This window comes from Trichosurus vulpecula, chromosome 5 (genome assembly GCF_011100635.1).
Source record: "Trichosurus vulpecula isolate mTriVul1 chromosome 5, mTriVul1.pri, whole genome shotgun sequence".
Classification (NCBI taxonomy): domain Eukaryota; kingdom Metazoa; phylum Chordata; class Mammalia; order Diprotodontia; family Phalangeridae; genus Trichosurus; species Trichosurus vulpecula.
In genome coordinates this window covers 17,552,658-17,695,347 of record NC_050577.1, presented here as the reverse complement: position 1 = coordinate 17,695,347, position 142,690 = coordinate 17,552,658, and the positions used below count along the sequence as shown (strand labels likewise).

Genomic DNA, 142,690 nt, shown 5'->3' with positions numbered 1-142,690 from the left:
TTGCTATATATTCAGTTCAACATCTTTGGAAACTATTCTAGTGTTTAGATTTAGAGACATGCAACCTGTTTCAAATGTTCAGCAAGGGCTCGACCCCATAGAATCACTCTACAAAGACCTTTGAACTTAGAACAATCAAGTAAGCAAGAGCATTTACAAAGTTCCTACTATGTGCCTAACACTGTAATAGGTATTGGGGAAACAGACAAAAGTCAAACATTCTTCCCCCTCAAAGGACTTACTTTCTTTTTTTTTTTCCTATTATGCACAACTTGCTTTTCCTTTTTTTTTTTTAATTTCTTTATTTATTTTTAGTTTACCACACACGGTTCTACATAGTTTTGAGTTCCAGATTTTCTCCCCTCCCTCCCCCCTCCCTCCCCAAGACGGCATGGAATCTCATATAACTGTCATATATAACTTCGCATTGAATTAATTTATGCACTAGTCAAGTCGTGGAGAAGAATTTTGACCAATGGAATGAATCATGAGAAAGAAGAAACAGAACCAAAAAAAAAAAAAAACAACCCAAAAAAACAAAAGAGAAGCAAAAAAAAGGCGAGCATGTAGTACGCCTCGATCCATATTCAAACTTCACAGTTCTTTCTCTGGATGAAGATAGCATTCTCCATTGTGAGTCCCCTGGAGTTGTCCTTGCCCCTTAGGTTGCTGAGAAGAGCGCAGTATGTCAGGGTTGGTCCTCACGGAATCCATATATCTGTGGCTGTGCACAACGTTCTCCTGGCTCTGCTCCGCTCACTCAGCATTATGTCGTGTAGGTTTTTCCAGGTTGTTATGAAGTCTGCATCATCCCCATTTCTTATGGCACAACAGTATTCCATCACCTTCATATACCACAGCTTGTTCAGCCATTCCCCAATTGATGGGCATCCCTTTGATTTCCAATTCTTGGCTACCACAAAAAGAGCTGCTATAAATATTTTTGTACATATGGGTCCTTTTCCCGCTTGTGTGATTTCTTTGGGATACAACCCTAGAAGTGGTATTGCTGGGTCAAAGGGTATGAACATTTCTGTAGCCCTTTGGGCATAAGGACTTACTTTCTAATGAGAGGAGCTGGACAAAACCGACAATGCGGTAAAGCACCTGCGGCTCTGAGGGCTGCCCCCAGGCTGGATGCTCTGTCAATCTGTTCCTGGCCAGAGGATGCTAGAGGCTCATTCTTACCTCTAATTTTCATCACTGTCATTTCAATAATTTAATATCCCTTCTGGCCACCAATTTGCCATACTCTCCTTTTAGCTGCCTAGGAGAAACTCTTTCCCACCCCCAGTAAAAAGCTTTGCTCGTGCCCAGGACTCCACGAACAGCATCTTTCCCTCTTGGTCGTTTAATTTCCTTTTCTGAGGCTGCATTCTCTCTCAGGTTTGCCTCCCCTCCTTGTTACCCTGTAGAAGCCAGAATTCAGCATTGCTGCCTGTTGCCATGGAAATAGATAACACAGAGAAAAAGGCATGATTTACTCTGGTGTGAAAAGATTGGATCTTTCCAGAAAAATCTAGATCAATGAAAAACTGAGTCTGGGATCCTTATAACATTTCTGTTTTTATATTTGCTGAATTGACTTTTTTTTTAAAGATGCATCTTGCTTCAAGGAGAAGCTTAGGATCATTGCTAACCCAAAGGGTCTGTTTTCCTGCTGCTGCTCTATTCTAGGCCTAGTTTAGTGTCCATTTAACATGCAAGACCATCCAACTGCATAGCATAGTCTGGACAATCAACATTCTTCATCCACTTGGTTTTTGCTGTGTGAATAGTCAGGCCAAAATCTTTCGAATGATTGTGCATGTCATTTAGGCAGCTTAGAAGTGTTCCAAAGCTTGGCCCAAACAGTACAATATTGCCTGTAAACAGAAGCGTTAGTAGCACCTCCCCATCTCCAGGTCTTCAGCTTGGTCTCTGTACTATGTCTTCTCTACAACTCTAGTTAGCAGCTCTGGACATCCATTTTAGGCTTCCCTCTGAACTATCAAGGTTTTGTGTGTGCCCTATTTAAAGACTATGAAGAGGGGGATTAACTCAATTCTTTTTCTTTTTGGACTCCAAAATTTTTCCACTAACGCAGAATGGCAGTCCATCTGCCACTCAGACTCTCAAGGAGGGTACCCCAGGGGCAGTCCATGCCAGGGTGTGCCTGAGCTGTACCTGTAGCCCAGGTCCTCCTTCCTTGGAGGCTGACTCTCCAGCTACCCAGCCTCTCAGTTCACAGCATCATCCTAACAATAGCTGATACTCCCAGGTTCTTCTAACAATCCTCATGGGTAACATTTAGATGATGATGATGACAGCTAGTATGTGTCTTAGCACAGTTTTAATAATTTCAGAAGTATAAATGCTATAATCTTACAAAAATATCATTTGAAAGTTTATTTCAATTTCTGGAGTTTTGCAAATTTTTTGAAGGATAAATTTTTAATTTTAGCAACATAGGTCACCATGTCATTTCATTGTAGTGTATATGTGTGTGTGTGTGTGTGTGTGTGTGTGTGTGTGTGTGGCAGTTTCTGGATGACATTTTCTCAGACAGTGGATAGGTAGAGAAGGTAGAGAAGGCCCTTTTGCTCAGCCACCATGATCACCTGATCTTCCTCCATTAGACTTTTTCTGATGTGGTCCCACCTGAACTGTCATGGATACATATCAAAACCTTCTTTGGATGATCTTAAGGCTACAATTATAAATATATTTCTTTCCCTCGTCTTCAGAGCAGTGGTTGAAGAAAGTTTTTACAAAGTTTGAAATGACTAGAATAACGTAGAGCACAAGATGGTAGCTATGTTGAATTTTAGTAAGAACTGTGCTAACATTTTAAATTTTTAAGGGGAAAGGGCAGGCATAAGCATTTACTTACTATGTGCCAGACACTCCTCACAATAACCCTGCAACAGAGGTGGTATTACTATCCCCATTTTACAGTTGTGGAAACTGAGGCAAACTGAAGGTAAGTGACTTGCCCAGGGTCACACAGCTAGCATCCGAAGCTGGATTTGAACTCAGGTCTTCTTGATTCCAGGCCTAGCAGTCTATCTGCTACAAGAGCTTGCTAAAATTTGAAATGATAACCTCATCAATAGAGTTTCACTGTAAATTTGTGGCATTTCTACTTCTAGATTTTGGGGACTCCCTGTGTGTGTATGCCTCTAAGGTTGGCGAGGTCTCTTCTATTAACCTCCCTTTGATCCTCACAACTGTTCTGTGAAATATGATTCTTATCCTCATATTATAGGCTAGCTGAGAGCTCCAGGAACATGCCCAACAAGTGCCCACACTGTACCAGCTGTATTTAGAACTCAGATCCCCAATTCTTATTTATGACCTTTATAGCTTTTTCTTACTGTCTCAGGCCCTTTAATGACTGATTAAACATTTAAATGTGGGCAGCTAGGGAGTGCCATAGTGCATAGAGGGGAGGGGAGGCTGGAGTCAGGAAAACTTGAGTTCAAATTCAGCTTTCAGATGATAGCCTGGGCAAGTCACTTAATCTTCTTTGCCTCAGTTTCCTTGAAAATGAGCATATCAACAATCCAGCTGGCAGCTTCTGTGGGGTGTAAGATCCACCAACAACCAGCACCCAGAAAGCTGCCAACACAGGTCCTTTGGATCCGCTTTACTTAAGGAAAGCAACATTAAGGGGTTGACAATCTTACTTTAATCCAGCATACAAATAACATCCACCTAGTTCAGGGGAAAAAGCCAGCACCCTGAATTATGGGCCAAATATACTTCGTAGCTATCAACATCTGGGTGTACAGGCGGGGAGCTCATTAGAGCCCAGAGTCACATGCCACTCCTGCTGTGGCTCAGAGCCTTGAGGGAGAACGCTAACCTCTGCGCTTATACATCCTGTTCAGGGCTGGAGGGCCCTGACCTCACCCAGGCTGGGCATGGAGAAGTTCCCCACCCCCAATAGCACATCAGATACAAATCAATGGCTCCCAATGGTCTCAGTGCTGGAAAATACAAAAACATTCCACTTTATCTGGCCCATTCAAACAAAGGCAAGACTCTTTAAAGGCACTTGATTGCCTTAGCATTCCAAAAGAGAAAATAGTAAAAAAAAAAAAAAAGTCCCACCACCCTTCCTACCATTACAAGTGGAGGTCTTCACTTTGATTACTTCAGATTGGTTGGTTGTTATCTTTAATTCTGGAAGAGGACAAAAATGGAAGAGGACATGACTACGCTAGAGTCAAGTTTCAATGTGCCCGACCGTGGCTGACCAGACCAATACGAGCTCAGAATGCTCTACCACAGGTCGGGCACGAATAGTCTGTGTGAACATTTGGGGAGGATTCTCTAAATTTGCATGTCTCAAGTTTCTTTTGAGCTCATTTCTTTTGAGCCACCTCAATTCTGCTTTGCTCATAGAGCACAGCACCTTCTCTGACGTGGGCATGCCATGCTGGGTGGTTCTGTGCCAGTGTCTCCAATGCCACACAATCAATTCCAGAGTTCTGAAGAGAGACCTTGAGAATGTCCTTGTATGGCTCCTTCTGACCACCATGTGAACACTTGCCCTGTGTGAGTTCTCCATAAAATAGTCTTTTTGGCAAGCAAATGTCTTTGCATTCAAATGATATGGCCAGCCCATCGGAGTTGTGCTCTCTGAAGTGGAGTTTGAATGCTTGGCAGTTTAGCTTGAGTGAGGACCTCAGTGTCTGGTACCTTCTCCTGCCAGGTGATCTTCAGAATCTTCCTAAGACAATTCAAATGGAAGTGATTCAGTTTCCTGGCATGGCGCTGGTAGACCATCCATGTTTCATAAACATACAACAATGAAGTCAGCACCATGGCTCTGTAGATCTTCAGCTTGGTAGTCAGTCTAACACCTCTTCTCTCCCATACTTTGCTTCAGAGCCTAGCTAGCTCATTGTCAATGTGTACATCCTTGGAAAGTACACTACGAAGGTAAGCGAACTTATCCACAGCATTCAAAACCTCTCCTCTTGCTGGAACTGATTGTTCCATTATGGATGGTGTGGTGGTGGCTAATGGAGCACCTGCGATTTCTTGGTGTTAATTGTTAGGCCAAAATTAGCACAAGCAGCAGAGAATCGATCCATACCTTGTTGCATCTCAGCTTCAGAGGCTGCACTGAGTGCACAATCATCTGCAAACAGGAAATCATGCACCAACACTCCCTCCACTTTGGTCTTGGCCTGTAGCCTTTTCAAGTGAAGAATTTGCCATCAGTGCAGTAGCTGACCTTGATGCCATGTTCATCCTCATTGAAAACATTTGACAACAGGGCTGAAAACATCATGCTAAAAAGCACTGGAGCAAGCACACAGCCTTGTTTCACTCCATTGGTGACTGGGAAGGCACGAGAGCGTTGCCCATTATCTAGAACCCGGGCAAGCATGCTGTCATGAAACTGACGTACGATGCTGACGAACCCCGGGCAACCAAATCTTGACATAATTTTCCATAAGCCCTCATGACTAGCAGTATCAAAGGCCTTGGTCAAATCTACAAATGTTGTGTACAGCAGACCTCTGGTCTGCTCCTGGCATTTCTCCTGGAGTTGTTGGGCAGCAAACACCATATCGACCGTTCCTTGGCCCTTTCTGAAGCCACACTGGCTCTCAGGTAGATGACCATCGTCCAGGTGAAGGATCAGCCTCTGGCAAGGAGGGCTCTGGCAAGAATCTTGCCAACAACTATTTATCATAGGCCCAACAGGATCTTGGGATAACCTGGATGGCAAGAAGAACTGAAAAGAGCCAGGATCTGGGCTTCATTTCAAGGCCAGCATGAGTCATCTCCCTGGGAGGCTTTGTCTCTTTAGCTCTGTTCTCATGGGTGACCCCCGCCTTTAGACTCCTATCTCCTCTCACCTGGGCTATTGCGATGACCCTCTGCCTCAAATAGCTCCCTGTCCAGTCTATCCTTCCCATTACATAAATGAGCTGCCTCCTCTTCTCTCCTAGCTCTTGCCATGTTTACATGGCACACCAGAGTTACCTGTGCCATGGTGCCATGCCATTAGTCAGCCAGGACACTCTATGTCCCTACCCTGCCTTTTCACTGGCCCCTCCTATGCCTGGAATGTTCTCCCTCTACTGCCCACCCCTTCCCTTAGCTTCCTTAGAGACTCAGCCCAAATCCCACCTTCCAAAACAGGTCTTGCCTAGTTCCCTCCTTCCCCATGCTAGGTTAGTGCCTTCCCTCTGATGCTACTTCCAAATTACCCTGTACATAGCATATCATATGTTTTATATATATGTATATATGAATGATGGGGTGGGATATGGACCCCTAAAAGGAAAAGCCCAGGTCCCTGATGTTCTCCTGGGGAAAGCCCTTCCCAGTTAATTAACTGCCCTTTCATTGTGGGTACCTGGCCCCACCCTAGACCACCACTCTTTAATTCTCCCTTCTCAGTTTCCACCTTCTTCTGTATAAAGGATCCATCTTGCCTCCACTAAAGTGCTTAGATTCCTTAAGAGTCTGGACAATATGGCAGATTTTTAGAATCCCACCCACTCTGACCGGTGTTCTAATAAACCTTGTCCCTATACTCACTAATGTCCCCAGCTGACAAAACCTTCATCTTCCTCACCTAGTATCAGTTTTGTGAATGCCTATGTATGTATATGTCGTCTTCCCCAGCTAGAGGCAGGGACAGCTTTTATCTCCCTTTCCTAATGGGGTACTGGCCACATAATAGAAGGTGCTTGTTGATTGATTAAACAGTGAGAGGATGTTCCAGACCTTCCCCTGATGGGGGTCCTTCTATAATCCTTTAGAGCCTTCCATCTCTCCTGGATCACTCCCAGCTCCTCTTCATCAGCCAATCCCTTGCTTCTTTTCCTCCATCCAATGAGCATTTTTGCTTAGTCATAATCTGACTGTGAACAAACAGGCCTTGGGGTGGCCATTAGGAAAGGGGCCCAACCTCTCCCCTAAGGTGGCTTTAGGGGTTTCCTTCCTCCCAGTACCCACATGGTCACCAGGTTCTTTTCTCCACTTCAACGCTCCCTCAGCACCAAATGTAGACCTTTTAAACTATGACATTTATCAAGTGATGGAATATTAGTGCTCCCCCAAAAGCACAGTTTGGGGGCTACTTTCTAGAGGAAGCCTGTCCTGATCTCCCCAATTCTGAGCACTTCCTTTTCTCAAATTACTTCATGTTTATCATATGTGTATATATATAATGTGTGTGTGTGTGTGTGTGTATACATATATATTGTATATAATTTTCTGTCAAAAGGCAGCGGCAGAAGGTGAGGTGGCCTCCAAGCCAAGAACACCTGGGTTTAAGTTGGACACACAATAGCCTGTGTGATTGTGGAACAGTCATCCAGCCTGTCTAGGTAAATGGCTAGGACTATAAGTTGTAGAGAAGGTGGCTACCTGAATTGTTGGAGAAACTTTCCTCATATGAGAGATCTATATTATATATCCCTTGAGGACAGGGATTGTTTTATTTTTATCTTTGAGTTCTTAGCACCTGGCAGGTAGAGTGCCTTGGAGCCGGGGATCAGGAAGAGCTAAGTGCAAACACGGCTTCTGACATGTATTAGCTGTGTGACCTTGGGCAAGTCATTTTACCCTATTTGCCTCAGTTTCCTCATCTGTAAAATGAGCTGGAGGAGAAAACGACAAACCACTCTAGTCATAAAGAATTGGACACAGCTGAACCAACTGAACAACAAAAGCCCCCAGGACCTAGCACTTGTCTTGGCACACAGTCAATACCTAATAGCTGTTTGTTGAATTAGATTGAATTAAGTAGGAAGTTGAGATGGACCCAAAGGACAATATACTTGACTGCAACATCTTACTAATTATATAGAAGAATTACCAAAATTATCTAGAAGCAACTGCGTAACAGGCATCCTCAGAAAGATGTATGACCCAAAAGAAGATGGTCTAGTCAAATGGTGAGACTGGGAATGACCAGCAGGCAGGCTGTGTGCTCTACTGGCCTACAGACTGGACTAGATGACTGTTACACCCCTTCCAGCTCTAAAGTGATAGATAACCTCGCAATCTGGGCAAGGCTCAGCAGCTACGCCTCCACTCTCCCTACAAATCTATACCAGAAATGGAAACCCTGAATCAGAATTGTTAAAAATGGAAGAGAATATAGTGGTCATCTAGTGTAATCTCCACTCGTTTTATCAATGAAGAAACTGAGGCCAAGTTGCTCAAGTTCATACATCCAGTCAGTGGAAGGCCTAGCACTGGAACTCGGGTCTCCTGACTTCTAGTTAGGTGTTCTTTGTACTACACACACACAGCTCGGCCCCCATGAATTATCTGAGAAAACTGGGCTGACCAAGGTGACCACAATGCTGTCTGAGGGCGGGATGCTCCTCCCTTTTCAGTTACCAAGGGAACAGCAAACCTACCTGGGGATTATAAGGACAGATGTTGTTTGGAGCTCAACCTTCACCTGCCTTTTTCTGGAGTGCTGAATTAGCTTACAGTCATGTTTTCTCCTATTAAATTATCACTGACATATGGAAAGCCTACCATTATTATTAATTGTTATTTGTTATGGTTGTGGGATCGCTTCATTAAAGAAACAAATTCAGCATAAAATTCCAATATCATGCTACATCTGAGATTACCTGGATCATTTTAAAAATTTTAATTGCATTTTTCCCCAGAGGTTTTAACCTTAAGTTAATATTTTAGGACACATTTTCAAAGGGTTTGTTTTGGAAGGGCTTGCTCATATTCATGCGTGTAGTACATCTTATGAAGAAAGACCTCCCTAATACTGTGAAGTACATTTATGTCTATAAACACAGGTAAACGGAGCATCCTCATTTGGTCTCAAAATTTTGCAAACTGAGGTTTTAAAAGGTTAACTTAGAATTTAGCTAAAAGGTCTAGGCAGGAGAAGCATTTGTTACTTCAATCCTATAGAAATGGGTGGGGGAAGTGATGGAGAGAATAAAAAATGTGGTGCTAAATTTGGAATTGAGGTCTTAGGAAGTAAAGTAACATGCTGGAAGTCATAGGACTAGTAAATGGTGACAGGGAAACTAATTTAGATATTGTTAATATCAAATGTAAGAGTCCCTTCTCTATCAAAAGGCCGTAAGGCCATCTTAAGAGTAAGAGAAGTCCCACCCTCTAGGAAATGCTAGGAAGGGCTTTGCATTCTTGCTCTTAAGGCCTCCCTCCACTACTTTGGACTGGACGCCACCCTGGGAATCTAAACTCTGTTTATCCTATAAACCAAAACTAACCTGGGCTATCCTGGCTACCCCTTCCTGCTCTGAACTAGTGCGGGTTATCCCTTGCCCCTTTCATTAAGGTTTGGGGCAATTTGAAAATTGTGAAGGATAAAACTACCATTATGAAGTGGGTTTTTTTTGCTCAGGTGGCCAGAAGTGGCTGGAACCTCATGATTAGGCCTCACTCCTCCATCCCACCTCAGCTTTTTCCTTCTGAAACTTATGAAAACCTTTCTGTTAGTTTTCTCCGTAGACACTCATGTACTCAGGTACACGGCAGTGCCCAGGCTCTCCAACCTCTTTGTCTGGATTAAAGATGACTTTTCCTCTATATTTTGATTTATTTTGAGTTTGATTTATTTCAGGACTCGACAACAGTATAGCTGAACCCTGGACCTCTGACTTCCTATTTGGGAGTCAGTGTCAAACTCAAAAAGAATCTGGGGTCACTAATCTATACCTAAAAGATCCCTGAAGGCTTCAAATTGACTTAGTTTTAAGATGTAATGTTATCTGTCTTTTATTGTACTTTTATTTATTTTGTTAAATATTTCCCAGTAACGTTCTGATCTGCTTTGGGCTGCGTTGTTGCATGCAGGCTGTAGGCTGTGTATTTGACACTACAGCACTCTTGTTACTCAGTCATGTCCAACTCTGTGACCAGACTATCCATGGGGTTTTCTTGGCAAAGAGTAATTTACCATTTCTTTCTTCAGTGGATTAAAACAAACAGAGGTTAAGTGACTTGCCCAGAGTCACACAGCTAGTAAGTACGTGAGGCTGCATTTGAACTCAGACTTTCCTGACTCCAGGCCCAGTGCTCTATCCGCTGAGCCACCTAGCTGTCTCCAGGAACCACTTTCCCTCTCAGAAAAATCATTTACATTTTTTTGTTATTTAATATTTTTAGTTTTCAGCATTGATTTCCACAAGATTTTGAATTACAAATTTTCTCCCCATTTCTACCCTCCCCACCACTCCAAGATGGTATATATTCTGATTGCCCCATTCCCCAGTCAGCCCTCCCTTCTGTCACCCCACTCCCCCCCATCCCCTTTTCTCTTACTTTCTTGTAGGGCAAGACAGATTTCTATGCCCCATTGCCTGTATATCTTATTTCCCAGTTGCATGTAAAAACAACTTTTTTTGTTTGAACATCTGCTTTTAAAACTTTGAGTTCCAAATTCTCTCCCCTTTTCCCTCCCCACCCACCCGCCCTAAGAAGGCAAGCAATTCAACATAGGCAACACGTGTATCATTATGCAAAACCCTTCCACAATACTCATGTTGTGAAAGACTAGCTATATTTTGCTCCCTCCTATCCTGTCCCCCTTGAGTCAATTTTTTCCCTTGACCCTGTCCCTTTTTGAAAGTGTTTGCTTTTGATTACCTCCTCCCTCATCTGCCCTCCCTTCTATTGTCCTCCCTTTTTTTTATCTCCTTCCTCCTTCTTTCCTGCGGAGTATGTATGTTATTCCCTCCTCAGGTCAAATCTGACGAGACCAAGATTCACTCATTCTCCCTCACCGGCCCCCTCTTCCCTTCCAACAGAACTGGTTTTTCTTGCCACTTGCATGTAAGGTAATTCACCCCATTCTATCTCTCCCTTTCTCCCTCTCTCAATATATTCCTCAATCATCCCTTAATTTGATTTTATTTTTTTAGATATCATCCCTTCATATTCAACTCACCCTGTGCCCGCTCTCTCTCTCTCTTCATATATATATATATATATATACACATACATACACACTCACATATGCGTATATATACATAAAGATAGATAGATATGCATATATATATATATATATATATGCATATTCCCTTCAGCTACCCTAATACTGAGGTCTCATGAATCATACACATCATCTTTCCGTGTAGGAATGTAAACAAAACAGTTCAACTTTAGTAAGTCCTTTGCAATTTCTTTTTCTTGTTCTTTTTCTTGATTACCTTTTCATGCTTCTCTTGATTCTTGTGTTTGAAAGTCAAATTTTCTATTCAGCTCTGGTCTTTTCACTGAGAAAGCTTGAAAGTCCTCTATTTTATTAAAAGTCCATATTTTGCCTTGGAGCAAGATACTCAGTTTTGCTGGGTAGATGATTCTTGGTTTTAATCCTAGCTCCATTGACCTCCAGAATATCATATTCCAAGCCCTTTGATCTCTTAATGTAGAAGCTGCTAGATCTTGGATTATTCTGATTGTGTTTCCACAATACTCAAATTGTTTCTTTCTGGCTGCTTGCAATATTTTCTCCTTGATCTGGGAGCTTTGGAATTTGGCGACAATATTCCTAGGAGATTTCTTTTTTGGGATCTTTTTGAGGAGGCGGTCAGTGGATTCTTTCACTTTCTATTTTGCCCTGTGGCTCTAGAATATCAGGGCAGTTCTCTTTGATAATTTCTTGAAAGATGATATCTAGGCTCTTTTTTTGATCATGGCTTTCAGGTAGTCCAATAATTTTTAAATTATCTCTCCTGGATCTATTTTCCAGGTCAGTGGTTTTTCCAATGAGATATTTCACATTGTCTACCATTTTTTCATACCTTTGGTTCTGTTTTATAATATCTTGATTTCTCATAAAGTCTCTAGCTTCCACTTGCTCCAGTCTAATTTTTAAGGTAGTATTTTCTTCAGTGGTCTTTTGGACCTCCTTTTCCATTTGGCTAATTCTGCCTTTCAAGGCATTCTTCTCCTCATTGGCTTTTTGGAGCTCTTTTGCCATTTGAGTTAGTCTATTTTTTAAGGTGTTGTTTTCTCCAGTATATTTTTCAGTATTTTTTTGGGTCTCCTTTAGCAAGTCATTGACTTGTTTTTCATGGGTTTCTTTTCTCATTTCTCTTCCCAATTTTTCCTCTACTTCTCTAACTTGCTTTTCCAAATCGTTTTTGAGCTCTTCCATGGCCTGAGACCAGTTCATGTTTTTCTTGGACGCTTTTGTTGCAGGCTCTTTGACTTTGTTGACTTCTTCTGTCTGTATGTTTTGATCTTCTTTGTCACCAAAGAAAGATTCCAGAGTCTGAGACTGAATCTGGGTGCGTTTTTGCTGCCTGGTCATGTTCCCAGCCAACTAACTTGACCCTTGAGTTTTTCAGCTGGGTATGACTGCTTGTGGAGTTAAGAGAACTATGTTCAACACCTGGGTGGATGCACCAGCTCTGCCACACCAGCACTCCTCCTTCCCCAAGAACCCCCAACCCGGACTGGACTTAGATCTTCAGCAGGCTCTTCACTCCTGCTCTGATCTGCCACTTAATTCCTCCCACCAGGTGGGCCTGGGGCTGGAAGAAACTGCAGCTGTAGGTCTGTAGCTGCCCCACTTCCGCTGCCCCCGGGCGGTGGCCAAACTGCAAACTCCTTCTACTCCTGCAGTTTTTCCCACTAACCTTCTCTGTTGTCTTTGGTGTTTGTGGGTTGAGAAGTCTGGTAACTGCTGCAGCTCACTGACTCAGGGCGCTAGGGCACGCTCCACCTGGCTCCTGGTCTAGTTGGTCCGTGCAGCGCACACTGGGCTCTGCTCCGCTCTGCTCCCCAGCTCTGTGTGGGATAGACCTCACCCAGAGACCATCCAGGCTGTCCTGGGCTGGAGCCCTGCTTCCCTCTGCTATTTTCTGGGTTCTGCAGTTCTAGAATTTGTTCCGAGCCATTTTTTATAGGTTTTTGGAGGGGCTTGGTGGGGAGCTCACGCTAGTCCCTGCTTTCCAGCTGCCATCTTGGCTCCACCCCCCTCTCCAATCTAATTTTTAAGGTTGTATTTTCTTCAGTGGTCTTTTGGACCTCCTTTCCCATTTGGGTAATTCTGCCTTTCAAGGCATTCTTCTCCTCATTGGCTTTTTGGAGCTCTTTTGCCATTCCAGTTAGTCTATTTTTTAAGGTGCTATTTTCTTCAGTATTTTTTGGGTCTCCTTTAGCAAGTCATTGACTTGTTTTTCACGGTTTTCTTACATCATTCTCATTTTTCTTCCCAATTTTTCCTCTGCTTCTCTAACTTGCTTTTCCAAATCCTTTTTGAAGTCTTCCATGGCCTGAGACCAATTCATATTTTTCTTGGAGGCTTTTGATGTAGGCTCTTTGACTTTGTTGACTTCTTCTGGCTGTATGTTTGGTCTTCTTTGTCACCAAAGAAAGATTCCAAAGTCTGAGTCTGAATCTGAGACTGTTTTTACTGCCTGTTCACTGACCCTTGAGCTTTTTGTCAGTGTATGACTGCTTGTAGAGTAGAGAGTACTTTGCCCCAAGCTTGAGGGGCTGTGCTACTGTTTTCAGAGCTGTTTCTACACAGCAAGCTCTGCCACACCAGTGCTCCTTCTCCCCCAAGAACCACCAACCTGTACCTCGACTCAGCTCCAAGTAGGCTCTGCACTCCCGCTCTGATCTGCCTCTTAATTCCTCCCACCAGGTGGGCCTGGGGCCAGAAGCAACTGCAGCTGTAGTCTGGAAGCAGCCTCAGAGCTGCACCACCTCCACTCCCCCAGGTGGTGGCTGACCCCGAACTCCTTTCACTCTGTCCCAGCAGCTTTTTCCCATTAACCTGCTCTGTTGTCTTTGGCATTTGTGGGTTAGAAGTCTAGTAACTGCCACAGCTCACTGATTCAAGGCGCTATGGCCTATTCTCCCCAGCTCCCAGTCTGGGTCTGGTTGGTCCAGGCACGGCCCACTCTGGGATCTGCTCCATTCTGCTCCCAGCTCCGTGCGATAGACCTTACCCAGAGACCATCCAGGCTGTCCTGGGCTGAACCCTGCTTCCCTCTGCTATTTCTTGGGTTCTGCAGTTCTAGAATTTGTTCAGAGCCATTTTTATAGGTGTTTGGAGGGACCTGGGGGAGAGCTTTAGGCAAGTCCCTGCTTTCCAGCCACCATCTTGGCTCCGCCCCCAAAATAATTTAAATTTTAATCCTTTTCCAATCATTGTTGGCTGCCCAGTAGGGGAAGGATCTGTGATTTGGGGCAACACTGGAAATGTCCAGTGAGGAATCCCCTCCCCAGATACAGAACACAGTCCTATGGCTTAGTAAGACAAATCTTAGGAAGTTGCCTCTGTCCCATAGATGTGAAATGACCTTTCTGTGATTTATACATCGAACACTTGTCAGAAGCAGGATTGAACTCAGGCTTTCTAACTCTTTGTCCAATACTCTATACCAGGCTGCAGCTACCTGTGGCCACTACTCAATAGAGAGGACCAATCCCCGAAGGTGTAAGAGGTTGAATAAGGTGACCAGTCAAGCCCAATGTAGCAACAATCTGCTAACAGACAACGTCTGTCTGTTGATGTTTGTAATTTCTGTTTGTATTTGCCTTGCAGTTCACAGGGCTGATCTTTTCCCCCTGAACTGTGAATGATATTTGTATGTTTGATTAAACTGAGATTGTTAACCCCTTCGAGTTACTTTCCTTAGTAAGGCAGGTCAAAGAGCCATTGTTGGCAGCTTTCTGTGTGCCAGTTGTCGGTGGGTCTTACACCACTATAGCAGCTGCTAGCAGATTGTTGCTACACCCAATCATCCTTAGGGTCCTCCTTTCCCAGCACCTTGCGGCCCCCAGTGGAGAGTATACACAAGGAGAGACATTTCCATAACCTCAGTGGAGGTGAGTCCTATTGATTGGGGATGAAAAGATTGGCTTGGGCTGTTGGCAATCTGGGATGAATTGATTGGTTCATTCTGTTGGGTTGGAATCGCCCCTTTACACAGGGTCCATACAACTGAGCCAAAACACCCTCTATTGACTTTTTCCTCATTTGGAGGACATATGAGGGAACCACAGAGGGGTTTCTGGGAGCATTCCTACCCTCTATTTACACCAAATCTACAAGCTAAGCACTAGCTATTGAAAAAACTGTTGGTTGATAGATAGATAGATAGATATAGATATAGATATAGATATAGATAGATATTCCCTGCCCTTGAGGCTCTTACATTCTAATAAGGGAGACAGAGTAGAATCACCTAAGTACAAACAAAATGGAGACAGGATTATTTGGAGTTAATCTCAGAGATAAGGCTCTAGCTTTAAAGGAAATCAGGATGGGCTTTTACTCCCTCGACTCTACTAGCCACTAGCTACCTGTGCTATGAAGTAGAAAGAGCGTGAAAAGTGCAGCCAGGAAAACCTGAGTTCAAATTCTGCCTCCAAAATTTCTGAGCTTTGTGATCCTAGACAGATCACTTAGCTTCTCTCACACTCAGCTTCCTCATCTGTAAAATGAGGATAATTAGAACCGTCCTTTGCCAAGATGTTGTGAGAATCAAGTGTGTCAAATATTAAGTACTTTACAACTCTAAAGAGGTCGTACAGGACCTGGAGCCAAGAAGACTCATCTCGAGTTCAAATCTGGCCTCAGACACTTACTAGCTGTGTGACCCTGGACAAGTCACTTCACTCTGTTTGCCTCAGCTTTTTCATCTGTAAAATGATGAGGAGAAGGAAATAGCAAATTGCTCCCAGTATCTTTTCCAAGAAAACCCCAAATTGGGTCACAAAGAGTTGGACAGGACTGAGCAACAACCTTCAGACTCCTGCGCTGTAACAATCTGCTACTGGAAGGGACTGAAAAATGACTCACCAACAGACTTTAAAGACCTGTATAAATGTTCATATTTATTGTTATTACCATTGTTTCTGTCCCTCCCGGCTAAGAGGAGAGTTCCTGAATCTCACCTTCGGAGACCCAGTTTTCTAGAGAGAGAAGGGGAAGTTCTGGGTAGCACTGGTCTCTAGGATGCATCTCTAGCAACTCCACGTTCATTTCCTTTCGGAGGAAATCTAACCCTTTAAATGAGATTATATGCTTTTCTGCATCACTGGAGTATCAAGAGGCTGTCCCCAATGACAGCCCTAATTTGCTTCCCTTCCTAGAGGAGGCCAGACTCCAGGCTGACATTAGGAGGAAGATGAGAATCACTAACTAGTGACAGAATGAATGAACGAAGTAGCATTTATCAGGCACCAAGCTTTGGGCTTAGACCCAGAGATAACAGATACCAAAGAACAGTCCCTGCCTAGAAGAAGGTTATATCTAGTGGAGAAGACACCAGAGGGGGACACTTTAGTCCAGAAAGTGACTGGGACCATGAATGGGGTTATCCGGGAGTAGATTGGTATTCCCCAGTCCGGAGCAAGGAAGAGTTGATTCCATCACGGTTCAAGGTCACTGGGGATTGGGGAGCCATTGACCATTGCAGCTGAGGCAGTCACCAGTTGGACAATGAGAAGATAAATTCAATCAATTGGTCATTATGTTCTTTTTGCCTTTTTTTTTGTGGAATGGTATACAGGCCAATGACCAATATATCCTGTTAACCTGAGTGCTTATACAGTATCTAAAGACCCTTTTACTCATATAGAGACCTAGACATCAGCTATATCCTGAGATTTCCTAGAGGAAACTGGGTGGTCAAAAACAAGATAAAGAGCTAATCATTAAATTAGAGAAAATTAAACACCAAAATAGAAATCCTGAAAGTCTCCCAAGAAATAAACAAAACTGGAAGCAAATCTCCTCCCCACCCCACAACTAAAACAAAAAGCATTGAAATCAGAAGAGAACAAGGAGCTAATTTGTTGTTTGTTTGTTTGCTTGTTTGTTTTGGGGGGAATAGCCAAATCACTAACTAATATGATTTTAAAAAAAGAGGGAAAACGAATTACTATTATCAAAAAAGAAAAGGAGAATTCACAATAAATGAAAAGAAATAAAAGATATTTTAGAACATATTTTGCCCAACTATATCCCAATAATCCTGACAAGTGAAATGAAATAAATGGTATTTATAAAAATATAAAATATCAATATTAGCAGAACAAGAAAGAATCTAAACTACCCAATCTCAGAAAAAGAAATGTATAGATGAATACTGAAAGACAAAAACAACAACCTGGGACCAGATGGATTCACAAATGAATTCTATCAAACATTCAAGAACAATTAATTCCAATAGGACACAAGCTGTTTGCAAAAAATAGCAAAGGAAAGGAGTCTACCAAATTCCTTCTATGACACAAATATGGCCTTGATACCCAATTGGGAGAGTCAAAACGAAACAAAAACTGTAGACCAACATCCCAAATGAATATTGATGCAGAAATCTGAAATAAAAACTTGAACAAAGAGGCTGCAGCAACAGATCACAAAGCTTATATACTATAACTAGTTTGGATTTCTACCAGAAATTCAGGGCTGGATTGTAATAATATTAGGAAACATTAGAAAATAATCCCAAATAATATTAGGAAAGCAATAACCATATTTGGCCACATTAATAATAGAACAAGAAAAAAATCATTATTATATCAATGGATGCAAAAAAAAAAAGCTTTTGAGGAAATAAAATACTCGATTTATATTATTTAAAAAAAACCACACCACCATAAAACATAGGAATAAATGAGCCTTTCTTTAACGTAGTAAATAATATATATCTAAGACCAAGGGCCAACTTTATATGTAATGGGGATAAACTAGAGTCTTTTCCAGTAAGTTCAAGGATGAATCAAGTAGGTCCCTTGTCACTACTTCTATTCAATATAACGCTAGAAATGGTGGTTATAGTAGTGACACAAAAAGAAATTGAGAGACTAAGAATAGATGGAAAGGAAGCTGTCATGATAACGTACTTAGAAAACCCCAGAAAATCAAATAAAATTAAGTTAAGCAGTGAATAATTTCAGCAAAGATGCAGGATATAAAATAAACACATACAAATCATCAGCATTTCTGTGTAAATACCAATGTAATCCAGCAAGAAGCAATAGGAAGAGATATTCTATTAAAAATAATTATAGAAGGTATAAAGAAGGTATAAATAGAAGGTATAAAATACTACAAAGATACACACATGAATTAAATTAAAACAACTGCAAAACACTGTTGACCAAAATAAAGACAAAAACAGAAAATAAAGACCAACTGGAGAAATATTAATTGCTCATAGTAGGCCAGGCCAATATCAAAAAAATGACAATAAAACCTACATTAGTTTCTTTATTCAGTGCTATGCCTATCAAACCAGCAAAGGATTACTTTGTAGAGCTAGGAAAAAATAAAGGTCAAGAATCTCAAGGGGAATAATGAAAAAAAAGGGGGAAAGAATGTGGTCATATTTCAAACTGTACTAGAGAGCAGTAATTCTTAGAATAATTTAACATTGGTTAAAAACTTGAGAGATTCATCAGTGGAACAGATTAAGTACATGATGTATGGAAGCATAAGAAACTACTAGCCTATTATTCTATAAATCAGTTCTAGGTGGCGCCATAGTGGATAAAGCACCAGGCTAGGAGTCAGGAAGACTAATCTGAGTTCCCAAGTACAAATCTGCCCTAAGATACTTACTAGTTGTGTGACCCTGGGCAAGTCATTTAATCTTGTTCGCCTCTGTTTCCTCACCTGTAAAATAAACTGGAGAAGGAAATGGCAAACCACTCCAGGAGCTTTGCCAAGAAAACCCCAAATGGGGTCACAGAGAGTCAGACATGATTGAAAAATGACTAAATAACAAAATTCTATAAGTCCAAAGACTCAAGCTACTTGAGTAAGGGCTCACTATATGATTTTTTTTAAGTGCTAGGAAAGTTGGAACGCAATGTGGCCAAATTTAGGTTTAGACCCACATCTCAAGCTTTATGCCAAGCTGAGCTCCAAATGGACATGTGACCTAGGTAGAAAAAGTCACATCATAAACGAATTAGAGGAGCAAAGAAGAAATTATTTTTCAGACCTATGGAAAGGAAAGAGTTCATGGCCAAAGAGGGAATAAAGATCACGGAAGATAAAATGGACAATTTTGATTACATGAAATTAAAAAGTTTTTGTACAAGGAAATCCAAAACAGCCAAGATTAGGAGAGAATCAGTTAATTAGGGAAAGATATCTTTGCAGCAAGTTTCCCTCATAAAGATTTCATTTCCAAGATATATTAGAAATTGATTCAAATCTATGAGAACTGATAAATGGCCCAAGGAAGCAGTTCTCAAAGTGTGGTCCAGTGATCCTGAGGGATTTCCAAGGTCCTTTCAGGGAGTCAACAAGGTAAAACCTATGTTAATAATAATACTAATATGTTTTAATTCCTAATAAAGTAAATACCAAAAATTATAACTCACATAAACAAAAGTTCTTGGCAGGAGGGGATCCTTAATCATTTTTAAGGGGGTAAAGTGGTCCTGAGAACAAAAAGTTTGAGAACCACTGGTTTATGAATATTAACAGGTAGTTTCCAAGGGGAGAAACCCAAACTATCTATAGCTATGTAAAAAAAAATGCTCTAGAAGATGGCCCAATTGGTAAATGGCCCAAGGAAGCGGTTCTCAAAGTGTGATCCAGTGATCCTGAGGGATTTCCAAGGTCCTTTCAGGGAGTCAACAAGGTAAAACCTATGTTAATAATAATACTAATATGTTTTAATTCCTAATAAAGTAAATACCAAAAATTATAACTCACATAAACAAAAGTTCTTGGCAGGAGGGGATCCTTAATCATTTTTAAGAGGATAAAGTGGTCCTGAGAACAAAAAGTTTGAGAACCACTGGTTTATGAATATTAACAGGTAGTTTCCAAGGGGAGAAACCCAAACTATCTATAGCTATGTAAAAAAAAAAATGCTCTAGAAGATGGCGGCTGGAAAGCAGGGCCTTGCTTAGTTTGTCCCCCAAATCCCTCCAAACACCTGTAAAAAATGGCTCTGAACAAATTCTAGAGCTGTAGAACCCACGAAATACCAGAGGGAAACAGGTCTCCAGCCCAGGAGAGCCTGGATGGTCACCAGGAAGAGTCTATTCCACAGTGCTGGGAGCAGAGCGAAGCCCAGCATGGGCTGTGCCAGGACAGACCAGACCAGGAGTCAGCCAGCCAAAACAGGCCTTAGGGCAATGAATCACTGAGCCGTGGCAGTTACCAGAAGTCTCAACCCCCAAATGCCAAAGAGCAGGTTAGTGGGAAAGTGCGGGATTGAGTTCAAAGTGGTATGGCTACCAGCTCTGGGGGTGGAAAAGGTGGTGCTTCAGTGGCGGTGGCAGCAGCAGGAAACTCCTAAAGCTGCTTCCAGAGCTTCAGCATCAGCTGCTTCCAGGGTCCCTGGCTCACATGGTGGAGGAATCTAGCAGTAGATCAGAGCGGGAGTGCAAGGAGCACTTTGTGGGCACAAAGGCAGGTCCTCTTGCTGTGCCCTGCTTGGATCTGTATTGCAGTCCTGGTTGGCAGTTCTTGAGGGAGGAGGAGCCCTGCTGGGACAGAGCCTGGGGTGACAGTGGAGTAGAAGTAGCTCTGAAAACAGCAGTGCTTGGACCCTAAAGCTTGAGACAAAGTACTCTCTACTCTACAAGCAGTCATACATTGACAAAAAGCTCAAGGGTTAAGTAGTTGGCTGGGAACATGAACAGACAGCGAAAACAAACTCAGACTCAAAGTTGAACTCTAGATTTCTTTTTTGGATAAAGAAGATCAAAACATACAGCCAGAAGAAGTCAACAATGTGATCTATGTTGGATTGCTTGCCTTCCTAGGGAGGGTGGGTGGGAAGGGAAGATGGGAGAGTATTTGGAACTTTAAAAGCAGGTGCTCAAAAAAAAAAGTTGTTTTTTGCATGCATCTGAGAAACAAGATATATAGGGAATGGGGCATAGAAATCTATTCTGCCCTACAATAAAGTAAGGGGAAAGGGGATGGGGGTGGGAGTGTGGTGAAAGAAGGGAGGGCTGACTGGGGAATGAGACAATCAGAATATATGCCATCTTGGAACAGTGCGGGGAGGGTAGAAATGGGAAGAAAATTTGTAACTCAAAATCTTGTGGAAATCAATGCTGAAAACTAAAATATTAAATAAAAATGATAAAACTTAAAAAAGCATTATAAGCACAACACAAAAAATGCTCTAAATTATTAATCAATTCAGAAATTAAAATAAAACAATTAAGGTTCTACTTTCCACCAATCAGAATGGCAAAGATGACCAAAAAAGGAGAATGAAACCTGCTGGAGGGACTATGGGAAAACAAGCATATTGATGCATTCACTATTGGTGGAACTGTCAGAACTAGTGTAGGGATTCTAGAATTCTATTTAGAATTATACCCCAAAAGTTACTAACAGTTCATGCCCTTTGACCCTATGATACCACTACAAGTCCTATACTCCCAAGAAATCAAAAAAAGAGGAAATGGTCCTATATGCACAAAGACATTTAGTGATGGCAAAAAATTGTAAACTATGGGAATTTTCATTAATTGAGTGATGGCTGAACAAATTGTGCTATACGAATATAATGGAAAGCTATCAAACTATAAGAAATTAAGAAAGAGATGCTTTCAGAAAGACCTGGGAAGATGTGTATGAACTGATGCAGAGTGAAATGAGAAGAACTAGGAGGACAATGTATACAAGAAAATCAACATTGTAAAAATGAATGATTCTGAAATACTAAAGAACTCTATCAATGAAATGATTAACCATCATTCCAAAAGACTAATGAAGAATATTGCCCACTTCATAACAGTGGGTTGAGGGACTAACATATAGAATGAGAAACATATCATTGGACATAGCCAATGTGGGAATTTATTTTTCTTGATTTTGCTTATAGGATAACCTGAGTTCTTTTCTCTTTCTCTCTTTCTTTCTTTCTCTCTTTCTTTCTTTCTTTCTTTCTTTCTTTCTTTTTTTCTTTCTTCCTTCCTTTGTTTCTTCCTTTCTAGTGGGAGAAGGTGGGAGGGAGAAAAATAGATGTTTGGTAATTGAAAAAAATTAAATATTTTTAAAGCAATTATTAGTAAGAGGGCACTAGGGGGAAGGAGGAAGGGAAGGGGGATCAAAATAGTGCTCTTGAAGGAGGTAGTATTAAGGTAGAGCCTATGAACAAGGCTCTTGATTGTAAGAAGTAAAGATGAAGGGGGCTTAGTTTTTTGACCTAGTGAGGCAGTCCGTGCAAGGTGTTGTGTGTGAGGTATATCAAGTCATGCCCGTGTGGCTGGAACATAGACTACATGAAGGACAATCATGTTGAAAAGCTTAGAAAGGGGGTTTGGGTAAACCCTGGTGACACATCCAGCAAATGCTTCGACTGTATGGCCCTTTGTTGCAAAGGCGATGTCTCTGCTCGTTTGCTGTCCAGATTTGCCGCAGTTTTACTTCCAAAGAGCGAGTCTTGTAATTTCATGCCTGTGATCGCCATCTGCAGTGATCTTCGAGCCCAAGACTGTAAAATCTGACACTGTTTCCACTTCTCCCTCGATTTGCCAGGAAGTGATGGGACCGGTTGCCAATATCTTAGTCTTTTTATGATGTTAAATGTCAAGCCAGCTTTTATGCTCTCCTCTTCCACCCTCATCAAGAAACTTCTTAATTTTTCACTTTCTGCCATCGGAGTGGTATCATCTGCATGACTGAAATCGTTGGTATTTCTCCCTTGATTCTGGCTTTCAAGCTTATTTCCCCCTATCTTGTGTGATACACAAGTTCACCAGCAATAGCTGATGGCTCCTGTTGGCTCTGATAAAACCTACCTTAGCTAAATCCCCTAGGGAAGCTGGACCGGAGATATACAAGTGAACCCCTCATGAGGAGCAGGATGATGTTTGATGGGTCCCCCCATTCTCCTTGGGGTATTCCCTCTTTGCCTCCACATTCCATTCAACCATCCCATTAAAAATCTACGCACCTGGAAATTGAGGGGATGCCCATCAACTGGGGAATGGCTGAACAAGTTGTAGTATATGAATGTAACAGAATACGATTGTTCCATAAGAAATGATGAGCAGGTGGACTTCAGAAAAACCTGGAAAACCATACATGAACTGATGCTGAGTGAAGTGAGCAGAACCAGGAGAACATTGTACACAGCAACAGCAACATTGTGTGATGACCAACTTTATTGATAGACTTAGCTCTTCTCAGCAATGCAATGATTTAAGAAAATTCCAAAAGACTCATGATGGAAAATGTTTTCCCCATCCAGAGAAAGAACTATGGAGTCTGAGTGCAGATCAAAGCATATTATTTTCTTTTTGTTGTTGTTGTTTTTTCTTTCTCGTGACTTTTTCCTTTTGTCCTGATTCTTCCTTCACAACATGACTATGTGGGATGAAAGATCCTCACCAATTAAAAGTTAATAAGGAGCCATCTCAGGGTGGGAACAGAAAAAATTTTATTCAATTCTCGAGAATTGGGCATCCTCTGCTAGAACAGATCTAGCAAGGGAGGTGCTTTACAAGAGGCAAAGCACCCATAATTATACCTAACACAAGAGAATTCCCTCCCACCTCTGACCCTTCTCACTATTGGCTGGGAGGTGGGCTTACAATCTGAGCATGAAAGCTAGACAAAGAACTGGGAAATCGAGGCACAGAAACTCCAATTCCCATTTCCTTAGTTAATGATTACAACTGAGGTGACATCTATAAATCTAAAGAAGGAGAATAGAATAAGGGGAGGGGGAGACCCTCTCCATTCTACAGTGACCCTATTCTTACTGAGCAAATCTTTAAAACAGAACCAGAAGAAAGAACAAAAAGCTTCAGGGTAAGCTTTCCCAGAGGCTGGGCCATCAGACTCTCACAGCCTCAGAATTTTTTTTTTCACTTCCCTATTTCTTGATTTTTAAAAAAATTTCTTAGTATAGATATAGATATATATTTATACATATCTTCCCTGTGAAGTCTTCACATTTTATTTACCTCACACAATGACCAATGTGGAAATCTGTTTAATATGATTATACATGTATAGCCTATATCAGATTGTGTGCCATCTTGGGAAGCGGAGATGAGGAGGCGGGGCAGGATTTAGAAGTCAAAATTCTATATAAGTCAATGTTAAAAACTTAAAATATTTTTTTAAAAAGACAAAAATATAATCTCATGAAAAAAGTGTCTGAAACAAGAAAAAAAATCTACACATTCATTTCTAAAAGTCCAGATTCACAGAAAAGGTACAAATGAACAATAAAGCTCAAATAATTCAACGCTTAAGTTGGGAAAAGTAAAATTCTGCCCAAATAGCAATAATGAACCACAAGGCATGGGAATGGGAAGGGAGCTGATATCATAAACTTTGATCCCTACCCTTGACTGCACTCTTCAGCATCCAGTTAAAATGTCTCCGGAACTGCCAAAAGAGGTGACAATAAATCATTTGAAGCTTTTAGCCCTAAAGTAAAAAAAGAAGATATTTACATAATTTGTCCTGCTTCCAAATGTGCCTTTTGGACAATGAGTCAGGTTTTCTACAGCTTCTTGGAATCCATTTAATATTTGGAGGAAGTAATTCTTTAAAAAAAAAAAAGTGGTGCAACTGGAAATTAGACCATAGTTCTAAAGTTGGAAGGGAGCTCAGAGGTAATTTAGTCCAAACCCACCATTTTACAGATCAGGAAAGTGAAGCCCAGAGGGATCAGGTGATTTTCAGGTCTTGCAGGTACCAAGTAGCTAAGCCTTATTTCTTTAGCTTGCTTTCTTCCTTTCCTTCTTTCTTTCTTTTTTCCTTCCTTCTTTTCTTTCTTTCTTTCTTTCTTTCTTTCTTTCTTTCTTTCTTTCTTTCTTTCTTTCTTACTTTCTTTCTTTATTTCTTTCTTTCTTTCTTTTTTTCTCTTTCTTTCTCTTTCTTTCTTTCCTTTCTTTCTCTTTCTTTCTTTCTCTATTTATTTATTTGTTTGTTTATTTATTTCTCTATTTATTTATTTAACTGATTATTTCTTTAGCCTTTTACAGAGACATTTACTGACAAGTTATAGCAAGAACAAAATTTACAAAAACTTTCCCTGTACCTGGAAGCGCACTCTCCTTTCTACCACCTTCTTCCCACAGTAGAGCAGGCTTAGAACCTGCTTAGAACCTTTACTGCAATGAATTTGCCCCCACCAAATTCACTGCACATCCGATGGATGGGTGGCTGTTCTCCTCCTGGGTGCCCTCAGTCCACTGTTCTGCTGAGTCAAGCAGGTTGGGTTTGACCGTCTGCAGAATCTGGAGTGCACTCCAGTTCCCAGACTCTGGAAGCTCACTCTTCCGACCTTTCAAAGGTCACAGCCAAGTCGGCTACTCTTTCATCTAAAAGCAAAGAAAAGAACCGAGGCCCGTATTCATAGTTTATGTGTTGGCCCAGATGGGAAACGCCTCAGGCTTCTCCCCACCTAGAGGCTCACTGCATGTCTGTCTTTCCACTGAAAGAAGCTACTGTAAACCCTCTTTCTTGGTGATATGATTTGCTCTCATCTGTTTTATTATTATTTATTAATCAACATTAATTAGAGTCAGAATCAATAAATATTTATTAAGCACCCACTATGTGCCAGGTACTGTGCTAAGTGTTGGGGATACACAAAGAGGCAAAAGACATTCCTGGTCCTCAAGGAGCTTACAGTCTAAAGGGGGAGACAAGCAAATAAATACACACAAACTAGCTATGTATAGGATAAGTAAAGAATAGTGAACAGAAGAAGGGCACCCCTCCCCCCCCTTAAAGGGGCTGGGAAGGGTTCTCTGTAGAAGATGGGATTTGGGGAAGAAGCCAGGGAGATTGCTGGAGTGGTGGAGAGAGAACGTTCTGAAGAGGTTAAAGAAAAATGATGATGGTATTGAATCATACGTTTTTAGGGGTGCTCGAGACCCCAAACACCAACACGCTGGGTCCTGCCAAAAGAATTCGACCCAAGCCTTCTCAGCCAGGAAAAAGACAACCATAATGGGTTGTCCTAAGAAATCCCACCCTTTGTGATGCTTCACAAGCAGGCCAGATTGAATTTGAGCTAGATTGAATCTGAGTGCCTTTCATGGAGGTGAGATGAAACTTGTATACACAAAGATTGTAGGAGGTAGAGATCTAGGGTGGTCCTGGGGTGATGGGAGGAGGGGTTTAGGGAGGATCTTGAGGAGGAGTCCAAGGAGTAGCTTGATGGGACTGGGATGAGGTCAGACTCCAGGAACCAAGAGAAAGGGATTAGGCTTGGGAAGTAGCTGGACAATAAAGGGCAAGGCTAGGTAGAGATTTGGGCCTAACGATAATGTAAGGTTATAGCCTCAGGTCAAGACTGGATCTTGTGGGAAGATTCAAGGAGAGTTCAAGGAGGTTCCCAGAGACTGTACCGTCATCATTCCCCCCTCAAACAAATAGGACCCAAATTGTTTTGGGGTCCAAGGGGGTTCCCACAGTCCAAACCCCATTAGTTCCAGGTGTGGGAGACAGCCAGGGCCTTGTTCATGGAAGAGCCAGGAGGCCAGTGTCTCTAGATCAAAGAGCACTTGGCAGATAGTTAAGTGTAAGAAGATAGGAAAAGTAGGAGGGGGCTAGGTTATGAAAGGCTTTGAATGCCACACAGGGCATTTTGTGTTTGGTCCTAGAGACAATAGGGAGCTGCTGGAGTTTACTGAGTAAGGGAAAGGTAACATGATTGAACCTGTGTTTTAGGAAAATTACTTTGGTGGCTGAATGAAGGAGGGGCTGGAGTGGAGACCTGAGGCAGGCAGACCCCCCAGAGCCTATTGCGATAATCAAGGTGATGAAGGCTTACATCAAGGTGGGGGCAGTGTCAGAGGAAAGAAGGGGGTGATTGGAGATATGTTACAAGCGTTAAATTGGTGGGTCTTGGCAACAACTTGGATATGAGGTGTGAGAGAGAGCTGTAAACCTGGGAGGCTGGGAGGATTGTGTTGCCCTCTAAAATGATAGAGAAGGTAAGAGGCAGGGAGAGTTTAAGGGGAAAGATGATGAGTTCCATTTAGTTTTTTTAAACATAATATTTTAATTTTTTCCCAATGATATGTAAAGATAATTTTTAACATTTACTTTTAAAAAAATTTTGAGTTCCAAATTTTCTCCTTCCCTCCCTCAGATGAGTTCCATTTTGGACGTGTTAGGTTTAAGATGTCTGCTGAACATCCAATGGCTGAAAGGCAGTTGAGATATCTCTACCTAAACTGCTCCAGATATTTATATAACCCCTCCATCATGTGCCTAGGTGGGCCCCTACAGGGTAACCTTTTGCACAGGATATGGCCACCTTCCTTCCTCCTTCACTCAGTAACTTCTCTTCCTCTGAGGTTCATGCTATTCATACTTACCACCCAATCAAAATCCTCATAGTAGTTGTCTACGCTCCCTCCCCCACCCCCACTCCGCCCCAGAACACTCCCCTTCCTTCCTCAATGAGTTAAATACCTAGCTAACAATTTTCCTCTTCTCCCTAATTCTTGCCCTCGTACTAGGGGACTTCAACAAACATATTGATTCTCCCTCAAATGCCCTAACCATTCAATTCCTCAACATACTCACTTCTCATGAGCTATTCCTCCACTCTATCTCACATACACACAAAGATGGTTGTACCCTTGATCTTGCCATCACACCCAAATGCACCATCTCCATGTTCAAGAATTCTGAAATCCCCAATCTGACCAGAATCTATTGGCTTTTCAGCTCTCCCTCTGCCTTCCGTCAGACTCTTAATAGCTGTGTGACCCTGGGCTCGATCTCTACCTGCTTATTTTGGGGATACTAACAGCAGCCAGGCAATCCTACTATTCTTCCCTTTTCAAGGCACACAAAGCGTCTGATCCCTCCTCAGACCTCCCATGGTTCCTGATCCCCTTCCATCTGTGGCAAAGGGGTCCCTACAACTTGAAATTACATAGAATTCTCGTGTGTTTATTTATCTGAAGACATGTCATATGATCCTGGTAGAATCTAATCTCCTCCTTGTGGGTATTTTTGACCTTCTAACTCCTAAGCCACTTCCCTACACATAATAGGAATGGAATAAATGTTTGTGATTTGAATTTTTGCGATTTCCCTATGGGTGAACTTAGCTGAGGTCAGTAGTGTTGAAGAGAAAATATTAATCCTGTACTTTGCAATTTAGGTTCAAGGTTGCCTGAGATAATTCTGTGTCATTTAATCTTATCTTAAACCCAAGCATTTCCAGCCTACAGAGACACATGTTCAAATAGACACAATCACCCATGCTTTTGGACATCTCTCCATCCCAAGACAATCTGAGTTAACATTTATAGAAATCCTGAACCAGGAAAAGGTCGTAATAGGTTAAATACAGTTTGTAGTTAACATTGCACTATAGTCACTCTCTCTCCCATTCTTCCTTGATCACTTGGGTCAAGGACAGCACAGGTTTCCCTTCCAATAATCATTATCCTTATTCTTTCTGACTTCTTGGAGAGGGAGCTTCCCTTGAGGGGGTCACAGGCCAGTTGCTTCTGGGGATGGGAAATCCAGGATGGAAAGGAGAGAAGTTTGGTTTCCACTCTTTATCCATTACCTGGGATTTTACCTTTAGTCTTTACCTTTTACATATTTTCAAACTGGGAAAAGTCTGGAAAGGGTTTCTAGATCAGAGAAATATTATTTCTTAATATTTCTAGAAAAACTGAGAAGAGTGGGATTTAATATGCTTCAAATATGCTCAACAGGCAGTCTGACTGGGTTTTCTTCTGTTCCCCATAAGACAGAGAGGAACGAATCACTGGGACAAGAAAATGCATATGCAGAGTGAATTGGAAAATGAATGTGACCTAGAGGGTGTGCCAGAGGAGATAGGGAGTCCCAGGAAGGAATTAGCATGCGAACTATGGCCCATAGTCCCTCTAAGCTTGGGATATCTCTGAGTTCAAACTATAGGTCATAGCTTGAGAGCTGGAAGGGACCTTAAATGCCTAATTCCTTCATTGTATAGATAAGGAAGCCAAAGATTTCAGAGGTTAGTGCCCAAAGTCACATGGGGAGTAGGGGGGGATTTCAATCCAGCTTCTCAAACTAGAAATCTAGGGCTATTTCTTCAGGGCTGCACTGCCTCTCAGTATAGGGCTCATGTCTAGGTCTTCTTCAATGTAGCTAGCTGGCTTTTCACAAAAGTGACAGGTAGGTGATGCAGTGGGCTTAGAATCAGGAAGACTCATTTTATGAGCTCAAATCCAGCCTCAGACACTAAGCTGTGTGACCTTGGGCAAGTCACTTAACCCTGTTTTCCTCAGTTTCCTCATCTGTAAAAATGAGCTGGAGAAGGGAAGGGCAAACCATTATAGTATCTTTACCAATAAAATCCCAAAGGGGGTCACAGTCACACACAACTGAACAACAGCAACAAATTCGTTACCCAACCACCTGAACAGATTCTTTACCAGTTTGGAATCATTATCAGCTTATTAACTGAATATGTACGCAGCTAATACTATTTATAAGGTTGCCAGGAGAGTAGGGGCTAGAGGTAAAGTTCCACAGTTATTGTCTTATTGGGGCCCAGACCTCCCTTCGTTAACTAGGACCTAATCTATGCAGTCTGAGTGATATTCACAGGTGTGGAACCATGCAGGGAATTCACTACACCGTCTACAGACCAAGCAGTTGGTCAAGTTTAGGTCTCTAGCAATTTAGAGGATGAAAGTGACAAGGCTGTTACCAGTCCAAGGTCCCAAAGTTCATTTGTGCCTCCCTTGGGAAATCCACTGGGCAAGCTGAAAGGTTGTGTAGGCACATCCTTTACCCAAAGGATGGCAGGTCCTACCACTTCAGGACTTGCAGAAGACTGAAGATGAGCACAGTACTTGGCACATGCTATGTGCTTAACATACTTCGTTGACTGCATAAACAGCACAGGGTGTGGTGGTAAACTGTAACTGCTAGCTCTCCAAAAAAAAAATGTATACGGGCCACGCTTTGGTGTTTAACCAGCATAATTAACATTTTAAATTTTAAATGAACTTTTTCTCCATTTTCATAAGTCTAGACAATCAATGAAACAATAAATCGAGGCTTGATTCTCGCATTTGTCAATTTTCGAGGAGTAAGTGCTCTCCCTGAACATTTAGCAGTGGGCACTTCGGAGGCTATCCAAGCCACTTCCAACACACCCGTGTGGGGCCGTCCTTCCTTTCAGTAGAGAGGCTCTGGATCAATGGCTCTGCATCTGGCATATGATGTCTGGCAATGTGTTGGGGGGTTTTGTTTAACTATAGTTATTGGCTACATAGAAGGGTTTTACTGGGGGAGGGGGGGGAACAGGATACTGTCATGAAGTATTTAGCAAACTTTATAAAGCACCAATAGTAAGACATTTTAAAAGAAGAAATTAATTCCACTGTGATTGGAATAAGGGTCAGGAAGATTCATATGCAAGCTGGCTAACATATAAAATATGTTAAGGGCTCACTCTGTGCCAGTAACTGTGATAAGCTCTAGGGATACAAATATAAGCAAAAAGAAACAGTTCTTACCCTCAAGGAGCTTACAGGTGTTTCAACAATCCAGCTAGCAGCTGCTGTGGGGGTGAAAAACCAACACAAGCCCAACAACAAGCACGCTACAGCATGAGAAAGCCCAGGTTCATTTAAATGACCAGAACTTAGGCTGCTTTGATTGGCTCTGGAGTTAGCACCTCCCCTTAGTACCCTGGGAGCTTCATACCCACATAGGCTTAGCACGTTATAGGGGTTTAGGCCTGGGGCTTAGCACCTAGTAAGACTCAATGAAATACACTGAATTAATCAAAGGAAACAAAAGCCAAACTCTTCAAGGGCACTTGATTGAACTGAGTGCTAAGACGCATTTTGCTTACCAACACAACAGGCTACTAACAGGTAAGAGGGAGCTGAAAAGGGGAGGGAGTGGAGATAAAGGGCAGCTAAAGGGCACCACAGTAGCAAATTCCTGAAGCTCAGGTGAGAGGGGAATGAAGCTTGGGTCTGATCCCCAAATGGAGGCCCTGAAAGGAACTCACCAATGAGAGAAGGGGGCCAGTGTGGCGAGATGGGAAGGGAACAGCAGGGTGAGAGGGTCCCAAGCACTGAGGGAAGCTCTAGGGTGAGAGGGCAGTTGACTATGGCTGCTTAGAGTCAGATGTTCTGTGGGTAGGGTTAATTTGCTTTTTTTTTTTTTAAAGGAATTATTCTGAGAGCCCACAGCTCAGCTCTGAGATTGACTCAAGGAGTTTGTCTGCTTTCCCCTACAAATGCCTTGCATTTTGATCTATAATCTGGCATATTTAAGACCGTCTAACTTTTCTGGGAGAAAGGCAAACTATAATATCGATCAACACATGAATAGCATTAGTTGGGGGTCTGACAGCCCTTTCAGCCTGGGAGGTCTGCCAAACTTTAGGGATCATTCAAGAGATAAATTTGAGCCTGATTTTTTTCTCCTTGACCAGAAGTCAGCTTTACAGCTTGTGAGACATCTCCGTTCCATGAGCAATCTGACAGCTTGCATCAAGTACTAGAATAGGGTAGTCAGTGCTTGGGGGACCCAGTGGCACCAGTGTCCCGGCGTGGGAGCAGGAAGGCACAGTAGCAATCCTGGGTAATAGAACCCTGGATCTATTGCTTCTGATCAGATTGAAGGTGTATTTCCTTTGTGTCTTCCCATGGTACATCCTTCAGGGCTTCCTACTGCAAAGTAGTGGAGGTGGCAATAATAATTTTAATAATGATAACAATCTTGTACCCAAGATGCCTCCAGAGGCCAAGCTGACATCCACAACTTTTATTCAATTACAAAAAAAAATAAGTCATTTCATCTTCTTCAATAGATTACAGAACATTAACTAGGAATGAAAGAATGCTATGGCACTTATTAAGTACTTACCACTGTGCTAAGCACTGGATATACAGAGAGAAAAGCATTCTCAGGAGGGAAGATAACATTTCATCAGTCCCAGCCCTAGCCTGGTATGGAGATGGATTCTCTGGGCTTCTCCTCCATGCCCCCAGTATACTCCTCATTGGGAAATCTCATCATCTTGCAAGAGCCAATCAACCTTGGTACTCACACTTCATCAGTAAGCTCTGCCCCTCTGACTGAAGGCTGGAGCCTTACTAGGCTAGACACCTGAGACAGGTACCCTCCTCCACTCCCACCCCCCAGCTCTTTCAGCTTTAAGTTTTATCAAACTTCACTAGATTGTGAGCTCCTAGAAGGCAGGGCCTGTCTTTTCTTTCAGTATTTATGTCTCCTGCCTGTGCTTATCACTGTGCCAGACCCATAGTGGCTGCTTAATACATGTTTATTGAATATATGGACTTGGCGGTGACTTAGAATTTGTTTCTAGGCCAGATAAGGTGAAAGCTCATCCACCAGAGGCCTAGAAGCCTGAATAAGAGCTGTCCCATGACAGTTTTTATCTGAATCCCATCAAAAAAGATGAGATCGAGACAAATGAAAGCAGGAACTAACACCTCTCTGTCTGTCTCTGTGTTTCTGTCTCTCTCCCTCTCCTCTCTGTCTCTCTTTTGTCTCTTTCTCTCTTCTCTCACTTCTATCTGCTTCCTCCCCCCACCCCCCTCCACATCCTGTCCCACCACCACGTTATAATGCTTCAAGATTTGCAAAATGCTTCATGTCCATGATCTCACTGGAGGCCATGAGGGAGGGATTACTGCACTGTTCTCCCCATTTTATAAATAAGGGCATGGAGGTTCTAGGAGGGGAAGTCACTTGCCCACAGTCACACAGAGAGTGAGGTCAGATTCATAGGATCACAGATTTCAACCTGGAAGCAACTTATGTCTTGATATAGTCTAACCCTTCTCATCTTATAGATTGGGGCACTAGGGCTCTAATCAGAGAAGGGATATAAGGTCACATATTCATTGAGCGATATTGCTGGGGTTTGAAGCCAGATTTTCTTTTTTTTTTTCCAATATATTGCATTTACTAAATTAACTATTTCCCAATTACAAGTAAAATAAATTAACATTGATTTTTTAAAATTTTGAGTTCCTAATTGTCTCCCTTCCTCCCACCTCACAATCCTTCTTGAGAAGGTAAGCAATTTGATATCAGTTATACATGTGAAGTCATGCAAAACATATTTCTATACTAGCCATGTTGTAAAAGAAAGCACAGAAAAAAAAGAAAAACAAAGTAAAAATTCTTCAATTTGCATTCAGAGTTCATCAGTTCTCTCTGAAGGTGAACAGTATATTTTATCATGGGTCCTTCTGAATTGTCTTGGGTCTTGATCGGAGCTTCTAAGTCTTTCACAGTTTATCATCATACAATATACCATGTACAAAGTTTTTCTGGTTCTGCTCCTTTTGTGTCATTTCATAAAAGTCTTTTCTGAAACCACTGTGCTCATTATTATAACACAATACTGTATTATCACAATCATATACCACAACTTAATAAGCAATTGCCCAATTGATGGGCATCCCTTAAATTTCCAATTCTTTGCCACCACAAAAAGAGCTGCTTTAAATATTTTTTGCTTATTTTGGTCATTTTCTTTCTTTTTCCTTTTTGATCAAACAGTACGTCCACATCAAATCAACAAGGATTTATTATATGTGCACACACTGTGCTAAGCACACATAGGAGAGCCTGAAAAGAGGTTCAGGGGAAGAACCCTGGCATGGTAGGAGCCAGAAGAGTGAGGAGGCTTTCTCTTCTGTGCTTGTCCAGTCTTATATCACCAGCTAGAAGGGCAGAGAGACATAATGCCCAACACAGCAGCCTCATTACATTACTGCAGGAATACTTTCATGACTGCTGCCCATCTTGGTGCCAGAAGGCTAAGCTAACTTCCCAGAGAGCAATATTCCTAAGATTTCATAATGAAAATTGAGATTTCTTCCCAATCTGACTTGCTTTTATAATGAACTGGCAGGAAGCTATGAAATCTTCATCAGCCTCTACTGTGCAAATGCCCAAATTCTTTTCTGCAGGCTCCAAGGCACATTTGTGTGCCAGGCATGGGGCACTTGGCATGTCATGGGTCAAGTATCCCATAAAAATGAACAAACAAATAGGAAAGAAAAATAGTCATCACCTTGATGCTTTTCTAGAACAGGATCTCATCACAGGATCTCCCCCTCCAAAGAGCTGTAGTAGCTCCCCACAGCCTCAAAGGCAAGAACACAGACTCCTCTAGTTGGCATTAGAACCCTTTCCCAGTCTGGCTTCAGGCTGCATTTGCTGATCCTTGAGGTCGCTTCCTCTCCCTGCTCTACATTCTAGCCCAAGGGGCTATATGATCACCCCTGTTCGGATGCCATGATTTTGTACAAGGTACCCTCCATGCAGGGAATGCTCCTCTTCCTCCTCACCTCCATCTCCTGGAATCATTCATTCCTTCCAAGGCTCTGCTCAGGTACCACCATGAGGAAAGGAAGAGCCTTTCCCAATTCTCCTGGTTGTTCAGGCTCTGCCCACCCCAGGAATTACTTGGCGTAGACTCTGATTTTTCTTGTCTTTGACCATGAGAATGTCCACTCACTGTCTTTCCTCGGTGCCTTCCACATAGTAATAAAAGCTTGTGGAATGGAATGGAACAGAGTGGAATCCAGAGGCTGCTAGGCGACGCAGTGGGTAGACAGCTAGACTTGGAATCAGGAAGACCTGAGTTTAAATTCTGAAGACAATAGCTGTATGACCCTGGGCAAGTCACTTAACCCCTGTCTGCCTCAGTTTCTTCAACTCTAAATGAAGACAAAAATAATAACACTTCCCTCCCATCCTTTTGAAAGGGTCAAATGAGATAACAAATATAATACAAATGCCATATAAATAAATACTAGTTATTATTTTCATGAAGGGGAATCTACTTTGATCTTCAAGGGTCATGGACTGGCTGCCAAGGACATTAGTTACTGAGAATCCCAATGTATCTTGTTCTTGGGCATGCCATGCGCCTCCAAGTGGTTCTTCCGCTGAACCCAGAAGGAAGGCATGGATTCCTGGAAATGGAGGTGAGGAGGGAGAACTTTACAGGCAGGGGAGACAGCAAGTGCAAAGAACAAAGATGCCCTTGGTGCCCTAAAGCACAGGGATTGTAGAGGAGCGATGTGTAAAGAGGAGAGGCCTGGAAATGGAGGAAGCAGCCGGTCAATGTGGGAAAGCACTTTGCCTCGGGGCATCTCTCTGGCTAAGTTCTGCAGAGCCCAAGTTCTAGATCCTCCTCTGTGACCCTGGACAAATCAGTGATGTTTTGAGTGTCCCAGGCACAGGCCAGTCCAGTTTGAAAACCTTGCGAGCTAACACATCCTGGGGGACAGCAAAGGGAATGTCCCCCAGGGTGTGTGTGGGGGTGGGGTGGGAGGAGGGTCAGCCCAGTTCTCTTCAGGCCAGTGCTTCCAGGCATTTAGCCTGGAAGAGGCGCAAGTCTGCAGTGGTGGAGGGCATTTCTTCAAAGGGAGGAATCACTGATCTGGACTGGTATTCTTTTATGGCAGCAGAGATTGTTTATAGATGTCCGAAATTGCTCTAGAAGCCATTTGCTTGACAGAGCTCTCTGATGGATGGAACCCCCTTCCTCCCACACAGTTCTCCAGCTCAGGAGCCTACCTTCCTCCTAATTTGTCTTAAGATTGTAGGAACGGTTATTTAGAGCTCCAATAGATGTTGAGTGGTTTCAGTTGTGTCTGACCCTTTGTGACCCTATTTGGGTTTGGTTTTTTCTTTTGGCAGAGGTATTAGAGTGACTTGCCATTACTTTCTCCAGCTCATTTTACAGATGAGGAAACTGAGGCAAACAGGAGGAAGTGAGTTGACCAGGGTCACACAGCTAATAAATGTCTGAGGCTGGATTTGAACTCAGGTCCTCCTCACTCCAGGGCTGGTGCTCTATCCACTGCACCACCTAGTCCAAACCCCATTTTATAGCAGAACACTCTAAAAATCATAAATGAAAGGACTTGCTCCAAGCACAGGTGCACACAACTTGAAGCCAGGCTCTACGACCCAAAAGCCAATTGACCGTAAAAAAGGGAAACTTCCAGTGTGGCAGAGGTGAGGTCTAGTGGGCGGATGCTCACATATTTAGACTGTGAAAACACCTTCAAGGTGCCACTTTCCAAAGGCTGGCACCAAACGATCGATTCGAAATCAATCGACACACATTAATTCGGCTCCTACTCAATAAGTGATGGTTAAATTAAAGTGCTTGCGGAATACCTTTGAAAGCGATGCTCTATCAAAAGATAACGTCAGCAAGCCAGGATTTCTGACTTTTTCCATTTCAGTTATTAATGGAGCTTGGATTTCCAGCTGGAAATGGCTTAGAGAGCTAGTCTTACTCCTCTCATATTACAGGAAACAGAGACCACCCAAAGTCAAACCTAGAATAAGTGGAAGTGGCAGGATTCAAACTCAGGTCCTCCACCTCCAAATGCACCACTCTTGTGCTATTGCCAAATTGTGAAAAATTGAGAAGAGAGATTTTAAAGATTACCTTGACTGAGGCTCTTAACCCGGGATTCAAAGATCCCCAAGAGGCTTATAGACAGATTTCAGTGGGTCCGGGAACTTCAATGAGCAAAAAAAAAAAAAAAATTACACCTTTATTTTAATTAATCTCTAACTGAAACTTAGCATTTCCTTATTTAAAAATATAATTCTGAGAAGGGATCCCCAGCTTGCCAGAGTTGGTGGGGGGAGAAGAGTCCATGACCAGAAAAGGTGAGCACCCTGTTCTAGTGACCCCCTACCTCACAGATGAGGAGGAGGTCCTTACTGCATCACCTGACACTCGCCAGGTTATAGAGCTAGTTAATGGCACAAGGACAGGGTGGGGACAAGCCTCAGCAGGAGTGTCTATACACTGTCTTATTTAGGAAGAGAGTATGTTCTAAGTTATGGATACGTCCTCCAAGCTCACTAGTCTGTGTTTTAAAACTCTTCCTTTTTTTTTTTTAATTTGTCCTGTTTTGATTAATCAAATCTCTTCAGTCTGCTGGATCCAATTCATGGATTTAATCCATAAATTAATCTAAGAAGGTGAGCTGCCAACTAACCTCAATGATACATGGTTGGACAAAATTTTTGCCCTTTGAAAGAGGAATGGGAATTAAGATTAGACCAGATGACCCTGAAAGTGCCCACTAGGTCCCAAATATATGATTCTTTAAGTGGTCTGTTCTTTGCAAAAGTCTGAGAACCATAGCCCCAGACGAAATTCTGAACAAATGCTCCAGCAAAGGCTGTCACTCATCTCTGTGTGTTCCCATTTTTGGTGTGGGGAAACAGGACAGAAAACTTGGAACCTCAGCTCTTCTAACTTTTCCACTTTCTTCATTCATATGCTTGGAAATTTGGGAGAAGTAACATGCCATTGCTGATAGAGCTGGCCTTGTAGTTAGGGAGACCAAAGGTGAAATTTGCCTCTGAAACATACTGGTTGTGGGACCCTTGAACCATTCAGTGCCCCAGGCAGCTCTCTGAAGACTCGAGTTGCAGAAGAGGGGCCAGTCTGCATAGGTAAATGAGAGTTCCCTGCCAAGAACTTCTCATACATGTGAAATCACAGGTCTGGACTGAGGAAAAAATAAGTGGGTACAAAGAAAAAAATAGAATATTCTTGGACCACTTTTTGCTTCCCTGAAATGGCAAGACATCACTTTGTGATCAGAAAGGAGATTTCCTGGGATGAGAGCCCATCTGCCTACTCCAGGTCTGGGCTCCTAGCTATGATCATAAATATGCACAAATCAGCTTCATGAGTCCCCAGCTTGCTCATCTGAGTGCCCCTCATCCAGGAACAAGCAATGGGTATGAAACAGGCATCAATCCTGACTTTCATCCCCAAATCTAAAGACTTTTCTGGAATGTCATTGGCTTTAAACTTAAACTAAGATTCTTCCTCTTTATTCTAGCTCTTTAATAAACAAGCTAATTGAAGGCCGTCATCTTGTAATCTCATACATCTGCACCAGGTTGAAAGGTTCGTCTGAAGATGATTCTTTATGAGGCAAAAAAATTAAATGAAATAAAACAAATTAATTTAATTAGGTACATTACCCTAATGACCACCTTATGATTGGTTCTGAAAGTTATTTAGTCAGTAGTATTCCTGGAAATCGTTGCAATAAAAATGTATTGATTGGCCCAATTAACCATTTTGGGGTGAGTCCCACTCCTCACTCCTCCACATACTTGACTTGTCCACAAGCTGGTCAGAAGCATATGCCCCTCTCAAGAAGGGTAATCTCCACTGAGCGCGGAATTTGCAATTCCCAAACTGGTCTCCTCTACCTCTTGGACAGTCTTGATTTCATTCATGACTTAGGTCCCAGGGTCCTTGCTTTGTGCCAAAGAATCTGAAAGTTGGGACACATCAAATTTGTAGCACTTTCTACTTATCCTAATTCTTACATCGAGAGCTTTTAATTTTTAACTCTTGCTTCATTCATTTTTTCTATGTATTCATGGACTGTGCTTATGGAAAATCTACTTTTCCCCCCCTTAAGTCTCTGCTTGTGTGTTTTTTTAAGCTAAAGCCTTTTCATTCTAATACCCAGAGAATGCCAGTTATTAAATATGCTATCTCCATAATGGTTTATCACAGTTTCAACAAGAACCAAAATAAATACATTTTCAAGTGTTGTCTTTGGCATGTTGTTGATTCAAAGTGAGAGCTGTTATCGGCCACACTACTGGAGTCAGCCTTACAAGGAGAATGGAGCACAATGTGAACCTGAACGTCCACGTGTACAGTTCTGCTTCCGACTGTCTGAGTCTCACTGGTTGCTCCTGGAGCTTTCGAGGCTTCCCAAGTGCCTGCCACTCCTGCTGCCTTTGGATACAGGGCTTTCTTCCAGGCCTTTCTATTCGTGTCTAGGGCTGGTTTCTCTTCAAGGGATCTACACCAGCCACCCTACCTATTGCCCTTGAACTTCTGGCTGACTTTGCTGCAGTTCTGGAGTGGAAGAAATAGTGTGGTTCTCGTTGGATTCTTATTTGGCCTGGTACAGACTGGGGGATTTTTGTTGAAGTAGGCACAGGGGAGCTAGATGGTCTGCCTCCAGCTTTGCTGCAGTTACTTGATATATTTTTGGGAAAAATTAGCCTAGCCTCCAGGGCAGATGTCACTCCTCTGTACGGAGGAAGCATGTGGTTAGGAAGCGGTCTTTCAGCTCTCTCTTGCTATGTTATCATTCCCTTCCAAGACCACGGAGGTTCAGACATAAGGCTGGCAGGAACCTCCAACTGAGGCCCACAAATGTCACTTGTCCAGATTCTAAATGCAGAGTCCTTTCTGTTCTCTCAAACTCAGTTCAGTTCTGGGCTCTGCCATTTAGAACACTGATAACTTGGAAAGCATCTGGAGGAAGGCAATCAGCATGGTAAAGGCTCCTCCACAAGAGAGAATGTGGGTGCCTCAAGCCAATGATATAGGTTTTAACAGTAAGCTATAATTAGGACAAAGATTAGTAAAAGGGAGTAAGAAAACAGAAGTGTATTTTCACATTACATTGATGTCATTTAAGGATGGAAGATCAAAGGATGTAAGAAAAGATAGGGGCAGAGCTCTCTTCAAGTATTACACACTGGATAGAGCTCTGGCCTTGGAGTCAGGAGGGCCCTGGTTCAAATCCTGCCTCAGACACCAGTTCTGTGACGCTGATGAAGTCATGGCTTCTCAGCCTCAGCTGCCTCAATGACATCTGAGGTTCCTTCTAGGTCTATTTATGATCCTATTAAGTGTCTGAAGGCTTACTGTGAACAAGAGGGTTTGGACTCGTTCTGCATAGCTTCAGTGGAACGTGGACAGTGGCAAAGTACTCCTTAAGAGAGCTATTCAAACTCAAAATCTGAAAAAAAAATGTTAAAATTGTTTTGACATGTAATTGGGAAAAAATAAAAAAATTTTTAAAAAGAGCTATCTAAAAGTGGAGCTAGCTGACTGACTGGGTCTTAGTCATGGGTCCAGCATCTATTAAGTGCTTACTATCAGCTAGGCCCAGTTCTAAGGGATGGGAATGTACATACAAGCAAAAAACAAAGTCCCTGTCCTCAAAGAGCTTACACTCTTAATGTGGAAGTCACATAAAAGAGATTAAAAAAAAACTCTTAGGTTGACAGCCAGAGAATCTCCTCTTAACCCTAGGCACTTGCTCAGAATATGGTGTACTACCCACCCTGTAGGCCAGACCAGATTTTCCTGAAAAAGTACTGAGGAGCAACTTCAGCTGAAGTGGCTGCCTAAGCCATGAGGCCTTCTAGCAAAATGCTGGATAGCCTTGTTTGATATGCTTGAGAGAATCTGCTGGGAAACACTAAACAGTCATTGCCACTGGGCACTGTTCTTCACAATGCTCTACTTGCCACACTGTGGAACCACACACACCTTCCTCTTCTCACAATAAAGGGCACTGCTGACCTTGAATGTGGCCCATGTATTGTCATGGCAGTCCTGCAGCTAGCTCTGACTACACTTTTCTGTCACAAATCTCCAGTTAAGAACAAGTCATTTTTTTTTCCTTTTGGAAGCAATCAGGGTTAAATGACTTGCCCAGGGTCACACAACTCTTAAATGTGTGAGGCCAAACGTGAACTCAGGTTCTCCTGACATCAGAGCTAGTGCTCTAGTCTATCTAAGCCAACACTTAAAACAGAGGATTAGGTTAAATCATCTCTGAGCCCCCTTCCATGTCTTTATCTCAGAATCTAAGACTCCCAATTCTGCTGGGAGGGTGTCCTTTTTCGTTTCCCTCTAGCTTTGATCCTTTTCATAGGAACCCAAGTGGAAGACGTCCCTGATGCTACTGGGAGACCAAAGCAGACGCTTCCCATTCCCTCTGTGACTGCCTTAATTAGAACCATATTAATAAGAGCTTGTCATACAGAGCAGGATCAGAAAACACAGCTGGACCTGCCTTCAAGTTCAAGCCCATAGTTCCCTTCTCCACTTGTCCTGGTGTCCTGTCTAGAATTCAGTACCTGCCAGATGCCTGCTCTATGACAGGACACTGAGCTGAGCTGGAATAGATGCTTCAGGGCAGACCCTGCCATCACCCTGTACGCTCCTCCGCAAGAGAGAATGTGGGTGCCTCAAGCCAATGATATAGGTTTTAACAGTAAGCTATAATTAGGACAAAGATTAGTAAAAGGGAGTAAGAAAACAGAAGTGTATTTTCACATTACATATTTAAGATCATTATGTAAGCCAAAAGGATTCAAGCTAACTGTAATGATCAGTCTAGTTCCCGGAAAACATTAATGAGATCTGGTCTAACCCTCTCATTTTACAGAAAAAATACAGGCCCAGGGAGGGAGCACCCAGGGCTTAAGCATACTGAGTTGTTAATGATTTGCCCAAATTCCTCTGGCACAGCCACCGTTAAGAAATGCACATAGTGACTCAGAGACACAGGAAGACTTGCATCAACTGATGGAAAAGCAAAGGAAGCAGAACCAGTGTAGTTATGATGGCAATAATGTATGACAGTAACTCATCTTGCAGGGTCCTGGTGGGAGCCTATGGGCACAAACATTGCCCAAGCTGTTATAGGCTGCTCCTGTGAATTTAACTGTTTCTTTGCTACAAAGGATTTAATATGGTGGTAGGTGTACAGGAAATACCTGATAAAAAACCAAAAGGCATCCATTGAGCCTTCAAAGAAACACACAAACTTTAAAGGTTTTTAAGGTGATATCCACTGATTCGTCAGGGAATGATTCGGCAAAGCTGGGAAGACATTCACAGCACCCGTTGCCCCCACTCCCATGAGGGGAGTTTAGAAAAAGTTTTTGCATGTAAAGGAAGAATATAAAACTATTTATTGACCACTGTTCACCAGTATTTACAATAAAGTAAACAATATACAGTTGTATAACATTCCAATGACTACAAAGTTATTTTTTTTTTTGCCCAGCTCCCGAGGAGCCAAGTGACCCAAATACTCAAAAGGCTGGTCCTACGTTGAAGGGATGGGTTGGGATAAAGAAGGAAAAAACATGCACATCAAGACTATAGAAGACTACCTAACATGGGTACGTCTGCTCCCCATTCATGCCCATAGTTAGGAAAACACAACCCCCCCCCCAAATGCCTGCCCTTTGGGCAGAATATGTACGTTCCAGCAGATGGGGATGTTACTACATGATTAAGAGAGGACCCTTTGGTTAGTAAAATAAGATGGGACACCCCTACTTTCCAAAGCAGGAAGTCCAAGTTTTTCTCTTTTTTAAAATCAAGGCCAAAATGGTTCTATTTTAACATTTTAGGTAAATGTTCAAACAAGTTCCGGTAGCATTTACCCATGCACGTCTCTAACCTAGGATTGGGCAACATCGACTGAGATGTTGGACCCGTGGGGAGGCTGCCAGCAAGATGGCCATGGGTCCCAGCAGACAGGGCCCTTGTCCAGCCAGATCTGAGGCTTTGGGGAGAGGATCCTGTTTGGGTAATAAGTGTGGAGCTGTCCTTTGCATCCACAAGGGAGATGCTCCTTAATAGGCTCCAGACACTGAGCACTACCCTACTGTGAACACTCCAGCAAGGCTGCAAAGTGCCTATAAAATCATTCTGCTCTGTTCAGAAACAGTTAGTGTTTGGAAAAGTGAAGGGAGCACATTTTCTGCCAGTCAGGAGGAATGGGCTCTTTGGCTCCCCAGAACCGAGCAATAATGGGAAATGGCTGCCGGCAGCAACCTGTCAACGGATTTACCTCTAGGTGTAAAATATAGCTTTTATTATTAAGTTGGGTTTCGAGCGAATGTCGAAATTCTACACGGACACAACTTTGTCTCAGACAGCTAACCTTAGGCATACATGGGGGTTAAACATTTCTTAGGATTCAGAGTAGTGACTACAGAAGGTATTAATCAGTATTTATAAAAGTTCTTCTCTACTGTGGAGGAAGTTAATAATTCCATAGTATCAAATGCTCTCTTCTGTGATAAATGTTAAGTAAACGCAGAAAGCTTGTATTTACTTGTTCAGTTACCAGTGCCGTTGATGCAAAATAAAAACCAGCCCAAACGAAAAACAAACCAAACAAAAACAAAAACCTACTTTAAAACCTACCCAACTCAGTTCTCATTAGATGTAGATGGTGCTCACACTGCTAACAAATCAAAGAATGGAATCAATATCCAGATTTCATTATATATATATATATATATATGCATGTATGTATGTGTGTGTGTATATATATATATATATGTTTTAAAAAGCAACATAAATGATTATTGTGCTTCATCTTCAGGACAGGAGTGCCAGGTCAGTCGCTCCTCATAAAAGGCGATGACTATCTGAGGACATTTCATGTTTGCTTCTTTGGCCAGCACCAAGTCAGCCTCATCGGAATCTTTCCTGTGTGGAGGGTGGAAAAAGCTGGGTCAAAAAACAACCAAAATATTCACACAATTTAAAATTGCTGATTTAGGAGAAGAATGATTAGGCTTCTAATTAAATTAGGGTGAGAGTGAGACCTTTGATGGGTCTGGAGGTTGTGTGGCAAACTGGACACTAATAGGTCAGTCTACTTGAGGTTCTGCTATTCCTGGGACTTTCTCCCAAATCAAAGACTCAGTGCATCCCATCCGACTGCAGCACAAACCAACTGGCTTCACATTTCATCCTGTTGTTTCTTCCATACAATATCAGATTTAAACAAATCTCAGTAGACTCAATTATCCTTATCTTGACAATGTAATGAAATTAAAAGATCACCAAGAAAATCTGGTGTTAAACAGCTTTCTTTTAATTTTGAGTTCTAACACCCTTGAACCCTACCTAACTACATACATGTTAAGTATGTTCCACAGCACAGGCAGGCAAAGATGGGTTTTGATCCATACCACTGGAAGTAGTAACGAATATCAACCAGCTCACAGAGCCAGTCAAGTACTGACAGTCAATTTATGAAGTCCCATAGTTTAAAAAAAAAAAGGTCTTTGGTCTAAACTATATTTACAATACATCTTTTTGTAAGGAAGAGGAATTCAAAGTAATTTTCCTATTTATAGGATGGGTCCATTGGCTCAGAGACTGGCCTTGCTGCCTCTCCAGCTCCTGCCACGGCCAGCCGCTGCTCTCCACCCAGTCAGAAGCTATCTTCTCATTTCTGCAAGTGCACAGATTTGTCTTTAAGAGGTGAGGGGTTCTGGCTATGGTCCAAAGTCTATCAATTTAGTCACTTCAGATTCCACAGTATTCTGAGGAAGGCTACACTTTTTATACCATCCCTAAAAGCAGCCGATCTCTACACCCTCCCCCCCAAACTGTCCACTACAACACCCATCTTGAGATCATGCTTTGTTTGACCGCCACTGACCACTGTGCCTGATACTGCAGTCTTGTGTGACAAGCATGGGTAACTTACAGTTGACAAAGGTTGAAGATCCCTCTCACGTTTATACTCTGGCCTATCTATGGAGCTGAAAACTCCCTCTTTACAGGGTAGTCTTCCTGAATCTTTCCTTACTTGTGTTTATCCTGTTTGCCAAATGACCCTTTCCAACCTTCAACAAGTTAATGAGGAATATTGGTGGACATTTCTGTGGTGATTTTAGCAAGTTAACCCCTATCAGTATGTTCAAACACAGACTAATTTGTCAAGGATGTTTTTATTTGGATGAAAACAATGTATTCTTGAACAGTTCACCCATAGGCCTTTAACCTTGGTAGTAAGCTCAAAAGCTCACTGGGCATCTACAGCCCGCTCCCTTCTGCTACTTTCCAGCAGCTGCCCTTTCTCTGGCCACTTCCTGACCACCACACACAGGCCTGGGTCCTTGCTAAGGAGACACCCCTTGGCAATGCTGTCTCCTAGTACACCTCTATGGTTCACACCTAATTCCATTAAGGGCCTGCTCAAGTTACCTTCTCCCCAGAACAAATAACTTCCCTCCTGCAGAGTTTGGTCCAGTGTTCAAATCTCCATTTGTCTCTCAGTACCCACCTAAGCAGCCTTGAGGTGTTAGAGTGGATGATCTGGACATCTCCCTAGAGATGGCCAGGCCATTTTAAAATTTATTCCCCAATATATGCACTCGTGTGCACACACAGACACACATAGCCTGGCAAGCACACCCACAAAAGAAGTTTAACAAATATGCCCTCATGGGCTGCCATTGTGCCATGAAAAGTCAGCTCGAGACGCTCACCTGGGGCGCCTCCACAAATTTATCTTAGCAAACAAGGCTTTTCACCACGTCTCACTTCAGTCCTTACCACTTCATGAGAAACATTAGCTCTCCACTGCTGTCCGTAGCACCAATGATTCGCTCTGGGTCAAGGCCCCTCGCAAAGCCCCGAGGCTTGTCAGCCTGTCGTGAAAGGTTACAAGAGTTCGTTAAGCCGACGTTCTCCCTGCTGGCACATCTGATTCTGGCCAGCTTTAAAGAGAGGAGGGTCATTAGAACATCTAGAAGAGAACAAAGCCCAAGACGGAACTTGGGACAGATCTTTCTAAAAGCTACAATGGACAACTAGTCAGAAAACCTGAAAAAAACCCAACCAAACCAGGTCTTGAACTGTCAGTTTAAAAAGACTAAAACTGGGGTGAAGCCAAGATGGCAACGTACAAAAGACTAAAATTTTAAATTTAATTGATATGAACTCTCCAAATGACTGAAAGTCAATGCAGAATACGAAAACGTATAACAGCACATGCTGTGCCATTGGAAAGATACCAAACTCCTTGATTTAATGTGATTTTTTATTAATAGCAGTCAAGATTCTGGATTGTCTTTTCCCATAATCTAATCAAGGCCACAACACTTAATATCCCCACACAGGAGAGAAGAGCTGTAGACTCCCCACCTCCAGCACCATCACAGAGCAATTTCTTGGGGGATGGGGGTGGGAAGGATGACAACTGAGATTTGTCTGAGCAATTAAAAACTAGAAGACTAAGGTAATGATGGCCAATCTAAAAAAAAAAAAAAGGTCTACTTTTTACTCTCTACGGTGAATTCACTATGTAAACACGGTATAGCACAGGGGTCCCCCAACCCTGTGGCTCATCACCTGTGATATAAAAGCACTGATTTCCTCAAGCACTAGCCTGTTCATGCATGCTCTGGTGCTGACGGGAAGAAAATACTACACAATGTGAAAGGACACCTCTTGGGAGATAGCAATTCTAAAAATGTATGAATTACATAGAGTTCATGACCCTTAAGTACAGAAAATGGGTTTGCAGAAAGTCCCTGTGACAAGTCTTTGGGGACACACACTTGGATCCAAACACACGCCCTCTTCTCGAATGTGTCCTCTCAGAGGGGCACCTTAGGTGAGGATGCGTAGGAGAATGTGCCCCTGAGTCAAGGCAACCAGGGAAAGGTGTCTAACATTGAGCCCTAACACTTAACGGAACACGTCTCCTCACGTGTGATGCGGCATCAACAACACTCAGGTCACCCCCTGACAGGCCGAGCCCAGGACTCTTCAACATTTCCTACCGTTTGTCTCTTGGTGGGGATGGGCTTGGGGGACTTCAGATCATTGAACTAGGGCCCCAGAGGGGAAACTGAGGCAAGAGCTGGAAGCAGGCTGTCCAAGAGTGAGGGGCAGAGGTCACCTCCCCAGGAGGTCATCACCACAGGACTCTCAAGTGGAATTTTCAGTATCAGTCTCGCCAGAGATCTCTGGGAGGCCCTCCACAAATTCCTTCTCCCACCTCGGGCTCCAGAGTACTTACCGACTCACGCTTCTTCTTTGACTTGCTGTCATCTGACTCGCTGTCAGACAAAGACTTTCTCTTGGCTCCATCTTTTTCTTTCCCAGCCTTCTGAGAATTCAGAAATGCTTCAATTAACTCTGGACAATCCAGGTTTTCTTCAGGTTCCCATGTGTTGTCAGCACTGTTGGGGAAGAGTCCACCGTGATGGCATTTAGTAAATGGTCAGCCCTCGATGACCGTCCCTGCCCAGGCCCAGGCTCCAGCCGCTACAACGCTGTGGCTGGCGCTTCCATTTGGGAAGACTTCAGCGTCTCCACAAAGGTCTCGATGGCCTCTCCACTGGCAGGAATAGCCCAGCATCCAGACCAGGGGTGGGGAACCTGCAGCCTTGAAGACATATATGGCCTTCTAGGTCCTTGGGTGCAGCCTTTTCACTGAACAAATCCTTTTTTGAAGGGCATTTGTTCTGTGAAGTTTAGATTCGGTCAAAGGGCTGCACTTGAGGACCTCAAGGCCACAGGTTCCCTACCCCTGGTCTGGACAGTTGCCAGCATTTAAAAGTGAATGAGCAGTTTGGAACAAGTGTGTTACAGAGCAGGATAGCACAGACCCACCACCATCCCAGAGCCCCCACAGCTTCTCAAAGGGAGCAATGTCCGGACACTGGCCTCTTAGTCAAGGCCCTAGGCTTCAAATAGGACCTCCCTCCCCTCCCCCACAACCTGCCAGTTAGTTGGAGAGCTCAGGCTCCACACCTCCCGCCCAGATGCTACAGGAAAGACTACTCTCACGGGTCTCACGAAGCTGGGGCCCTCTGACGCTGGCACGGGGGGAGGGCACCACCCTCACCTTCTCTTCCCTGCCACAAATGCTCAAAGATGGCTTTGGAAGCAATGGATGTCAATAATAGAAAATAAACCACCCAGGGTCCTTGAGAAACAGGAACAAGACACATGCAGCATGACCAAGATCCGCTCTCCCACAAGTGCGCTCTGGAGGAAGCGGATCGATCCACGGCGGAGAGCTCCGACGCTCTTAAGTTATACGGATCTAAGCCACAAAATAGGGAGCCTCGGAGAGAATCTGCAGGGAGGGCTTCTGCTTCCCTTCCAAGTCCCTTCCTGGCGCTCTTCCCCTCGTCTCACGGACCCTCCCGCAGCTCCTTCCTCCTTTGGGCATTGCTCTCCGCCTCCCTCTCCCTTTCCTACAGAGCATGAGGCACCACAGGGACATTCAGGAGTCATCAGAATGGGGCAACGGTTGAGAGAAAAGGGCTAAGGACAGCCTCACTGAAGGTCCACATTAAGGGACGGAAGACAGGCACCAATGAATGCTGTTCCCAGAGGTCCATGAGGGGCTCCATGAACTGCCCTTTCTATGGAGGGTCCAGGTAGGGTGGGAAGCACCACCTACAGCAGACAGGGAGTGGTGTACCAGGCACCGTGCTAAGCACTTGGCAAATGTGATCCCAACTGAGGTGGCAAGAAAGATGCTGTGGCAGAATGACAAGATCTGGCCAAGTGGATGAAGGGGACGGAGGACAGAGATCTCAGACTTGGAGGCCGAGAAAGGAAAAACAGGACAGAGCAGGATCCTGGGAGCTGGGGAGGGAGGGCAGAGGGGCTGAGAAGGATGAAAAGTCACCAAGGCCAATGGAGGCACAAGGTAGGTGGTGATCAAGGCACGAAAGGATATGGCCCCAGCCCAGAAGAGGCAAAAGAGAGGAGCCAAGGGAGCAGAGAAGAGCAAGGAGGCTGGAGATGTCCAGGCACTATCCCAAGACCAGTCCAGCTCCAGCGATAACAAGACTCCCCAGTAAAGTTCACAAGGCAATTTCCTCACAGACTTCCCATTTTTACAAAGGACCCAGAAGCTGAGCAGGTTTATATGACAGAGTTGTGACAACAGGCTTTCTGGCCCTAGATGCAGCGCTGCCTTTACTAGACCACACGCCTCTCACCTGCAGGGAAACCTGACAACTCTCTAATGCCCACAGTACTTTGTCACGTGTGACCTGCCTTCCACAAACCTCAAAGCCCTCTCTGACTCTTAGCACCATGAGAAAGCTAGGAATAGGAAGCATCCAGGACTTCTGAGAACCTCCAAACAAACTCATCACAAACCCCTGTGAAAGCAAATCAGTTTTACAGATCAGGAAACTGAGTCCCTCCCCTCCACTGGCCTACAGCAGCCAAATTGTCCTTGTGAGGTAAACAGATAAACAAAAAGGCTCTGTCATGCATTTAGTTTCTTTGGGTCCTTGGCAGGGGAATTCTGGCTTGGTTTCTGTCCAGTCTCAGCTCCAACACCAAATGGAGTCCCCAAATCCCAAGGGTCTAACATTGGGAGCTTTCTCGCTACCCAGGTTTGGCTTGGCGTGTCCTGCACTCATGTTGTCTCTCCGCTATCATGTGAAGGGAGGTACCACCACCCATCCTACACCCCCAGGATCCTCTGAGAACCATGGGATGTGGCCTGGACATGGCAGGGCTTCCAAGAAGGCTGCCTGGCATGGGCAGAAGCCACAAGGAGCCACTGCTGGGCACACACTGGTTACTGACCTCACGCACCTGCCACCTCTACAAAGAACCTTCTTCCCATAGACTTCGGTACCAGGCTGTGCACCATGCTTGAACCTGCCTCTTCTCCTTTGATGTTAGACAAGGCAGTAATTTCCCAGGGCCTAAAAGGTGCCTGCTACCTCTCCTCTGATGGCCCTTTGCCATGCATGTGACCGTCACCCAAGAGCGGTCACAACAGGGACCTGGGACATTCCTGTTGGCTCCCTGCTCACTGTCCTCAGGATGGAACAAAATGCTGCTGTCTTTCCAAGTGCCCCAGCTGCCTGCCCGGGCTTACAGCCCTCTCCTACTTTAACCTGTATCCACTATTTGCCAGGCCTCTCCTCCTGACTCCCTAACCTTTCTCCCCTACGGTAAGGGATTCCTGGACATAAATGCCCAAAAAAGACTCCACAGGAGAGGATTCCATCCTGTGGACAATCCAGAATATTCCCAGAAAACAAACATCATTATTTGAGTATAAAGCGATGGGTACCATTTTTCCTTCCTCCCTGCAGCTCTAGCTCCTCCCAAGGCCTCTTAACCCCAAACCCTCATCAACCTTAGGATTCCCAGCTTTCTGTTAAACTGACAGAGGCTAGCCACTGTTCCCACAACTGTAGATCTGACCCAGGGCCACCTTCTGAAGCCCAGGCCCAAGAGCCAGGCTTCATAGACTTCTGGATTCCTTACTAACCCTAAAAGGTAACAAAAGGCTTACTTTTCATGGCCTAGTTTTAATGACCCAATGGGCAATGTTCTGGAAACCCTCAAGTGCCCTGTAAGTTCATGCTTTTACTCAGGCAGAGGTAAACTCCTGGCTCTCGAAATGCCCCCAGCTCTTCCTCCCCTTCTATGTGAAACGTGAAGCCAGCGTCCAGCTCATCTGGGAGGGCTAGGGTTTGGGTTAACCCTGTACTTCCCAACTCCTGAAATGCACCTTTTATCAAAAAAGACTTTATTCAAGCATAAGACTGATTATATGGAGCTCTTTCCCACCTGCATTTGGAAAAGAGAAACAAAAGATTGGAAGCACTGACTTAGCCATGTTAGTAACAAGATTCCCACCAGGGGCTGCACAGATGACAAGTCTGTGCAGACTAATTAATAATACCAGTCTTCCTTCCTAATTGGTAGCAGGATCAGATTATGTCTAATCAAGCGTGATGGCAAGGATCAATGTGGCTGAGATACAAAAATATTCCTAGTAATCTGGGAGGAAAAAAGCCTATTCCCACAATTCCATTTGCCCGCCACTAAATCGGCTCGAGCTGTGTCCCTGCAGAGGGTACCCCCATTTCCCCAGGCCTTCCCCCAGACCACAGGCTTCCAAGGCCTGGCGACTTGGCCTTCTACCATCTTGTTCACACCTCCTTTCCTCTGACCCTGCCACCCACTGGGCTGGGCAGGTGGCAGCCCATCTTTTACTGTGCTGGCAGGTCTGACCATTTCACTCCCCCTTCTCCAGAGCCCCTGCCCAAAAAGCCTTTTCCCGCCTCACAGCCCAGAGGACAGTGCCCTTCCGGCTGTCCCTCATTCCTGGAATGCTCTCCATGCCCCTTCCGCTTCTGGGATTCCCTCTAGTGCCAGCTCACCGCACCCCCCCCCCCGCCCCCATTCTAGTCCCTTCTCTCTGCTGATTATTTCCTATTCATCCCACCTATGACTTCTTGTCTCCCTTCATTAGATGGTGAGCCACCCAAAGGCAGGGGCTGGGTCATGTTTTTCTTTGAATCCCTGGTGCTGAGAACATAGTAAGTGCTTAATGTTCGTGGACCCAGAATAGCTCGGTAGAGAAAAGTCAAAGGGCCAGGAAAGGAAGCAGCTGTGGTTTTCTGCTGGGGTGGGCTCTATCAAGCTGCCAAATAAAGGAAACAGAGCAACAGCTCTGGGAACTCTCCCAGGTGGCAAGTTTTCCTCCTCAACCCCACAGAGGCAGTGAGTGCACTCGGCCCTGAAGCTCCAGCTGGGTGAGTCTGGGGCGAGGACACACTCACTGCTGGTGGCCAAGCCCTGGGCACAAAGATGGCAGCAGCAGCACCCCCCCCACATCTGTGGATGCCAACATGCTGAAGCTACAACGTTACAATGTAGCTGTCCCTGTTATGCTGCTTCCGAAGTCTCCCATTGTCAATGCCCGCATACCCATCCTTTGAATTCCTCCCAGGCCTTGGCTCTCACCCTGGGTGCCAAGTACTCCCAGCTCAAGGCTGATGGCCAAGGCATCTCCAAGCCCCTCTGTGGTCCTCCTGGCTTGGTGGGACCTGCTCAAACTTGGGCAGCTGTAAAGTCACTTTCACAACAGAAGGAACTACAAAAACAACAACTAACCTGTACCCATATTGTCTGCTCCTCACACCTTGTACAAAAGGCCCTATAGGAAAGGCAAAGGCTCAAGCCAAAGCCTTGCAATTTTGAAGGGAGCCATTTGGTGTAAGAGGGAGAAGGAGCTGGAAAGCTAGGCTAAAAGGATTACAGAACCAGACACTTATCCCATTAGCTATGAGGCTCAGTGGACAAAGCCTGGGCCTGGAGTCAGGGAGACTGAGTTCAGAGGACTGGCACTGAGTAGCAACATGACCCCAGGCAAGTCACTTAACCTCCAAACCCACAATTTACTCCTTGCTCCAAAAGAGGATAATGTCAATATCTACTTCCACGGTTGTTGCAAGGATCAAATGAGACAATCTCAGAGCATACAGAACCCAACTGACCATTTCTGGACCAGAGTTTAAAAAGCATCCTATCTTTGGAAGCTCAAGAGGCCGGCCTTCTGTCCACACAGCAGATGGACAAATGTCCACTGTTCACTGCAAAGACATGTCAATACTGTTGGCCTATCAAAAGGCACTGAATGCTTCTCCTGACGCATGCCACAAATAGCAGGTCAATTCTTCGGCCTTTCCATAGGACTAACAAGCCAGCTCTGCGGAGGCCCTTCCCCATCTCCTCAGGGACCAGAGCCTCCTACTTCCCCCTTCCTCCCGCCGCCCCCCGCCGCCCCATCATCTTGGATACATGTATGTGGCTTCCCTAGACACCAACTCCTTGTGCTTATGTCTGTATGCTGAGCATTACTGCCTGATGACCGCTCTTGGATTAAAAACCTCAACTTCCACCGAACTGTATCCTCTGAAATTGGAGGTAGGGGTTAGGAGGTCCTAGGATCCCGGACCCCGGGGGTGGTAGAGTCCTTAGGCCAGTCATTGACAGAGGTGACAGGGCACCCAGGGGGCTGTCCTGGGCCACTGAGCCCACAGCCTCCAATACCCACAGTCCCCCCTGACAGAGGCTAATTGGGGCAGAAGAGTAGGTAGCTGTGATGGGAGAGCGGCTGCTTACTCTGTAAATCCTTTCCACTTCAAGAAATACTCCACTTTCCCGTTCACCACTCGCCGGTCCAACACCTTCTCCACCACAAACTCCTCAGGCTCCGCTTCCTCCACTTTCTTACTTTTGCCATTCTGTTTCTTTCCCATCTTTTGCTACAAAGAAAAAAAGGAAAGAAAAGAGAGAGGAAAAAAAAAGCTGTGTCAAGCATTTGGGTTTCCTTGCTTCTCGCTTAACTGTGATGGGTGGTTAACTTCTAACATGTGGCAGCTTTTGCCCAGAAGAGACGCCCGGGCAGAAGTAGGAGGGCACCCAAAAAAGCACCTGCCTGCACTCAGCCACCCCTGCCTTTCCTCCCCTGGACACAAGAAGCCGCTCCCGGCCACCTTGACTGCAGCGTAAGACTTCCTAGGACTGCAAATACATCTTTAAGTGCAGAGCCCCAAAAGGAAGACAATAAAATGTCATAGCAAGATGCAGACAGACTGGACAGATGCCCCTTCTGTTTGAGAAACCAGATGTTAACCAGGGACACGTATGGATGTGGCCAGTCACATGGCTGGTAACTGAATCAAGCGTGTTAACAAGGACTGCAGCTCAGCAGAAAAAAAAAAAACAAACCCCAAAACAAGAGCCACATACCACTAAAAACTCAGTATGAAATACAACCCAAAAGCCTCCTAGAGGAAAACCAAGTGGGCAGTGCTTGGCTTAGAGCCTGCCCTGGAAATCACCCAACCAGTGCCTCCCCTCTCACCCCCCAGCTCAGTGAAGTGGAAAAAGGTAACAAAGTATTGCCCTAATTCTCCGACTACCCTTGACACTTTAAACAAACTTACAATGCTATCACCAAAATGATTCTGCAGGTGAAGAAGGTGAGAGAACAAGTTCTAAAATGGTGGCCCAGCTCAGCAGTAATGACATCGGGACTTTGGTAGGAGCCCGCGTTCAAAAGGACAACGCTCATTTCCTTTAGCAACAATGTTTTTCTCAAGATTTTTTTACTCACTGAAACAATCCCCCAGGTCCCCCAGTTAAGCATTTACTTTGTATGTTTTCTTTGAAGAAAATGGCTTTTGTGCTTTTTAAAAACAATAAAAACCCTAGCTGTTTGGTGGCTTAAGGCAACCTCCTAAATATAGTGAATGCACAAAAAAGTGAGGAGTGCCTCAAGATTCCAAGAGGATATATTTTGAATACTGATATAAATATATATGCGTTATTTATTACACCATGTGAAATGGGAGCTATCTTGGCTCCATTATAAATTGATCAAACTTATGAGTCTGTTTTACTAAAACTTCCAAGGAGATGCCCAGGGCATAAAATCATCAGCACCAGGAAGAAATAAATACTTCGGCACTATGCAGATGGATGGAGCATCGTCCAAGAGCTTTCTGCTTTTGAACACTGGATGAGCAACAGGGAAAGTCAGGAATGGTTAGGGGGGCAAATAGAGAAATTGGGGAAAGACAAAAAGCTGATCAGAATATAGCACCACCCCAACAGAAGACAAAACAGCTGCTCCCCATGGAGATAAAGAGCAAGGAGACCCAAGTTCAAAAGGTTGAACACAGCAGATGCAGAAAGCAGGAGGAAGGAAACAGAGGAAGAGGAAAAGGCACAGAGACTAGGCTGGCATGACAGGCCCCATGTCCAGTGCCCTGGTGTGATGCTGGTCATGCTCACAATGTTCTCTTCTGGAAAAATGAACTACACAGTTCTCAGCATGGGGGCATCTCCCTCTAGGTGCCTACCACTCCTCTCTACCATGTTGCAAAGAAAAGCAATCCCCTTTCATAGCCCAGTTGTAGAAAAAAAGGGGAGAACGGAAGAACTGAAACTTCCAAAAGGACTCCCACTTCTGGGGCCTGGGGGATTTCTCAGAAAATCCCATTGACTTTTTTTATGATCCAAAGCTGCCATTTGGGGATCCTCTTGGGAAGATCTTTGTCCACTTAAATACAAAGCAAGGTCAGATGGCACACAAAGTTTTGGAAAACAGTGTGCACACCACGTCCCTGGCTTGAAAGCTAATTTACTGAGGTGGCAGCAAGTGGACCTTTTTACAGGCTCCTTCTACCCATCCATTTATCATCAGAATCCTCCATACTCCACCTCATGGACAGTTAACCCTTCCCTTCATTTGGGTTTCTTTGGCCAGAGAATGCAGTCAATGCAAACTCATAAAAATATGGAGATTTGGCTGAAGAAACCTAGGAAAAATCGAAGCAAAGAAGCAAGGGTATCATCTGGGCCTCTTCCCAGAGCCACCTTAACATTATAAATGATACCCGAGTGCTTGGGAATCTCATCGGAGAGCCTTAGTATTTCAGCTATCAACTTATTCTCCATGGCATTTGGCTCAAGTATATCTAATCATCACATCAACTCATCACCAATTTTCTCTCTTTAGTGTGAAATCCAAAGCATATACAGACACTGTCGTTTCAGCTGTGCGAACACTCACCTTTTAGGCCTAAAAAAATTACTAAAACAATACAGAACTCGATACAATGGGAACCATAACTTTGAATTTCGTGATTTTCATGTGAATTTTTTCAATGACTGTTCTTAATAAAGATATGCTTTCAGCAAGCATTAAATTTGATGGATCTAAGTAGATGCAACTTTATGTACATTTTGGTATAGAAATCAATACAGGAGGCATCATGAAATAGCCAGATACAAACATTGTAGTTGGTAGAAAAGGCTGTTTTGAAATATGCTCAAGGATTGGAGCTCTGTCCTTCCCTGTCCTCCTAAATTTACTTACAAATTACAACCTGGCTGATACAGCTTGGAGAGACATAGCAGTTTAAAGTCTCTCGGGCTCTCCCAAAGCTTAAAAAAATAGAAGTGGGTCAAAGAGTAACTTTTAACCCAGATTAACTTGAGGAATAACCTGGCTTTTAGACTAAACACTCCTAGAGCAACAACCCCCAGGCCCCCAATTCATGCTAACTAGAGAAGTCACAGCCATTCAGAAGGCTCAGAAGATTCCATGGGCCCTCCCAGGCTGGCTGCATCCTATGTAAGGGAGACAGGAAGAAGAAAGGATGCTGAAGAAACCCTGTTAGTTTCTCAGAAGATACTATGTTGCTTTATGTAGCTTCATCAAACCTCCCTGGGGTTCCAGCCCTACAAAACCCGTGTCGGAGATGAGTTTCCCATTAGATCTATCCGGTTTGTTACAAAGTCACTCCAAGTGCTCTCTCCTAACTTCAAGGTCTTGGATGGGGCCCAAAATCTTAGACTTGGCTAAAGTTGGATGTGTGTTTAGGAACCACAGAGATGCAAAGTTATAATTGTTTTTTTGGGAGGGGAAGGGAAGACTTGGGTTAATCCTTACATATTTTAGGTGCTTATTAACTTACCAATGTAGTTTTATTGGAGGCCATTTTTTATTGCAGACTTGAAGAGCTTTTACTAGAAAAATGCATGACAGTTAAAAGGAAGTTTACATGAGAGAAAAAGCTAGTTGAATACAAGTTCGGTCCTGATTCCAACCCCCATGTATACAGCACGCATCTCTCTCGACACAAGCAAGTTTGGACAGAATCCAGTGGAGAAGCCCACTTGGAGCTCCTGCGCACGTTCTGAGTGGCACACACCTAGCCTCCATAAGCATGCTCACCTAAGCCCTAGCATTCGCCAACCTTTCTGGGGAGGGGGTAGGGGTGGGGGCGGGGAGGGCACAGACACAAAGCCCGCTGCTTCTCCGACACCGGGGTCAAGGAGCCCCCGGGGGCTGCCGCGTTTGGCGGGGAGAGCGGGCTGCAATGCTCCCAATTTAACCCCACCAGCCCCAAATTGGACGTCTGGAAGATAACGAGCAGACCCCCGGGGCTCACGAGGTCACTCTGCAGCTAAAGCCTTCACGTGGCCGCCCAGTCGCCCCCTGCCCACGCTCCCGAGGCCAAGGCCAAAGGGAGGACGCAGTCCAAGGCCAGGCCACGCTGCTGGGCGGACCATCGGCCGCCCCCCCCCCCGACCGGTCCCGGGCCGCCCCCCACCCGCCGCTCCCGCCTTAAGGACGCCAGCGGGGGCGGGAACAAAGGCCCGCAGCCGCGCGCGGAGCCGGGCCTGGCGCCGGATGCGCCGGCCTTGACCAGAGCTAACGGGACGGGCCTGCGGTGCGTCCGTGGGGGGGGGGGGTCCCGTAGCCGCCGCGGCCCCCGCCCGGCGCGCCAGTCCAGCCCCGACGTGGTCGCCCCCCCGCCCGGCCCCAGGGCCCCGGGGGGGGGGGGAAGGGGAGGGGAGAGCAAGAAAGGCACCGACTTCACCGCCGCTCCGGGTCCGGGCCGCTGCTGCTGCCGCCGCCCGCCTGCGTGCGAGCCCTGCCCGCGGCCGCCGCCGCTGCTGCTACTGCTGCCTCCGAGCGAGCGGGCGAGACGGGTACCGGGGCTGCGGCGGGCGGACGAGCGCGGGGCTGGGCTGCGCGGGGCCGCCGCTGCCGCTGCTGCTGCTGCCGCTGCTGCTACCGCTGGAGCCGCCGCTGCTGAGCACGGAGGGGGAGGGGGGGGGGGATGAGGGAGCGCGGAGGCGGAGCCCGAGAGCCGGCCGGGGCGGGGCGATGACGTCAGGGGCAGGGCTCCAGGCGGCGGGAACTGGAGGGGGGAGGGGCGGGAGGGGCGTTCGGACACCGCCTCCGGGCCGCGCCGAGAGCGTGGGGGAGGGGCGGCGGCGGCTCCACTTACCGTCGCGGGCCGCCCTGCGGTCCCTAGAGAGGAGGACGGGACTAGGGGCGGAGGGCGACCGCGGCTGCAGCTGCGGGGGGCCCGGCGGCCGCGCAGGCTCGGGCTGGGCTGGGGATTCGCCGCGTCGGCGTCAGCGCTGGCGCCAAAACGCGGGGCCGCAAGGACTTCCTCCCCACGGGTGGGGGCGGGGTCGGCCACGGGTGGGGGTGGGGGCCGAGGGAAAGAATGGGACGGTGGAGTCGGGGCAGGCCGGACCCGAGTGGTGGCCCCAGAGCGGGGAGGGAGGGCGGAGCTGGAGGAAGGGGGCGGAGGGGGCGGTGGCTCCCGGACTTGGAGGCGTGGAAGCAGCCCTTCGGGGCCCGGGGCGGGGGCTGTGTTAATTTCAAACTGCGCGACCGTTTCTCCCCCGCCCCGCCGAGGCGGGGGCCGTGCGCAATTCTGAGACTTGCTTTACGCCTCCTCGAGCTCTGCGCCCGGCCCTAGGCCGCGTGGACGTCAATGGCGCCAGGCACCGCCCTGCGGGGGCGGGGTACGCCGCTGGCGTAGGGCGAGCGTAGCCTGTCCGCGCCGTTGGCGGCCGTTAGTGCGTCTGCGCAGCCGCACTGACGTAGGCGGAGGGGAAGACGCGTTGGTCGGAGGGAAGGTTCTAGAAAAGCGGCAGCCTCGCGAGCGACAGCAGCAGTCGCAGCAGCCGCCGCCGCCGGAGTCGCCGCCTCTGCCTGCTCCTCCCGTTAGTCGACCCGCTCTCCGGCCGCCCTCGCCCTCACTCCCCGCCTCGCACCCTGCGCCCAGCGGCGGTGTGGTTTCCCGGGCAGCGGCACGGCAGCCCCCCACCAGCGCCAGGACGAGTCCGGTTCGCGCCCGTCCGCGGAGATCCTTCTCATCTCGCTCGGCTGCGGGGCCCCGGCCTGAGGCGACCGACGCCGCCATGGAGGTGAGCCGCAGCCCGGGGGGGTGTACTTTAGGGGGTCGTGGTGGGGGGATGGGTAGGCTTGAAGAGCTGGCGGCTCTATTTCACCCATTGCGGGCCGCGGGCGCCATTACCTTCCGCACGGCGGGGAGGTGGGGGAGGGGCGGCCAGACGCGGGAAGGTTTCTCTGGGCTCCGGCCGCCGGAGATACCTCGCCGAGGCCCCGCAGGCCCTAGAGTTTTTGCCTGCCTGCCGCCCGGCCTGGCTTCCCGCCCCAGGCCCGGCCGTTTGGGCGGCGGCGGCCGGGGACGGGGGGAGGCGCGGCCCCGCGGCTCGCTCCCGACGCCGCGCCCAGCGCCAGCGCCGCCATCTTCCCGAGTCCGGCCTCGCGCCGCCACCGCTCCGGACCTGCTTTTGGTCTGGCGCGGCCGCAAGGCTCTGGCGCGAACGCCCTCGGCCTGTCCCGGCCCAGGCTTGTCGCTCCAGCCGCTCGCCAGTCCCTGCGGCCCCGCCGACCTTGGCCCGGAGAAATGACGCCCTGGCCCCCGGAGCGCGCAGGGAGGGCGGTTTCCAGGGACTTAAGTGTGAGTGGGGGGCGCTCGGGGCCGGGCCTGGTCCTGGGGGAGGGGAGGGATCGAGAAAAGCTGCTGCGCCATTCGGGCCCATCCCCCTCCCTCTTTCCCCCGGCCTCCCTCCCGCGCGAGACCACGTGCTCTGCAATGTACAAAGGGGGGGGTGGGGCGGCTGGGCCGCTCCGGGGCCTCCCGCTGATCCCGGAGGAGGGGAGCGGAGGGCAGCGGCGCCGCGTGCTCCCCCAGGGCCACGCGCCCTGTTCGGGGCCCACAGGTCTCCCCCCCCCAGTCCAATTAGTGCAATTAGGTGACGATTCGATAGAGCGCAGTCGGGCCTGGCCGGGAGTGATAGGAAAATTGAAACTCTGAGTCTGTGTCCTGCAAAGGCGATTTGATCCTAACTCGATTGTATCCGGTTTTCTCCAAATAGTTGATAGGACGCTTTAGAATTAGCTTTGTGTACAAAAGAGAGAAAAACTAACCAGCTCGTTTAATCCTTAGATATGAGGCTTAAGTGTTGTAGCCACCAAGAGTAACATCTTAAGAGGACCTGGGGGCTGGAGGGGCCGCGGAGCAGCGGCTCACCTTAGACTTAGTTCTCCCGTTGTAGAGGAGGCGCCACCGGAATAAAACAGCCCTTTTTGGTTCCTTAACACCCGAAGAGGCAGGCTGCAGCTGCGGAATGCGCTCACGGTTCACAATTAGAGTTTTATAAAAGTTAGTGGTTTAGTGGTGTGATTTTCCGAGGTGATTACTCGCTAGAACGCCAGCCTCTAGTACATTCTGCAGTTTGGGATCACATAGTAATCCTGTAAACCCTTTGACTTCAAGAATTGAGAGCTTTACCTCCTCAATGAGAGAACTTGTTGGCCAAGGTCATGCTGGAAGAGGACGTGAAACTGGCCTCTCCATCTTCTTTCTTTACTATAGATAACCACGTGGCCATTCCCTAATCATGGCGGGTAGTCAGTCTTGACTCTCAGCATTTCTTGGCATTTAGTTGCTATTAAGAACGACTTAAGGATTTGAAGCATCAAAATCTTATTTGACAGATTAAAATCCAATTTTAAGAAAGCTTTGCAGCCAAGAGTAGAAATTTCGGATACATGAGAACAAAAAAGAAGTCAAGATGAACTTGATCTGTGCGATTGGACTTGGAAGTTCATAACTCGGGGGAAAAACGCTCTAAGACCTAAATATTGACATTTGTGCCTTTTTTTTTTTTTTTTGAAACTTAGGCGCAGTAAACCTAAATTATTTTTTAAAAGGTGAACAATTTTCCCCCCTTTGTGGTCGAGGTCTTAATATTTAATTTGAAATTGTGCTTCACTTTGTTGCAGTTTATTGCTTGGATTTTTTGAAGACCTGAATGAGGGATACATCTGAATAGTTTCTAGGAAGTTTCTTTGTTAGGAATTAATATTTTCCACAATCTAGATCTAGTTTGAGAATTGTGAAGCATTATTCCTTCCTGTTTGTCTTTGAGAAGGATTGTAGTTGAAGCACGTTATAAATAATACATTTCGAGGTTGTCTGCAGTACTGCCTACTTGATAGTCACTTTCAAAATGCAAAAATGACTCTTACGCTTTAGTAGAATGTGTTTTAAATACACACAATGTGAGACAACTTCATATTTGAAAATTTATTTTAAAGCATCAGATGATCTGTTACAAGAGCAGAATTACACTCTTGTTCATTAACTCCAGTAGTCAACTTAAAATTTTTTTTGTCCCCGATAACACTAAAATATGTAATCCTGCCTCAATTTCTTCATCTGCAAAATAGTGATAATAGCATCATACCTTGGCAGAATGGTTTGTTTAGGATCAAACGAGATAACCTATTTTGGAGAGTGTAAAGAGGTCTATAAATTAAAGATGTGGATTAGGGCTCCTATGACTTAAATTTTTGGGGAGGGTCATTAACTGTATAAAATTCGAAGTACTAACTATCTGCATAATTTGTCGAAACTTTTCAGCCACTAAGATTTTTAATTCCACAGAATAAGCAAATGAACTACCTGAAGCATTTCAGCAAAAGATCAGGCCATTAATTTTGCTAATAAACAATTGTGAAAATTTTTAAAGTTTCTTTTTTTTACCTAAACCTAAGCTGGGCAACTTTGAGTAATGAAAGAAGGGAGCTTTTCAAGTCCATTTATGGCTCATACCTGGCCTATCTTGATTTAGTGGAACCATCACTAGAGGGCACACAGGAGATGGAAATTAATCATCAGCTCTTAAGTTACCACACTGGTAATTGATTGAACACCCCAGAAACACAAAAACCTTTTGATGAAAGCTCCAACTATAAATGTCTTGGGTTTATAAAGAATTAAGAAAGCTTAAGTGGAAAATAAGCATTTAAGAGCTTTATAAAGTATACTCTAACCAGACTAAATCCCAATGCTCTCATATTTTTATTTGCAGAGAGAAAAGGAACAGTTCCGTAAACTTTTTATTGGAGGCCTAAGCTTTGAAACAACAGAAGAAAGTTTGAGAAACTACTATGAACAATGGGGGAAGCTCACAGACTGTGTGGTAAATTGTCTTTGAAATTCTTACTTGCCCATGCAAACTTAAAGAACAAAATTTTGGTACAGGTGTATCAAAATATATGCTCTGTTATATTGTAATTGTTGGGTAATAGATTCAGATTTCTGTTTTATAGGTTATGAGGGATCCTGCAAGCAAAAGATCAAGGGGATTTGGTTTTGTAACATTTTCATCTATGGCTGAAGTGGATGCAGCCATGTCTGCAAGACCTCATTCAATTGATGGAAGAGTGGTTGAGCCGAAAAGAGCAGTAGCCAGAGAGGTGAGCAGAACAGACCTTGTCTGAGGATCTAATTGTTTGCAATGGTGAATTTGATCCAAGCTTTCAGAGGCTGCACCTTAAGAATTTCACCAGTTTTCTTTCCCAGCCGGAGGGGGGAGGGCAGGGGGGTGGCACTTTGACCATTTTTGATACATTCTGTGTACTCTGGCTTTGGGTAAGATTGCTTTGGACTGACTGTCCTATTAATAGAGTGTGTATATACAGGTGTGAGTGCATGCATGCACTCATAACTTGTCTATTTTATTGTCTTTGGAATAGTCCAATGGGGTGCAAAAGGCATACTACCTACTTTTGCTTGAGGGAAGAAACGTGTTCCTTAGATGAAATGTATGATTTAGTTTACAAATAATGTTCTTTGTGTCCTAGGAATCTGGAAAACCTGGTGCTCATGTTACTGTGAAGAAACTGTTTGTTGGTGGAATTAAAGAAGACACTGAGGAACATCACCTTAGAGATTACTTTGAGGAATATGGGAAAATTGATACTATTGAAATAATTACAGATAGACAGTCTGGTAAAAAAAGGGGCTTTGGTTTTGTTACATTTGATGACCATGATCCTGTGGATAAAATTGTATGTAAGTAAATTACAGCTTTTGTTTTCTATGTAGTGTCTTTGGAAAATTTTTGCTTTGTTGCCCTTTGTCTTTTAAAGCATTGAGCTTTTCTCCAAATTAAAAAAAAATAAAAATACAAATGCTGGTTGATACTCAAACTTTAAAACTTGTGTTGCAGTGCAAAAATACCACACCATCAATGGCCATAATGCAGAAGTACGAAAAGCTCTATCTAGACAAGAGATGCAGGAAGTCCAGAGTTCTAGGAGTGGAAGAGGAGGTAATGGTTCTCTTTTCATCAGATTACCTGCCGTACTAGGTGTGGTAAACTTGGTGCTAAAGTGAGCAATTGTTTGCAGGAAACTTTGGCTTTGGGGATTCCCGTGGTGGTGGTGGAAACTTTGGACCAGGCCCAGGAAGCAATTTTAGAGGGGGATCTGGTAAGTCCAAATGTTAACATAGGACTTAAGATACAAGAAGGCAAAACTATTGAATAAAAATAATTCCTTTAATTTATTTTCCCCGATTCAACTCTGTCAGTCTAAGTTTCCCATCTCATTCTCACTCACTGTGTTGGTTGAAAAGACAAATCCTGTTTTTAAATGGTGTGCTTTTAACCATTTGCTTAGTAAGGATTTGAAGTAATGACTGGACATAACCATTGGTGTCACCCCAATATGTAATTACCCATGGCCTTCAGGTTGCCACTTTGTCTTTTACTTGAACCTGTGTATTCTATTGGTCTAAGGCACATTGCTAGAAATTTTAAAAATCCGATTCTAAGAAACTGGTTCATTTAGTATTAAGGACAAAAATTATTGCATATTTAAAATGAATTGGGGGACATTCTAAATCTGAGTTGGCCTTTAGTGTGAGGTAAAAGCCACATAGGTCAGTTCTAAACTTAGACTGAGGAGATGAAGTGTTAAAATAAGAATCAGGAAGCAGAAAGGGTCATTGAAAGAAGTTAGGTGAGCTGGTTACATTTTGTAGCCGCTGGAGTGCTTGACCTTTCATTTTCTCCCAACAGATGGATATGGAAGCGGTCGTGGATTTGGAGATGGTTACAATGGATACGGAGGAGGACCAGGAGGTTAGTTTTAAGATGATGGTGGGGGAGGGCGGGGGAAGGTTGCCCTTACAATATGCCTACCTGTATGGTATTAGTTTGTTTATTAAGAGTTGACATTGGTTAGGTAGGCTGTGTCCTGACCAGGTTTTCCCATATTGCTTTTTCCTCCAACTAAGCACTTATTCTGTTGTAAGTACTCTCCTGGTACTGTTCCAAGAGCCCCATCCACAGAAATTAAAATGTAGATCGTTTTAGTATTTAGTGATTTAAAGGAAAAAACTAGTGACTTGAGGGTTGGACATTCTGCGTTTCCATATCCTCGGTATTCGGTCTACTCTCTGAGCCTCCTGGCTTTACTGAGTTAAGTAGAACAGGAAATCTGAGCACAGCTGCTGCTTTGACAGAACTGAGGATAAAAAGGTAATGAAAAATGGCCCTTGAGAAGGAGCCAACTTGTATTGCAGCTGTTCTTATTTTAGTCCTTTATTCAAGACATGTTCTGTGATTTGCCATGGAATGAATGTCCCACAAAGTAGTCAAGGTGATTTTTTTTTTCTTCTGCAAAGATAAGCAGTCCCACCCATTATGTATTTGTTACAGATTTCTAATAGAAAGTCTTTACCTTCTTTAGTGTTTTAGGCTTTGTTTTTCAAAACTGTAAGGTTTCAAGGTAAATGTATAAAATGGTCCTGCTAAGAGTATTTAATTTGTAGTGCTGCATCTTAGCCTAATTCTAAAAAGTTGGTTTTTGTATGACAACATATTTAAAAATCAGCTCAGATTTTGAGCTCTTTTACAAATATTTTGGTAGGAGACTTTATAGGATTTAGACCTTTTCCTTATTGTCCTTACTGTTAAAGTAGAGAGTCTAGATTATTCTAGAGAATGACAAACTCAAGATTTGAGAGTAAGAAATCACTGAGTCAGAATCTGGATTTTTTTTTTCCATGCTTCTCAAATGGACAATAGATTAGCAAGAAAATTGGGCAGAAATCCAGAAACTGAGTGGAAAAGGAATTCTAGTAACCAGGAGCCAGTACCACCCCACTCCCACCCCTTTTTGACCCCTTATTTTGGGAGAAAACCATGCCTATTCTGGAAATTTTCTGGTAGCTGCAGTTGCTGTCTAAAAAAGGGAAGATATTTTTCATTTTGTTTGGAGGGCGAGGGAAAATTTCTTAGAGGGTCCATTATTATGTGCAAAAGCATAGATAACAGAATATAGAACATTTTCTGATTGCAAAAGTTAACTAGAAAATCCTCAAGTAGCATTTTGTAGATTGGTATGCTTCCTCAGATTGAACAGTTCTCTGACTTTGAAGATATTAAGCAATTACTGAAAGGCTTATTTTATAATAGGTGGCAATTTTGGAGGTAGTCCTGGTTATGGAGGAGGAAGAGGAGGATATGGTGGTGGAGGACCTGGCTATGGCAACCAGGGTGGGGGCTACGGAGGTGGTTATGACAACTATGGAGGAGGTAATAAATTCATGTGAAAACTGTATGTGGGGAAAATAATGAATTTGGAATTGAAAATGACTTAGCACTTGAATTGAACATTTGTCATTTTAAAGGTGTAGGGAGGTATTACTATTGTTGTAGTTAATTTTTGAGGTTTCATAACTGCTTATGTTTGTGTGGTATATTTTTTAATGTTAAAATGGATTCATTGTACATGGCTACTGTACTTTTAATTGTTTCTAATGTTTAACAGGCAATTATGGAAGTGGGAACTACAATGATTTTGGAAACTATAATCAGCAACCTTCAAACTACGGTCCAATGAAGAGTGGAAACTTTGGTGGTAGCAGGAACATGGGGGGACCATATGGTGGAGGTACTGAATATAACCTTAATTCCTCTAATAGGACCTTACTGGTTCTTGTGACCATTTTTATGGCATCAAATGATACAAATTGTAGGCATCTTTTAAAATGTAACTTGGAGAGGGTAGTGATACAGCTAAATGTGTTTTTGTTTTTCATTACTCTCTACTGCCCTCTACTTCGAAAAAGGAGTTTAAACTGAGTACTAACCCAGAATTGTAAAACTGCCAGCGGCCTAACATGAAAACCAGACCCACTTTTTTTTTTTTGTAAATTAAAAAAGGTAGCACTTCAGAATAGGCAGAATCCTTGATGTTAATAAAAAGATTAATCCTGCTTGGTAGTTCCTGGCCCAAGTAAAATTCCTTAGGGGTGTTTCTAGTAAGTTTTGAAATGGCTGTGATCTCTGAACAAACAGCGAGCTTCCCATTCACTCGCTGGCATAACACTCAACGCTAATCAGCTTAAAGAAAAAAATCTGAACTTTTTAAACATTGGAAACCCTGGTTATTTATAGTAGGTGGTGTTTATATCTTACGGAGATTATGATACATATGTATAAAGGGTTCCTTTAAGAATTTTGTCCCTAAATGTAATGAGTTGTTAGGAAGTGGCTTTTTAAAAGTTTTAACTTGAGATAAAGTTTAAAATGTTGCTTGTCCTACAAATCTTGGCAAATGGACTTACGAAAAACTTTCTCTTTCTGTGTTAAAATTTTAGGGAACTATGGTCCCGGAGGCAGTGGAGGAAGTGGGGGTTATGGAGGGAGGAGCCGCTATTGAGCTTTTCTGCCTGTTGGCCATGGGTAAGTGGATTTTTATGAGAGTACTACAATTGCTATTTCTCTTGGGAGACCTAGCTGCAGGAGGAAAAGCTTTTTAGGCTCATGTTATCTTTCCTTTAAAAACTGGTTAGATGGATAATTTCATAACCTATTTTTTTTTTACTCTTTACTTCTGTTGAAACAGGCTTCACTGTATAAATAGGAGAGGATGAGAGCCCAGAGGTAACAGAACAGCTTCAGGTTATCGAAATAACAATGTTAAGGAAACTCTTATCTCAGTCATGCATAAATATGCAGTGATATGGCAGAAGACACCAGAGCAGATGCAGAGAGCCATTTTGTGAATGGATTGGATTATTTAATAACATTACCTTACTGTGGAGGAAGGATTGTAAAAAATACAAAAAACACAAAAAAATGCCTTTGAGACAGTTTCTTAGCTTTTTAATTGTTGTTTCTTTCTAGTGGTCTTTGTAAGAGTGTAGAAGCATTCCTTCTTTGATAATGTTAAATTTGTAAGTTTCAGGTGACATGTGAAACCTTCTTTTTTAAGATTTTTCTCAAAGTTTTGAAAAGCTATTAGCCAGGATCATGGTGTAATAAGACATAACGTTTTCCTTTAAAAAATTTAAGTGCGTGTGTAGAGTTAAGAAGCTGTTGTACATTTATGATTTAATAAAATAATTCTAAAGGAAATTGTGTAATTATAGACTTTTTATTTTAAAGTTAAGGAGGGGGTAGTATATAATTAAGTCCTTTGCTAAGCTTTTGTTACATATATATGTAAATTTAAATGCTGATCAGAAGAGTGTGTTGTCTGCAATTCATCAGGATAAAAGTATCTAGATAACTGAAGGGATATCTCTGCAAAGAGAAACACCTTTTTAGATCTTTTAGATGCTGCTTCTTCAATGCAAGGAGATATCCCCAGCGAGGTACTCTTCCAGGGACACAGGTCTAGTACAAGAGAACTCTTGACGGCTACTAAAATCAGCCGGTCTTAAAAAACTGGGCTGTGTTTCTACAAAACTTTAAACTGCCGTAGTTTTAGAAGGATGCCATCGAAAGCTGAGGGTGTGTAGAGAAAAATAGTTCTAAGCTTCAGTTAAACTGCTTTAGGTAAGATCTTATTTACTTTTCCTTTCTTAATTGTTCCAAAAAAAGATAAACTAATACTATATGACAGTCTCCTATGTCAGTATAGTGATTATTTATATGTAGTTTAACATAGCAATAAATTGAGTTAACCATTATCAACTCAAATAATTTTGTGAATCCTGTTTTCCAATATATTAAATTGACATTTGGGGGCTTTTTGGCTTTTTTGGGAGGGCATTTGATTTTATTTTTATTTTTTTTTTCTCTTCGTGATGAAGATTCTGGTACTTTAACATATCATTTTTTTCCCTGCTGGAATTTAGCATTGATATGAACCAAGGACAAGCATAATCTGCTGCCACAGGGACTGTAAAGTGCTACCTTTGAACAACTGAGGCAAGCAGGTGATCATTAAATAAAGCTTTTCTGGGGGTTCCTTCAGTGGTACTTCAAAATATTCACTAAACCGTAGCCAGCCCATCTTAACAGGGATTCTCACGATGGAGGAAAATAAGAGCTACCTCTTTGAGGATGACATACTAGAGCAAGGTTTTTTTTTTCCCTCTAATAACAAACAAAATGCAGAGTTTTCAAGTTACATATAATGTCTTAGAATGTGTATTGTATAGACCATATGTGTCTTTCTCCGTATCCCAAGCAGCAAACTTGCATTGGATTAGCCTATGGCAGACATTCATTCTTCTCCAGTACGCTGTAAAAGGAGATAGGGTACGGTGATTTCCATTTATAAGCCTTCTTAGTTGGTTACTTGTGAAAACTAAAAGTTGTATCTTTATGATTCTGCACTAGGCTTCATTGCCTGGGGTGGGATATGCCCATCAGGAGATTACTAGGTTCTCACCCATCACTCTACTTCAATTTTACGACCACCACTGAAATGATTGCTAGCTGCTTTGGAGCACACATTGATAAACCTCTTCAGATACTTCTTTTTTCTTTGGCAGGAATGTGTCTTGCTGCAGGTAACTAATGAAGAAGTGGTCAACCACAGAATGTCTTCAAGAAATAAGAAATTCTGTACCCTCTGAATATATTTCTTGTTGGTGCCTTCATTTTTAAAAGCACTCTTAGTTGAAAGGGAATTGTATTCGAATGATACAAAACAGTCAGTTCAAATTATGGTGATGAGGATTGTCTGTAAACATTGACAATTAGCATAACTAGTCAGCATTAAAATTGTATGGTGTTTTTGAAAGGTTTTGTGAACAGACAAAACTGACCTTTTTTTAAAGTTTTTAAAATAAAAATTTTTGTATCCTCCAAGTACTTTGTGTGATGATTACACACAATGTGTGCATTTTTTGTTTCATAGGCTTGTAGCTATCTAAAAGAAACACTGCTACTCCAAGTCTTCATTTAAAACCTGCACATTTGACAAGAATATGGATTCTGTCCAATTTGCTTGAATTAACTACACTTGTATTTTTTACTATATTTTTATAATCATGAGTTTTTCTGTTTACCTGGCTTAATGTTAGATGATGACAAGTTTTACTAACAGAAAAATTGCTCCTTTAAAACACATTGTGACTCACTTCATGTTTAAATACTTGGATATTGTAATTAGATTGTACTTTCAAAATGCTACACTTGCTGGAAAAACGATGGTCTCAAACACCCTTTCACCCGTGGTTTTTTTTTAAAGGTCAACTATAAATGTAAGGATTTAGCCCAGAGTATGGACTGGTTTTTAAGTGGTATGACAAGATGTACAGGTGTGAGGTACGTCACACAGGTGACTACTTGGCTGGCTTGGATTTCTGCTGTGGTTCTGGCTAGAAATGACATTCTTAGGGCTAAATGCAGGCTCCGTGCAGAAGTACAGTGAACCTCACTTTGTGGATGTGGTCTTCAAAATAACAAAGGAAAACAGGGTGATGGGTGGTGGTTAAGACAGCAGTGTCGTGCAGAGTACCGTTGGGAGAGTCTTTGTGTGAAAAACCATGTGACTGGGCAGCTGCCTCATGTGCAAGGATAGGGCCTAATAAAATTACCTATTTAAAGGTGCAGTCCTGAGGAGAAAATGCAAGTTACTATGCAAGATGATTTCTCTCTTTACAGTTTTGTTGATGCATGTGATGGAATGTTTGACTAAAAAGTTATTCTTACCCAAATAAAGCAAATGAACTTAATATTAACCCTGGAAGAGAAACACTTTAAAAACATGCTCAAGTGGCATGAGTTTTGTTTACAATTCATGATAGCGCAAAAGCAAAATTTGCTTTTTTTACGCATGCTTTTTGTGTCTTGGATTTTGTTAAATGGAAGCTTCTTACTAAGGTGGCAAAGGAGCATCCTGGGGTTTTCTACTGGTTAAAATATTGCCAAATATTTCTAAAGCCAGTCTTGGCTGTTACAGACCAGAGAAAACAGCACTTGGTAGTGCGATTCACACGGACTTGGTTCAGCTGCCTTAGGGGTGGGCCAGGATGTTGGACAAGGTAATGACCATTACTGTAGCATTACCATCAGACTTAGAACCAATTGATTTCTCCACAGGTGGAACTTAGTCCCTCATTCCTCCGTAGTTAACACTACTTCCTGAAGAAACTTGAGTTCTAAGTCGCTTTTTGCAGAGCTGGGACACAGCTTCCTGCTGTATGCATGAGTCTCCACAATGTAACAGTCCGCTGGGCTGCCGGGGTGGTGTGGGGGGGGAGGTGCTCTTTAATTTTGTGGGTATGTCAGGAACATAAGGGTCAAAGTAAATTAATGGGGGAGCAATGCCTGCCAGAATTTACCTCCTGGGAAGTAAGTTTTCTCAAGTTCATTCCATTGGCATTTGAAATGCTCCGAAGATGAAAGGTGATGAATATGGACCCATGTTCCAAGAAGAGACCTCGAACAAGGTGATAAATAGCTTAGGAACTTGGAAAAGAGGGATGGTCCTTAGTTCCTTCCCATAAATGCAGTGTTTGAGAGGACTCCTAAAGGTTGAGCGTAGGAAGTGATGTTTCATGCTGAACCTGGCCACGAGGCAGCCTGGCTTACGTTTGGTCAATTTCTGGGGGAAATGTACCCAGTTAGCCTTTACTACCATGTGCCTGAATTCTTAAGGGACTAAAGCAAACCATTTGAAACGGTCAAACCATTCAGATGGATTGGGGAGAAACAGCCAAGAACTGCCCGGATTTGCTTGAATTCTTTCACGTCAGTGCTCTTGTCCCCGTGCCAAGGCAGTGAGGCATAGCTAGGTGACGCTGGATAGAGTGTAGGGTGTGGAGGTATGCTCATGTAGCCTTAAATATGCTACCTGTGTGACCCTGGGTGAGTCATTGTCCTTGTCTGTACAAGCAGCTGGAGAAGGAAATGGCAAACCACTCCAGAAGCTTGGCCATGGAGCGTCCAACGTGACTGAACCGACAGTCAAGGCCCTTAGCTCAACCGGCAAGGACTTGGTCTATTTAAGTGTCCGGGACATATTTGGAGAACTGCTTTTTTTCCAGTAATAAGAAGGTGGTCAGCAAAAGGTACCACTGAGATAAAACTTCAATGGGAGGAAGACTCCTTGTAGGATGATGCCCAGGGACAATGAGGCAAAAAGATGGGTTCAAAATCGCTTGAGGTTACTGAAAGCTTTGGGGCTCCCTAGCAACCAGGGGTAGCAGGGTTAAAGATCCGCAAGGGCTGCCAGGAGGGAGAAGGCTTAGATTTGTTGAGGAGTAAAGTAGAATGAATGCAGTTGCATTTCTGTGCCATAGGGGAAATTCCCAAGTGGAACTGGAGCCCAGCCTCAGGAGGGATCATTCCCCTCACCAGACTTGGTCTTCATGAAGGACCTGTTGCATGAGCCCTTCTTGAAATGCCGAGATGCTGGTCTGTGAACAACGCCGTCGGTCTGCTGATCAGACTGAGTAGGACCGTGAGGCCCAAGGGAGCTAGAGCCGATCATTGAGCACTCCCAGGCTAGCACAGTTCGTTCAGATGTGTTGAACGGCCTGCACGTTGCATGAATCCTTGTCTAGTTCATGTTCGCTGGACTTGTCAAAATTTTCCTGTAGTCCTTTACTATTTTGTCACAGTTTTGTGTCTAAGCCTGCATTTGCGGTATTCTAAATCTGATCAAAGACCTAGACAACAAACGCTTGGAACCTGATGATTCCTTTTTCAAAGGAGAAGGGGAGGAAAGCCGGCCAAAACTCTTGTTTGTGAAGGGGGAGAGACCGCTTCTGAAGGAAGAAAGGCTGGTTTAACAGAACATTTCTTGATAGGATCCCTGTATCAAGGACAGATGTGCACAAAACAAAATGGGATGGGGGCGGGGAGCCCCTTTACTTTAAACCCAGCACATGGAGTCCTATTGAATTAGGGGAAGCATGGCAGAGATTGTGAAGCAGGATTCTGTAGGCCTTGCTCCCTTCCACAGCAAGGCCAGGGTGGGCTGTAAGGCCAGGGCCATGCTGGACAGTCTAGGGTCTGACAATTTCATCAGTATCAATGGGAAGGACAAAAGATACAAACCACTACACGTTTATTCGATTAAGAGAAGTACAGTTCATCTTGGCACCTTGGCCTTTTCCTTGGGTGCAATGGAAGCAGTCCCAAACGACTCATTTTGGGGCAGGGTTTCACAACAATCACCATCACACTAGCCGCCTCCCCTTTCATCATGATGGCCCTTCTGATCATCTCTCTCCTTCAAAGTGTCTAAAGCAGACCTAATTATACTTAATTTTTAACAGCCATACTTTCAACATCTTTCGGAAACAGCATACTTCTAAACTCTCTGTACCTTACAGAAGAGACTACTTAATTCAAAACAAAACAGTTCAAAGAAACAGGCACGTGGTAAAAAATTTTGAAGGTGGCCTCTATATAGCAAAACTTTGGAAATAAGAATTCTCTATTGTTTAAAGATGGGCAATCTAGTTCTATTGATCCATCCATTTAATCCTAATGCAATCACATAAGCAAATTCTTTTGGTTTTGAAAAGTCCTGGGTTTAAATTGAAAATTCAGTGTTTAAAAAGGAGTTTCCAAATAAAACCCAACACTAAAGACTGCTTGAGTACTGACAGGATAGTTTTCCTTTCAGAGCAGCAAAGAAATCAGGTCGGCTGTTCAGGAAAAAAAAAGCCATTGGTTGATAAGAGATCTGAAAATTATAGCTGTTTCCAGAGCAGGCCTAAAAGAAGTGTTAGTAAATAAATGGAACAAAATGAATCAGCAGTGCCAGTTTGCTTAAGATTTCAGTATAGATATATAGATTAAAAGTCTGAATAGCCACTGGGACATCTTCAGAAAAAAAGGAAAAAGCTAGTTTTTCTACAAATACATAATTTATTTTCATAGCAAGAAAAATACATAAGTTAAGTATTCACAAAAATTTTAACTAAAAGTTGCTTTGCAAAAGCTGACTGTGATCTGGGCTCCAGTGCTAACAGACTAAATGAAAAAAAAATCTAAAAACCTGAAGTCACTTTGGGGCAGCTGGGCCTGGAGTCAGAAAAACCCAAGTTTAAATCCGGCCTTGAACACCTACTAGCTGGGTGACCCTGGACAAATCGTGTAACCCTGCTGGCTTCAGTTTCCTTATCTGTGAAATGAGCTGTAGGAGGAAATGGCAAACCAATCCAGTATCTTCGCCAAGAAAATCCAGAATGGGGTCAAAGAGTCGGACAGAAATGAACAAGAACAAAAGATCATTTGGAATTTCAAGAAGTTACTCCATAAGAAAACATGGAATCTTTTTCTAACACAGGATGTTTTTGCTTGAAAGTGACCATCTTATTGTAAAATGTGGCCACTACCCAGAATGCCTGGGCAGTTGTCCCATGCTTTCACACCCTGCCTTTGACTCAGAAATTCTAGTCCATGACATTTTTTTTTTGTGAGGGAAGGTAGTGGTAGTGTGGTTACCTACCGTATGATGATGCAAAGCCACTCATGAACTAAACTTGAGGTCCTTGATTGGATTTTTGGGCCAGTTAAAAGTTAATTTGATCATTCAAGAATGAGCATTGCCGGACAACAGCAGCCACCTAAGGGCTAGACTGTGCCAAGTTAGAAGTCACCAAGACTCAACAAACATGTCCACAATTCCATTTCAATTGTTAATGTGACCCCCTTTTCCCCGTGTCCTTCTCCAGTGTAACCTTCCCTCCAGAGAAGTCCATTGTATAGATATCTTCGCCTCATTTTCTCTCCTTTTCTTTTTGATCGTCTTTTTTAAGACTGGAAGTCATCAGTTCTTTGGGCACAATCAAAACACTACCATCCTGGCCACAATGAAGAGCATACAGATTGGGGTTGACAGGCCTGCCCTGGTCATCCCTTAACCTACTGAAAACATCCCGGTAAACGTTGTGTAGCTTCTGTTTGATCAGGTGAAGTGACTTACTATACTGGGCCCTCTCTAGTTTAAGGCTCTCCCTTTTGGCGCGCAGGTTGCACACGTCCTCCTCCAGGCTCAGAATCACATCCAATTTACGTTTGCGGCAGTTCTGGGCGGCAACTTTATTTTTGCCTCTCCTTCGGATGTCACGGAGCAGGGACACCTGTGTATCCGTCAGGAAGCTCTTGGCTAACACGCTGTTGAAGGAGTCAACAGGCATGCTGACAATTTCATCCACCGAGAAGGGAAGGCAAAGGGTTTTGGCATGGTGTTCGTCCTGGCTCAGGGCGCTGTCCTGATCACTAAGGTAGCCACTCCTTTTTACAGCCTGGGACTTCTGGGGCCACAGAAGGAGAGGTTCAGATGATGGTGGACTCGGCAGTAGGTAGTAAGTGTGGTTGTGAAGAATACTTTCCAATGTAGGTTCTCCAGAAGGATCTGAACCCGGTGTATGGCACAGCTCACTGGTCTCTGGCCAGTGACCTCCAACAGCTCCCTCTAGCCCCTGATGGGAGAAAGATTCAGCATCACTGCTGTAACCCACGGCACCTTCATCATCACACAGGGAAGCAGATGAATTAGGATTGGTCACAGGTGTGCTGCTATGGCTGGAATCTAAGGAAAGTCCAGAATCAGAATCTGGTTCTTCAAAAAGCTGGGAAACTTCTATCGGGTCAAAGCCCTCCTCCATGGCAAAAGATATTAAATTTATCTCATCAAATATATTTTCATCAAGGTCCAAGAGAAGGTCTTGGGATGTTAGGTTCCTGATCCTACTCTCAGTAGATGGAAAAAGTCCTGCCCAATCTGTCCCTGGAAGAGGAAGAGCATTGCTGGAATTCAGCGGTAAGAATGTGTCCTGGGTCTGTGGATGTCTGGCTCTTGGGTCTCTTCTGGATGCATCTGGGCACAACAACATGGCCTCATGGAGGCTTACATCGTGACTAATTGCCTGGCTGAAGTTCATGCTGTACTGGCCGGGAGTGTCCACACCATCACTGCTGTTGTTACAGAGAAGCGGCAGGGGTTGAGAAGAGATGCCCTGGAAGGGACGACAAAGCATAGATCTCTTGACATCCCACCTTGGTTGTTGGAGGAAGGGTTTGGACTTTGGGGTGGAACTACATGTCACCAGGGTGGTTCTATCGGTAAAGGATGGCCAGAGGCATTCTGCAAATGGACAGGAATCTGGGGGCATGACCCCCCACCCTCCCTGCTTGGGTCATCCCACCCTGAAGGGTGTTTGTGGTCTTCCCCTAGAAGAATGCCCTCCCTTCAAGGCCAGAGGCTGTCTCTTTTCAAAAAACCTCTTATCCCCAGGGCTTAGCACACAGTAATTGCTTAATAAATGCTTTTTTCAGTCATTCACCAAATAGATTTGAGTATTCCCTCCAGGGCTACAGATTGTCAACACATCAATCAATTCATTGGCAAGCTTTTATTAATTACTGACTACTCACCTGGCGGTGAGCTGTGTTCTGCCTAAGCATGCCCACCCATCCTTGTGGGACTCTTGTCCTCCCCTATGTTTGCCCGACAGGGCTCCACCCAAAGGGCAAAAGACTGCCTAGTTGGTCCTTCCCTGCCCTCTTCACCCCCCACCTTGCATGATATCTTTGTCTGGGTATGTATCCTTCCCGTAGAATGTAAGCTTCACGTGAGCACCAGCAGGGGCTGGTGGCCTTGCTTGGCCCTGGCACAAAGGCAGAACTGGATTTTAAAAATTAACTCCCACGTTATGAAAACCTATTTAGGAAACACAGCCCAGGGTGTCCTACTCATATGGCATGTTACACTGGACAAGCATTTTGTATGCATGATCTCATTTGATCCTTATAGGAACCCTGTACAGAAGGGATCTCCCTTTTACAGATGAGGAAACCAAGGCCCATGGGAGGTAGGTGACTTCATCATAGGATCACACACGATCAAGGCTGGGATTTGAACACATCTCCATTACACCAGGGTTTCTTAAGCTGAGGTCCATAAATTTCTTTAAAAAAAGAAACCACAAACCACTGTGATGATTGTATTTCTTTTTAAAAAATTATTTAGTACTTTATCTTTCCCCAATTACATATAAAACAATTTTTAACATTCATTTTTAAAACTTTGAGTTCCAAATTCTCTCCCTTCCTCCTTCCCCCCATCAAGAAGGCAAGCAATTAGAGATAGTTTATACATGTGTAGTCGTGCAAAACACTTCCATGTTAGTCATGTTGTGAAAGAAAACAGACAAAAAACCCTCAAGAAAAATAAAGTTAAAAAAGTCTGCTTCATTCTGCATTCAGACGTCATCAGGTCTTTCTCTGGGGAGAGAGAGCATTTTTCACCCTAAGTCCTTCAGAGTAGTGTTGGATCATCAGATGGCTGAGAACAGCCAGGTCGTTCACAGCTGATCGTCTCACGATACTGCTGTTACTGTGTGCACGGTACACTTCGCTTTGCTCATCTAAGTCTTTCCAGGTTTTTCTGAGAGCATCCTGATCATCATTTCTTATCATACAACAGTATTCTATCATAATCACATAGCACGATTTGTTGAGCCATTCTCCAATTGATAGGCATCCCCTCAATTCCCATTTCTTTGCTACCACAAAAAGAGCTGCTATAGATATTTTTGTACATATAGGTCCTTTTCCTTTTTGTCTTTTTTTTTGTCTCTTTTTGGATATAGACCTGGGTCAGAGGGTATGCATGGCTTTATAGCCCTTTGGGCATAGTTCCAAATTGCTCTGAAGAATGGTTGAATCAGTTCACAACTCCACCAACTGTGCATTAATATCTCATTTTTCCCACATCCCCTCCAACATCTGTCATCTTCCCTTTCTGTCCTATTAGCCGATCTAAAAGGTATGAGGTAGTACCTCAGAACTGTTTTAATTTGCATTTCTCCAATCAATAGTGAGTTAGAGCATTTTTTCATACGGCTATATAGAGCTTTGATTACTTCATCTGAAAACTATTCATATCTTTTAATCATTTCTCAATTGAGGAATAGCTCTTATTTTTATGAATTTGACTCAGTTCTTTATATATTTGAGAAATGAAGTCTTTATCAGAGAAATTTGCTTAAAAATATGTTTCAGTTATGATTGCTAACTATATTTCCCTCCATCCTATTCCCCCTCCCCCCATTTATTCTATTTTCTCTCCTTTCACTCTGTCCCTCCTCAAAAATGTTTTGCTTCTGGCTACCTCCTCCCTTCTATCTGCTCTCCCTTCTATCACCTCCCTCCTCCCCCCACCTCTCATCCCCTTTCCCTCCTATTTTCCTATAGTGTAAGATAGATTTCTATACCCAACTGAATATTTGTGTTTATTCCCTCTTTGAGCCAGTTCTAATGAGAGTAAGGTTCACTCACTCCCCTTCCCCATCTTCCCCTCCAATCTAAAAGCTTTTTCTTGCCTCTTTTATGTGAGATAATTTAACCCCATTTTACCTTTCCTTTTCCAGTGCATTCTTCTTTCTCGCCCCTTAATTTAATTTAATTTTTAGATATTGTTCCTTCATATTTAACTCACACCCATGCCCTCTGTCCATATATATACTCTTTCTAACTACCCTAATAATGAGAAAGTTTTTATGAGTTACAAGTATCATCTTCCCATATAGGAATGTAAACAATTTGACCTTCTTAAGTTATGATTTTCCTTTCCTGTTTATCTTTTTAGGCTGCTCTTGAGCCTTGTATTTGAAAGTCATATTTTCTATTCAGTTCTGGTCTTTTCTTCATGAATGCCTGAAAATCCTTCATTTCATTGAATATCCATTTTTTTCCCCTGAAGAATTATACTCAGTTTTGCTGGGTAGGTGATTCTTGGTTGTAATCCTAGTTCCTCTGCCCTCTGGATCCTTTAATACAGAAGCTGCTAAATTTTGTTGTGGCTCCATGATATTTAAATTGTTTCTTTCTAGCTGCTTGCAATGGTCTCTCCTTGACCTGGGAACTCTGGAATTTGCCTATAATATTCATGGGAGTTTTCATTTAGGGATCTCTTTTAGGAGATGATTGGTGGATTCTTTCAATTTCTGTTTTACCCTAGACTATCAAGGCAGTTTTCCTTGATGATTCCTTGAAAGATGATATCTATGCTCTCTCTCTCTCTTTCTCTCTCTCTCTCTCCCCTCTCTCTTTTCTCTCTCTCTCTCTCTCTCCCTCTCTCTCTCGGCCTTCAGGCAATCCAATAATTTTAAAATTATCTCCCCTGTATCTATTTTCCAGGTCAGTTGTTTTTTCAATTAGATATGTCACATTGTCTTCTATTTTTTCATTCTTTTGGTTTTGTTTTCTTTATCTCTTGATTTCTCATAACATCATTGGCTTCCATTTACTCCATTCTAATTTTTAAGGAATTATTTTCTTCAGTGACCTCCTTGGCCCTCTTTTTCCATTTGGCCAATTCTGCCTTTTAAGGCATTCTTCTCCTCACTGGCTTTTTGGACCTCTTTCCATTTGACCTAGTCTGTTTTTAAGGTGTTATTTTCTTCAGCACTTTTTTTGGGGAGGAGTCTCCTTTAGCAAGCAGTTGACTCATTTTTCATGAATTTCTTGTATCACTCTCATTTCTCTTCCCAATTTTTCCTCTGCCTTTCTTATTTGATTTTCAAAATCCTTTTGCACACACATGAACACACATACACACATCCTACACATGCTGCCTCACTTGACCACACCTCTGAACTGAATTGGTATAAACTCGGAGTTATAAAAACTAATAGTATATCCTAAAAAATAAAACTCAAACTTCTCACCCTTGCGGTCTGAGCCCATTTTTTAGGGGCAGATCAGAACTCCTTGGACTTAGCCCATTAACTGTTTGCACTTCAAGGGCTGTTGCTCAAAACTCAGTTCCTTTAAATAGGTTAAACATTCCTCCTGTAACCTTGTTAGGGGCCCCATACCTGCCTTGGCAGGTATCTTGATCACATGACCACCCATTTCAAAGACTGCGTTTCATGAGTCCATGTGAACATGGGTGACTGAGGACCTGGAGACTCAAAGGACCTCAGCAAGCAACGAATTCAGTGCCTTCATAATGGATGTGGAAACTGAGTCCCAAACAGAGGAGGGGATGCCCCCACACTGGGGATGAAGAGCCAAGCCGGGGCTTGGACCCAGGCCCTTACATGGGATGCTGATTCTGCTACTTCTGTTGCCCCAGGGGTCCAATGATCAAGCCTAAATATCCAGCCCTGACCTCTCTCCTGAACACCGTCTGGCGTCTCACTACCATCGCTAGGACAGCTCAATGTGGGGAGCCCAAACTAACCAATGGAAGCTAGGCTCTTTCCTCAAAGCCCTCCCATTTTTCCTTCCTCTCAGGCCTCTGGGATGGAACCTTCGGCTCCACCCCTGCACCCACCCCACGCATCCAATCACGTCTTGTTTCTCCCTTTGTGACATCACTTGGGGACATCTCTTGCTCTACTCAGAGCCCAGCCCTCAGCTGGTCCAGACCCTTATCACCTCCCTGGGCTTACTGCCATAGCTTTGGGGATGGGGGAAAGGGCTACTTGCCTTAAGACCCCCCCCCCCACCCCGACTCCAGGCCATCTTCCCCTCAGCTCATTAAAGTGACCTTCCTGAAGCACAGGCTACCCCCATCATCCCCCCCAAAGAACTCCAGCAGAATTCCTCTTACTCTCCCTTTTAAGCACAAACTCCTTGATTCACAGAAAAGTCTTTTTTTTAGTAAGAAAGTAGAGGAGAAAAGAAGAAGTGAGTCCTGGGAGGTGCACTGTGGTATCCGACTTTACTGCACCGTCAATATCCAGCCCTGTGAGAGGCACGTGAGCCAGGCAAGCCCTGGCGATACCGTCTGTCACAGCCGTGGAATTGTCCACATTAGAACATACACTGACCCGAATGTCAGCTTAGCAGAGCAGGCTGGGGTTCCCAGCGGGCTTGCTGTTGCCAAGTGTAGCTGTGTGACTGTGGGTGAGTCACTTACCCTCTCAGTTTCTGCTTATAATCCTATGTATCTTATTTTATGCACTTAAAAACATTATTCTGAGGAGGGGTCCTTTGGTTTCCTCAGACTGCTGGTGGTGAGGTTCATGAGGATGAGTGTGTGTATGTGAGTGAGTGTGAGTGCGGAGGTGTGTGTGTGAGAAAGCGTGTGGAAGAGTGTGTAAAGGAGTGAATTGTGTATGTGTATGAGGGTGAGGGAACATGCATGCGAGTGTGTACATGAACAAGTGTGTGAGTGTGAGAAGCACGGCGTCTCCTCCAGGGACAGTGTCCTGCCTCAGAGATGTTAACAGCTGGCTCCCCATGGACAAGAAAGAAGCCTCTCAGTCTAAATGGGCTGATAATAGCACCCACCTCAAAGGGTCGTTGTGCAGATTGGATGAGATATTTGTGAAGTGCTTTGCAAACCTTAAAGGGACACCTATATCTAAGCTATTATGATTATATGGAAAGGGCTGAAGTGATATCTGCCACAAGGACCAGGGGAGGGAGTGGAATTAGGACCAATTTAAATCAGAACTTTGCAACCAGAGAGGTATAGAAATGGATGACACTGCCCTGGGAGGTGGTGAGCTCCCCATCACTGCAGGTATTCAAGCAGAAGTTCTGTGACCACTTGTCAGGGTGCAATAGAAGGGACTTCATATATTGTTGTTTTGGGGCCAGGGGCTGGAACAGGTGAGCTCTGGGATCCCTTCTGACTCGCGGATTCTATGCGGTAACTCAGGGGGATTTTATTCATTCATCTCTTTCCCTGCAGCTTAAGTAATGAGAGGAAATCCTTCCACCTCTCTCTCACAGAGTGTTTGGTGACTGGCCCTGTTCCTGGCCTCAGTTGTCCTGACTCTGACCGCCCCCCCCACAGCACTAACACCGCCAGGCCCTCTGGGCTCATTAACCAGTGGTGGGTCCTGACCCCACTTCTGATCCTGCTGCTGGGTCTGTGACCAATCCCTCTGACCCTCAGCGTCCCCATCTCTAAATTGTAAACAACGTCCTAACCCTTGTTCCTGCTTTGCCAGGGCGGTGCCAGGAGCTAATCGACCTTAAGCGCTTTGTAAAAAATCATCCTACAAATGTCAGCTCCCAGGAATGAATGGACTCATAGGATTTAGAGCTGGCAGCAACCTCACAGGCCCATTCGTTACAGATGAGGAAACTGAGGCACTTGGGGGTGGCGATGTGCTCACAGTCCCACGAGTCATAGGGCCAGTATTTGAACTTGGGCCATGGGGTCATAGTGATGGAAGCTGGAAGGGGCCACTGAGTCTGACCTCCTTGCCCAGAGTCTCAAAGACCCTAAGTGACAGAGCTGGGGAGGGTGCCTCCTCCCCCCACACCGCTGCGCACTACCTTTGGGAGCTTGGTGAGGCTGCCCTGGAGGGAGGATACAAGACTGACCCCTGGTCTCCCTCCCTGTGCCCTTCAGCCTCAACAGCCAAGGGTCAACCCCCGCCTCCCCACTTACCTCCAGAGAATTTTCCATTGGAGGTGCCATCAAATGGAAAATGTCTTCCAGAGACCAAGCTGTGTCCGTCTCGCCCTCTTGGCTCTGGGGAAAAAAGATACAGAAGAGTGAGGATTTCTTAAGGCCACTGGTTCAAAGGAACTGCCTTGAATGGAGGAAAGGCCCAGGAGTCCCGAGTCCTGGCTCCTGTAACCGCAGGGGCAGCTAACTCCTCCCCCCTCCCCCCAACTTCCCTTCCTTTCCAGCCTGAGGCCCTCAGAGGGGAAGACCCTTGGGAAATGAGGCTTCTTTTGAAGGACCTGAGGCTCATCATTCAGGTCAGGGGAGAGAAACTGCCATCTTCCTGCTGACACTGGGAGGTCATCTAGGGCAGCAGCTCTTAATGTGGATCCATGAGCACTTTGATAGCGATTTCATTATAACTGGTTCCCTTTGTCACACTATGTATTTCACTTTATGCATGATAAGAAAGGGTCTATAGACTTCCCTCAGCCCTTTCCTGTTCTGCATGAGGTAACCAGTCCTAAGTGGCTTGGCCTTCCTTCACAGATTACATATCTTAGATGTCTCTTGATATGACTGTTCTCTTCTCCATTAGAACATAAGCCCCTTGAGGGCAGGGCTTTTTGTCTTTCTTAGGACTCCCAGTCCTCAGCCCAGGTCCTGGTACTTGATAATTCATGTGGATCAACTGTTTGCCAAGGTCACTCAGGATTTAAACCCTGGTCCTTTTACTCCAAATTCAGAAATCTTTCCGGTGCAAAAGAGATTCCACCCTCAGTGTACAAGGTCATGTCTCTGTTCCTCTAGGTTCAGGCCTATGTGATCCAGGGATAGGGACTGGTCTTGGACTCTCTCTACCTCCAAAGACCAACCCCTCTTCCAGAATGGACCAGCACCTGAAGAGTGCTCACCGCACTGGCACTTCCTGGTGCAAGTTTAATAGCACACCAAAGCCCATTGGAGGTGTTCAGAGAACTCGGTGTACTCCCAGGAACAAAGGGTGCCTTTAGGCCAGGCCAGTGGACAAGGGTGAACTCTTCTGAACAGGCTGAGCCTGCACACTGTATAGCCTGAGCCTTCCTGGCGAAGGAGGGGGTGGTCATCGGCCAGAGAGCTGGGACTCAATGTGCCTTTCATTGTTTTTGATAGCATACGTCCCCGGCTCCATTTCTACACTCAGGTGAGAGACCCATCCTCAGAGTGAAAATACAGGATTGTTCTAGAAACAAAAGGCAGCCTCCCTTGCCCACAGCACAAAGACACTGACCCTGAATCTGCCAGGGACCAGTCAGGCAACGAGGGCACTTGGTGTCTCTGTGCCTCAGTTTCCTCATCTGTAGGGTGTTTTCACCTGTGACTTGGATGAAGCCATGGGTGAGATGCTTGCACAACTGGCACGTTGTGTCCATCACAGTCCGCCTGTGTAAGAATGCCTTCTACAGTGTGGTTTACAAGTGGTTAGCCCACCTGGGCCCCATCGCCACCCCTAGAAAAATAATTCCAGGCACTTCTGCAGGGTGAGGAAACTCTCAAGGCCTATCCTCTGGAAAAGGAATCTCTTTATTATTACTTCAAAAACTTAGGATCATGGAATGGCAGAGGTCAGAGGACCTTAGAGAGCTGCATAGGTGTTGCAACAACTCGGCTAGCAGCTGCCGTGGGGCTGAAAGACCAACACAAGCCCAATAACATTTCCGCTGCCAGCACAAGTTCTTTTGATCTGCCTTACTAAGGAAAGTGACGTTAAGGGGTTAACAATCTTGCTTTAATCCAACATATACATGTGTCATTCACTTAGTTCAGGGGAAAAAGCCAGCCCCCTGAACTTCAGAGCAAATTACAAACATACATCATAAACACACCAATACGATTCACAGTTTCCAAGAAACCATCAATGTCTGGGTGAGCCAGGAGGCTCATGACAAGGGCGGGCCCAGAGTCACGCGCCACTCCTCCCGTGGCTCAGAGCCCCAGCAAATAGCTCTGTCCTCTCTTTTCATACAGTCTTTAGCCGTCATCAAACATCATCAGAGTGACCAGAACTTAGGCTCCTACTATTGGCTCTGGTCTTAGCAACTCCTCTTAGGACCCAGGGGGCTTCACATCCACATAGGCTTAGCACCTAGTAGGTAGGGGTTTGGGCCCGGGGCTTAGCACCTAGTCAGGCTCAATCAAAGACATTTAATTAATTTCTCATTCTAAAACAGTAAAAAAAAGTCCCGCCTTAGTTACCAATGCAATAGGGCCCTAGACCCGGAATCAGGAGGACCTGAGTTCAAATGCGGCCTCAGGCACGTCCTAGCTGTGGGACCCTGGGCAAGTCACTCAACCTCTGCTTGTTTCATCTGTAAAATGGAGATAAGAGCGCCCACCTCACGGGGTGGTTGTGAGGCTCCAGTGACATCATGATTGTGACGTGTTCGGCACCACGCCTGGCACACAGCGCGCCCTGTGTAAACGTTAGCCGTCATCGCCATCATCACCGGCATGTCTGTAATTACCTGCTCCAGCCCCGCCCTGGCCTGGGGAGGAAGGATGAGGTTCAATTCCATGAAAACATTCGTATGGTTTGCGGGAGCGCACAGTAGGAGCTTGGCCGATGTCTGGCGCTGGGAATAAATGAGTGATGAGACAGACGGTGCCTACGCGCTACAGCCAATGTTCCTTTTTCGACCGCCCGTCCTCCTCCCGCCGCACCGAGGGTGGAGGGAGCCCCGGTCAAGGCTGTTCAGCCCAATGTCCACCCGGGCTTTCCTGCTCTCCTGGGGGCTTCCCTGGCCTGCGGGGCAGAGACAGGGCCTAAAGAGATTCCCGCAGAGCAGAGGGAAGGGCGAGAGGAGCTAGTATGTATCAATAATTATCGGAAGTAAAGTTATTATGTAGCGGGATGGATCCCGGGAACAAGCTTCCTCAGCTCCATGGCAGTGTTCAAACAGTGAGAAAAAATCTGCCAGCGTCTCTGTGGGCGCCAGGCTCCGGGTGCGTCAAAGGCGGGACTCCGCATCCCCCAAAGCCACGGCTGACCTTGGCGGCTGCGATGGGGGCGGAGGGCACTGTCCAGGCGCATCCCACCCTGGTCCGAGCAGGATGGTTTGAACAGCTCAGGCGGCCGGGTGGTGCAGTGGATAGTGTCCGGTTTGGGAGTCAGGAATCCTGTCTCGGACACTTACTGGGTGTGTGACCCTGGGCAAGTCACTTAACCCTGCCTGCCTCAGTTTCCTTATCTGTAAAAAGGGCATAATAACAGCAGCTATCGCTCAGGGTTATCATGAGGGTCCAGAGATAATAAACATAAAATACTTTGCCAATTTTAATGATATAAATGATAGCTATTATTAATTATTATGATAATTATATACGGCATGTAATTATTTATTACAATTGCCTAACTATTACATTTATATCTTATACTCACGGTTGTATATTATAATACAATACAATTATTTTATTACTATTTTATAATACTATATCACTAATAATAGTGGAGGCTGACGTTTCTATAGCGCTTCCTAGGTGCCAGGCACTGGGCTACGCGCCTTGTAACCCTCACAACAAGCCCAGGAAGGAGGTGCTATTAGGAGCTCCTTTTTACCAGTGAGGATACTGAAGCAGGCAGAGGTTCAGTGACTGAGCCAAGGTCACCAAGGTCATTATAATATTAAGATAATAATAAGAAAATGGTAGAGCCAGGATTTGAACCCGGCTCTAGCCCCCTCCCCCACGCCTCCTATTCAGTTCTGGAGGCACTTTTAGGAAGGACGTTGAAAAGGTGCTGAGTGTACTGAGGAGGGCTGACTAGATAAATAATTAAACAATTAATAATTAAATTACTAAAAATAAACTTCAAAGTAATTAAAAATTAAAATGTTGAAATAATGTCTTAAAATAATGAAATAATGGTTAAATGACCTAAAATCATCTCCAAAAATTACCAGATAAGTAACGATTAAAGTGAGAAGCCAGGAAGAGCCCCCAGGGGCCTGCAGAAAAGCTAAGGCAGGGGGATGTGAGAGCTTTCTTTAAATATTTAGTGAGTAGTGACATGAGTCCTTGGCCTCGTTCTGTTTAGCTCCAAAGGGCAACACTGGTGACCAAAGATTCCTGGGAAAGGGAGGGCAAGGCAGCTAGGCTGTCCTGGCTGGCACTGGGGGCACTATCGGGCTGCTGGATGTGTTTGCTAAGGGGTGAGGCATTGGGAAAGGGAAGAAGAGAGTGGAGCCTGGGGACAGAAGAACAGGCAGTGAGTGTGAACCAGGAAGGCTGGACAAAGTCCCTGGGAGCTGGATCGGAGGGAGTGGGGGGAAGGAGTCTGGGCATGAGGGTGGTGGGAAGGATAAGGAATCCAAACTGGCACAGAGAGATCAGGAGAGGAGGCCTGCGGGGAAGTACGGGCTTGGGTGTTCCTTAGAAAGGTTCCTGTCTGAAGGTCAAAGTCTTTCTTCAGTGGACTGAGGAAGGCTGACCATTCATTCCTTTGTTCCATATATCCTAACTGAGCACCTAGAAGGATCAATCGACATTTATTAAGCACCTACTATATGCCAGGTACTGTGCTAAGCCTTAGGACACAGAAAGAGTCAAAAGACAGACCCTGCCCTTAAGTCTAATGGAGAAGTGAGGAATAGAGACCAGGAAGTAGAAGGCATGAGCCCTGCTCTCAGGGAGCTTACAGCCTAATGGAGAAGTGGGGAGCAGAGACCAGGCAGTAGAAGGCATGAGCCCTGCTCTCAGGGAGCTTATAGCCTAATGGAGAAGTGGGGAGCAGAGACCAGGCAGTAGAAGGCATGAGCCCTGCCCTCAGGGAGCTTACCACAATTGGAGAGGAAAGAGAAACTCACTAGAGAAGGTAAACAAAGACAGCATTTAACCTAACCCAGGAAGGAGGCAAGCAATCTGGTAAAGTACACTCTCCCCTTTTTTGTAAAGTTTGAGAGAGCCTGGCCTGTCCTCCAAGGCCAACGTTCCAGGATGGCGCTCCCGTGGACCATAAGAACTTTTTAGGTGTTATATGGTCGACATTTTAAAACTGAATTACAAGCAGCAAGCATCACGAAATCCTTTGTCAAAGCCAAGTAGGACTGAAAAAGGAGTTGGGTCAGAAAGCAGGGACAAGTGAAGGATGGATGGGGCAGCCTGTGCATGCTATTGGCTTCCACCGACTAGAAAAAGACCAGAACCACTGGGGTCACATGACAAAGACGGCTGGGAAAATCAAAAAGCTATCTGGCAGAAATGAGGTTGAGGCCAGTAGTCCTTAACCATTTTTGTATCATGTACCCCTTTGGCAGAGGTCTGATGGAGCCCATGGGCCCCTTCTCAGAAACAGGTTTTTAAATGCAAAAAATAAAATATAGGGGATTAAAAAGGAAGCCGATCACACGGAAATAAAGATGTATTTTTTCCCCATCTAAGTTCATAGATTTCCTAAATCTATTCATGGATCTCCTAGGGGTTCATGAACCCCAGGTTAAGAAATCTTAGTTTAGGCAAGCATCTCACACCATAGATAATTATCCTTTCCACATTGTGACTTTCTCCATCGCGGTTTTGATATATTGCGGGTGGGCATAAGAAATTAAATAGGAATTTTTGAGGAGTTTTGCAAAAGCTTCAGATGACACAGAAAAAGTTTAGAAACTCAGAAATACATAAAATAGAAGTATAGTGAATAATTCAACGTATTTTATCTTTCGACACTGAAAAGACCTCATAAAAGCAAAAGAAAAAATTCAGACTTCTTCTCTGGTACAAAGGGAGAGCCAAAAATTTTTACTCAGATTTTCCAGATTGTGGGGATACTGCACCCCTAACCCCCATGATGTGGAAGGGACAATTGTACTAAATGCGCTCCAAATGGATACTCTCCCTGAATATAGAAGGTCACATTATCATTATTATAACTGTTACTTTAAATAGAGCAGCAAAGTAGGAGGTCCCTTTCACAGCTATGGGTGAAGAAGAATTCATTACCAAGGAAGATCACAGAAGATACAGCAGACCGCTTTAATTACTTAAAATTAAAGAGCACAAACAAAATCGATGTAGTTAAAATTAGAAGGGGAACAGCTGAGTAGGAACTATTTCGCAGCATAATTGCAGTAATTATCTCTAATAAAAGTCTGATGTCTAAATATATAAGGAATATATAAAAACAAGAGCCATTCCCCAATGGATGAATGGTCAAAGAATTGAACAGGCAGGTCTTCAAAGGAAGAAGTCCAAGCTCTGAACAGCTGTATGAAAAAAAAATGTCCCGGATGACTAATAAAAAAGGGAACTACAAATTGAAATAACTCTTGAGGTTCTAGCACCCACAGATCAGCAGAGATGACGAAAAGGGAAAGGGTTGGAGGAACCAAGGAAGGACCTTGTTGGTAAAGCTGTGAATCGGTTCTACCTTCTGGAAAATGATTTGGAACTCTGTCCCCAAAGTTACAAAACTGTGAACTCTCCTTGACAAAACATACCACAATCACAACCCCCCCCCCCCGGGGGGTTGTGATTATGAAATAAAATGATAATTGCTTAGAGCAGTGCCTGGAACATAGTAGGGGTGATATAAATGTTAGGTGTGAAATATGAAACAAAAAAATTAACATGACAAATTTAAGTCCTTAGGGAAGGCTGACTGGGGAGAGCCTCTCTAGACAAGAATGTCCAGAATGAGAAATCAAGGGTGGGGCCGGGGTGGGGTGGGTTGTTAGAGAGAGCACCCACCTGATGGATCAGGGATCCTCTGCGATGCTTCCCTTGGGAACTCTGGTGTTTCCCTCCACAACATTGCAAAGACCTTTGGCTACCAGGGCTTTGGGAATAGGGGGCTATGAAAGCCAAAGGGAAGGAGATGGGGACCAGAGTTGATGTGGTCAGAAAGAAGGTGCTGTCACACACACACACACACACACGCATGCACGCACGCACGCCAGCTCTGTGACCCCTCTAGCAAACCTCTCAGCCCTCTGGGTGGAAGCATCTGAGAGCAGTGGAGGAATTCTTAAATCACAAGCAGTTTGGGGACCAAATAAAAGAAATTTTGATTGAGCCAAGTGGGAGTCACAGGTAAGGAGCATCAAAGGACAAAGCCACAAGGGAAAGGAATGAAGCCAACGGTACTTTGCTGGAACTGTGAGTTCTGTGGACTGTGCACAGGAAGCAACTCTCTATCAGCCCTGAGTTGTGTTTTTTTTTTCTCATTTCAGGAAGCATATTTTTAGGGTAGTACTGTAATTCTAGAAGGCTGTATTGGTACCTGAGAAGATTCAAAGGAAGGAAGGCCTGGAAAAAGAAGAAGGGGGGGAGGGGGAGGAGTGGGAGACCTTTACAACACTTTTTAAAAAAAGAAAACAGAAAAGAAGGAAGTTCTGAAGAAGACACAGACAAGTGGACAGCTTTGAAATTGAGGTGTTGAATTTATTGTTTATTATCTTTTAATATTATCAACACAATATATTAAGTATACATTTATTACCTAAATACATTTATATAATATATTGTATAAATGTATATAATAGAAATATGCTAATATATTTCTATTAATATACTTATATAAATGTATTTATTATATGAATAATATATTAAATATATTAGTCTAAGAATCAATCTCTTTAAAATTCAAACTGCACCTAACAAAGCCTTGCAATTTTTGGTACAATCCTCTTTTTCTGTTCTGTGTACAAGGAAATGTTCCAGTTGGTTGATGATTGTTAAGTTAAAAATAGCAAGAAAAGAAAATAGTTTTTAAAAAGTCAGGAGACTCTGTGATTTTCTTGCTAGGTGGATGGACCAGTCTTTGGTTTTTTGTTTTATTTTGTTTTGTTTTTTTTACTACCAGTGCAATAACAGTGTGGGTCTCAAAATGCTTGCACAGGCTGCAATGGTGGGGCTCATCAGAGGGAAGGAAAAGGGTCCATACTCTAGTCAGCTCCCGTGCTTTCCCCTCACCATGAGGACCCGAACCCAAGGGTTGTACTGTCAGGGCAAAGGGATTCCTGGGGAAGGGGGAGGCCCACCAAGGAGGCAAAGAGAGACATCTTGAATGTTTAAGGCCTCTTCTGTAAGTCCTGCTGATTCTCCAGACATTTCTCTACCCAGCAACCTCTCGCTCTAGAAGATGCCTCCATCCTCGTGGCCCTCCTGGTCCTCCAGACTGGTCGGTTCCTCCTGGAACCTCCATTTTAGGAAATGGCCAGGCCACCCCATGTTCACTCCTTCATTCCTCTCTAGAATCTGATCCTGACTCTCTGGATTACTTCTTCTACCATCTCCTCCCCCTGCTCCCACCAGCCTTCAGCTTCCTCTGATGTGTTTTTACCCATTCTAATGAATGCAAGCTCCCAAAGGGCAGGAGCTATCTTTCTGTTTGCTTGGATTTTTATTTTCAGAGCTTGGCACAATGCCTAGCACATAGTAACCACTTAATAAATGCTTGTTGACAATTAAAACTGGTTTTATATTTTGTTGAGTAGTTTTCAGTCATGTCTGACTCTGTAACCCCATTTGGGGTTTTCTTGGCAGAGATACTAGATGCTTTGCCATTTCCTTCTCCAGCTCATTTTACAGATGAAGAAACTGAGGCAAACAGGGTGAACTGACTTGTCCAGGGTCACACAGCTAGGACAATATATCTATACATATATATGTATATAAATATATATGTATATGCACATATACACATATACATATATATGTATATTTTAAAATACAGGTGAACATAATGAAATCACAAAGGCGTGTCATGAACATAAATCTATCCTGTCTACAAGAAGAGGAGCCAGGAATTGCTCCAGCTGGGCAGAGGGGCTGACAGCGATGCCCAGGAAGCTGGACAATACGCTGGCTCACAGACCAACACTGATCACTGGCCATTGGAGGCGATGGGTCAGAGCCACTGTTTACTAAGGAGATGCCTGTCCAAAGTAGAGCAACAGGCCAGCCACGTAAAAACAAAGGGAAGCAACAGCAGGAAGAGAAGAAGTGGGGTTGGGAGCGGGGAGCGGGGGGTGATAAGGGGCCAGAAAAGAGGGCAAGGTGACCTGTCCTGGTGGGTCACAAGGCCAGGTCAGGAAGTGGCTCTGAGGCCAGACTAGAGTTGGCTGAAGACAAAACCATTCTGAATGATAATTCTTCAAAAGTTAATATACACAGTTTTAAAAAAATTGACTTTTACAAATTCTGAACTTAATATAATTGAACATTTCAATACACCAAGTAGAACATAAAATTTGACTGTGTATTAAAACATGAATTTTTCTTCCAAAATATACAGTTTATGACCCAAATTTTCTTGCATTTTGGTGAGGTTTATTTTTACATTCTGGAAGCAGAGATTGAGGTAAGGAAAAGGGATATCACCTAGAAGAACTCTAAGAAGAGAACGCTGCTCCCCACCCCAGTTGATCAGGCAGGGGAACACCCTAAGATACTGCCAAATACCCTGTTTTGTTCAGGGGATTAAAAGGTCTGTTAATCTGAACCATCTACACAGGGAAGGCCAAGTGGATGAAGAATGTCTGTTGAACAGATTGCGACTTCAGATGGATGATGAGTTGGTCCCAAATCTGTGTAAGAGGAGAGTGGGCTGGATTTCCTCCGGGAAAGTGTAAGGTTCCCAACGTTCTACTATGATGGTGAGACACAGAAAGATAGGGTTCACTGAGACAGGGATAGGCATGGGACCTGGACCTGTGATTTATTAGTATAAGGAACTCCCAGGTGAGAAGACTCCTTTTACCAATGCAATCTGGCACCTTCTCTGAAAAAAAAACAACATAGTCTCAGAGAGTTGCCTAGATGAAGTGATTTGCTCAAGAGACTTTCTCTGAAGGATGAAAATGAACAGCCCAGGAGGGCTCGGCTAGCATCCTTATGATGTCAAGAGGACTCAAGGATAGCCCTAGATGGTCTGCAATCTGCACCAGTGGAGGGAACATCCACAGTGATGAGATTAAAGATCCATTGGAGCATTTAGTATGGAAAGACAGCCAGGGGCTGAAGGGACCACAGAATTATAGGGTGGGTCTGGACAGGTGACTGAAGAAATGGTGTGAAAATAAGCTCACAATGAAGTGTGTGTCACACACACACACACACACACACACACACACACACACACAGAGGAGTATAGGAGAGTAAGCTGGAAGAAGGGTTGCAGAGGAACTTCAGTGCAAAAACAAAGAATCTGGATGGCGTCCTATCTGGGTAAGAAGGTTTTAGAATTGGAAGGTGTATTTCCATGTTGGACCCCAGTCTGAGCTCCCCCCTACCCCTTAACTCAATTGAGAAGGCTGAGTCCTGAGCAGGAAGACCGTCCCAGTTCAAGGTACTCTTCAGGTCCACATTCCTAAAACTATTGCTCATGGGCCCCCACTACTAAAGACTCCCTTTAGTATAAGCCAGAGGACACAATTAGCTCAAAATAAAGGCATTTACTGAGATGGTATCATAAGCACAGTAACTATAAAAGATCCTAAATTTGGGCCTCCTGCAAATAGACAGAGAATCATGGGAAGAGGAGGCAAAGATATAGAATCCACTAATGAACTCTGAAGAAACAGCTCATCACTCAACTAAACTGCTCTCTCAGAAGAGATAATAAATAAAACAAAGAGCTGGTTTTATGAAAAAACCAATAAAATTGATAAACCTTTGGTCAATTTGATTAAAAAAAAGAAAGAAGAAAATCAAATTACCAGTATCAAAAATGAAAAGGGTAAGTTCACCTCTAATAAAGAGGAAATCAAAACAATAATTAGGAATTATTTTGCCCAATTGTATGCCCATAAATTTGACAACCTTAGAGATATGGATGAATATCTACAAAAACATAAATTGCCCAGGTTGACAGAAAAGGAAGTAAAATTTCTAAATAACCCCATCTCAGAAAAAGAAATTGAGCAAGCCATCAATGAACTCCCTAGGAAAAAATCTCCAGGGCCAGATGGTTTACATGTGAATTCTATCAAACATTTAAAGAACAATTAATTCCTATACTTCGTAGACTATTTGGGGAAAGTAGGTGAAGAAGGAGTCCTACTAAATTCTTTTTATGACATAAATATAGTACTAATACCCAAACCAGGTAGAGTCAAAACAGAGAAAGAAAATTATAGACCAATTTCCCTAATGAATATTGATGCAAAATTTTTAAATAAAATATTAGCAAAAAGATTGCAGCAACTTATTACCAGAATAATACACTATGACCAGGTAGGATTTATTCCAGGAATGCAAGGCTGGTTCAATATTAGGAAAACGATTAGCATAATTGACCATATCAATAACAAAACTAGCAGAAACCATATGATCATCTCAATAGATGCAGAAAAAGCCTTTGACAAAATACAACACCCATTCCTATTAAAAACACTAGAAAGCATAGGAATAAATGGAGCCTTCCTTAAAATTATAAATAGCATCTACCTAAAACCATCGACAAGCATTACTTGTAATGGGGATAAGCTAGATGCATTCCCAGTAAGATCAGGGGTGAAACAAGGATGTCCATTATCACCCCTACTATTCAATTTGGTACTAGAAATGTTAGCTGTAGCAATAAGAAAAGAAAAGAAATTGAAGGAATTAGAATAGGAAAAGAAGAAACTAAATGATCACTTTTTGCAGATGATATGATGATTTATTCAGCGAATCCTTGAGAATCAAGTAAAAACCTACTTGAAATAATAAACAACTTTAGCAAAGTTGCAGGATATAAAATAAACCCACATAATTCTTCAGCATTCCTATACATTACTAACAAAGCCCAACAGCAGGAGATAGAGAAATTCCATTCAAAATTACTGTAGACACTATAAAATATTTGGGAGTCTTCTGCCAAGAGAAACCCAGGGTCTATATGAACATAATTATGAAACACTTTTCACGTGAATAAAGTCAGATCTAAATAAAAGGAAAAATATCCGTTGCTCATGGTTAGGCCAAGCTAATATAATAAAAATGACAATTTTACCTAAATTTATCTATTCAGTGCCATACCAATTGAACTACCAAAAATTATTTTACAGAGCTGGATAAAATAATAACGAAATTCATCTGGAAGAACAAGAGGTGTAGAATATCTAGGGTATTAATGAAAAGAAATGCTAGGGAAGGCAGCCGAGCCATACCAGATATTAAACTGTACTATAGAGCAGCAGTCATCATAACTACCTGGTACTGGCTAAGAAACAGAGTTGTGGATCAGTGGAATAGGATAGGAACACAAGATGGAGAAGTCAACGACTATAGCAATCTACTCTTTGTTACCGATGATTTCTAAACAAATTTCCTTTTGAGAAAATGGGAAAGGGATTAATTAGAAACAAATATTATTCTATTATTATAATTAGTGTTGTCTAATTATTATAATAACATTACATAATAAGTATCAATTATATTACAATAATCATATATTATGATACTGTTGACAAACAGAAGGAAACATGGTTGTAACCCTAATTCCAGCTACAATCCCATGTTCTCCAGGAAGCCTTTCCCAGCCCCTCTCAGTTCTACTGCCTTCCATCGGTTCATGATTTCCTAGTTATCCTGTAGATAGCTTATTTTGCACGTACTTGTTTGCCTGTTGTCTCCCCTGTTAGATTGTGAGCTCCTTGAGGCAAGGACTGTCTTTTGTCTCTTTTTTGTGTCCTCAGAGATTAGTATAGTGTCCAGCATACAGTAGGTGCTTAATAAATGTGTAATGACTGTTGATTGCCCTGACTGACCCCCTACTACACTGAAGCTACTAATCTGATGGACGGGCCTCTCACAGAGGACAGTAAGCAGGTGTATCCTCTCAACCCAAGAAGGCCTCCAGTTGAGGCCTAATGATGGTGCCAGCCAGGCTGAACTGAACAAATGTACATCGTTAGTAGATGGGCCACTGGACCATGACATCTTTTCCCATCCTCAACAATTCAACGGCCTGTCTCGGGGACGGAGGGCTGGGGATGCCCATTGGTGGAGGGAGCCCCTAAACCAACGGGGTCTTAGGCTTATAGGCCTGGAGCTGGAAGGGACTTTGGAGACCATCTGCTCAGGCCACAAGAGATTAAGTGAGTAGTCCAAGGTCTTCCAGGTAGTAAGCGATATAGATGGGATTTGAACTCAGGTCCTCTGACCCCAGTGGCCTCCCTTTTAAAAACCATTGAACAAGTGCATGGTATAGTTTGGAGGGAGGATACAATGGGAGATAACACAGACGTACAATCAATATCAAATTGCTTGCCTTCTCAAGGAGTGGGGAGGGAGAGAATTTGGAACTCAAAAGTTTAAAAAATGAATGTTAAAAATTTATTTTATAGTGATTGGGAAATATTTAACAAAATAAACAAAAATGTACTACACCTCCCCATCTTTAGATTTACTTTTTGGCAAACTTTCTAGCTGTGTGACTGAGTCACTTCGCCTCTGTGCCTCAGTTTACCCAGCTGCAAAATGTCACCTGCCTCCTAGGGTGGTCATGAAGATCCAGGGGAAATGATACCTGTAAAGCACTCAGCACCGTGCTTGGCACACAGTAGGAGCTTTATAAATGTTATCTATGACGATGCTGGATACCTCCGGTAGAGTTTAAGAATGGATACTCCAGGAGAGCAGGGACCAGTCTGCCCTTGCCTCCCCAGAGCCCTGCCGCGCAGCAAATGCTTCATCGTTGCCTGCCGATCACACCCGCACTCGGGGAAAGTCTGATTGGGGAAGAGACTCGGGTCTTCAGCACAGGAGCTCCTCCTGGGAAGTCCAGGGCCTTCTTTGCTCCCCCCACCCCAGCGCCTCGTTGATCTCTCCAGGCCATCCGTCTGTGCCCACCCGCCCTAGCCCAGCGAGGCCGGCCTCCGATCCCGGGACGCTCTCTTCTCCATCCCTCAACTCCGTCTCCTCGACCCGTGTTGGCCACCGCCACCCCGGGCAACTCCTTTGTAACAGAAGGAAGGGCAGGGTTAGGGACCAAAGAGAGGTTCAGCCCCTTCGGACACCCTCGATGCAAGCGATCAGCCCTCTCTCCTTTCAGAAGCTACGGGCAGAACGACGGAAAGATTGTGAGTTTGCCACGCAATGTAAAACTCTGGAGGGCGCGGCCAATTTCATTTCTATCATTATATTTGCCACCTCCTAGCACAGGACCACGAGGATTGAAGGCTCTTAGTTCTTGTTATCCGAATGGAATTAATTGCTTAACCTTCAGAAGCCGTCTCTGAGTTTGTGAAGTCAGCATTTAATAATAAATACTTCTTCCAGGAAAGCTAGGTGGCACAGTGGGTAGAACACTGACCCTGGAGTCAGAAGAACCTGAGTTCAAATCCACCCTCTGACACTCACTAAGCTGTGTGACCCTGGGCAAGTCACTCAACCTCAGCTGCCCTCCAATAATAATAAACGTTTTTTCACTGACTGATTCATTGGTAACCTAATCACCGGTTCCTAGATATTCCTTGTAATGCTACTGATCGACTGAGGCTCATTTACAAATAAAATCTACTTAAAAACATTTATTTTAATGGAGAAATTTTTAAAAAGTACATCTCAAATATCGAACACTGTAACAGTAACACTGGGTGATGACCAACTCTGATAGACTTGGCTCTTCTCAGCAACAGTGTTCCAAGACAGCTCCAAAAGACTCATGATGGAAAATGCTGTTCACATCCAGAGAAAGACCTATGGAGTCTGAATGCAGATGGAAGCACTGTTTTCTTTTTGTTGTGGTTGTTTCTTGTGGCTTTTCCCTTTGGTTCTGTTTTTTCTTTTACAACACAACTAACGTGGAAATGTTTCCATGATTGCACATGTATAACCTATGTCAGATTGCTTGCTGTCTTGGGTGGGGGGCGGGGAGGGGGCAGGGGGAGGAAAGGGAGGGAGGGAGAAAAATTTGGAACTCAAAATCTTATAAAAATGAATGTTGAAAACTACCTTTACACGTAACTAGAAAAATAAAATACTATTTACGAAAAAAAAGTACATTTCAACTTGTTTGTCTTTTAAGATGGGGTCTCCTCTGGGGGTGTGTGGGGTGGGTATGTGATTCACAGTCTTAGGCACCTGGGTGCTGCCCCCCATCCCTCACCATATCAATGCCAAACTCCTGATTGGCTCAGCCCACGGCAATTCAGAACTGCTGAGCTCAGGAGATTCCCCCAGCCTCAGCCTCCCAGGTAGCCGGATTACAGGTGAGGCCCTCATGCCCACAGCCGTCTTCTTTTAAGATCAAGATACACACCTGAAGCTAATAAAAACACCTAATTCAGTCACCTGTTAAGCACCTTCTGCGCACCTGGCCCTCGGATACAAAAACAAAGCGTGATCGCCGCCCTCCGGATTAGAGTCCAGGAGGAGGAACAGAACAACGGACAAATTAACACAATACAAACTCTAGTCTACTGACTGTGGGACCCCAGACCAGCAATTGACCGTGGACCTGAAAGCTGCAAAGTATCTGTCAATCTGCTTCGGTGGAGGGAGCTTACACAAAGGGAGGTTCCCCCCTCCCCCACATAAGTGCATAGGAGAGGGTGGAATGACAATGGAAAGGTCACTTCTGGTGACTGATTCATCTGAAGCCCCAGGGAGGGGTGCCTTGGATTGGGCTCTGAAGCCAGCAGGGTGAGAGTTCAGCAGATGGTAACATGGGAAGTTAAACAGTGTTTAAGAGGCAGGATTGGAACCCAGAGCCTCAGAATCCAGAGATGGTGCTCCTTCTACTTTGTAAGACACCAGGCAACCCTGAGTTCAGATCCTGATTTTTGCCCCAGCTGTGTGACCCTGACTAGTCATTTCATGGGTAAAATGGTAAGAGTGCTTTGAGCTCTCTTCTGCTTAGAGGGAAGCCCTTGGTGTAAACTGGGGAGTTCTTCTAGGGGTCACGAAGAAAGTCTGGGTTGAGTGACAGGCCCGGGGTCACACGGCCAGTAGGCATCTGAGACAAAACTTGAACTCAGGTTTTCCTGACTCCATCCACTCCACTGTCCTGCCTCTGGTCGGCGGCATGAAGGCCAGACTTGAATGAGGAGATGAGGGAGACAATGTCCGGCAGACCCTCACAGCCATTGAGGGGAAGGAAAGAAGCAGTGTACATGCACAGGGCCAGATGTTTTGTGTCTGGTGACTTGTCAGCATCAGGGGATGGATGGAATGGGGAGAGTGAGGGCGGGACACCCGTGCCTTGGAGTCTGAGAGGATGGCGGGGTGTCTCCAGGAAGACACAGATTAAAAGGAGGGGAGGATGGGAGGAAAGGTAGGCCCTGCTGCCAAGGTCATTCAGGGAGCAAGCGTGGGCCCGAGGCCCGAAGCAAGGGCAGGATTTGGACCTGTGCTTGATGATTCTCACCACTGTGTCTGGGATTTGAAGGCTCTTCCATGCTACTTTAAGAAAACCATAGGAATGTACAAAATACCTGGAGGAGCAGTGTAGCCTCATGCATAGAGAGGTGGTCTCGAAACCCGTAGGTTCAAGCTCAGACACCTCTCAGGGCCCAGGCAGCTTTCTAAGCCTCCAAGTCACAGGGGCTGCCGTTGACTTGTATTGATGGGAAGCATTTCTTCCCTGGGACCCTGGGATGAAAGTTCGGAGGCCGCTCCAGGTATGTGGAAGGGAAAGGGACAAGGTTCTCAATGGGTCTTTGCAAAGACCCAGGAAGGGGTTTGGCAACCCCCTCCCCCATAGCCTCCAGCTCCTCAGTTCACTTGATCTTGGTAAAGCTGGGGCTACATGCATGGATGCTGGTTTCTTCTCCTTTCTCTGTGTCCCCAGCACTTAGCACTATGCCTGTACACAGTAAGCATTTAATAAATGCTGGCTGACTAACAAAAGAGAATGTCTGAGGTTTACATTCTGATGGAAGGAAAATACAAGCAAAATAAATCCAAAGTCATTTGTGGGGGAGGGAGAGACACTAACACCTGGGAGAGTCAGGAACTGGCCCTTGTGAGAGGTGGCACTTGGACAAAGCCTTGAGTCTTAAAAAGCTGAGGTGACAAAGGAGGGCATGCCTGGCATGAGGGACAGCATGGACAAAGGCAAGGAGGCAGGAACTCCCACCTGCTCCTTATCCATGATCTAAGCTCCAAGTTCTTCCCGTTCTTCCTCAGCAACCTCTCCCTCCTTGGTTCCCTGGTCTGGTTCTCATGGCCAACGCCCTTATACACAATTCTCTTTAACGCCCACCTGGACTGTTGCGACAGCCTGACAGGTCTCCTCCAGTCCCTCCCCCACAGCAGGCGCACATTCAGCGAAGCTTCCTTGGGTCCTTGACCTATGACTCCTCCACTCCAAACCCTGCCATTGCTGCTGACAGAAAGCGGTCAAGCACCCCAGACCGGCATTCGAGGCTCTCCACACTGTGCTTTTCAGCCTTATCTTCCTTACACAGATGCTCCCCTTCCATGCTCCCAACCAACTTGGCCTGAGTGCCACCCCCTGTGCTCAGAGCTTGATTTCTCACCTCCATGCTTTTGCTTTCACTACTGTCTGTGCCTGGCACGACCTCCTTACTCTCTCTGCCTATGAGATTCCTACACCTGGGGAGCCTGAGGCAAAGCTCAACTCTTCCAGAAGTCTTCCTTGGTGATGACTTCTTTCCATGAATGCTTCTATTCTTGTTATCATTTATTATCACAGGAGTCTCCTCTATAAGAACCTCAGTTATTGACAATCCACGTAGGAAAAATAAAATGGATGAAAAAGTCCTAGTGTGTGGATTAGGACGTTCAGGCAGGCGGCTGGGCCACTGAGGTTTGCATGCGGCACAGGCCCTGCGGAGAGAAAACAAGCAGGCCTAGACCCAAGGGGTTCTCCCACGCAAGGGCCTATCTTTGCACGTAAATGTCTCCCTGGGGATGCTGTAGGGTAGGCTCTTTCCATAGAAGGCAAGCTCCTTGAAGGCAGGAATTATTTCATTTTGGTCTATGTACCTCCAGACCTGGGAGAGTGCCTGGCACAGTCAATATGCAATATGTGTTTGTTGAATTAAGCTGAATGAAATAATTGTGGTTCCTGTAACAGCGCGGAGAGAGGGAGTGCCTGCTTCACTGAACAGACAGCTGTATCAGAAGTGGGGAGGGAAGAGCAAACTTGGGGAATTGGGGGGACGTTCATTATTCACGATTTATCATTAGAAATCAAAGGATGGGGCTCAGAGGCACAGGTGCCTCAATCTGGCTGGAGGTCTGGCCACCTCTGGGGGAGAGACTAGCCATGAGGCCTGGATGGCACCTGGTCCCAAGTTCTGATGTTTCCAGATTGGGCAGAGGGAGGGACAAAGCTATCTAGGCTGGGGTCCTCCTGTGGGGGGCCTAGAGAGCCAGGCTGGAGCATCTCACAACGGTTTTTCTTCATCACACAAAGATCTCACAGCCTCTGGACCCGGGACAGGAGATTCCCTCACTGATTTCCCAGGAGGCAGAGGCTCTCTGGGGCGGTCTGACCAGCCACAGAAAGCAGCAGCTCAGCGTTCCTCTTTAGGCTAGAGCTGGGACAAATGACCCACTGGTAACTTCGGGGGCTCAGAGTGGGGCTAGGGTCTCGGGCACTCCCAGCTGTAAAGGTGACCAGGTCAAGGAGCAGGGGCCGCACGGTCAGGCCCGCATTTCTGGGAGAGGCTTGTTTTTGTTGTGAGGTTCGTGTGGGAGGGAAGAGGCAATTTGAGAACAGTGGGGGTTCTATCTCTGGCGTGGCCTTGAACCTGACAGATAAGGTGAGGCAATCCTGAACATTTCACAATGCCAGCCACTCCCTGGGGAGCTGCCTCCCTCCAGCAGCAGAGAGGCAAACCCTCAGTCAGTGGGACCCCAGGGGCTTACATCTGGGCTGACTGATTCCTGGTCGTATGACCTCGGGCCAAACCCTCCCACCCTGTGGGCCGATGTGCCCTCCTCTGGCCCGGCCCCAAGGTCCCTTCCAGCTATGACCACGGGCTCAGAGCTGTGGGGACCAAGACGCACCTGGACAAGATGCCCCCTCCGACAGTCGGGCCCAGGGATCATCCTGCCTTGGCCCAGCCCACTTTGGGGAGTCTGCTCCCTCTTCCCCAGGACAGGCTTTCCAAAACTTAAGGCAGATGCCACCCTCCCTCGTCCTCCCTAAAGCCTGCTCTTATCTAGGCTAAACACTCTTAGTTCTGGGTGGGTGGGCAGAGCCCTGTGAGGTGGGCACGGCCCCACCACTGTCTTTGAGGCGAGCACAGTCCCATCACTACCCTCAAGGAGAGTACAGCCCCACCACTACCCTCGAGGCGGGCACGGCCCCACCACTACCCTCGAAGTGGGCACAGCCCCACCACTGTCCTCGAGGAGAGTACAGCCCCACCACTACCCTTGAGGCAGGCATGGCCCCACCACTACCCTCGAAGTGGGCACAGCCCCACCACTGTCCTCAAGGCAAGCACAGGCCCATCACTATCCTCAAGGCAGGCACAGCCCCACCACTACCCTCGAGGCGGGCACGGTTCAGAGGAGTCACTACAGTGCACAGAGCGCTGGGCCCAGAGGGACAAAGGTCTGAGTTCCAATCTAGCCTCAAACACTCACCAGGTGAGCCATCCTGACTCAGCTTCCTCAACTGTGAAAGGGGATAAGAGCCCCTGCCTCTGCTGGGTTGTGGAGATCAACCATGGAAAGTTCACATGGAAAGTGCTCTGCCTGTTCCCTCAGCCTAGTTCCACGTTTTGGGGGAAGGGCTGGCTGAGAAGGCCTGGGGCCCACACCACCTTGTCTTCGGTAAACAGACTGTAAATCCGTCCTGGGCAACGTGCTTTAATTTGTGAAACCCTCTTCTCGCTGTTACCGAATCTGCTGAGTAACCAAGGGCTGGACGCCTTGCGTGTAATAACTCCTGGGGGGAAGGAGAGCGTTTGACAGGCACACCTGTGAAACTTCATCTGCCCCAGGCATTAGAAGCGAGATCCAGATCGCAGATTTAGAAACCAAACTCCAGAGGCCACTGGGGCCAAGCACCCACGGCCCATTGACGCCAATCCCTGGGTTCCCTCTGCATTCGGTTGCCTGGGAGATTGAAGGCGCCCACCCAAGCCGACCTTCTCCAGAGACGGCTGGGGGCAAAGGGCTCTGGGATTGGAGCTGGAGAGCCAGGGTGCCTGGCTGTGTGATGGGGGTGAGGCAGCTAGCTGGGAAGTCACCCGGCCCGAGGAGGCAAACAACCGGACTCTGCCCCTCCGCTTGGCTGACTTTGGGCAAGTCTTTCCTCTACTGGGGGCCTCATCTGTAAAATGGGGAGACTGAACCAGATGGCATCTGATCTATGGCCTAGGATGCTACGACCTTGACTTTCTCCACCACGTCTTCCAAAGTAAAATGTGAATCATGCGCTTAGCATCCGGGATCTCTCACTGGCAGCCCACACCCATCATTTGAAGGAAGCCAAGGACGTGGAAATTCGGTTATTTGCACATTTAAAAGGGCTAAGAACCCCTGCTCTAAGACAATAGAGGAGATGATGATGTTTAGGGGGAAGGAGTTTTCACACTGGAAGGCCTGGGCAGGCCCCTGGGTTCTGGCCAGGGCCCCTCTGGGGGCCGGCCGCTGAGCTGTAGAGTCCGAGCTTGGGGCTGATTCTTCAGTGCTGGCCCCAAGGGGGTGGTCCTCGGCTCTCTGGTCACGGTGTGGCTTCTGAGGGAGGGCTTTGTTGTCAGGGGGAATTCCTGAAGCGGTTTTAGACTCACCCCAGGAGAGAACGAAGCCACAGCCTCTACTTAGAAAACTCCGCCACGCCAAAATGCTTCCACGGAACAAAGAGGGGAGGGGATCTCTCCATCCCTCCAGGATCTTTCCAACTCAGCTCAATAACATAATGACGTGCCTACTATGTGCCAGGCGGGAGACTGGAAAAGAGGAGTCCTGGCCCTCGGAAGCTTACATTCTCCAGCACTTCCATTGACTCGGATTCCTTTGAGGAGCCTGTGTCTGGGCGGGGGTGGGGTTGGCGCAATGACCTTCTCTGAGCCGAGTGTCATGGGATCACAGACTTTGAGGCGGACGGGACCCCGGGGGCCACACAGTGCAAGCCCCTTCTTTTAGAGCCCGGGAAACTGAGCCCCAGAAAGGCCCAAGGGTAGGAATCCCAGCCAGCTCCTCTCTCTCCATTGCACCAGGGCATCTACCATGGTGGCCCCACCAGGGCATGCACACCCACATGCCCAGCAGGTGTCCCCTCCCCCGAGTTCTCTTTGTTGACCACGTGGGGAGCACAGCCTGGACACGGGAGTCCTGGGTTCGATCCTGTCTCTGCCAGGCGCTGTGCCGCCTGCAGCTAAGCCACTCCCGGGCCTCAGTTCCCTCGAGGCCTGTAATACCTCGGCTCCTCTAGCTTTGAACACTTCAAAGGGCTCTATAAAGTCAGTGATTAGTGAGGCTGTCAGCCATTAACATGAGCTCTCTGAGAAAGGCCGGTTCCACTTTACCTTTGAACTCTCAGATCTGGAACATTTAAAAAAATATTGTTAGACCTAGGATTTCATTTCTGGGAGGACTCTCCCTCCACCAGAGCAGAGTGGCACCTCCCCAGTCACTCCTCCTCTAAAAAGGTCACCAGGAGTCCTGAGGGATTAAATAGATGGCTTGAACCCGACTCTCCCAGATTCTGAGTGCAACTCTCTACCCACTCAAGGGGATTCTCAATGCTTATTCAATTCACTTCAGCACCTTGTGAATAGGAGTGTCTGATCTTGGATCAGAGAAAGCCCATCCCATCTGACTCCATGGGACCCCCTTGGTTAAGATCAGCCCCCCTCCCCAGTATGAGGGACTTTGTCACCGAATGTTACATTTCACCTCTCCAAGGGCATCTGGAACCACTGGAGGCTTTCTGGGCCCCTGCCCCCTGTGGAGGACCCCAGAGCTTGACCAATAGCCGAAAGAGGTTCCATAAATGCAGAATCCTCACCCAGCTGAGTGGCCATGGACAAGTCACGGCCACTCTGAGCATCTATGAAGCACCTACTATGTGCCAGGCACTGGGGATAGGTAGGACAGGGGCTGAGCTTCTATGAAGTACCTACTATGTGCCAGGCACTGGGGATAGGTAGGATGGGGGCTGAGCTTCTATGAAGTACCTACTATGTGCCAGGCGCTGGGGATAGGTAGGACAGGGGCTGGTCCTGGGATTTCCTTCGTGAAGGGAAATTGAGGCCTGAGCCTTCTCTGCAGAGTCTATATTTGGATCCAGCACTGAGGGATTCTGTGCTTTGCTAGGGTTACACAGATAGTATGTGGCTGAAGTAGGCCTTGAACCCAGATTTTTCTCAGCTGGAGGCTGAGCTTAGAATAGAAACATGTCCATCTCCTAAGGCGTGGCACCTTCACTGGACTCTGGGGCCAGTGCAGTCAGCCTTCTCGGGCCCCTTCCCTCAAGGACAGCGTGTGTGTCCCAGAGGGCAGAGGGATCTGGTGCTTGCCTTGGACCACTTTCTCCCCAGGGAGAACCCACCAATTTAATGAAGGGAATGGTCCCCATCCTCAATGGGGCTTCAGCTGTTACACAATCCATCCTTACAGCCAGGTAAGCCAGGTAGGCAGGTCTCCCCGCCTGACCCCTGGGCACTGTAACTACCTAGGACCCCTGCCTTCCTCACCTCCAGCTCTGGGCTCCTTCCCTTCAAAGCTCAACCCAGGTGCCACCTCCTCCAGAAGCCTTCCCTGACTCCTCCAACTCAACTCCAGCTCAAGGGGATCTCTCACTGGTCTCTACCATGCCTGGCTCTTTGTCCTCCATCTGTGGGAGAGCTGGACTTGGCCTCAGACACTTCCTAGTTGTGTGACCCTGGGCAAGGCACTTAACGCTGCTTGCCTCAGTTTCTTCATCTGTAAAACAGGGATAATAGCATCTCCCTCACCCCCATGGTTGTTGTGAGGATCAAATGAGATAAGACATGCAGAGTACATTTGTTTTTGTTCAGCTGTTTCTGTTTTCTTGGCAGAGATGCTGGACTGGTTTCCTATTTTACAGATGAGGAAACAGAGGCCAACAGGGTCAAGTGACTTGCCCAGGGTCACACAGCTAGTAAGCGTCCGAGGCTGGGCTTGAACTGAGGGAGATGAGTCTTCCTGACTCCAGGCTTGGTGCTCTGTCCACTGCACCTCCTTCCAAGTACACTACTTACCTTGAAACACTATAAAAATGCTCACTAGTTATTACTGCCAGATTCCCTTCTCCTCCCTCTACCCCCTTGAAGGGCAGGGAGTGTCTCTTTTGTATCTGTATCCCTAGCACAGTAGGGCCAGAGCTAAATAAATCCTGAGGGGGAAAGATCATTGGGAAGAAGGGACAAGAGCAGCAGAAATCAGGGAAGGCTTCCTGGAGAAGGGAAATAAGTATTCTGAATTTGTGCATACACCCATGGGCCAGAGATGGAGTGGTGCAGAGTTCAGGACAACAGCTAGCCCAGCAGAACTGGAATGTAGAGTGTTGGAAGACCAGGCTGAATCTGATGGTGAAGGGCCTAATGCCATGCTGAAGGGTTTGCAGTTTAACCTAGGGGCAATAGGGAGCCATGGAAGTTTTTGAGAAGGGTAGTAACCATCTTCCAAGGTCCAATCCTGAGTTATTTCAGTAGCTGGGCAGAGGATGGATTATCAATGGGGAGAAAGAAGGGACCAACAAACAGTCCAGGTAAAAAGTGATGATGATGGAACAGGGGTGGTGGCATCGTGGGGGAGAGAGCAGGGGACTTCCAGAGAGTCTGTGTGGGTAGACCAAGGAAGCCTGTGAGCGGCAAGGTGCAGGGATGACTGTGATCCATCCAAGGAGGATGGGGTTAGATTAGCATAAGGGTGAATCATTACCCACTTGGAGACAATCCTCTCTTTAGCTGAAGGTGGAGAAGCTTGTCCAGCAACAGCATGCCCACAGAGAGTTAAGCCAGCTCAGAGCTTTTCCCCTCATTTGCATAAGATTGCAATTCAACAAAACATGATGCAAGGAACTCTAACCTCCAGGTGTCAAGAGAAACAAATCATTTAAAGGCATTTGAATCACTTGTGGCACTAAAAATGAGACTGGGGGGTCAGGCAGTCTCTGTCCTTGGCTTTCACTGCCCATCTTGGTCCCTGCTTACAGATCCCCAGTTCATCGGGCACAGGTCACTTCTGCAGTCTATCTCAGGGCATTGAGGGGTGGGAGGAAACCTGATTGGAAAAAGCTCATAGGCAAAAGGAAACCTGTTTGTCCCACGGAGAGGAGATAGTTGGTGCCTTTCTTTCCTTGCTCTAATGAGCTCTGGGCACCACCCTTAGGAGGGTGAGCTATTATTAGGACTGTTCTGGAATTGTTGTTAGCACACCAGGACAAACAGCCAACCATCTTGGAGGGGCCCACTTCCCTAGGCCAGATACTGGCCTAGGGCGCTTACCCTCACTGCAATACCGGTTGGTCCAGGCTAGTGTGACTTGCCTACGGACTGGTGGAAGGTTTTTTGAGGAGAGGAAAAATACCCCAAGATTTCCTTTTCCCCCACAAGCTCAGAGCTTTAGAATAGGACTTACCTGGCAGGGGCCTTTGAAGCTGTCTCATCCAATCCCTATCATTTTATACAGCTGGAAAATGAGGCCCAGAGAGAGTCAAGGGACATTGCCAGGGTCACACAGGAGGTAAGTGTCAGAGGTAGGATTCAAACCTAGGTCATGGGGCCAGTTCTAGAGCTGGGAGGGCCATCTGACGCCAGTTAGTCCACCTTTTCATTGGTTTCTCCTGTTCTATCACGATTAAGCAAGTAGTAAAGGAGAGTCCTGAGGCCTGGCTTCCTGTCCTGGCTTGAACTAGGCTTATGACTTCGGACAAGTCACAACCTCCTCGTGCCTCAGTTTCCCTATCTGTAAACTGCCTACCACCCAGGGTGTTAGTCTGACAGGTAGAGTAAAGCACACACAGGAAGGCTGTTTAGAAAGATCCAAATTAGGAAGCTAGCAGGAGGGGGAATTGTCACCTAGCCCCCTCCCCAGCACCAAAAGAGCTCCCTCCCCACACTGGGGCCGAGGTCTCCTAAAATCCTAGAACGGCAGAAGTGGGAGGGGGGAAAGGGATGCTTCCTGCTCCATCTTCCCTTGAAACCTCAGACTTCAGGATCCTTGGATTATCCCTCAAAGCCTCCAGCGAGCAGAGAAGCATCCTCTGGACCTCGGCGTGTCCAGGGTCCAAGGGAACGACCCCTCCCCATTTCTTCTCTGTTCGAGCCCACATAATCCCGTAGAATCACTTCTAATTTCCCATCTCCACCCCCGCTCCAGCTGGGAGTGAGGCCGAGCTAAACTTCCGAATCTCGTCTACACTGTCCTGGGCTAACGGCAGAGTGAGGAAGTGGAAAGGGAGCCCGGAGCTGGAGGCCCTTTCACATGGAATCCTGGCTTTGCTGCATGTGTGACCTTGGGCTAGTCTCTTCCTCTCGTCTATCTCAAAAAAGGAAGAGGTTGGCTTAGATGCGCTCTAACGTCCCGGCCCAGCTCTGAGTCCCAGGAATGTAGGGGTGCTTGCCACGACACTAGTTACCTCCTCGACGCAGCATCCGCTGGTCTCGACGCCTCCTGAGGCTGGGGCAGCCGTCGGGGACTGCTCTTCCTCGGCCTCCTGGTCCTTGTCCTCACCTCGGGCCGGCCCGCTGCCGCCACTGCTGCTACTGCCGCCAGGGTCTCCAGGACCCGCGTCCCCGCTCGCCTCGGTCGGGGCTGCGTTCCCCAGCAGTCTCTGGGGCCCGTCGGCGCCCCCAGCCGCAGCCACGCAGTGCACTAGCCAGGCATTCACGTGCATGCGCGGGGTGAAAGGGACCCCCAGCGTGCGCACCTCCTGCAGCAGCCCCTGTCCCTCGGACAGGAAGGCTGAATCCGCGTCCGGGCACTTGGGGTGCAAGTGGCCCCAGCCTCCGACGGCTCCTTCTTGGAAGGAAGGCAGCGCGTAGGCAGCGCCGCCAGGGCTCCCCAGCAGTGCCCAGGGGTCCCGGAGCAGGGGCGGCGGCGGGGGGAGCAGCAGGTAGAAGTCCAGGTCCATGCGGAGCCCTGCCAGGCTCAGCAGGACGGCCAGGTGCAAGAGGCCGCCACAGCTCTGCGCCCAGGACGGCTTCAGGTACATCATTCTCGTTCCCCGACGGATCCCAGGGCCAAGCCGCGCCCGCCGCAGCCTCCCGGCCTCCTAGCACTCAGGAAGAGAAGAGAAAGAGAAAGCCCACTACCGAAGCCGGCGTCCAGCGGCGGGCCCGGAGAACGCCCGCAGCCGGCCACTCCGGGAGGCGAGCGGGGGCACGGCCGGCTGGGGAAGCGCGGGGCTGGCTGAGGAGTGCGAGGAGGAAGAGGAGGAGGGGGAGGAGGATGGAGGATAGAGGCTGGAGGATGGAGGAGGAGGGGCAGGAGCCAGAGCAGGAGCCGTAGGAGCCTCCAGCCCCGGCCACAAGCCCGCCCCGCCCCGTCCAGCCTCCCTCCACTCCCTCCACCCACGACCCTGCGAGAGGCTCCACCCCGTCCAGCCTCTTTCCTTCCCGGAGCCTTCCAAAGGCCCCGCCCCGTCCAGCCTCTTTCCACCCCCGAGGCCGCGGGAGGCCCCGCCCCGCCAGCCTCCTCCGCCCTCCCACTCCAGAGCCTACTGGAGGCTCCGCCCGGTGCGCGCTCCAGCCTCCACCCTGGGAGCCAGAGGGCTGCCCCACCCCGTCTGACCACAGCTGGAAAGCCTCGCGCCCCCGCGGATACTGACGGGCCGAGCTGAAGGGCGCCTCCAGCCCCGGGCCCCCACCTCCCAAGGGGCTGCCCAGGGTGCGGGGAGGGGGTGTTGTGTTGGTTTGGGTTTTCCCGGAGCCCGATGCAGCTGGTCTAAGAGAGCCTGAGCTGAACCTGGGCTGGGGTGTCCGGAAGGGGAGTGGAGGGGAGAAGTCGAGAGAAGCTCAGCCAGCCGTCTAGGGAGTCCTATTTACCCCCGTTACACTTGGCCCATGTGGGCCAATTGCTAGCTCTTCTTCCCCCTCCCCCGCCCCGTCATTCCATCTGAACTGAGACATCATTCAAATGCTAGCTGACCTTTTATAGGATGCCTTAAGGTTTTCAAACTCACAAGAATCCTGCAAGTGGGGAATTATGGGTCTTATTGTCTCCATTTTACAGATGAGGAAACTGAGGCTCAGAGGTGCGATTTGCCCAAGGACCCGCAGGTGGCAGAGCCAGGATCCCGGGGCTCTCTCCCCTTCCTGGCTTTTTACCCCCACTCCTCACCAGACAGCCTCCAGTGTCTTGCAGAATTGGGCCGTCAGTTAGACCAGCTGGAGCTGACCAGACGCAGATCAATAATGGGGAACGCTGACTTCCGTGGGTGGCTCCACCCTTCTCTCACATCACTCCCCTTCCTGCGCCCTCTGTGGCAGCGACACTGGCTTCCTATCTGTTCTCCCACCTCCGGACAGGTGAACGGGCTCCGCTCCTTGCCTTCTCCCGGCCTTTTTGAAACCTCTTCCTTCAAGGCTCGTTAGGGGATGCCTCTTCCAGAAAGCCTTCCCTGATCCTCGGTGGCAGCGGTTCCCTATCCCCCTCCACCTAACAGTAGTCCACAGAGAGAGGAATACTATAAGATGACGTTCTTGGGTCTTCCTGTGGTTTAGAAGCAGTACGGATGGAGAGAGGATCTCAGTTCAAATCTGCCTGAGCAAGGAAAAATAGTCTGTCCCTGAGCAGGCAGGTCAGCTAAGAGATACATAAAGATCCCTGCAGGTCACACATTGACTTAGGTATAAAATTTAATATTATCCATATTTTATTGTATTTTTATTTATTTTGTTAAGTATTTCCGAATTTCATTTTATTTTGATTCAGGGTAACCCCGATTCCCCGACTCTGCGCTCTCATAAGACTTTAAACTTCCGAGAAGGTTCAAATGACCTATATGGGTGGACGAACTTTATTCACCTGGGAGTTTCCTACAACAGTGGAGTCATGGGTCTAATCTCTAGCCCTACTGTGTGCCAGGGCTGATAAAGGCCAGCTGTTTTTGTCATGAATATGCTGTTATGACAGACTAATGACTAGTTTGTGTACCTAAAGGAGACGGTAGAGGAGAATGTTTGTTCCCCAGAAGCGATTGTCTGTCTTAACCCTTTCGATATCAAGTCCTGGCTTGCACGTCTGTAACCTGTTCCGAGGCTGCCCCTGGAGAGCTTCCAAGAGCCCGGGGACAGTGGCCCTCCCCCAGCGTTCTCCCCCAGGGGCCCACACCTTGGCACGAAGCTTTAAAAAAAAGCTGCTGTCTTCTGTTCTAGCCACTGGAAATGTTTATGCCCGGCATAATTCTTTGATCAAAGAGAGCAGGTCTATCGAGGACGGAGCTGTCTGAAGTCAGCAGGACCTTGCTTCAAATCCTGCTTCAGACTGACCCAGGAAAAGTCACTTACCTCTCTGTTTGACTCAGGTAAAATAGAGATAAAATAGAGACCTGCCTCACAGGGTTGTTGTGAAGGTCGAACGAAATAATATATGATAAGTGGCTTATAACCTTCAGGCACCATGTAAATGTTAGCTGTTAGTGTATATATATGTATATGTATATGTATCTATCTATCTATCATTGTGACCCCATTTGGGGTTTTCTTGTCAGAGATACTGGAAGGGTTTGCTCTGCTCTTTGCCTTCTCCAGGCCTTTTTGAAACCTCATCCTTTAAGGCTCATTAGCCTTCTCCAGCTCATTTTACAGATGAGGAAACTGAGGCAAACAGGGTGAAATGACTTGCCCAGGGTCACACAGCTGGGAAGTGTCTGAGGCCAGATTTGAACATCAGTCTTCCTGATGCCAGGCCTGGAGCTCCATCCACAGTGTCACCTAGCTACCCCCAAATATGTACACATACATACACATGCATGTATTTATAGATACACACATATATACATACGTATGTATATAAAATCTCCCCTGAGTCAGGTGCATCCCTCCATGCCCTTTTCAGCTTCCTTTTGTGTGTCCATTAGATTGTAAGCTCCTTGAGGGAAGGGACTGTTTTTCTTTTTAATTTTTCTGTATCCTCGGGTTTAGCACAGTGTCTGGCATATAGTAGGTGCTTAATAAATGCTTATTGACTGTTATAATGGACTATCCTTGAAGTCAAGAAGACCCAGGGTCAGGTCTTGCTTCTGATCCATACCAGGATGTAAGCTTCTTGTGAACAGAGACGGTCTCATCTTTGTCTTTGTATCCTAAGCACCCAGCGCAGTCCCTGGCACACAGAAGGCACTTAATAAATGGTTTTTATTAGTTAATTTATTAATTTTTAGTTTTCAACATTCACTTCCATAAGTTTTGAATTTCTTCCCTCTCCTTCCCCCTTCCTTCCCCAAGACAGCCTGCAGTGTGATATAGGCTGTACACATACATTCCTATTAAACATATTTTCACATTAGCTATGTTGTAAAGAGGAACTGTAACAAATGGGAGAAACCATGAGAAAGAAAAAACAGAACAAAACAAAAAGCAACAACAAAAAAGAAAATGTCTGCTTTGTTCTGCATTCAGACTCCATAGCTCTTTCTCTGAATGTGGATGGCATTTTCCAACATGAGTGCTTTGGACCTGTTTTAGGTCTTTGCATTGCTGAGAAGGGCTAAGTCTATCAAAGTCAGTCATCCAGCACTGTGGCTGTCACGGTGTACAATGTTCTCCTTGTTCTGCTCACTTCGCTCAGCATCAGTTCATGTAAGTCTTTCCAGGTTTTTCTGAAGCCCGCCCGTTCATCATTTCCTATAGCACAATAGTATTCCACTACATTCATATACCACACCTTGTTCAGCCATTCCCCCACTGATGGGCATCCCTTCAATTTCCAGTTCTTGGCCACCACAAAGAGAGATACTATAAATATTTTTGTGCTTGTGGGTCCTTTTCCCATGTTTGTGATCTCTTTGAGATACTGCCCTAGAAGTGGCATTGCTGGGTCAAAGCGGATGTTCGGTTTGATAGCCCTTTGGCATAGTTCCAAATTGCTCTCAGAATGGTTGATCAGATCACAGCTCCACCAACAATGTAACAGTGTTCCAACTTTCACACATTTTCTCCATCATTTATCATCTTGTTTTGTCATGTTAGCCAATATGATAGGTACTTAATAAATGTTTGTTGTTTGATTAGATCACCCTGAGCAAGTCACTTGACCACTTGGTGTTCCTGCAGCTTTTAATAAGTGTGGGTTACAGAGGAGTTGCCAGTCTACACTGGTCAAAGGTGTTTCCATACCAGGAGATCCTTAGACTGTTGGGAGGTGGAGATCCCTCCATCCCACTCCCCTCCCTCTCTTCTTCCAAACTGGCAGGACAAGCCTCCTAATTAAGCCAGTGAGGCATTACAATCTACCGGTCATATTTCCCAGCTTGATGAAAAGAACACTTTTAAAGGCCCAGGACATACTTACCGAGCCTGTAAATTAGAAAACAAGTCTGTTGGGTCTAGGAAGTGCATGCAGTCGGTGTTAAAACTCTGGAATGTAAATGACTACATTGATGCACTCACAGCTGCGGGGATGAGACATTCATCTGCTGGCCTGTGGAAGGAGAAAGTTGATGAATGACCCAATTTGCTAGAGACTTCGTGAAGAAGAAGCCATCTTTATCCTCATCAAGGGTTATCTTTCCTGGGATCTCATGGGACCTAGAGCCAGAAGGGACCCCAGGATTCCCCTGGGGGTCCTAGACCAAACCGGTTATTTGAGAGGGGAGGAAACAGGCCTGGAGATATGACTTATGTGGGACATGGCTCCCCTAGGGCCACCCGGGTGGTGTCCACTGGACCAAGGCACCAGCCCAGTCACGGGGGAAGCCCACATGGGAGGTTATATTTGGTGTTAGCCCGGAATTGAATCTTGGCTTGGCCTGCGTAGCCTTCTCCATGCCGGACCTGGAGGTGGGAAGACTTGGGATGTCAGTTATGATCATGTTATATGCATGTTATGTAGCATCATCCAAGGCAAACCCTGATTGAGTCTGGGGGCACTAGGGATGTGCAGGCTTAAGAGGTAGCCCCTACTTTCCAGGACCCCCCAAGTGTTAGCGCTCTCTGCCTTGGGGATTGTATCAGGCTGGGATGCCTTCGTTTCTGTCTTTGCCTCCCTAGGCGATTAATAAATGCTGAATCAAATTGAAATAAGAGATTTAGAGCTTGAGAGGGACCCTGCTCAGAATGGTCACAGAGGCGGAGCTAGGCGGCGTGCTTAGGGAGCTCACAACGGCCTCGAGTGTATAGATGGTCGGAGAGTCACAGGGTTAGAGCAGGACCTTTGAGGTCAACAAGTCCAGGTTAGGAATCTGAGGCCCGGGGAAGGGACTTACCTAGAGTCACACAGTGAGATTCGAACCCAGGTTTTGCTGACCTGAAGTCCAGCGGTCTATCCACTTTATCACTCAAGGACTGGGTTTTCTTAAAGTTGGTTCTATCCTACTCTGTACTAACTGGAAATAGGCAATAGAATTAACTTTGCTTTGCTCACTGCAGCACAAATTGGAATTTGTGTATTCAGCAGTGGTTCTGGATTTGGGAATGGCCCTGGAGGGCTCACGTGGGCTTAGAATCAGGGGCTGAACCAGTTCCGCAGCAGATAGCGGGGTGAGGGGGAAGGGGAGGCTGGGGGAGCCCCAAAGTCAGCAGACGCCTCACTCTTGTTCTTGCCTTCATCCCCATGTTTCTTACAAATCTTAATGGTTATAACCTTCCTCCCCTCCCCTCCTCCAGCCAAAGGGGCTTCCTTGCTATTTGCCTTATATGATGGTGCCCTCCTTTCTCATGCCCTGCTCCGGCAATCCTTGGCTTCACATCCCTCCTCCATGTTCCCTTTTCTGCACTCACAGCTCCAGCCCTAGTGTGGGGTCCAACCCCCTTAGGCCTGGGCTGTAGCAGCTGCCTGCTGGTTTGTCCCCCTGCCTCCAGCCTGTCCATCTTCCACGCAGCTGCCAAAGGCAACTTTCTAAAGTCCAGGCCCCAAGATGTCCCCTTCCTACTCAGTGAACTCCAGCAGGAGCCCACGGCCTCCAGATCACATGAAAGGTTCTCTGGCAGTTCCGGTTCTTCCCTACCTTTCCTCTCCTTCTTTCCCAGGCTTCTCTTTGTACTCGGTCATCTCCAATGGGTCTTCCTGACCCCGGGTCACACACTACCTACCGATAGATGCCACATTGCCCAACCGTCTCTATTGACCTTTGCTTGGAATTCTCTTTTATTTTTGTGCATCACAACTTGTATTTAATCTCGAGCATGTAAAGACCTAGTTGTGCCCTCAGGAGCCACCAAGAAAAAGTCCGTGTGACAGCCCTGCAGATACTTGAAGCTGGCTCTCATGTCTCCCCAGAATCTATTCTTCTCCAGGATGAACATTCCCGGTTCCTTCGGCCCATCCATGTAGGACACAGGCTCGAGAACTTTCCCCATGCTGGATGCGCTCCTCTGGATGAGGGTGCCCAAAACTGAACCCAGTGTTCCCTGTGGGGTCAGAGAAGGGCTGTGGCTGCCCTTCCAGTCCTCCTCCTTCCTATACAAGCAGGGGTAAAGGGTGGGGCAGGGGGGGTTGGGGCTGTATGAGTCCAGGGCCAAACATACGTTTGCATGAGGAAATAATTTAAGAAGAATTTCCCATCTAAGCAAATGACATTCTAAAGACGTCTCCAGGTCCCAATAGGGCCTGGCCACTTGCCAAGAGGCGGCTTTTCAAAAGTCACTTTTTAACTGTTACTCCTAACATAACGTGGAGTCTTTGGTTTTGCCGGTTCAAGCCCGACCATTTATTGCTTGGTCTAGAGCTGGAATGAACCTGGGAGGTCATCTGGTCCAGCCCCATTATTTTACAATAGACAAACTGAGGCCCAGAGAGGGACCTGATGACTGCCCAGGTTTTCAGTCTAGGATGGCAGAGTGTTCAGAGTGCCGGATTTGGACACAAAGGGCCTGGGACCTTTGGCAAAGCTCCGAAACACTCCGGGCTTCGGTTTCCTCCTCTGGAAGTGAGATGTCAGAGCCATGGCTCTTCCGGGCCAGCCCAGTGGGAATGATTTTGGCAAATCTCATCTTTTTCTGCCTTGGCTGCATTTGGGCTGGAGGTTTCCCAGCTGAGCTACAGAAATGGGGCGGCACAGCGGCAAGGATGCCGGATTCAGAATCCGAGGACCTGGATTCCAAATCTGGCTTCTGGACACGACTGGTGTGACCCTGGGGAGGTCCCCTGTGTGGGCTTCCTCCCACGTCTCAGTCTGTGCACTTTTTCCAGTGACTGGCTCAAGTAGCAGTGAAGCAGGAGCCTGCCAAGCTCTCCTGGCTGGCCCAGTGCCTTTCTTGTTTCCCCTTGGGCTCTTTCTGCTGTGACATCTGCTTCTAGGCCAGCTGAGTCACCAGCCAAAGGGAGGAACAGGAAGGACAGGGACATTTTCCTACCCAAGTGTCAATATTTTTTAAAACAGGGCTTGTAAGCACCCTCTCAGGAGGGCCATCTGTCCCTGTGCCTGGGAAGCTGTCGAAGCTGAGATGGGGCTTCCATGCAGGCATGCGCCAGAGTAATCAGCTCTGGGTTTCAGTGAGTTGTCTTGGAGTGAAGGATTGCATGGCAGGCAGGCAGCGATCATTTATTAAGTGCTTGCTGTGTACCTGGCATGTGCTAAGCTAAAGATACAAATATAAGCTAAAAGAAACACCATTCCTACCCCAGAGGGTTGGGGGGGGCAGATACCGCACAGAAGGAAGGAGGGGAGGGGAGAGACCCAGGAGGTGGCAGAAGCACAGCCTGGAGCAGGAAGGAAGCAGGGCGGGCCTGGGCCCATCCCCAAAATGTAGGCCCCGGAAGGGACTCATCTATAGAAGGGGCCAGGATTGCAGGGTGGGGTGGGCGTGGGATGTTTTCCAGTGAGGAGGCAGCTGGGGAAGGAGGGCAAAGTTCTTGGGGTCAGAAGCAGAGCCAGGAAAGGGGCACAGCGGTCCAGAGGGCACGGGTTGGAGGCGGGGTGGCACCAGGGGGTCTAGGCTTCCTGCCTCTCTGGGCCTCAGTGCTCTCACAGCCCCTTCCAGCCGCAACACTACCATCCTGTGAGGGCAGAAATGGGTTTCTGAATGTTCAGCTGTGCCCAATTTATGCAAACAGGACTTGGGAAAATCTCTAGTGACAGAACATCTGCTTTGTTTTAAGTGTGTGTGTGTGTGTGTGTGTGTGTGTGTGTGTGTGTGTGTGTGTGGTGGGGTGGGATGCATCAACTTTTTGTTTTGAAAGAAAAGTACAGTGTAATTACTCAGAAAACTGAAGGAAACCTGAGAAATTGAGACACTCCCCTCCCCCCCTGCCCCCACCAAGGTAAGACCAAGCTCAGGGTGGACTCTTTCTGGGTATTGTTAGCTGGGGTGTATCTGTCTTCCAGTGATTCCTACCAAAAATCAACCTCTGCTGGCCTGGGGTGGGGTTGGGGTTCTCCTTATTTGTGCTGGATTTTGGCCCTTCCTAATGGTGCCACCGGGCACCGAGTCTCTGCTCTGATGACTTGCCCAGGTCCCACAGCTAGTAAGGCTCTGAGGAGGGACGCAAACCTATATATATCTTCCTGACTCAAAATCCAGCCCTAAGGTCAGAAAGCCCCCTTTAGGATCTGACACTGACCATGCATCTGAGAAATGGGTGCATTCCTTCACTGCCCTACAGCTCTCTGCTCAGGATTTCAAAGGCCAAGGAAGGAACGGCTCAGCTTCCTCTTTTTCAGATAAGAAACTAGATGGTACCAGAGACCCCTGGAACCTAGGAAGAGATTCTGTGACCACAACGGAGGGAGGTGATTTTGGCTTGGGGAAGGGGGGCGAGTTATACCTCAAATCTAAAATTGTCTTCAGTGCCTAGTTTCTACTAAATTTATTTACTATCCCATGTTATTTAAGCTACAAGGGGGTTCATTTCTTTGCATGAGAGTCAGTGTGTTTAAAGTATTGGCCATGCTCACAGATCCAGAGACCATCCTCTGGAAGTTTTGGCTCTTCCATCTCCAGAACTTCCATCGTGGGGGTAGGGGCTGAGGGCAGTTTGGTGACTGTCTCTCCTGGCTCCCTATTTCAGGCGGTTCCGACTATGCTTGCCTTTCGTCCCTAGTCCTCCGTTAGAGAGTGAGACTGATGACTTTGTGAGCCTCCACCTCACTTAAATGCAATTCTTGAGCAAGTCAAGACATCCCCCCAGGATATCATTGGTCCTCTTCCAAAAGGAAGGGCAGGCAACCACAACAGTACCCCATTGTACCTTCACCATGTACCCTTCTTCTGCCCTACCCTGCTTCTATAACCATGATCAAATTTATTATGCCATTTTAAAAAAATTAATTTTTCCAATTAACAACATTTTTTCTTTAACTCACTCCCTTCCTTTTGGGAAAAAAGAAAGAAAAAAAAAGACAGCACCTTTATAACAAACATGTGTAGCAAAGCAAAACCTATTCTCGCATTGTCCATGCCTAAAAAATACAGCTCAGTCTTCACCCTGGAGTCCATCTCTGCCAAGAAGAAGAGGAGAGGAGACCATGTCTGAATCTGGTGGAGAGAAGAGAAGCTCATAGGGTCATAGGTGTAGGCCTGTTAGGGACCTGAGAGGTTGTCCAGTCCAGCCTCTTCATTCTACAAATGGGGAAACTGAGACCTAGGGAACTTTAGCAACTTGTCTACAGTTGCATACTCTTACTAGTTAATTTATTAATTTGTTAATTAATAGAGGCAAAATTTGAACTCAAGTCTTTGCTTTCCAAAGCAAATACTCTTTGCACTAATGCTTTCCTTCTGCAATTACCATCTATCCACTCTGAATTTATCTTCTATGGACAGAACTTTTAGCACATTTCTTTCCTCATTAGAATGTAAGCTACTGGAAGGCCAGGAATGTGTTTTTGCTGGGGGCATGTTCACTGTACCATGTTTGGGACTGCTACGGGGATTCCATGGGGGGTCAATTGGAGCAGAGTAGAAGGGAAGGGAACATGCATTTATTAAGCACCTATTGTGTGCCAGGCACCGTGATAAGTGCTTTACAAACATGATCTCCCATGATACTCGTAATAATCCATAGAGGCAGAAGAGTAGTAGGTTTGTCTAGAGACAGTGAGGGTCTAGTGGAGTCTGGAGAATAGAGAGTGGTGGTGGAACCCATCAATCTGGTTGTGTGATTTTTCTCCTCCACGATTCACCCGAGTGAATGCGGGTGGGGAGGAGGCCAGGAGGGAAATCCAGGGCCCGGGTTTGGCAAAGCAGGAGAGAAGCCAGGCCCGGTGGGCCTGGAAATGATGAACAGCTGGTGCTCCAGAACAACACCAACACCAACACAACAACAACACAACAACAAGAGAATTTACACTTTTAAGCTTTACCTGCATCGACACTTTCTCCATCCTTTTCTTGAGTCTAGACAATCAACAAAACACCAGTCAAGCCCTGCTTTACAGCATCGGCTGTTGGGGGGCAGGAGAAATGCTCCCACTGAACATTTAACCAGCGGCTCGCCCCTGGTGGGGGCCTACGGGGGTCCTCTCCTGGGGAGGGTTGCAGCCTCCTGAGCCTCTAGATGTTAAGGCTAAGCTTTAGGGGCCCCACCCAATGTTTAGAAAGCCCTCCTCACAATGGGCTGAGCCAGGATTATTCCCAAGGGCTCCTCAGGAGGGGCCGCTCCGCTCCCGCTTCCTTCTGCCACCCCCACCCACTGCCTGATGAGGATCCCAAAGCGCCTCTGTGAGCCCCAGGAGGACAAGAAGCCCCTCTCAGGCTTGAGCTGGGATTCAGCCTGCTAGCAAGCAGGATCTTGAAGGCTCCAGCCCGCCGGAGGAAAGCAGTGAAAATAATGTATAATGCTGGCCACCATTTATAGCATCTACGCTGTGCCGGGCCATGGGCTAAGTGCTTACACAAACATTTGATCCTGGGAAAGAGTTCTTATTATTATGTTCATTTTACAGATTGGGAAACTGGGGCAAATAGCAATTGAATGACTTATATAGGGTCACACAACTAGTAAGTGTCTGAGGTGGGATTTGAACTCAGATCTTCCTGACTTCCACTGCACCACCTAGCTGCCCCAAGTAAGAGCTTGAGATCTGGGTGAGAATCTTAAGCTTTACTCCTTGCACCCCATGAGACCCTGTACAAATTACTTCTGTAGACCACAGTTTCCTCATCTGTAAAGTAGGGATGGTTTGTAAGGACCCTTCCATCTCTAAGTCTTGTGATTTTCTAAATTCCTTCACCTCCTTCTCTCTCTGTCTCTAATGAACAGCAGAGAGGGCTGGCCGTGGGGGCAGTAGGCTTGATTCCCAACTGATTTAACACAATGTGTGGGACACAGCGAGCACTTAATTAATGCTTTTTCATCAGCTTGGACAAGCCTCAGTTTCTTCATCTGTAAACTGGGGGCAAGACCATTTCTCTACCCACAGAGTTGTTGGGACAAAAGCCTTTCTCAAACTTCCAAGCGGCGCCTTGTCATACCTTATCATTGAGACACTTCAAACCAGACTGGCTGGCACAGGGAGCTGACACCCGAATTCCCTTCTTCCCCACCTCTAACCTTGCTTGGCAAGGCCTGTTGGTCTGAGCGCTCCCACTGGGAATTGAGTCCTGTGTGGAGTCTGGCTCCACGATAACCTCACCTCTAGTGGCACCCATCATCTCTCTGTCATTTCTGTCCAGCTTTCTCCCTAGGTTCCAGTTTGTTTCCTGCCTCTTGGGTTCACCTTCCCATGATCTCCCATTTCCCCTGGAAGAGGATTGATTCAATCTGTGCCTTTTGGAGATCTTCCTCCTCCTCCTCCTCATCCTCCTCTTCCTCCTCCTCCTCTTCCTCCTCCTCCTCCTCCTCCTCCTCCTCCTCCTCCTCCTCCTCCTTCTCCTCCTCCTCCTCCTCCTCCTCCTCTTCCTCTTCCTCCTCCTCCTCCTTCTCTTCCTCCTCCTCCTCCTCCTTCTCTTCTTCTGAAAGCATGGCCTGGGAAGACCATAAATTCCCCCAAATCAATGCAATGGTTATTGCTGCTACCTCTTGGTCTAAATGAGCTGGGCCTGACTCTCCCTATTAGCTTATGGGGGATGCACACCATCCCCAATGCCAGAAGGGGAACGGGTTGTGTTTTTTCCTGAGCCTGGCTATTCTCAATCCCATCTGGCAGTGACTAATTGTCTGCCCACGTATGTGGTAAGATGGGCAAACAAAGACAAAAGCCTTCTTGTCTCTGCTCTGATGTCATCTGTCACCCCTTAAGTCCGGTGCCAGCATCTCCCCAGAGCACAGATGCCACCCCAGGTAATTGAAGATGACAACAACCACTTTGCTCAGTAAACTCCAGTGTCTTCCTATAACCTCTGAAACCCCCTGACATTTAAAGCCCTGCACTGGCAGCCCCTTGCCACATTTCCCAGCTTCTAACATTCTATTTCTGTCTTTGCATCCTGTGATCTGGCAATAACCAGGCTATTGGATGTTGTGCTCACACATCATGCCAGCCCCCATCTTTCTGCCTTTGCTGGCTGCTCTCCGTGCCTGGAATGCACCTGCTCCTCACCTCTAGAGGCCTCTCAGAATTCCTGACATCCTTCAGTCCTCAGCTCAGGAGCTTTTCCTGATTCTTGCCTTGTCCCCCCACCCCCAGCTTCTTCCCCCTCCCTCCCATAACTCCCTGCATTCATTTTGTACATATACTTTTAGTACATGTACATTAGAATGTCAGCTCCCTGAGGGGAGGATTTGTTTAACTTGTATTCGTTAGAGTTCCTAGCAGTTAGCACAGTGCTCCGCACACAGTAGGTGCTTAATAAATGCTGATGGATTACTCTGTAGGACTGAATAGGATGAGTCTAATTCCACAGGACCGCTCTTCATATATTGGAAGACAACTCTCACGTCTTCCTTAAGTCTAATCTCTTCTGATCTAAACAGGCCCAGTTCCTTCCCTCCATCCTCCCATAGTGTGGACTCCTCCAAGAGCCTTCTCCATTCTGGAGGCTCTCCAGCATAGGAAGGCCTTTCTTCAAATGGGATGGCCAGAATGGATACACTCCAGATTGACCAGAGCAGTCATGAGACCTGGATTCAAATCTTGACTCTGACCCATGTTGCTTCATTTGTGAAAGGAGGAGGTTGGGAGAAGATCGCCTCTCCAGTCCCTTAAAGAATTGATGATCTGCAGCTAAAGGACGTGGGTTGGGATTCTGACTCGGCTCTTTCCTGCTTATATGAATTATACTTTCTCCCCTCCGCCCTCTTTAAAGATGTAATGGAACTACAGACTCCACTGGACTTGGCGTCAGGAAGAGACATTGAATGAATTCAGGGGTTTAACTGTTGTCCCCGGCCTCTAGTGTGGTGCCTGATCTAGAGCCAGACAGCACCCTAGAGGCCATCTAGTCCAACACCTTCATTTTACAGATGAGGACACTGAGGACACAGTAGGTGCCTAATAAATGCTCTATTGACTTATCATACAACTAGTTAGAGACAGGATATGAACTTGGGTCTTCTTTACTTCAGGAAGGAAAAATTAGGATCCTGACTCTGACTCCTGCTGGCTCTATGACCATGAGAAATCACGTGTCTCTGACCCTCAGTTTCCCTACTTTATTCCCAGGATAACGATGCCTTCCAGGGTGGCCATGGGGGTCAGACAAGGCCATGCCTGTAAAGGGATTTGCAGCTCTTAAAACAGAGCCCTTGTAAATGCCAGCTATTATTATCGCTGGTTGTGTGTCATCTCTGCATCCAGCAGTCTGAGGGGAGGGAAGAAGAGGCTTTGATGTTGATGGAAGCAGAATAAACAGACCCTCCTGGCTTTCCTAATGGCCTTCAAACAGACTGGTGGCTTGGTCTCTTAGCCCTGCCCCAGCTGAATGAGTGCCCAGCAGACACATTGCTTTGTGAAGACAGAAGGGCGACTCTGAACACATCGACAAGTCAGCCAATGTAAGCAGTGAAGCAACCAGTCCCTGCCATGCTGGGCATGGGACCAACATCATTGAGAAAGGCCCTGCAATCATGAAAGAAGGAAGAACACCTGGGCCAACTGGCTAGGGCCCCTGAACTGGGCAAGGGTGGGGGCAAAGGGACTGTTCAGCGGCTGCACCTGCTCCTGCTCCCTGGCAGACTGGGGCACTCAGCCCAAGCAGAAAGCCGCCCTGTGGAGGGAGGGGAGCCTGGACCTTACCCACCAGCGGCAGCCACTGCCTCCCGATCAGTGGGGTGGCCACCTTCCTTTCTGATCCCCTTATGGGGAATGACAAGGAAGGCTCCGGAGGGGACCTTGCTCCCCTGACTGTCTTCCAAAAAACACGGATGTTGGCACGACAGTAGCAACCTACCTACTCACTGTGGATTTTATACACAAACTTTGCCAGCAATGTTGTAGTGCTGGGGATGAAGGAGTCACTAGGACCTTGGCTCAAGCCCAGCCTCAGGCACTTAGGAGCTGTGTGACCCTGTCAACAAACCTCTTTACCTCTGAGACTCAGTTTTCTCATCTGTAAAATGGAGATCATAGTTTCTGTACCATTTATCGTCACAGGATTGTGGTGGAATTCGTACGTAGACCTCACTAAAAACCTTATTTTCTCTCTGTTTCTGTCTCTGTCTCCTCTCTGTATCTGTCTGTCTGTGTCTCTCTGTCTTTCTTGCTGTCTGTCCTCTCTGTGTGTCTCTGTTTCTACTACATATGACATATAACATGTAAGTACAGCTAATCTAGATAGGTTACATGTGTCTCTATACACATGTAGAGTGTATGTACTTCAAGCCCCAGACAAATCTGCTGACCTATATGTATAATATCTATATATAAGTGACAAATATGCACATATATGTCACTTATTATTATCATTAACCTAGGATCCTTCCTCCAGAGCTGGAAGGAACCAGAGAGGCCATCTCTCCCTATCCCTTCATTTTACCAATGAGGAACAGAGGTCTGGGGAGTTTAAGTGACCTACTTCATCTGGCACAGGTGGTGAGTAACTCTCATCTTTGACTCTCAGTCCCATTCTCTTTCCATAAAAACACCAATGCCATTATGATGGAAAAATACAGAGTGGCTGCAATGTCCACCTACAGCTTTCCTTGATCCACTGAGCCCTTATTAAAAGAGGATCACCAGGGCCCAGGAAGCTGTGTGGGAATCATTCATCAGCCTCTGAGGGTGGGTGGGTGAGTTGCTATTGATCCAAGCCTTTCAGTGGCCTTTATCCCACATCCAGGGGTTTTAAACAGAAACTTAATTAGCCAGTGGCTTTCTTTGTGGTCTCTGTTGGACAGTACCCAGAGAGATCTGTCTGCAGCCATCCACATCGATCTTGACCCTCGGGGCCCTGTGGGCTTCCGTGAAAAGCAGCTGAAATGGATGTGCTTAAGAGACCTTGCCAAGAGAAACTTACATAAGGTGGTAGATAGAACCTCAGCCCAATCCGGTCCAGTCCGATGAGCATTTCATGTCCAACAAGCTGCACGTAAGGGTCAGTTAGTATTATTTTTAAATGGTTACACGTACATCATCATTTGCCTCCTATGTGCCAGGCATTGTGCCTAGGTCTTGGGAATAAAATGACAAAAGGGAGACCATCCCTGTCCTCAGGAGGCTTGTATACTCTCGGAGGAATGATCCAACATTCAGACAGGTCCAATGTGGAAGGATGGAAAGACTCTGGACTTGGCATCAGAGGCCCCAGGTGCAAACAGCAGGAGACCAGTCTCAAGTGTGGGCTCTCTGACTCCCAGTCGGGGCTTTGGGGCACTCTGTACACCCAAGGGGCTCAAGAGATGAGCAGGGAGGCGGCGGGGCATTGCACCACGGCATAAATCCCTTTTCTGAGACTAGCTGCATGACTGTGGGCACGTCACTTCCCTTGCTTCTAATTTAAGGACGACTCAACCCATATTACCATCTCACAAGATTGTTGTGAGGCCCAAATGGTGTCAGGTAGTTAAAGCACTTAAGAAAAGTAATCACTGACATTTATATAGCACTTCAGAGGACTTTGGTTGTCTCTTCTCTCTTCTGGGACTAGATGGGCTCCAGGGTTTCTCCCTGTTCTAAACAATCCTTCCCTTGTGAAGTCAGGTCTAGGTAAGCTCAGGATTCCATCGCTGGAAAGGAAGGCTTTGCTCAGGTGCCCTCCCACCTGGCATATGGCGAAACCCAAGGCTTACCTGGTCTAACAAAGGCATCCGATGCAGCTGCCACTTTTCTGCACTGTCTTGTGGGCAGGTGTTCATGGTCAGGTCAATTGGGCAATCAACACACCTTGATTAAATGCTTCCTCTGCACCAGGTACTGGGCTCGGTCCTGGCAGGACACTCCTTGGCCTCAGAAAGCTTCCATTTTATGAAAAGAGACTTGACTTGAGCTATTAACTAAATAAATACGCAAAAAATTTAAATTGATAATCAAATGGAGAACTTGCTATATACAATTTGTTTTTAAAAAAATGTATGTTAACTTTAATGAGTAAAAAAACCACTATTTATTTACTTATGTTCCCCTTTTTCTTTTAAATTCTTTTTCTGCTGAGTATTTTTTGGGGAGCTGGGTAGTGCAGTGGATAGGGTGCCAAGTCTGGAGTCAGGAAGACCTGAGTTCAAATCCATCCTCAGACACTTACTAGCTTGGTGACCCCAGGCAAGTTACTTGATCTTGTTTGCCTCAGTTTCCTCATCTGTAAAATGAGCTGGTGAAGGAAATGGCAAATCACTTCTTTGCTGAGAAAATCCCCAAAGGAGTCCTGACTGAAAACGACTAAACAAACAATATTCCCAGATTCTTTTGCTCGTCAGAGTAGGTGGAGAATGCCTCGGAGTCAGGAAGGCTCAGGTTTAAGTCCCCCTTCTGACTCGCAGGTCGTCCTATCTAAGCAGGATGAACGAAGGGCTAGATCTGGAGTGAGGGAGGTGAGTTTGGATGTGACCGCGGATACTAAGGCGTGTAAGCCTGGGCGAGTCATTAACCTCTGCTTGTCTCAGCTTCTCCACCTGTAAAGTGAGCGTAATGATGGCGTCTGCCTCAGGGTTGTTGTCAAAGTGATATAAGGAAGGCATGTTGCAAACCTGGAAGATTTATAAATACACACACACACACATGAATACATATACACATGTGTATACATGCACACACATCACCATTATAAACACACACACGTGTATACATGCATACGCACATATATGAATACATATACACACGTGTATACATGCACACACATTATAAATACATACACACACGTGTACACATGCATACACACATATAAATACATATACACACGTGTATACATGCATACACACAACACCATTATAAACACAAACTATCTCACTTGCTGTGTGTGATCCCAGGGTCATAGGTTTGTATTTAGAAGGGACCTCGGAGATCATCGGGTCCAACCTCTTCATTTTACACATGAAGAAACTGAGGCAGAGGTTAAGTGACTTGCCCAGGGTCACACAGCTAGTGAGCGTCTCAGGCAGGATTCGAATCCAAGTCATCCTAACTCCAGGTTCAGTGCTCTACTGTCTACACCCGCCTCACTCTCTGAACAAGTCACTTTACCCCCGGGTGTCACAGTCCAGCAGCTCTCCTCCCTGGCTTTCCATGGTCTGCCTTTCCTCCTCAGGTTTTGCAAGTCTAAACCTCTTCCTGTGATTTTGCAGAAGAAGCTGGGCAGGGCCAAAGTCCCCGGTGACCTACAAAGACTAAGTCTTCCTTTCCAGAGATGTGTCATGGGGAAGGTGACTCATCCCGTCCGAGGACAAATCCGGGGCCCAGCTGTGAGTGGCGGAGTTGACTCATCCCAGCCTGTTTTCTCTTGCTCCAGAGTTTGTTCGTACCTTGACCTACGGTCACCTACAGAAACCACGGGTTCAGGTATCCAGTGTTTACGAGGCTGTTAAGGACCAATCTGGGCCCGAGCTCTTCTCTCCAGCAGGATAAAACAAAACTGATTGCCTATAAATGATGCATCAGCCTCCTGGAGGCTCTCTCTGGCTCCTTCATTATTTATTAGATAGTTAAAGATGGCCCTTCATCCAACGACTTCGACGCGGCCGCCATCATTCTTGTACTGACTCACAGGGGCCTTGTGAGGGCTGAGGCCCCCTTTCTCTGTGGACAGCCTCCAGGAGAGAATGGAGGGATGGAAGGGGGTGTTTGTCTGGCCCTGGGACAAGACATTGTAGAGAAACTTGGGGGTGACCGGACCTGCAGAGACGTGTTTTTCCCAACGAACTCAACCACTCAATGAACCTTTAGATGCAAACTCTCCATTGGTCCGGAAAGGATATGGAGGAAGAATCCCCCAATGATGACATGAAAGTCTACCGGAGGTGACCACAGTCATGCAATGTGTCTGAACAGGTCCCAGCAGGCTCCCCACCCTCCTGCCCAACGCCCACTTGGAGTTTTTAATGCTTTCCTTTTCTTTCTTGTTTTGGGAGAGAGGAGACTGGACTGGGTGTTGTTGTTAGTCCGTTCTCACAGAGAACAATGGCAGCAGGAGGGCGATGTCTGCTACAGGAGCGCAGATTTGGGGTTGGAAAAGCCTTCGATTCGTTTAGTTCAGGCTCTTCAGGTGAGGAAGCTGAGACCCAAAGAGGTTAAATCAGGCATTCAGGCAACAAGCTTGTATTAAGCACCTACTGTGTGCCAGGTGCCGTGTAAGCTCTGGGGATACAGAGAGAGGCAAAAACAGGCCCTGCCTTCAAGGGGCTCACAGTCTAATGGGGGAGACTATGTACAAATGAGGTATTTACAGAGTGAATGGACAGTCATCTCAGAGGAGGGGTCCCTAGTAGCAGGAGAGCAGGGAAAGCTTTTAGTAGAAAGTGGCATTGGAGCTGAGTCTTTAAGGAAGCCAGGAGGCAGAAGTGAGGAAAGAGGGTGCTCCAGGCAGGGGGTACAGCCAGAGTCTGGAGATGAGCAGCATGTAAGAGCAACAGCAAGAAAGCCAGTGAAGCTGGATCCAAGAGCATGGAGGGGACAACTCATAGGATGAAACGCAGGAAGGGGCCAGGTTAGGAAGGGCTTGAAATACCGAATGGATCTTTATATTTGATCCTGGGGGACACAGGAGTTTATTGACTAGGGAAATCACAAGCAAAACTACATCTGACTTTGATAATTTGACATTTAGAAGGGGGCTCATGCCTTGCCCATCGCAACCCCTAGGAGACTCCCCCATTTTCCGTTTCTGCTCTTACTCACATGTTGATGAACGGAGCTGGAGAAGCCTCCCAACTGCCAGCTACATTGACTACAAAGGTGTGACCCACCTCAACCCAGTCCTCTCTGCTGTTTCTACGCCTGCCTAACTGGTTGATTCTCTATCCCTCTAATTATGGCGGCTGTGCCAAACTCTCTTTTCCTTTTTCCTTTCTGGAGGCAATCAGCATAAAGTCAATTGCCCAGGGTCACACAGCTAGTAAGTGTCTGAGGCTGGATTTGAACCCAGGTCCTCCTGGTCATCCTATCTCTCCTTCCTTTCTCAGCCAGACTCCTGGCAAATCCTGCACTTGGCGCCTCTGTTTCCCCTCTATCCCCCTCACTCTCATCTTCACCTGTGACAATCTGGCTTCAAGGCCACCATTCAGCTGAAACCACTCTCCCTGGTTACAATTGCCTCTTTGGAGCCCGGGGTTCAGGGGCTGCTCTCTGGACTTCCTGCTTTCAGTGGCAAAGTTGGGTTCCCAAAGAGGCTGAAGAGTCTAAAGCAGGGGTGGGAGATTTGTAGCCTGGAGGCCACATGTGGCTCTCGAGGTCCTTCAGTGTGGCCCTTTGACTGAACCCAAGCTTAACAGGACAAATCTGCGGTTCCTGAGGGGTCGGAGTGGGGGAGCGGTTTCTCCAGTACTGCAGGTGACTGATGAGCCAACCCCAAGTGCTTCCTCCATTGAGTTATTGGTTGATATCGATGGCTTAGTTGTTTTTCAGTCATGACCCCTTTTGGGGTTTTCTTGGCAGAGATACTGCAGTGATTTTCTATTTCCTTCTCCTGCTCATTTTACAGACAACGAAACTGAGGTAAACAGGGTTAAGTGACATGTGATATCAATTAGCCAGCTCTATATACTTAATTAGGCTAATTAGAAGGTTCTTACTGAGGTAGATACAGTAAGGCCAGTTGGTAAAAACATCCCCCCCCCACAGTCTATGGCACCTTCACCCACAAGGATACACAGAATCTGGGGGACAAGCTTTCAGAGTACCCATGGTAAAGGGGAGATTCAGCTACTGGTTCCCAGGAGTCCCTTTCTCCCCTTTGAGGGATCCAACCAGACCGGTCTGCTGGCTATTTGTCATACTCACCGTTTCGTCTTCTGTCTCTGGGCCTTGGCATTAGCTGTCCCCCATGCCCACCCTCCCCACTTCTGCCTCTCAGAATACCTGGTTTCCTTCAAGGCTGAGCTCAAATCCCAATTCGATATGAAGCCTTTCCCACTGTCCCCCTCTGTGAGGGCTCACCCTCCCCAAACCACCTTTTATTCATTTTGCAGGCTTTATGTAGGTAGATTCCAGGGGTCCTTCTCTGAAGTCCCCCCCCACCCACACCAGCAAGCTAGGCTCACAGCAGGTATCTGGCCATGGGCCCCAAAGGTCTGGCCCAAGCCCTGTCTGACGTATTTTCTCCCAAGAACACATTGAACACGGGTCTGGGTGGTTCTCACTGAATAAACCAGGGCACCCCCTCCCTATGCCACCTTAGTCTGAGGGGAAGGGGTGCCAGCATAGAGCAGCTGCTCCAAAGTCTTTGACCTTCCACATTCGCTTTCAAATTCAGTCTAACTACTGGACAAGGTGCTCCTTGGCAGCAGGGCACAGACCCCAGCTATGGGCTGAGCAGCTGGTGGGTGGGTCCAGCTGTATTGCTGCCAACCTGCGGGCTTGGCCACCTGAAGGGAGCGAGTAGCACCCTGAAGTCAAGAGGACTTGAGTTCAAATCTAGCCTCAGACACTTACTAGCTTTGTGACCTTGGGCAAGTCACCTAGCTTCTGTTTGCTTCAACCTCCTCACTTGATAATAATAGCAACTACCCCCAGGGTTGTTGTGAGAATTTATTATTTAGAGGAGTTAATATTTGTGAAGCACTTAGCATGGTGCCTGGCACATTGTAGGGCTTTAATAAATGCATACTTTTTTCCGTCCTGCTTCTAACAAACTCTGGTATGGACTTTGGTTCCCTGGTTCAGGTGGTGGCTCATTCTACTGCCCTTTGAAGCTCACAAGGTCATAGCTGTCACTAATAGCAGGACCCTGCCCTCATAAGCTGGGCCTGGGTGGGGAGATAAAGGGCTGGGGCTTGGAAGCTTACAGCATTTGGTCATCCTTTCTCCTTCTTGGCCAAGGAGATTGGAAGCTCCATTTGGCTGGTTAGTGCCTTTATGGGGTCTCTGAGGGTCATTATTGTGACTGCCACTTAAACTGACCATTGGGGTCTGTAGTGGTTAGCTACATCTCCCCTTCAGGGTTCAAGGGATAACTTTAAGGGGTTGTGACGTTTTCTCTTCTTGAATCCTGCCCCCCAGCACCAGAGTGAGTGGATGAGCACTATAGCATTGGAAAGACCCTAGACCCCAGGGACCTTGGGAAAGTAGCTCCATAGAGCATGTGCTCCAAGTGGTGCAAACTGCAGGCTCATCACCGGAGCAGGGAAGCATGGCTCCAAAGCCACACCGAACCTCAGAGGCCCTTTCATCTTACAGAGGCGGATGCTGACACTTGATCCAGGTCACATGGGGGATACATATGGACTCTCAGACTCCAGGTCTGGTACCCTGAACCATCCCACCAGCTGTTCCTCTGGGCTCATCCATCAGTCCATTAGGGGGCTCCTTAATGAGCTATCTGTGAGTCATTTAGTAGAGAAAGAAACCCACCACGACTGAGAAATGTGCCATTTTGTAGCTTTTAAACATCTTTGATCATGCTGCTCACCGTTCTCTGGGGCCATTAGGGTGGATAACACTCTCTGGGCTTGTCTCCTCATGGGTTTTCCAGAAGGCATTTCATTACCACAGGTTTCCTACCCATCCCCAGGCTTATTAAATTTTTAAAAATAAGTTAATGAAATAAACGAGGATACTCCAAATTCCATAGCAGATATTTGGGGACTGTCACAAACGAAAAGGGACCCAGGAGAATGTAAGCTCCCGAGGGCAGGAACTATAGGACTTTTATCTTTGTCTCCCCAGAACCCAGCACCAGGACTAGCACATAGTAGGCATTTTGTAAATGCTTATCGATGGGTTGATACTAGTGCCTGGCACTAGGAGGACAAAGAGGAGCTTACATTCTGTCAGAGGAGAAAAGCTGTCCATAGGATCCTAGAGGCTGTGCTAGAAGGGTCATATGTGGCTATATAAAAAAAAAAAACAAATAAGGTGATTTGGGGGGAGGGGAGAGGGAGATTGAGGGGAACGGGAAAGGTTTCACGTAGAAGAGAGTGCTCCAGTTGAGTCTGGAAGGAAACCAGAGATTCTCGGAGGTAGAAGTCAGGAGTGGAAACGTTCCAGGCTGGGGGTGGGGGTGGGGGAGCCACCATGTTCGTTGGGTTAGATTAAACAGACTCGATATTTTGGTCTTGTTGTAAAGTGCTCAATTTTCTTTTCTGATTGTTTCTTGTCCTTTCATTCTTTCCTAAAGAAAGGGAGCTATAAATATCGCCGCTTTCAGTTTCATTCTTTGCCCAGATAAGCAGCATCGCGCGGCTGGAAGGAATCCATTTTAAAAGGCTACAACATTTTTTTTTCAGTGTTTTGCAGCTTGGATTGGAGGGACTGATTCTATGCAGACACGACAAAACTTTTATTTTTCTCTCAAGGAAGAAAACAAGAGGACTCCCTGATTGTGATTCCTGGTGGCAAGATTGCTGCCCTTCCTGCTTTCCGGACCCTGCTAGTCGAAAATTGCAATGCATAAAATTAGACTTCTCTCCCTTTTCTTTGGCAGTTTCAAGGAAGTGGTTGCTGCGTGCCATACTCTTGGCAGGGTCATGCTTATTCCAGATTTCTCTTCATTCATTCACTCAGTTAATTACTTTATGGAATACTGACAGAGAAGCCCGAAAGTGTAGCCCATGCAGCCTATGGGGACTGGCGCCCCAGGACTAGGCAGGTGATCCAGCCGTGACATTAAAGTTACTTTTGGACGTTGATGGACCTTTCAGATGCCGAAGCTTCACTGACCCAATAGAGGCGATGCCCGATGCCCGTTCTCCAGGCTTCGAAGCTTCTGTATCTCTCCAGGAGAGGAGACAGCAGGATCCCACACTTTTGGTCCCTGGTGGGTCGAGGCAGACTTAACTTTTCAAAGTGTAGTTTGGAGCTCCTGCTGCTTATTCGAATTTCTTGTCACTCACCCTGCATCTTGATTTAAGTAAATGTTTTTTTTTTCTTTTTTTGGCCTCACTCTGTCTACCGTGATGAGATTGCTATTGGCTGCCCAGGAGGGTCTGAGATGATGAGCCCAGATAGTTTCTTAGGACCTGAATGGAGCTTGCAGCCCCACCCAGAGAGCAGTGACACCTGTACTCTACCACGCAGAACTAGGACATTCCGTGGCTCCCTTCCACCTCCAGGATCAAATCGAAAATCAGTTTGAAATTCTTTATGACTGGGCTCCTTCCTGGCTTTCTTGTCTTTGTACACTTGGCTTCCCTCCCAAATCTATGTTCCACTTCCCTTGGCCCCATTATCATTCCCCTCTCTTTGTCCTTGTGCTCTCCTGTGCCTGTCTGCTCTTCCTCTCCCCCTACCTATTTCTATGGCTTCCTTCAAGGTTCAGCCTAGAAGCAATCAGGAGGTGCAATGGTTAGAGCACTGGATATAGAGTCAGGAAGAAATGAGTTCCAGATGCTCCCTATGATGATCCTGGGCAAATCTCTTAACCTCTGCCTCAATTCCCTCAACTGTAAAGTGCGGGGATAATAATAGCACCTGCCTCCCAGGGTTGTGAGGATCGAATAAGACAATATCTGTAAAGTGCCCAACACATAGTAGGTACTTTAGAAATGCCAGTTCCCAACCTTTCAGCTCAAATTCTATCTTCTGTAGGAGGCCTTTCCTAGTCCTTCCATTTGCTAGTGCCTTCCCTTTTGAGATTACTTTCCACCCATTTTATCTATATTGTGTATAGATCCAGGTATTTACATGTTCATATATTAGAATGTGAGCTACTTGCGGTCAGGCGTTATGTTTTTAACTTTCTTTGTCTCCTTAGCACTTGATACAGTGCCTGGCACATAGTGGGTGCTTCATAAATAACTGGCACCAGAGTGTTCTGGTGATTGCTTACGGTGGAGACAAAGTCTTTGTCAGGCTCAGTCACTGAACCAAAGAGTTGGAAGGACCTCAGCCACCATTTTGAAAAGTCCCTGCCTGAATAGATTCTTTGACAACTACTAGAAAAGGAAGATTCCCTCCTCCCCTGCATATGACTGGTTGGTTTGTTCATTGAGTGATTGAGGGGCTTATCCATGCCCCATTTGGAGGATTCCTTCTTGGTTCCTGCCTCTAAGAAGAAAGTGATGTAGGCTTGTGTGGTGGAAGTCAACCCAGATCAGCTCCCAAAGTGACTATCATGGTACCTTCTATTCCAGAATCTGCCTTCAAGCTGCTCTGGCCTCTGGGACACTTGGATGGAGGCTACAAAGAGCCCCAGGAAGACTACTGATTCATATTAATCATTTTGTCAAGTGTTTTAAAATATACTTTATTAGAGTAAGAGTGTCATTTAGAAATTATGCCAATATTTCATTTTTGTTGACAGGAGGATCGACTATTTCTAAATTCAGACTCCGTAAAGTGACGTGCCTTGGACTTAGACATTCATGGGAAGACTTTTTTTCATAGCAGGTCACTTTGGGAAGCTGCACCTTTCTATGCTACCATGATCACAGAAACTGTTTTGGAAATATTTGGGGGCTCACTCTTCTGTATTCAGCTGTTTAAAGACAGTCACTTCAGTGAACAGCTGCAACTTCTGTACAAATACAAATCGAGACTGCTTTTTTGGGTTCTTGGTGAATACTCATGAGTCTGTGAGAACCTCGAAAGAGCAAGTGTTATGTAGGGACATCCAGGCAATAGGCAAGGATACTTGTGGTCCTTCTAAGTGTCCCATCCTTTGATGGAAGGGAAATCCCTGGTGGAATGCTTTGGTTAAAAGTTATATGAAATTCTCTCTCTCTCTCTCTCCTACCTATATCTATCAATCACTTACCCATCCATCCATCCATCCATCCATCCATCCATCCATCCATCCTCTTTCTCTATCATCACTCTCTCTTTTCCCATCTATCCATCTCTTCCTCCCTCCCCTTACCTCTGTTCCGAGGCCCAATACTCTGGCCTGGCTTTATGACTGAACAAGGAGGAGGGAATGTGCTAGAGACAAAAGCTTGGGTTAGGTCTTCTCTTCAATGCGGATTGACCTCAAAACCAGTAATGAAGCAGGAGGAGGAGGGCCTTGAAGGCCATGATGTTATAGAGAAACAGGACTCCTTGGTGGCCTAGGACGAGTTTTGCTTCTTTCTGTCCCACTAATCCTGGTGTGAACTCCACTCCAAAAAGCTCAAAAGCCTTTCATCTAAGATCTCCATAAATGTAATTATTCTTCACAGCACTGTCCTTGTTCCGTTGAGCAGAGGAGAAGATGGAAACAGAATGAGTTTAAGTAGAGCGTGGGAAGTTCATACAGGGGGGCTGCACCTGGCTCCCTCTGTGGCTAACTGGAGGGACCCTTCGTGTGCCCTGTTCTACTCTGGTATGCTAGACAATTGAGGTAGTCAGACAGATACCCTGATTGCTGTTTTGGTCTCTTGTCTAGCTGGAGAACTGGACCCTTCAGGCAGGCCCCTGACCCTTAGGGCCATGGTCTGGGACTCCTATAAGGGGAGTGTGGAAAGCATTAGCTATCTCTGTCCAGTATTCTTCCTTCCCAGGGCAGCTGTGGGACAGGTATTCTCGTCTGTTCTTTTTATCTGGAGGGGAGTGGGAAAGGGACAAGACACTGCAGTTGTTGGGGACAGTGGGAGACACAGGCTGTAAGCATTTATGTTTGATCAGCTTAGCAACTATTTTATCAGAGAAGCTAGAAAAGTTCATGGATTTAGAAACATAGGGGAGCTCGGGGTCATCTTGTCTAATAACCTTATTTTACAGATAAGGAAACTGAAGCCCATGACTTGAGTAAGGTTGCACATATCTCGGAAGAGCTGGGATTCCAACCCATGTCATCTGACTCCTGATCCAGTGCTGTTTCTACAATACCACCCTGCCCAGTCTCTTACTGAGGTGGAAGGTCCCTTTTAACTTTGTCCCCCAAACTGTTTTTTTTAGCTTTGATTTTGTTATTCCCAACCTCAGAGTGGTTGTGAACAGGCTGGGAATGTTTAGGATCTAGTGGTCTCTAAGCAACAGCATTGTAGGAGCTCATATCCAGAGGGAAGACAGCAGCAGAGCGGGGTAGAGTACAGACTCTGTGACTTAGGGGGCAGGCTCCAAAGGGAAAGACCTTTGCTGATGAGTTGTTGATAGATAATGTTACTGGATCATATGCAGAGGGCACAGATGAGGAGGAGGAGGAAAGGGCTTCCAGGAGGGCCCTGATGATGGGAAGAGTCTTGGAGAAACTTGAGAATGCACAGACACCCCGGATCTGGTCAGGAGAAGCCACTGGCTTCTGTATAGACAGAATTAGAGGGAGCATCTTGTCTTTGGTTGACTTCCTTCAGAAACAATACTGTGAGGCGAGAGGCCCTGGGACCTTCTCAGGCCTTGGTCCCCATGTTAGATCTTTCCTATAGTAGGGGAATGGATTAGAGCCTCTGTTCTTGGGAGATTTGAAGCACCAGGAGGGTGAAGCTGGGCTTCCTGGAGTTCAGGTCTTACTACAGTTGGGTGTTGGTGACCAGAAGAGCAAGGGACCACTGTCAGGAGTGACCTTTGGGTCATAACCCTGTAGTGGCTGAGCTGGGGCCTCATCAGGCAAGCAGAAATGCCACAGCTTGGAAAATCTGGAATTCCAACCCATGTGAACTTGGCAGGAACCATGTTATGGAGGGACTGGGTTAAGTGTTAGCCCCCTCTCCCTAGAGGCCAAAGTGGGATAGGGAAGAATGTTCCCCTGAGACAGTGGGGGAAATGCTGGTCCTTTCATTCCTCTTACCCTTGGAAGTAAATAGTCCTTTGTAAAAGCTAGCTGATATTAAATAGCTGTAGTGAAACTGAGACTTTCGGGAGTCACTGGCCCCCACTTGTGGGGCCACAGCCGGTGGGGCACGAGCCAATGGCATTGGGTCAAAGTTATTCCCAGGCAGGTGCCCCCCAAAGGGGCAGATGCAGCCGGCTTGGCTCATACTTGCTGCAAGAGGCAGTTGTGAAGATGGGGGCAAGGGTGAAGGGAAAGTGTCAGGACTTAATTGAATTAGCAGACAATTATTAACCAAGCTCCTGGAGGGCTGGGACTGTTTTGGCTTTGTCTTTGAAAACCTGTACCTAGCACAGGTGTTGTACCATGTACTGGGTGCTTAATAATGACTTGTGGGGTGATTGAGACTCTGTGCTTGGCACAGATTCATTTGCATTCACTCTGGGAAGTCACCTAACGCTGTTTGCCTCAGTTTACTCATTTGTAAGATGAGCTGGAGAAGGAAATGACAAATTCCAATATCTTTGCCAAGAAAACCTCAAATTGGTCAGAGTCAGATACAATTGAAAAGACGGAACTGCAACAACATCTGGATAATTAAGTTCCTTTGTGTCATTGATGGAGGGGGAAAAGTAGAAATTCTTTACCCCCGGACGGGGTGGGGCTGGCATTTAGTGGCCATGGAATCTAGCCCCTTCTTTTTCTATTTGGGCAGGCTGGGCTCTATAGGATTTTTGTGACTTCCTGAAGGTCACCGGCGTAGTAAGTTACTGAAGCCAAGGTCCCCACAGCCACTGCTTCTGCTAGCCCCCTTCCACGCCTGTCACCTTGCTGTGCCTCTCTGCCACCTCAGCTCATATTGGTTTCTATTGTTTAATTTAAATTTCTTTTTTCCAGCATTTTCATAATTTCTGTGATCTTTTTTACCCACATGAAGGCAGTTTAGGGTAATGAGTAGTGTCGGACTGCAGACGAATGTTCAGATCTCACCTCTGACACTACCTGAGTGACCCCAGGTGGATCGCTTAACCCCTCTGTGCCTCGGTTTCTTCATTTGTAAAATGAGGACCAGAATGGCAGCCACTTCACAGGGCTGTGGTGAGAATTAAGTGAGATAATGTATGTAAACGGCTTTACGAACCTTATTTATAGCCCTGTATAAATAGCAGCTACTTAGTCTTCTTCACCCTCCCACTTTCCAGATTTTGGGGGAAAAAAACCTTTCAAGAACAAAACAAACTTCTCCACCCCCACCCCCTTTCATGGCTTTCTCTAATTTCTTTCTTTAATTGAGCTGGTAGCTCCAGCTGAGCCCAGCCCTGTTTCCCTGGAGGGAAGCTCAGGAGCTTCTTGGGCCAAAGGCTTGGGGGTAATTGGGGCTGGGGGCAGTAATAAGATGAGCTCAGTTGAACTTAATTGCTCCATTAGGGAGAGTAAGTGTAGACAGGCATAAAGAGCCTAGCCCTGCAGTGACCTGAGGAGCAGATTTCCTTCCACCAGGCTGCTGGCCCCAGAAGGCTTCTTTCTGCCCATCTGCTGCCCCTCTCCTCCCCTTCCCCCTCTCCTTCCCTTTCCCTTCTATCTCCCCCTCTCCTTCCCTCTCATTCCCCCTCTCTCATTCCCTCTTTCCCGCTCTCCTCTCCTCTTTTTTCCCCTCTCCTCTCTTGCCTCCCTTTCTCTCGTTCCCTCTCTTGTTGCCTCTTTCCCCCTTTCCTCTCCTCTCTTTCCCCCTTTCCTCTCTTGCCTCCCTTTCATTCCCTCTCTCTTTTCCTCCCTTTCCCATCTCCTATTCCTTTTCTCTATGGACTTTTGAAAATACTTTTGTGCTTTTAAAAATGATAATTGCCCTCTTGCTTTTGAATCACCTCCATTTAGAATCATAGCCTCCTCCCCCTGCCCCTTCAGCCATCTTGAGACAAAAACAAAGAAGAAAGGCCGATCAGTAAAACGAGCCTAACCGTCAATTAAACCCAACAGTATGCACGGTGTTCTGCAGCTATAGTTACACACACCTTTTTAGCCATTAAACAAATTATTGCTGTCTTAGGCTTTTTAGAACAAAGCCGTTTTCCCTTCACCCACACCTGGACTCCACTGAATGTCTCCCCAAGTGGGCAGCCCTCATTAGATCAGGAGCTCCCTGAGGGCAGGGCCTGGCTTTGGCCTTTCTCTGTATGTCCATCTCTTAGCACAGTGCCTGGCACCGAGGAGGTACTAAGTAGATGCTTATTGGCAGACTAACTGTCCAAGAGACCCCATTGGCCAGAGTAAGCCATATGCCACAAGCATCATTCCCATTTATCTCTTCAGAGGCACAAGGTTAGTCATTAAAATGAATCGGCCATGCATCTTTTTGGCTTGGTACTATGGAAGTTCCATTTCTCCCCTTCCCTTTGGGACAGACAAAAGGCTAGCCACCATGTGACATCTCGAACCTTCTTAGCTGAAGGGGCAAAGCTCAGCTGCTCAGGTTGTCTGAGGCCTGCCATCACAGCCCTGGCAGCCCCACCATACACGACTAAGGGGGAATGTGGATCTTCCTACCTCGAATCCCCTTTGTCAGCATGAAGCTCACACAAAAGCCTCAATAAAAGGCAAAAAAGGAAGCCAGAGTTTGAAAAAAGAACGGTATTCACCTGTCACACATTCCAGCTAAAAATACAAAAAGGGGGGTTAGAGCAAGATACCATTGGTGGCAAGCTGCTGTCTGATTGATAGGCTCTCTGCGCTACCGAGAGCATGGAGAAACCTCCAGCGAGCTGGTACCAACATGGCTGGGGCTTGGACCCTCCTTAGGTGGGTGGGAGGGCACAGTCAGCTAGAGCAGCTGAAGCATCTCCTCTGAACCCAAAGGAAAATGCCATTCAGCCAACAGTGGGGCCTCATTCCACCTAGCCCAGGGTAATGGATCCATGGCAGCCTCCAAAGATGGCGCCCTTCCCCTGTCATAGGGAGGTAAGTGATGGGAGTATTACACTGACCTACTGACCTGGAAAAGAAGGGGGAGGGGTCATGCCTGGGCTTACAACCTGTAGGTTAAGTTTTTAAGCATCCATACTACATGAGTGAGTTGGGTCAACTTTATTAGGTCAAGATTCTTTAAAGAAGTGTACGGTTCTGGGAATAATTGCTTTCTATTTTGTGAGGCTTTATTTAGTTGGTAGGACGTTCATTCAAAAAGCGCTGCCCTGAAATATGTTTTGCATGACTTCACATGTATAACCAATTTCAAATTGCTCAACTTCTCAAGGGCTGGGGAGGGAATTTGGAATTCAAAATTTTCTAAACAAATGTTGAAAATTGTTTTTCATATAATTGGCAAAAACATAAAATAATTACAAAATATAAAAAATTTCACTCCAAAAAAGTATCCCTTTTTAGAACATGACCCCTCTCCTCTACCCCAATGACACGCCAATCTGCCAAGAAAAACCTTTCAAATGTGACACTTCATCTTCCATCTCTTTGCTTTCATTTGTTTATTTATTCATTTATTTGCTATACAATAGGTTATCTCCATGCTTAGAAGGCTGTCTCTTTTCACCTCTCCCTCTTAGCATCCCTGGCTTCTACCAAAATACAATTCAAATGCCATCTTTTGCCAAGAGGGAGGAAGGGAATAAGCTTCTGTTAAGGACTTACTCTATGCCAGACACTGTGTTAAGTACTTTACGAATATTATCTCATTCAATTCTCACAATGACCCGGGGAGGCAGGTGCCAGCATTATTTTACAGATGAGGAAACCGAGGCAAACAGGGGAAATGACATAGTCAGGGTCACACAGCTAGTCAGTGTCCCAGGTCAGATTTGAGCCTTCCACAATCCAGGCCCAGCGCCGGCTCTATCCACTGCATCACGGGGTGGTTTCCCCAGTTTCTGGTGTCTTCCCTCTTGGATCACTTTCCATTTACTGTGTATATACATTGTGCGTTCCTTTGTTACACGGTAAGCTCCTCAAGGACAGGGACTGTGTTTTTGCCCTTTTTGTATCTAATGCTTAGCATAGTGCCTGGCACAGAGTAGGCACTTAATTTTTTAAAATTGATTTCACTTGATGGATAGTGAGAAAAATTATAAAGTGCTGTGGTTTGCTTGCTGGTGGGTACTGGAATGTTTGCTCCTACAAACACCCAGCGGGGGATTCCCATGTTTAGGAGAAGGCAGAGTTTTGATCTTTCTGTATTTCCCACCTGTGAGGGAAGGGCTTGGCAGCAAGTTTCCCCCATGGGGGCATCCCCAAACCCACTGAACCCTGCCAAGATGGAGAGAAAAGGAAGACTTGGTGCCTTTGAATCATGGGAAGGATGCTTCTCAAAGGTGCACATGGACATGTCTCAAACTGAACCCCCTTCCTCTCTCCTTCCCTCCCTCCCCATTTTTTTCAGGGAGGAGATTAAAACCCAGTAGATTTCTCTTCTTAATAATAACACCAGTCTTAGAATGTGGAGGACACTTGGAGTGTCTCCAAAGTACAGCGGGCAGCCTTGGGACATGATGGGTTTCTTCTCTCTGGAGGTATTCAAGCCGAACTTGGACGACCTCTGCCTGGAGATATCAGAAACTGGCCGGATTCTTGGCCTGGTGTGGATTGGACTGGACGGCCTCTCAGGTTCTTTGAAACTCTGAGTTTCTGCAAACCCGTAATTCTGTGAAATGAAAAAACACAAGAGGAATGTGTTAAACAGAGCCTTGACTACTGCTCAAGTTGCCCCGTGTGACCAGGGCCCGGCCCTGTCCACTGCCAGGCCGTTTCTTTGCCCTTGACGAAGGGCTCACTCAGGAAGTTTCTACCTTTGAGCGTTGGATTCAAACTCTCTGCCACAGTTAAAAATGCATTCTTCTTGGGCTGATTGCGGCAGCCCCGGAGGGCCGAGCTTTACACTGGCCTGCGATGCAGAATCAAGCGTGGTCGTAGTTTTTAAAAGGAGGTTTTTTTGTGCTTTCCAAACCAGGCGTGGGTAGAGGGGAGAAGCAGCCGGGCTTTCCGGTGTTGAGCCCGGGGTGCCGGTCTCCAGCAGGATTGCTCCACCTGCCCTTGGTCCCTTGGTGGGAGGAGGGCCGCCTCTGGGCCGTCTGTTAGCAGATGGTGGGGCCCCTGATGGGAAAGTGGGACGAAGGGGGGTTGGGGGTTTTCCCTTCTGGGTTCTGGGAATGGAGGATTGCGTAATGCAGACCCTGCTCATTTAGGACCACGCAGCGACATCTGCTGGCGGGTTGGTGTATCTACTCTTCTAGGGCCTTCCAAGGCCCAAGATGGAAGCCTTTGCCTCTCAAGGCCCTGTCTGCCTCCCCCTTTACAAATGGCGCCCGTGCTTGCCGCTTTCAGGCCCCCTTTTGGCCCTGGAGTCCATGAACCCAATCACAGCACAGGGACAGGAAGCGAGAGCAGGGAGCAGTCCAGGAGGGCAGAAAGGTCGCTAGCGCAGAAGGAACGTGGGTTTGAATTCTGCCTGTAAGGGTGATATCTGACTCTTGGTGACCCCATTTGGGGTTTCCTTGGCAGAGATACCGGAGTGGTTTGCCATTCCCTTCCTCAGCTCATTTTACAGATGAGGAAACTGAGGCAAACAAGGTTAATGACTTGCCCAGGTCACAGAGTTAGTAGCTGTCTGAGGCTAGATTTGAACTCAGGTCCTCCTGACTCTAGGCCCAGTAGTCTATCCACTGTGCCACTTAGCTGTCCCATAGTAGGGGGCCACATAAAGGCATATTCTCCCCTAACCTGCGTAGCCTCAGGTCTTAAAGACCCATTTAAGGCAGCTGAACTCTAAGTTATCATGACGGCCAGTAATGAAGAGCACAAGAGGTGGGGCACTACAGGGCAATATATTTTATACCCTGTTTATTATGGTCGTTCTAGCTTTTGTTTATTTCTTTTACTTCTTTTTTTAAGCTTTTATTTAGTATTTTATTTGTCCCCAGTTACATGTAAAAGCCATTTTTAACATCTATTTTTAAAACTTTGAGTTCCAAATTCTCTCCCTTCCCCCGCCCCCCCTTGAGAAGACAAGCAGTTCGGTATAGGTTAAGCATGTGCAGTCAAGTTTCACTTCTTCTAAGGTCTTGAGTTTGACCTCGTACTCCTCAGGTTGATGAAGTTGACAAAAAAGGAAAATGACAAAGAATTCCAAAATTCAGGATTGAAGGAGAAAGCTATATGCAGAAATTACTTTGGGATTACAAATAAAAGGCATCCTAGACTCCCAAAGAGATCAAAGAAAGGTAAAAGAACCCACATATGAAAAATATTTATAGAAGCTCTTTTCATGGTAGCTCAAAACCTAAGTGGGAAATGGCTAAGCAAATTATGGGAGATGAACGTAATGGAATATCATGGTGCCGGAAGAAATGATGAAGTGGACGGTTTCGGAGGAAATTGTAAATATCCATATGAACTGATGCAGGGTGAGAAGAATCGAGAATGAGCAGAACCAAGAAAACAATTTAGGCAATGGTTTTATAAGTGAAAAACAACTCTGAAAAACTTCAGAAGTCTGATCAACGCAAGGATTGACCATGAGGCCAGAGGGTTGAGATGAAGCACCTGTGAGGCGAGAGACTGAAAATGTAGACTAAGATACACATTTGTGGATGTGGCCAATGGGGAAATTGGTTTTTCTGCACTCGGGAAACTTTGTTATGAGCATTTTCTTCTTCTTCTTCTTCTTCTTCTTCTTCTTCTTCTTCTTCTTCTTCTTCTTCTTCAATGAGGGAAGGGGGCAATGCAAGAAATAGTAATTACTTTAAAGTTAAATAAATTTCTTAAAATACAAAAGGCTAAAGAAATGCAAAAAAGCATCAAAGAAACATATTTAAAAAAATTCTATAGAGGAAAAAAACAAAGGAAAAACCCACAACTCTTTTGGCATAAAAAGGAAGCTTCACCAACTGTGATTTTCTGAGGTAGAATTGGGGGCAGGTGCACATTTAAGAAATAATGGACTAAAATGAACAAGAGAGGTTTCAAGTTCTGGCTCATCATATTCATGGGCACACTCTGGAATTTTCCCAGAGAATATTCCTTCTCAGTCAACAGGCTTATTTTTGGACAGATAAATGGGTAAGTTATGTGTGAGATCTTGGGAGAACCACGTAGCACTGAAGAACTCAAGTATTTTTTATTTTCTCGTAGATGCTAGGCTTGTCTCCAATCAGGTCAGCCTATAGCTATGGTCTTATAGTCCTTGACTTTTTTTTGAACTATAAAAATAAATATTGAACACCTAGCAGGAAGGGACACCCAGCAGAACCAGATCTTAAAGTGTATTATGAAGCAATAATCATCAAAACAACCAGGTTAAGAAATCAAGAGGCTGACCGATGTAATGGATTAGGTACACGGCTTGGGCTGTTGTGGTTGTTGTGTCTTAGTGTTTGATAACCTCAAAGATACCAGATATTGGGGTAAGAACTCGTTACTCAACAAAAACTATTGGGAAAACTGGAAAACAGTCTGGCAGAAACTAAGTATAGACCAGCATCTCATACCGTACACCGCCAGAGGCTCCAAATGGGTACATGACATAGACATAAAGGGTGACATAATACACATAAACATATATATTATATGTGTATATGTGAAATATTTAAATTTATAGGAATAAAAGGAATTTCCTTGCTAAACGATCAAAGGATATATTCAAGACACACGAAAAATGCTCTAAATTACTGATCATTAGAGAAATACAAATTAAAACAACTCTGAGTTTGACCTTGTACCCACCAGATTGGTGAAGTTGACAAAAAAAGAAAACAAATAATCCTGGAGGGGTAATGGGAAAGGAGGCACTATTCTGCCATTCTGGTAAGCAATTTGCACCTTTTCCAAAAAGCTATTACCCTGTGCATGTGCACATGTGCAAAGGCCTTTGACCCAACAATTCCACTGTTAGACGTTGATATTGCCGGGCACCTCTATATCCGAAAGAGATTTTTAAAAAGAGGAAAAGGACCCAATGCGTAAAGATACTTATGGTGGCTCTTTTAGTGGTTGCAAAAAATTGGAACCTGAGGGGCTGCCCATTGGTTGGGAAATGGCTAAATGAGTTACGGTGTATAAAGGTGATGGAATGTTGTCATTCCGTAAGAAGTGATGAAGGGGATGGTTTCAGAGTAACCTGAGAAGATTTGTATGAACTGATGCAGTGAGAAGCAAGCAGGACCAGGACAGCAAGCTATATAGTGATAACAATATTAAAAGGCAAACAATTTTGGAAGTTTTAGGAACATGGATCAATGAACAACCACAATTTCAGAGGATTCATGGTGAAGCAGGCGACCATCTCCTGACCGAGAGGTCATGGACTCACTGTGCAGATTGAGGCATGTTTTTGGTCAGGGGTTTGTTTTGCTTTGCTTTGGGGGAAGAGGAGGAAGGTCCCTTCTTGCCCTCTTCCCCCGGTAGAAGTCAGTGACTGTCTATTTTTCTTACCTGTATTCCCAGTGCCTAGCACTGCGTCTGGCACATTTTTTTGGTTGTTCAGTTGTTTTGAGTCGTGTCTGACTCTTCCTCCACCCCACCCCCCGATTTGGGGTTTTCTTGGCAAAGATACTAGAGCAGTGCCCAGCACATAGAAGGCATTTAGTAAATTTAGTAAATTAGTAAAAAACAAAAAATTGTGTTGCATTGTGTTGTTTGTAACAGGGACTTTTCTTTTTGGCTTTTTCAATGGGAATAGGGGAAGGTGGGAGGGAAAGAAGGCATATTTTTATTTGAAAAATTAAAATTTACTTCAAATAAGAAGAAATGAATACTTAGTTAAGCTGTGGTGCTTCTGGTTTTTCTATGAATCCTAAAAAGATAGTCTGTGTTGTTTTCGTTATATACTTTTAATTAAAATTAATTAAAAATCCATTCCCCTACATCATGTCAAATTCAATTATTAGATCACAGGATTATAGAATTAAAGCTAGAAAGAAGTTTAGTAACTCACCCAAGGACACACAAGTAGTAAGTGACAGGGGAAGGATTTGAATCCA

At 45.8% G+C, this 142,690-nt stretch overlaps 4 protein-coding genes across 9 annotated transcripts; 1 reads left to right on the top strand and 3 right to left on the bottom strand.

Annotated features, from left to right (window-relative positions):
* Positions 1 to 41,684: 41,684 nt before the first annotated feature.
* On the bottom strand, positions 41,685 to 57,439 carry CBX3 (chromobox 3). 3 transcript variants are annotated; one of them, XM_036759764.1, is made up of 6 exons: positions 57,152 to 57,439; positions 55,829 to 55,880; positions 52,464 to 52,606; positions 46,579 to 46,741; positions 45,108 to 45,202; positions 41,685 to 43,244 (listed from the first exon to the last, which is right to left on the bottom strand). In XM_036759764.1, exons 2-6 carry the CDS (start codon positions 55,850 to 55,852, stop codon positions 43,118 to 43,120), a joined length of 552 nt encoding a protein of 183 aa, XP_036615659.1. In that variant the 5' UTR covers positions 55,853 to 55,880; positions 57,152 to 57,439; the 3' UTR covers positions 41,685 to 43,117. The 3 variants fall into 3 exon arrangements, with proteins under 3 accessions (XP_036615659.1, XP_036615658.1, XP_036615660.1); XM_036759763.1 differs by lacking the exon at positions 57,152 to 57,439 and adding an exon at positions 56,733 to 56,952; XM_036759765.1 differs by lacking the exon at positions 55,829 to 55,880 and having other exon boundaries at positions 57,152 to 57,341.
* Positions 56,330 to 58,081, bottom strand: LOC118850817 (basic proline-rich protein-like). The gene is made up of 2 exons (XM_036760473.1): positions 57,664 to 58,081; positions 56,330 to 57,501 (listed from the first exon to the last, which is right to left on the bottom strand). The coding sequence occupies exons 1-2, from the start codon at positions 58,079 to 58,081 to the stop codon at positions 56,330 to 56,332; spliced, it is 1,590 nt and encodes a 529-aa protein (XP_036616368.1).
* On the top strand, positions 57,625 to 68,093 carry HNRNPA2B1 (heterogeneous nuclear ribonucleoprotein A2/B1). 4 transcript variants are annotated; one of them, XM_036758814.1, is made up of 12 exons: positions 57,625 to 58,085; positions 61,065 to 61,175; positions 61,306 to 61,452; positions 61,840 to 62,050; positions 62,208 to 62,309; positions 62,389 to 62,469; positions 63,060 to 63,122; positions 64,461 to 64,580; positions 64,816 to 64,938; positions 65,648 to 65,732; positions 67,133 to 67,213; positions 67,775 to 68,093. In XM_036758814.1, the coding sequence occupies exons 1-10, from the start codon at positions 58,080 to 58,082 to the stop codon at positions 65,707 to 65,709; spliced, it is 1,026 nt and encodes a 341-aa protein (XP_036614709.1). In that variant the 5' UTR covers positions 57,625 to 58,079; the 3' UTR covers positions 65,710 to 65,732; positions 67,133 to 67,213; positions 67,775 to 68,093. The 4 variants fall into 4 exon arrangements, with proteins under 4 accessions (XP_036614709.1, XP_036614707.1, XP_036614710.1 ...); XM_036758812.1 differs by having other exon boundaries at positions 65,896 to 67,213; XM_036758816.1 differs by lacking the exon at positions 64,461 to 64,580 and having other exon boundaries at positions 57,792 to 58,085; positions 67,775 to 68,091.
* Positions 68,094 to 71,284: 3,191 nt separating this feature from the next.
* NFE2L3 (nuclear factor, erythroid 2 like 3) lies at positions 71,285 to 106,923 on the bottom strand. Its single transcript, XM_036761659.1, has 3 exons — positions 106,100 to 106,923; positions 80,608 to 80,691; positions 71,285 to 74,206 (listed from the first exon to the last, which is right to left on the bottom strand). The coding sequence occupies exons 1-3, from the start codon at positions 106,676 to 106,678 to the stop codon at positions 72,965 to 72,967; spliced, it is 1,905 nt and encodes a 634-aa protein (XP_036617554.1). The 5' UTR covers positions 106,679 to 106,923; the 3' UTR covers positions 71,285 to 72,964.
* Between the last annotated feature and the right edge of the window lie 35,767 nt (positions 106,924 to 142,690).

Coding starts and splice junctions, on each gene's coding strand:
- CBX3 (XM_036759764.1), bottom strand. CDS start 55,852: ATGGCCTCCAATAAAACTACATTG. Junction 45,203..46,578: donor CAAAGAAGAAGCGTGAGTCG/GTAAGTACTCTG, acceptor CTTTCACGACAG/GCTGACAAGCCTCGGGGCTT. Junction 43,245..45,107: donor CTAATGTTTCTCATGAAGTG/GTAAGGACTGAA, acceptor CCCTCCACACAG/GAAAGATTCCGATGAGGCTG.
- HNRNPA2B1 (XM_036758814.1), top strand. Junction 62,470..63,059: donor CAATTTTAGAGGGGGATCTG/GTAAGTCCAAAT, acceptor TTCTCCCAACAG/ATGGATATGGAAGCGGTCGT. Junction 64,939..65,647: donor GGGGGGACCATATGGTGGAG/GTACTGAATATA, acceptor TTAAAATTTTAG/GGAACTATGGTCCCGGAGGC.
- LOC118850817 (XM_036760473.1), bottom strand. CDS start 58,081: ATGGCGGCGTCGGTCGCCTCAGGCCGGGGCCCCGCAGCCGAGCGAGAT. Junction 57,502..57,663: donor TACCCCGCCCCCGCAGGGCG/GTGCCTGGCGCC, acceptor CGGGCCCCGAAG/GGCTGCTTCCACGCCTCCAA.
- NFE2L3 (XM_036761659.1), bottom strand. CDS start 106,678: ATGATGTACCTGAAGCCGTCCTGGGCGCAGAGCTGTGGCGGCCTCTTG. Junction 80,692..106,099: donor GCGGATGCTGCGTCGAGGAG/GTAACTAGTGTC, acceptor TTTTTTCCCCAG/AGCCAAGAGGGCGAGACGGA. Junction 74,207..80,607: donor CAATGGAAAATTCTCTGGAG/GTAAGTGGGGAG, acceptor CGTCCCTTCCAG/GGCATCTCTTCTCAACCCCT.